The 139,212-nt window shown below is 51.4% G+C and overlaps 5 protein-coding genes, 1 long non-coding RNA gene and 1 pseudogene across 10 annotated transcripts; 2 read left to right on the plus strand and 5 right to left on the minus strand.

Moving 5' to 3' along the window:
- The first annotated feature begins 3,443 nt into the window (after positions 1–3,443).
- BRF2 (BRF2 RNA polymerase III transcription initiation factor subunit) lies at positions 3,444–10,276 on the plus strand. The gene is made up of 4 exons (XM_032329288.1): positions 3,444–6,602; positions 7,318–7,377; positions 7,838–8,159; positions 8,976–10,276. The coding sequence occupies exons 1-4, from the start codon at positions 6,449–6,451 to the stop codon at positions 9,703–9,705; spliced, it is 1,266 nt and encodes a 421-aa protein (XP_032185179.1). The 5' UTR covers positions 3,444–6,448; the 3' UTR covers positions 9,706–10,276.
- Positions 10,277–10,435: 159 nt separating this feature from the next.
- Positions 10,436–44,810, minus strand: ADGRA2 (adhesion G protein-coupled receptor A2). The gene is made up of 19 exons (XM_032329285.1): positions 44,548–44,810; positions 31,325–31,396; positions 22,018–22,089; positions 21,660–21,731; positions 21,405–21,476; positions 20,957–21,120; positions 20,301–20,514; positions 19,589–19,753; positions 18,839–19,037; positions 18,213–18,362; positions 17,927–18,088; positions 16,871–17,095; positions 16,471–16,687; positions 15,731–15,939; positions 14,883–15,010; positions 14,492–14,615; positions 13,890–14,035; positions 13,311–13,400; positions 10,436–13,085 (listed from the first exon to the last, which is right to left on the minus strand). Exons 1-19 carry the CDS (start codon positions 44,808–44,810, stop codon positions 11,828–11,830), a joined length of 4,002 nt encoding a protein of 1,333 aa, XP_032185176.1. The 3' UTR covers positions 10,436–11,827.
- An 8,439-nt stretch (positions 44,811–53,249) lies between these two features.
- LOC116581943 lies at positions 53,250–56,236 on the plus strand (annotated as a pseudogene).
- Positions 56,237–61,341: 5,105 nt separating this feature from the next.
- Positions 61,342–76,788, minus strand: PLPBP (pyridoxal phosphate binding protein). Its single transcript, XM_032329101.1, has 8 exons — positions 76,609–76,788; positions 74,866–74,973; positions 74,750–74,785; positions 74,039–74,114; positions 66,165–66,299; positions 64,352–64,494; positions 63,806–63,904; positions 61,342–62,661 (listed from the first exon to the last, which is right to left on the minus strand). Exons 1-8 carry the CDS (start codon positions 76,705–76,707, stop codon positions 62,530–62,532), a joined length of 828 nt encoding a protein of 275 aa, XP_032184992.1. The 5' UTR covers positions 76,708–76,788; the 3' UTR covers positions 61,342–62,529.
- A 5,937-nt stretch (positions 76,789–82,725) lies between these two features.
- On the minus strand, positions 82,726–99,935 carry ERLIN2 (ER lipid raft associated 2). 5 transcript variants are annotated; one of them, XM_032328984.1, is made up of 13 exons: positions 99,827–99,924; positions 98,843–98,933; positions 98,501–98,622; positions 97,149–97,230; positions 96,042–96,088; positions 94,345–94,406; positions 94,053–94,178; positions 90,136–90,209; positions 89,928–89,986; positions 89,282–89,373; positions 88,359–88,448; positions 86,585–86,664; positions 82,726–86,207 (listed from the first exon to the last, which is right to left on the minus strand). In XM_032328984.1, the coding sequence occupies exons 3-13, from the start codon at positions 98,605–98,607 to the stop codon at positions 86,013–86,015; spliced, it is 1,014 nt and encodes a 337-aa protein (XP_032184875.1). In that variant the 5' UTR covers positions 98,608–98,622; positions 98,843–98,933; positions 99,827–99,924; the 3' UTR covers positions 82,726–86,012. The 5 variants fall into 5 exon arrangements, with proteins under 5 accessions (XP_032184875.1, XP_032184873.1, XP_032184876.1 ...); XM_032328982.1 differs by having other exon boundaries at positions 98,843–98,971; positions 99,827–99,919; XM_032328985.1 differs by lacking the exon at positions 99,827–99,924 and adding an exon at positions 99,543–99,819.
- Positions 99,936–102,334: 2,399 nt separating this feature from the next.
- On the minus strand, positions 102,335–109,383 carry LOC116581996. Its single transcript, XR_004282335.1, has 3 exons — positions 108,955–109,383; positions 108,511–108,727; positions 102,335–102,382 (listed from the first exon to the last, which is right to left on the minus strand). It is a non-coding gene; the product is annotated as an uncharacterized LOC116581996 (long non-coding RNA).
- Positions 109,384–129,487: 20,104 nt separating this feature from the next.
- Positions 129,488–134,617, minus strand: ZNF703 (zinc finger protein 703). Its single transcript, XM_032329127.1, has 2 exons — positions 133,430–134,617; positions 129,488–132,413 (listed from the first exon to the last, which is right to left on the minus strand). The coding sequence occupies exons 1-2, from the start codon at positions 133,670–133,672 to the stop codon at positions 130,884–130,886; spliced, it is 1,773 nt and encodes a 590-aa protein (XP_032185018.1). The 5' UTR covers positions 133,673–134,617; the 3' UTR covers positions 129,488–130,883.
- Positions 134,618–139,212: the final 4,595 nt, after the last annotated feature.

The following is a 139,212-nucleotide window of genomic DNA, read 5'->3' on the forward strand; positions in this document are numbered from 1 at the left end:
GAGCTTCGAGGGTGTCTGCCAGGCGGATTCGGGTTCTTGTCTTGGCTTCTCAGTTGGTGTCAAGGGTCACCTCCTGTCCCCCTCCACTCCCTTGTCCACCCACTTGGTCTGTAGATTTTTCAAAGCAATGTCATACATGCTTATTCTCAGAATAAAAAAGAAACCCTAAGTTCCCTGCTGCTACAGAGAGGTAACTACATTGTCATTTTGATGTTTTTGCCAGGCACGTTTCCCCCCCCATGCAAATAGATACTTAATTTTTTTAAAGAAATTTAATTTGGATTTTTGAAAATAGAGGTATAGTTGACCTATATTATTATATTGGTCTCAGGTGCACAGCATAGTGATTTGACATTTACATGTCTTAGCCAAGTGATCACCACGGGTCGGTCTGGCTGCCACCTGTCCCCATATTCACTGTACTCCTTCCCCCTCCCCCGAGTCTTATGTATTTAGATACACTTTCAAATGAAGATGGGAACAGGCGGTACACAGGACGGATTGCTCTGAACATTTCTGCATGCTTTTGCATACTGTTCTGCAACAAGAACAAAGAGTGATTCTGGGGGAGAACGTTCTCCAGGCAGCTACCCCTCCCCCCCAACCCCCACAATCCAGGTTACTGCTGGCCACCACCACCCCTGCCCCCCCCCCCCACTTCCCAGGGAAAACAACCACTAAGAGGGTGTGGTTAGGACTCTTCAGCTGTGGCCCAAACAGCAGCAGTGCAGCCCCCCTTAGCCCCAGAGCCTGGTCTGTAAGCAGATGGACCCTGTTCCCTCAGCTTCTCTTCAGGGGTCATGTTGGGGACTCTGCAATCTTGCCCTCCTGGGAAGGCAGGAACTTTCACTCCGCATTTAAAATTGGGCTCCTTGAGCTCTGTGGGGCCAGCAAACTCCAAAGCCTCAGACACTCCTGAGGGAGAGTGTCCTCAGCCGCTCACTGTTTGACTATTTTACACAGAAAACTGTCTCAGCGTCCTGGAAATAGGCCCTGGTGCCACTGATAAGCGCCCCCCCCACCCCCGCCAGAGGTGAGAGAAAGCCACTCCTGTCTTTGCACAGCCCTGACTGCAAAAGGAAGTCTCATTTACTGCATTATTACCATTCCCTGAGCACTGCCATGTCCTATTTCTAATTCTTGTCAAGGCAGACAGTATCTCCATTATGCAGATGAGGAAACTGAGTCCTAGGCGTCAGAATTTTAGCTCCCCTCAGGTCACACAATGAATACTTCAGAACAGATTTGAACTCTTCATCTGTCTGACCTGGAGTTGGAGAACAGAGGTCAGGAAGTATGGCCTGCCTCCTGGCTTTGTATGGCCCTCGAGGCGAGAATGATTTTTACTTTTTTTTTTCTTTTTTTTTTTTTTAAACATCAAATGAATGAGTCTTGGGATCTAATGTATGGAATGATGACCATCTGTCAACACCACCACACTGAATACTGGAAATTTTACATTTTTTAAAGAAGATTTTATTTATTTTTTTGACAGAGAGAGACAGCAAGAAAGGGAACACAAGCAGGGGGAGAGGGAGAGGGAGAAGCAGGCTTCCCGCTGAGCAGGGAGCCTAGGACCCCAAGATCATGACCTGAGCCAAAGGCAGACGCTTAACAACTGAGCCACCCAGGCACCCTGGAATTTTTACATTTTTTTTAAAAGATTTTATTTATTTTATTTGACAGACAGAGATTACAAGTAGGCAGAGAGGCAGGCAGAGAGAGAGGGGAGGAAGCAGGCTCCCTGCTGAGCAAAGAGCCCAATGCGGTGCTCGATCCCAGGACCCTGGGATTATGACCTGAGCCAAAGGCAGAGGCTTTAACCCACTGAGCCACCCAGGTGCCCCGAATTTTTACATTTTTAACCAAAAAATCAAAATAATATGATAGGTTAAAAATGACCTGAAATTCCAGTGTCAGTGTTCACAAAGTTTTACTGGAATACAGCCGTACTCATTCATTTACATCATGGCCTATGGCTGTTCCCACATTATAAAAGCAGACTTAAGTACTTGTAACAGAGACCTTATCATCTGCCAAACCTAAATATTCGCTGTGGGGCCCTTTACAGGAAGAGTTTGCTCACCCTTAGTCCAGGATCACTTTGGGAGTCAAGGAGATAATGTTCTGATTCTCTTGGAAACCTAGAGTTTGGAGTAGGCAGGTGTGACTCAATTTCCCCTCAAGACAAGGCCAGCTAAGCCACAGCCTCCCTGAGGAGGGAAGTTCCAGGGAAGGAAGCTGACTGGCATTCACGCTCTCAGTCTGGGCAGCGAGTGGGGGCCAGTGATCACCTTCTTAGAGTTCTCAGATGCCTTTGTTCCTAGGAGCTCAAGAAATTGAACACATGAATCCTCAGCCCGGGAAAGGCGAAGTGGGTAGTGGGGATGCAATAAACAGTGCAAATGGGGGAAGCGTATAGGAGCAAGGGAAGCTAGCGGGTGCCGGGACTCAGGTCTCTGTGTCATGGCAGTCTCACCATGAGTGGTGGAGAAGGAGGAGTATGCACCAAAGAGCTTATGTGATGGGGAGGAGATCCGGTCAGAAGGACTGCACCGCCTGAGCTGGGCCGGGCTTCGTGTGACCAAGAGAGAGTGCCCTTGTGCTCAGAGAGAAACTGGTTTAGAGTGACAGACAATGTTTCAGTCAACTGAGCTGGGAGGAGCCCAGGGGTGAGGCCAGATTAAAGACCAGAGGTGGCCCAACTCTCTCCAGTTACTTATTTTAAATTAGAATCATCTTACCTCTGAGAAATTTAGTCTGTTGCTCCTGACAACAGGCCCACTGGGGACAGATATCCCCAGGAGTTGACTAGCTCTTTGCTGAGTGCCAGCCCTCCCTGTAGGAGGGGCTCCCTGGACACGGGGGTCAAGAGAGCCACAGCATTCCCACAAAGACTCTCAAGCAAAGGGAGAGCCAGACGGACAAACAACTAGCTAGAATACACACATCTGACTGAAGGCGGACTGGTGAGAGCTTCCTTCTGTCCCACACTGTCAGTGCCTTCCTTGTCCCTCAGAAAACCTTTCTTCCTCTACTTCTCTAGAAAGAACCGTGGCCTTACGGTCAGTATTTCACATCTGGACCATGGCTGGGGCAGCCTTTCCAACAGTCTCCCCTCCCCAGGAGCCTTCTACTCAAATCCCCCACATTCTGGGCACGCAGCATTCCAAAAGCCTGCGTCCCAGCCACCAAGTGGGCACTGAAGATAGAGACAAGAAGCATGATTCCAGCTCCACAAGCTGTGGGGTGTAGCATGGGGCAGAGGGGTTTGAGGAACATTTGGTAAACAGATCATCACTCACCGAACAATGGAAACTCTTAGAAGAGTCTAGCGGCAGGAAGGGCACCAAGGATGTGTCCCCAGATGCAAAAGTCTTTTTTTTTTTTTTTTAATTTAAGTACAATCTACCCCCACCCCCAACATGGGGTCCCAACTCAAAACCCCAAATCAAGAGTCACATATTCTAGGACTGAGCCTGCCAGGTTCGACTGAGCCAGCCAGTTTCCCCTCGATACAAGTCTTAATAGAGTGCGCCATCTTCTGGCCTGAGTCCTGCCTACCACCCAGGCTGTTTGCATCCGACAGCCAGGCTTGCTTAGGATATCACATACTTGTGACTGGAAAAGAGAATCACTCCTCTCCACCCCTTAGAGGTGCTGGTTGGAGGATCATAAAACCGCTCTTCCACTTTAAAATGAGTAATGTTGGAGAGAGCAGAGTTCTAAGGCTTCTATCAAGGGTAGAGGATTCTAATTAAATCCCACTTTTTTTTTTTTTTTTAAACGCAGTTAGGTCAAGATCAGCACAAAAATGAGGATGAGAGTCTGATGTCGTTCTGTATGATAATGTGAAGAAGCACTCCGAATGCAATTATGCTGCTTTTGGAGACGTATTTCTCCACCCTAACCAGGATGTCAATGGTGTTGTCAAAAACTAACGGATGTCTTTGATGGGTGTGTATGTGCACACACAAGCATGCAAGTGTGTCTCAGTGTTTATTTGCTGGACACCAGAAGTAAATCCTTATCACATCCCTCACTCTAGTGGGCGAGTCTAGAAGAAAGGAGACTTGGAATGCCAGTGCCTACCCAAAGCTATTGTGCTGATCTCCCTTGTGGTGCGGGGCTAGAGTGAGGAATTCAGATGTAAGGGTACAGACTGTTGGGGCTTACTGTGGCCCTTGGTTTTGGGGAGGGGATGAATGCTCCAGCATGATCAAGTCCTGTGTAGTAGGTGGGATTTCTCTAGAAGGGAGAAGAGGTTTTATGTCCTAAGAATTCTCTTGGGGATGAGGTGGCGTCTTTAGGTCTGGATATCAAGGAAAAACTGGAAAAGAAGGGGCTGGCAGGCTTTGAAGGTACTTTGGTTTATTTGTTTGTTTGTTTTTGCTTGTTTTCTCTTTTAATGCTTTCCTCTTGAGCTGTAAGGAGAGTCTTACAAAATTTCCCATTTTACAAAAATATTGTTCATTTCTATTATGATCACCTTAAGTTCCTCAACCCTTCAGCAAGGTGCATTAACAGTCTCGTGATACTGGTGTGGAAAATGAGAAAATGGAAATTTCGCTGCTGTGACCTGTGTTCACAGGTCAACTAACAGCATCCTGCAGGCCCACTGAAGTCGGAGGTGTAGGAAATTCTGTTGAGCAGTAGCAAAGCAGGGGAGGTTTGTGGAATAGCTATGAGCAGAGGGGAGGAACTGTGAACCAGGGGCTTGTGTTGAATGGACATTCCTTGTAAGGCACAGCACCTCCTTCTCAATTTATACTAAAGATAAGTGACATCTGAAGCAGAGAAAGTTGATGCTTCGATTATAGATAAAGTGCAATCTTTGTGTCAGAAACACCCTTGTTCCCCACCACAGTGGGAATGAGAGTCTGATGCTGTTCTGTATGATATGATATGACTATGGTCCAGGGAACTCAGTCCTGCTAGGCATACAGGGAATCCTGTGTACCTGACTACTGATTATAGCTCTTTCAAAAGAACCTACAGCTTAGTTTGATCAGATCCCTTTCTTTTTGAGGCTCAAATCTTCTGAGGACCCTCTGGGTACATCGTCATTGTGCCCCTGTCTCTTCAGACTAATAAGCTCCATTTTTTATTTTGGAAAAGTTTTCAGCTCTGGAATGCACAGTTTATTAGTCTTCGAAGGAAGGCAGCCGTAACCTGTATCTTATTCCTCAAAGGAGTATCCCAGTTTGTTAAGGTCTGACAAAACATCCTTGTTCCTCAATTCATTCTGCACAGAGCCGTCCACATATTTTCTGTGCCGATCTAACCTTTCCATTCCTCAACCCCCAGTATAAGTTGAAATTAAGCCCACAACAATTCCTAAAATCTGGTAATGCCAGGAGCCTACCTGAAATTCCTAGCTGTCAGCCTGAGAAACAAATTCTCCACACACACACTTTAGGCACTTGCTGTGCTGACTCCCGTCTGCTTCCTTGGAGTCATAAGGGACAAGCCTCTGGTGGTACCTGTCATTTAACTCAATGTTCTTGTTTTTCAGACATAGCTGATTCTAAAACTTTCAAGCATTAAATCCTTATTCTTTATGAGTGCAATTAGGATTAATTAGAAATACTCTGTTTTGGTGACTTCTAATTTATAAATATAACAGAATTTTAAATGTGTAAGCTTGGTTTCTGTGATAGCATCACTGGAGGCACAATTTTGCTCAGCATTCTTTGACCTATACTTGTACCAAGTTAGGAACTTTGGAGCCGGAATTTTGGAGTACCTTAAAGCTCAGGTTTTAAAAGCGTATAAATCTGCCCGAAGCCTCCAGTTTGCCCAAAGCCTCACCACCCCCATATTCCTTCGCTCCCAACTCCCTTTGCTAGTCTCTGATAGCATTTGTGTTTGCCACTCTGTATTTTTCAATTCAACTCCCTCATTCTACAGTAGAGAGAAACAGACTGAAGGAGAGGAAAGAACTTGGCTGGGAAAGCCGCTCTGCAGAGTGGAGCGCAATTTCCTGTTCTCTCACGGCAGTATTCTTCCTTTTAGGCAAACTTTGTACTATGGCCAAAATCAACATTTGTTACCAAAAAGAAATGGAGAATTCTAGGACTTCCCTAGCGTTTCAGAAAGGAGAGTTGTATGGAAACGGGAACATTTTCCTGTGTAGTGTGTCCACGTAGGCAGAAGTTTCACTCAAATTCAACCTGCAAACTGACCGCAGGTACTGGGGAACGCGAATACGGAGTGCACAGGAGGAACCTCTGTTCCTGGCTCGCGTTTCTACCCGAGCCCGCAGAGAAACGGACCGGAGTGAGGCGCCGCCGGCGGACAGAACTACCTACGCGCACGGCGGTTGCTCTGACCGGAAGAGAAGGGTGCAGCGCTTAGAAAGCTCCCGTGCTGGCTCTCGCTTCTCCGCTGTTGCTGCTGTGGACGTAGGAGTGGATACCCGAAAGCTTCCGCGGCTCTGGGGTGTGAGATGCCGGGCGGAGGCCGCTGTCCGGATTGCGGGTCCACGGAGCTCGTGGAAGACGCGCACTATTCGCAGAGCCAGCTGGTATGCTCAGACTGTGGCTGCGTGGTCACCGAGGGGGTCCTTACTACCACCTTCAGCGACGAAGGCAACCTCCGAGGTATCTGTGCCGGCCTTTCCAGGGCCGCGGGTATAACCTGGGGTGGGGAGAGACGGACGGCGGAGTGCTCTGACTCCTCCCGCGCCCTCGTCCCGTGTTCGCTGTACTGCGGGAGAAAGTAACCGAGGAAGCTGCCGGAGGTCGGGGACTGCCCTTCCTCTGCTTTTCCAGCCCCTCGTACGGTATCTGGCATCTGTCTCTCTGGAGAGAGAGAGAGAAGGTATAATAAACGTTGACCAAATGAATCAGAGAAACAGAGTTCCACTCAGTTTACCTAGTCTGGGTGTGATGGAAGGATGGTGGGTCAGTTCTTTACAGATACGGACAAATTATTACCTTCAAGTAGTCTTTAGCACTAATTGGCAAAAATATCGGTTTTTTTTTTTTTTTTTCTTTGCGTTCTGAGTTCCTGGCCACTGCGGCCCTCAAAATCAGCAGTCAGGAAAATTACCTGGATTGGAGATGCAGGAGGGAGGGCAAAAAACTTGGAACACTCGGAGCCACTGTAGTGCGTTCTCAGCCTTCTCAGTCTCTGTATTTGATACTGCTGTGGACATAAAAACCGGATAGACTTTGAGCGTGCAAACAGGGGTACCTTCTGTGTGACAGGGAGCAGAGCCTAAGGATATGAATTCTCCCCGGTTTTGTGTGGTGTGAGGCCAGGGATCTGGTGAATAAAGGCTAAACAAGCTGTTTGTTGTCCATTATCTTACAGAAGTAACCTATTCCCGAAGCACAGGGGAAAATGAACAAGTTAGTCGCAGCCAACAACGAGGTGAGAATCGACCTTTTGTGATACGGTGACCTTAAAATTCTCCTGATGGTCCAGCCTACCCTCTTGCTTTTCCTGTGTTCGGCATTACTGTGTAAGGTGGAGTAGAAGAGATTGGTAATTAGAGATAAAGCATGGAGGTGGTTTAAGAGGGTATACAGTTCTGATTCAGTATCCAGTTTGGGTTTGTCAGGGCTGTGTTAGAGGTCGAGCCACGCATTCCAGATCATACTTTGGCCTGGCTCTGAATCATGCCAGCCCCTGAAGAATGGTGGGTTGAAATGTGACTTTTTCCACGAATTTCTTTGTGTCTTTAGAATGACCTCACCAAGTGTCACCATGGTCATTGTAGAAAGGTACATTATTTGTGTGTCTGGTGTCGGAGACCAGTTTAGCAAAAATTGCTAGGAGCTGCACAGTAGCACCTTCAACCTCTTTTGAGTCCTGCTGTTGGCTTTCTTAGGTCTCCGTCGCGTGAGAGACCTCTGCCGAGTTCTGCAGTTGCCATCGACATTTGAGGACACAGCGGTTGCCTACTACCAGCAGGCCTACCGGCACCCTGGCATCCGCGCCGCCAGGCTGCAAAAGAAGGAGGTGCTGGTTGGGTGCTGTGTCTTGATCACCTGCCGGCAGCATAACTGGCCCCTCACCATGGGAACCATCTGCGCCCTGTTGTATGCAGATCTGGATGTGTTTTCTGGCACCTACATGCAGATAGTGAAGCTCCTGGGGCTGGATGTGCCGTCTCTGTGCTTGGCAGACCTGGTGAAGACTTACTGTAGCAGGTACCTACCCGCTGGGAGACCCTGGGATCGGATGGCTCCTTAGATCTGAATCCTTTGACCTGTGGCTGTCTCCTTTTCACCAAAGCCCCTCTAAAGGGATTTGAGAAGAAAACCTATTCTCCCTCCCCCGTGCCTCGTACTAATAAGGTTAAGCCCATTTTACAGTTCTAAACTGCTGTCATTTCCAAATCCCTTTGCCCTTACTGCAGCCTAATGCTGTAGGCAAAGTAGGTGTCAGCCTCGGCCCGGGGCTGCTGAACTTTGCGCCTCTTGTGTTGTGCATGACCTGCCTGACTGTATGCCAGAGCCCTGCCTTGGCAGGATCATCTGTGAAGGCAGGGAAAGGAAGTTAGTGATGGGGCAGGAGGCAGAAGCTGAGGCTTTGTTTCCTAAGTAGCTGTGTTCTTTTCTTTTTTCCCGACTAATAGGGGAGAAAGCAAAGGCTCTCAGTGACCAGTGGTGTTGGGTTTGCTGGGTTACTTCCTAGCTGGGTGACTCTGGGCCCATTTTTTCTAACCATAAGTGCACATAAGAGGGTACGGAGGAGATGAAAGAACAGTTGGAAAGCAGAATGTGGCTGACAGGGATGCTAACCACCGTGAGCCTCCTGAGGGTTCTCCTGCCCTTCACTGTACAAGCAGGAGGCTCCGCCTGTCTTCTCTCTGCACCTGGAGAAAGTCTCTGCCCCGCGAGCTTGAGTATTCCAGGAGGAGAGAATAGCTTGTCCATCACGAGGGGACTGCTTTTCCTCCCTTTGGCCGAGCAGCCCCCTCCCCTATAGGCATGGAGAGCAGACTCTTATTTTGGTTCTTTCAGCTTCAAACTGTTCCAAGCTTCCCCATCCGTGCCAGCCAAATACGTGGAAGACAAAGAGAAGATGCTCTCTCGAACACTGCAGTTGGTGGAGCTGGCAGATGAGACCTGGCTGGTGACCGGGAGGCATCCCTTGCCCGTCATCACTGCGGCTACCTTCCTGGCTTGGCAGTCGCTGCAGCCTTCAGAGCGTCTGAGGTGTTCCCTCGCCCGGTTTTGTAAATTGGCGAACGTGGACCTGCCCTGTCCTGCTTCCTCCCGCCTGCAGGAGCTGCTGGCTGTGCTGCTGCGGATGGCCGAGCAGCTGGCCTGGCTGCAGGTGCTGAGGCTCGACAAGCGGTCTGTGGTGAAGCACATCGGCGACCTCCTGCAGCACCGCCACACGTTGGTCCGCAAGGCCTTTCGAGACGGAACGGCAGAGCTGGAAGGCGAGGGGAAGGAGCTGCAGGGACAGGATCTGGGGCCGGGGCGGGGAAAAGCAGAGGCAGCGAGTAGTTCCTCAGATGGGCCCGAGGGCAAGCGGCCAGCCAGCCCTGCCCTTCTCCTCCCGCCTTGCATGTTGAAGCCCCCGAAGCGGATCTGTCCCCCACCCCCTATCTCCACGGTCACCGGCGATGAGGACATTTCTGATAGTGAAATAGAGCAGTATTTGCGTACCCCTCAGGAAATGAGGGACTTTCAAAAAGCTCAAGCTGCCAGACAGGCTGCCACAGGGGTCCCTAACCCTCCCTGATGTGCATCCGAGGGAACGCTCCCACCACTGTGGCAGCAGCTTGACCACGGGCCTGTGCGACCCAGGGAGTGAGTGTACACAAATCCTGAGGTGGTTGGTTTTTTCTTTTTTCTCTTGTTTAAAGGAACTAAGGGACTCTGCAGTTAATTGGAACCTGGGTCCTGCAGTAGAAGTTGGGAGCGATGCAGGAACAACTGGGTTGGAGAGAATCCGTCCCTGAGAGGGATGGTCCCAAAGGGGAAGGCACACACATTCATACTGTGAGGGATGGCTCTCTTCCTGGACAGGTTGCAGGATGTCAGGCCGCCTCCTGATCTGGATCGGCTGCACTGCGGCCCTCCCCACTGGTATGGCAGTGTTGGCATTTGAAATGGCATCAGCCCTCAGAGGACGGGAACTGGGCAACTCTGGGCCCTGTGTCCATCTACAGGCACGGGGGGAGTTCTTGTGTACGTGGTCATAAAATCCTGTACCTCATAACAAAAGGACCATGGGTGGACTAAAGTTACATAGCTCAAAGGGCTTTGCAAAATTTTAATATATTAAAACAAGAGGCATCTGCTAGAAAACATTCTATTGTATAAAACCCGAGCTCTTAAAAACAGGTTTTCTTTGGCACTTTTCATCCCCTCCCTCCCTTTCCCCAGCGTATTGCAAAAAGCTCTCCAGTGCTAAGGCATTGGCATGGTACGTAAACAGCAGCCAGCGTATGTGGAAGAATAATACGAAGCTTTTTTTTTTTGCCTTTTTTTTTTTTTTGGTCTAATATTGTCTGTGCAGCAAGCATAAATAACAGGATTCATCCCCAAGGTGTGTGACTTTTCTCCCCTCCCTTTTGTCTTTTGCCTTGGTGATTAGACTGTGGGGATGTGGACACCAAGAGGGGACCTGGACCAGGTCTGGTTTTCCTGTTCCTCTTCACCAGGCTCAGCTTTCCCTCCATATTTCATTGGGTCCTGTAGTAAGGCTGGTGATTGCTTTTTAGGTTGCGGGAAATATGGGTGCTGGTGTTGAAAAAAGTAGTGAAGGCACAGGCCCCACATGAGCTTCAGAGATCCTACCTGCTGCCCTAGGGGATTCAGCTTGGGCTTCTGTGAGGCAGGAAGGCAGTTCAATGTTTGGGAGGTTTCTCCCTAATAAGGAGCGAGAGATCAGATTTTTGGAATGGTTCTTGCATATGGCCTCATGGAGGCAGGGAAATGCTCTTCCACAGTCCCTCAGTGTTGGCAGGGGGAGACTGAGGCTATGGGGCTTGCCATTGAGCAGTGAAGTGCTCCTTTAGCACCACCTGCGGCCTTGTGGTGCCTCTCTTCAGAGCACTGTTTACAGGGCCAGGTTTAGGCCAGGACTGCATGGGGCTCGAAATCTAAGCACTGCTCTCCAGTTGCCTCTGATCTCTCCTGGGTGTCTGGAGGAGTCAGCAGCTCAGGAACAGGGCCTCGGCTTTGTCCTAAAGCACCACCTCTTAAGCCCTGCCCTGTGTTTTGTATACCACTCCTGTGTCCCTGACTGTGCATCCTTTCCCTAGAACACCATCTCCAGGGTTGCCTTTCACACTGTTCCACCTTCTCTTGCATAGTTTATCGTAAAAGTAGCACCTATGCTCCTGGCCGCCTGGCATATCTGCTAGACTGGCCCCCTCCTTGCCCTGGAAGCTGGATTGGGGAGAGGCCCTAGGACCTAGGCACAGATGGCTGACTGTAGAGGGCAGTGAGGAGAGAACATGGTTCTCGAGCTCCCGTCTGTGTTTCCCTGATAGGGACGGCCACCAGCGAGGCAGGGGGGATGAGATGTGGGGAGTACCGAAGGTGCCTGTGCCCACCTCCCCGGTGGACAGGACCTTCCCCCACTACCCTGGACGGCACAGTCTACTGCCCAAACTAGCCTCGGCTGGGAAGGTGTGTATCCTGCTGGCGGTCCTGGGATTGTTGCTAGCCCAGAGGGACGGCCCTCTTGGCAGTGGCAGGCCTTTGGCCTGTCCTTTTCCCCAGCTTCCGGGACTAAAGCCAGTGTGGCCGGAGGAAGCCCTGGGCACCTCTCCCTCAAATCTGCTGACCTACCGCTGGACGTCTTTGAGGGTCCCCGAGAAGCCGGCGTGTTCTGCAGCATAGCCACCCCTGCCCTAGACAGTGGTCTCGCTCTTCCAGAGACCCGTCTTCATGCAGGCGCTGACCGCCGTGTCCGCCCCGCCGAGGTCGTCGTACTTGGCCCCCTTGGGTGCGCCGTTGAGGCTGGCGGCGTTGAGCGGGTATGAGCGCCGCTTGCCCTCCCGCTCCGCGCTGGCCCCGCCGCCCTTGAGGTTGTCGCGACTGGAGCTGCGGCGCTGGCCCGACCGGCCGGCCTCGGGAAGCGGTGCTGCGCTCGTGTCGCTGCCCTCCGACGGCGTGAGCATGGGCTCGCCCTCGAGCTGAAGGCCCGGGCTGTTGCGGCTGCTGCCCGGGTAGCTGTCAGACGGGCTGTTGTGCAGGCTGCCGCTCTCACTGGACAGCAGCTCAGGCGCCCCGGCCGCCGCTCCCCCGCGCAGCACCTTGAGCCGGTTCTTGGCGCCGGCCTCCCCCGCGCGGTGCCCCTTGGCCCGACTCTTGTGCGCTCGGCGCCCATGGTGCAAGTTGTTGGGGTGGCGGGGAGCGAGGCTGCCCCGAGAGCCCATGGGCTCCGGTTCCCCTTCCCCGCGGGCCACCACCCCCACCTCGCACACCTGACTCTGGGCTAGCTGCAGGTTGGTGAGCTTGCAGGGGCCCAGGGACGGCGCGTGGCCGCTGCTGCCACTCGGGGAGGACTTGAGGGAGGCGGGGCCCTCTCCGAATACGGGGGAACCGTCCTCTGGGGCGGCGGGCACAGCCCGGGGTGAGGCGCGGGAGGCTGAGGCCTGGGGGCAGCAGGCTCGCCAGGAGGCCCTAACGTCCCGGCGCCTGGCACAATGATGGGTGAAGACAAAGAGTCCCAGGGCGGAGGCCGCCGCCCCATACAAGCAGCTGCACACCACCCGGGGCAGCCAGCGCTGGGACACAGCCAGAGCCCCACAGGCCCACATGGCCAGGTACAGGAAATGAGTGGTCACCAGCGCCCCCAGTTGGACGCCCGGAGAATAGAGGCCATCACCATCCTCTGGGGGCCCGGGTGTCACCACCCCAGCGCTCCCAGTTGCCAGAAGGGAACCTGAGTCATTCAGGAGGGGGCCGCTGCTCCTAAGCCTGGTGGAACCCCTCAGTTCCTCCCCTGTCTCCAGGGACACCCTGCTGGTGCCCCCCTTTGGGCTCTGTGCCAGAGGACCCCTTAAGCGCAGTCCTGCACACAGGAAATAGATCCAGGTGATCAGCAGAATCAAAGCCACCGGGATGTAGAAGGCTCCTAGGCTTGGACGCCACACCAGCCAGCAGCTGAAGAGAGACACAGGCAGTGGGTGAGGAGGGGCATGTCTGAGGTGGCTGGGTGGCTGGGGAGATAGGATGTGGTGAGTGGCAAGGCAGAGACTGGCTTAGGCAACATGCATGGGTTTGGGTTGGGTCACTGGCTGGGTGGGCCTGCAGGTGCCCCTGCCGTGGAGTAGAGGGCATCTGGTGTTGGGACAGATGGGTTTGGGGCAGGCAGGCCATGGCGCTCACTAGGGGCTGTGGTCCCGGTAGTTGTGGATGTTGACCGCAGCTGTGATGCCACAGATAATGAGTGGGATGCCTCCGGCGATCAGATAGAACCTGGACAGGAATGGGGTTTGGGGGTCAGAGATGGTGGGGAACCAAGGGAGTTGGAACCAGATGCTCAGAAACCTTGACTTCGGGTCTCTGTCCCATCCTCTTTCCCCTTTAAATCCTCTCAGAATTTGTTGCGGGCTCTGTAGGTTCCCAGGGGACTTGACCATGACTGTTGCAAGGGACAGAGGCCAGAACTGCTCTCTCACCCGAAACAGTACAGAAGTCAGGGTGCCACTGTGGTTCGCAGGATCCCAGGGCCCAGGGCCCTGGCCTTGTTGTCATCCCTGAAAAGCTCTAAGGACACACCCACTCCCGTGGCCCTGGGCAACCTGGCACCACCCAAGGCTTTGCCTCTTTTCTCTTTGGAGAGTGCTCACCCAGGACCTTGGACCCGCCCTGCCTCCAGCCTGGGAAAACAGATGGTGCTGTCCTTCCCCTGGCCTGGCCTCGGAGCCCTTCACCCTTGCAAAGCTGACAGCTGGAGGCAAGTACCGGAGCATGGGGCGGGGCGCGGGTGGAGCCAAGTCCCCTTCTTGTGGAGGGGGCGCTCTCCAGGTGAGCTCCTTGTGGAGGACACGGGCCTTCACGCCCATCCAGAGCAGTGTGGACAATGAAGAGTAGTGCAGAGTGATGCCCACCTGCAGGGTCAAGCCACAGAGGCTGGGGGACCAGGCTGCTACTGCTGAAGCCACCCCAGAGCCCCAGTCCCCAGGATTATTCTCCCACTCCTCCCACAGTCCCGCCCCCAGCTCTACCCGGACCCTGCAAAGGTTCTGCCCCTGCTGTCACCCTCCTTCCACCCCATGCTCCTCTTCCACTGGGGAGACTTTTCACAACCCTGCTGTTGGAGTCGGCCTTGTTCCTGACCTCTCCTCCACTGCAGATCCCCGCCCTCCACTTTGAAGACCCGTCTCCTAGTTTCTCTACTTCTTACCACCCCTATACCCATGACTCCCACCCCCAGCAAGGCTGAACACAACAGTGGAGCTGGGGCCTATCACATGAGCCGTCATTTTTCCCCCTGCACCTCCCAACTCTGTGCCATCACTCATCTTGGAGCGCTCCCCACCCCCACCCTAGCCCCTTCTGCTTACTGCCTGGCAGACCATGTGGTAGTTGGTGAGTGTGATGCCTCCTGCAAAGACGGCGGAGGTCATGGCCATGTGGAAGCACAGGTTCAGCAGCATGTGCCAGCCCTTCCGGGACACATGGATGGAGCTGCCCCAGAAACAGTCTTTAATTAATGGGCCACCCACCCAAGGTCGGGCCCATGTGGTCTCAAGGCCATTGGGAGAGCAAAGGGGGAAAGCAGATATCTGTGTGCATGCACGTTTGTGAATGTGATCAAGGCCCGAGGGCAGGGAGGGCTTAACCCTTCGAAAGAGCCTGCAAACATCACGGAGACCCACTTGGGGAAGGGACACTGGCCAGTACTCAGACCCACAGCCTCCCCTCCGCATCTTCCCTTCCTTCAGGAGCTCCCACCTGTGGTTGAGGATGTAGGTGATGATGGTGGAAAAGAGGCAGAGCAGAAGCAGGGCCGTGCAGGGGTACACGACGGGATGCAGCCCTGCCCCAGAGCCCCCCACTGCCCTGGGGAAGGCACTCAGCTCCTGGAAAAAGAGCAGGAAAGAGGAAGTATTAGGAAGCAAGGGGTAGGGGCCACCTCGTGGAGTCCTGGCCAGTCCCCCAGACCATTTTTCTTCAAGCTCAGTCAGCTTTGGCCCCTCTTCCAACCAGGTGGGTAAACACTAAGTGCTGAGGCCGCACTCTTGGAAAGTCAGTGCCAGGTAGTGTTCGTCCTCTACCGCCAGCCAGTTCCACCCTCGTCTCTTGCCCCTCTGGGGACTTCTCTCAGCCTAAAACCCAGAGATGATGAAAGAGGGGGAGGTTTCTGTCTATAATCCAGGTGCATGCCTGCTCAGGATCTGGGAGAGTGGGGTGCGAAATGTGGGGAGGGAGAGGGACCTGGAGAGGAGTGAGCGAGCAGGGTGACCAGAAAGGAGAAATGTTCCCAGATTTTTCCCTCCCTTTAACAGTCTGGGTCTCAGAGAGCACAGATGTGAAGATCAGGCTGGGGAGTTCCAGATCCATCTCTCGGGATGAATGGAGGCAGGACCTGGCTCCTGAAAGATGAAAAGGTGTGGGGGAGGACCAGAGGGGCATTTGCCCATGAATTCCACAGTCATGAGGCCCGATGAGGTTGTTCTGCTTTCTGTAGTTCTCTGGGGGCCCCAGTGATCAGAATACCCCAACCCTTACCCCTATCCCATCCCCCCCCTCCAATTCCCCAGTCTCTGTCCTCTCGAGCTCCCGCCCCCAATCCCACTCACCATGAGCACGGCCACATTGCCCAGGTGCTGGCAGTGCAGGGAGCTGACATTGGGCTGGCTGGAGCGGAGCTGACAGCCCTCGGAGCTCCAACCCCCGGGGCCCCCAGGCCCATCCTGGCTCCACCAAGCTGCCACAGGCTCAGCCCCCTCAGCCCAATGCCGAAGCGAAATGGCCACTGGCTCGGTCAGGTTGCCCACACCGCAGCCACCTGCAGGGGAGAAGTAAGTCCACCCAGGTAGAACAAGGCCGTGAGGAGGTGAGGCGGCTCATCCTACAGCAACAGCAAGACAGCAACGGCAGAGCCCCACGAAACCCGTGGGTGGGGCAGGGTGTGGGCTGGGCTTGGGAGGTACCAGGGAGACCCAGGAATGAATCAAAAAGCACTGGGAGGTGACCCATTCTAAATGCCAAATGAGCCGTGGCTGGGGACAGGGAGAGAAAGGTAGAAGGTAATACTGAGGGAGAGGGAGGGAGAAAAAGGTGAAGAGAGAACCCTTTTGGAATTTGACAAATCTGGGATATAAATTCCAATGTCTTCCACGGTCCTTCTCTAGCAATCCCTTCCTTGAGAGGATGTCTCTGTCCCTTATCCTCCTGGGAAATGATCAGGAGCCACTGCCCTCGTCCACCTCCCTCAGGGCCTTAGGGGACGCTGTGGGTGAGGGAATGGCAGGTGGCAGGGGCCCCAGGCAGACACTTGGGAGCACTCCATGCAGCACAGGGGAGTTCAGTCCCTTACTGGTTCCTGCAAAGATGACAGGGGTGGCCACACCACGCCTCTTGCCAGGCCCAGCAGCTCCAGGGCGGGAGGTGTTGCCGTGGCTGCGGAAGAGGCGGCCATTTCGGAAGACCAGCAGTTGCAGGGTGCAGTCTGGGGGGACAGGGGGAGCCAGGGCAGCCGGAAGGGACGAGAACAGACTGGGCGGCAGCTGGATGGAGGCCAGGGCCACGCTGTTCTGGGGGGACATCGGAGTTCCTCAGAGACATCTGGGAACCCCTAGGACTCTGAGGTCTTCCAGTTTTCTCCTCCCCGCTCCCCTGAACCTCTTTTCTGGATCTGCTTCCACTCACCCCACCCACCCCCACCAGGCACCTGCATCAAAGCTCAACCACCCCCTCGGCCGTTCCCCAGTGCCCACCTTGATGTGGAAAGACGACAGAGAAATGCTGGGTCTCCCTGTGGTACAGCGGAAGCGGAGCTGCTGATCAGCCAGGGGCTCAGGCTCCGGTGAGGGGTTCTGGCCAGGGCCCCCGGGCCGCATGCCCGGCGCCCCTGCCTCCCTTCTCTGGAAGGCTGTGCAGGTCAGCCCCACGTAGCCATGTGGTTTGATGAGATAGGCCTCCAGTGCCACATTCCTTGAGTTCTAAGGACAGGGAGCTTGTCAGCCCCCTCCTCATCTGAGATACAGCAGCTTTCTCTGGGCCTCCTGCCTGCCACTGCCCAGCCCCTCTCAGATTCACTCAGATTCACTCAGGCTGGGCACCCCTACACCTCAGTCCTGATTGGCTTCTCAAGGCCTGGCAGTGTGACGTGTGCTGTGGGGTCTCCCCAGCCCCTGGCCATGGCACCCTCCTGAGACCCTTCCTCGCCTCGCACCCTGGCTTGTACCTTGCTTGCCCCTTAGCAGGTACTAGTTCTGCCACCCTGGCCAAGCTGCAGAGCAGGGTCCCGTCCAACCTTACACCGCCCAGGGTACCTAGCGTGGGATCTTATATGACCAAGATGCCCTGCGGCAGTTGTTAATGGGTTCACAGCCCACCACAGGCAATGTCACCCTCTTCTTAGGGAGCAGGAGTCTCCGTGACGCCTCATTGCATCACAGGGCTGTGGCCCTGCTTCCAAGCCTCCTCTTACTCATGCCTTGGGCTCCTTTTCCCCTTCCTCCCCTTTATTTCCATTGGGCTAGCGTTACAGCTCCAGTTCCCAACCATGAAGTCTTGCACGACTCCTCCCTGTCATCAGCCCCCTTCCTCCCCTCTGCACTGCTGTGGACAACTCTGAATTGGATTCCACACACCGGTCAGGCTCAGAATTCTTGCCAGCCGGGCCCATGGCTGGTGCATACTTGGAGGACTTGCTGCCCGAAGACAGGAGCATTTCCCTCCTGGCAGGCAAGGGCTGACCCCAATTGCCTCTAAGTTACCTCCCAGGGCTAGGCTCCCCAAGAAGCTCCCTCCCAGCTGACCCACATTACCACGGAGATGTGCTGGGCGTGGGGGCTGAGGGCAGCCCCCCCAATGCGCTCCAGGGCGCCCACGATGCCACTGCAGGCCTTGTCCTCACGCTGGGCCAGCCACAGCAGGTGCTCGTCCACCAGCATCAGATTGCTGGCCATGTCCACCATCACTTCCACCAGCTGGCAGGGGGCAGAGAGTCACTGAGGGCAGAAGTGGGGTCTGGGGCCTGGAGGCTGGGGCACAAGAGGCTTGAGCAAATGGGGACTGGTTTCCAGGGACCCCAGAAGTCAGGTTGAATCTCACCTCTTTGATCTGGTCAACGTAACCCAGAAATTTCTGGATCATCTGAGCCACATAGACAACATCCATCATGTCAGAGAAGCTGGCTGCCTCGGCTGTGTACACTCGCAGCTGGTGAGCCAGGGTCAGCGCGTTGGAGGCATTGATGGGCATCTGGGAAGATTGAAGGAAGAAACGAGATGGTCCAGTTCTGCTCCTTCTCCCCCAGGACTGCCCCTAGAGGGCCCCCTTGTCTGTGCTGATGCTCAGGGCCGCAGCGCCTGGGGAGAAGGATCTGGCCCACCAGCTGGGTCTAATCAAGACAGGAGGCACATGTAAGGAATGGACTCATCAGGACTCAGGGCCGCCCACTTCTAACACCACCGGCCTAAGGATAATGGGACAGCCTCACGCTGTCCTTGTCTTCCCCCTTCAGGCCGCCCTGGCTGTGTTTGAGAATAAAGATGCTTGGGGTGACCCTGGAGGGATCTGAATGCCCTCGAAGGAGAAAAGCTAGCTGAGAGCCCCTCACTGCTCACGCCCACAGCAAGGAGGAGCAGCAGGGCCACAGCCATGAGGGGGCTCCCCTTCCCAGCCCCCAGAACCAGAGCTGACGGGTGTCCCCTGCCCCTCTTCTCTCCTGGCCTCACCAGCACGAAGGTGTAGAGCACCCGGGTGATGTCGTTGGTGTACAGACAATGGGAGTAGTCCCCTGGCTCCCAGCGGCCAGCTCGGTCACACCGGCGGGAGGCTCGGGTGCCTGGGGCACCCCCACTCAGGGGCACCGAGGTGAAGGGGTACTGTAGGCAGGACTGGTAGGCTGTGATGCCAGCCAGAGTTCGAGGCCACCTGGGGGCAGACGTGGGAGGTTGCTGATCCCCCAGGCTCCTCAGAGCAAGGCTCCCTCCTCTGCCCTTAGACCTGGGATGCTGAACCCCTTTAGGACCTGGGGGGTGGATTCAGAGAGAGAAAGTTCGGACTGGCCTTGGAGGGGCTCCTGAGCTCTACCTTCTCTCTGAGTCCATGTTTGCTCAGACATGGAGCCCTGACTTCAAGCTCCTTACCCTTTCTGGGCCTGAGTGTTCTCAGCTGTCCATGGGGAGGATAGTACCTGCCCTTCCTCATGGAGACGCCCAGGGGTATATTAAAATCTGATGTTCCTTGTGGGTGAATTTCATAAACTATTAATGCAAGGAAACAAGACAAACAAACAAAACCCACCCAAACTTTTTGTTCTGCACAGCGCATGTCAGATGGGGTTTTATACAAAAAGATAAGGTCTCTGTGAAAACAACAGCGGGACAGTGGAGCTGGGGACTTAGAGCGGATGGGGAGCCCCGCCCCCGCCCAGTGTTCTCCGACGACGACGCGCGGGGGCGGGGCGGCAGAAGGCACCGCACCTGAAGTCCCCGCGGTTGTTGGCGACTCGCTCAGCAGGGCAGTAGGAGGCGGAGGTCTCCAGCACCACAATCTCCACCTTCTTGCTGGCGTTGCCCTGCGCCGTGGACACGGAGCACTCCCACTCCCCTGACGCCCACACGCCGATGTGAGACAGGGTCAGCTCGCTGCGGGCAGGCGGGCGGTGCGCTGGCTGCGAGGCACTCTCGGTGGCCGCGCCACCCTCCCTAAGCGCGCCCCCCGCCCCAGGCCCCTGATTGAGGGCCTGCGGGGCAGGGCTTCAGGGTTCCGTCCTCTTTAACGGAGAGGGATGCGAGCACACACTCCCTCAATTCCCACTGGCCTTATGGTACGGTCTCCCTGAGTTTCCATTTCCCCACCTTTCTCACGGACTACTAAGACCTCCCCTGCAAGTCTATCGGAGAGACTCGGTCCCACAGTGGAGCTGAGAGTCACTGCATACATTGTGGAAGCGCCAGAGAAACCTCAGGTATCATCCTTGTTTTTTTCCTACCAGACGCTGAGTCTCTATCCCCTAGCCAGACCATTTACGACTCAGCCCAGGGTTTCCAGAAACACATCGGCACACTCTCAGGTACATGAGCATGCTCTCCAGCCCCCGTCCGAGCAGGGCTCCTTTGGGGAGCTGGGTGATGGGCACGGTGGCCTTCCCCACCCCCACCTTGGGCTGGGAAGGGGCAGGAGGGCTGGTACCTGGTGATGAAAGTGCAGTCGTGGATGAGGCTCTCTGCCAGGAGGATGCCCGCCTCCTCGTCGCCTTCCAGGGGGGCCCGGTTGTGGTACCAGCGGATTCGAGTGTCATTGCCCAGGTAGCTGGCGGAGCACTGGAAGGGCAGCCGGTCACCCTGGAACACGACTTGGCGCAGGGATGGGATGAGGTGGTGCGTGTGCAGCTCCAGAGCCCCTTCTGTGGGAGGAGACATGGGGGGGGGCATCAGGCACCAGGGTGGGACAGGCCAGCCTGGGCAGGGCCAGGCCCCATCTGACGGGAGCTCCCCTTGAGCTGGGGAAGAAAGGGTGCAGGAGAAAGCCTCTGGAAGTGAGAGCACAAGAGAGGAACAGGTGGGCTTTGGATGAGCAGATCAAAGTGCTCCTTTCCAGGGCACACTTGTAACCCCAAGAGGGGGACCAGATGAAAACATAAGCAAAGCAGCTGTCCCCAAAGAAAGTCTAGGAGCACTGACGGCTGGAGAAGGAGCCCTGAGGGATCTGAGGGAGAGGAGGCATGCCCTGGAGAAGGTGCCCACCACCCCATAACACTTAAGGCAGAGGGAGCCTGGAACCAGCGGGGGCCCTTCTGGAGCGCTTCTGCACCAGGGGGCAGGTGTGCAGGGGGAGGCTGTGCTCACCACAGCGCAGCTGGGCTTCCTGGAGGCCCCCCAGGGCCTGGGCGTGTAGGGCACTGGGGTAGGCACAGAGGGTGCGCTCGGAGAGCTGCAGGGAGCGATTCCGGGCCCAGGACAGCAGCCAGCGGAGGCGACAGTCACATGTCAGGTACTCAGTGCCAAGATCGCTGCAGAATGGGGAGAGGAGCCACAGAGTAGAGCAAGGGAGTGTGGATTCTGGGGGGTTGGGGGGATGGAGCCCTGGGAGAGACTGAGGCTGGAAGGGGCACATTCGGGGTAGTGTGCACCACCAGCCTAGCCCTAGTGGGAAGGCAAATATGGCGGTGTCAGCCGTCGCCCGTCCCACCTACTCATAAGGTCGGGCGCGGTGGTCATGATGCTCAGGTGTGTCCTTCCTGGACAGAGAAAGGATGTAGGGCTCTGAGTCCTTGGGCTGGGAACAGATACTCACACCACCTTAAGGGCTGGCAGCTCATCAAAGACCCCAGGTTGCACACTGGAGAAGATGTTTCCAGATATGTTTCTGTAGGGGATAGGGGAGAGGGAGCCAGGATCTTAGGGTCTTCCTGGGCCAGAGGAGGGAGTAGTGAGTGAAGGGAATGGGGCGGGGAGGCTCTGAGGGTCTGGTGCTGCCTCCTTCCTCCCAACCCCTCCTTTGGGGTGAGCCGTCCCTCCCCCTCCTCCCCACTAATGGCCCCTCACTCACAGACGGAGAAGCCTGGGGAGGCCTTGGAAGGTCTCAGACGTGAGACAGCCAATCCGGTTGTTGGAGAGATCTCTAGGGGGACACACACGACGTCAGCAAGCTGGCCACACGGGAGCACACGGACCCACTTGTGCGGGACACACGTGTGTGGCCGGGGCTTATGTGGGGATCGGGAAGAACAAGGAGATGGGCTTCAAGTGTCCCCCCTGCTGCCCTCCCCCATACACTGTGCGGGGAGAGAGGTGCTGTGAGTCGGGAGACAAGAAGAACAGTTGATCAGTTGATCATGGGATCCAGGGGACCATCTCCAAGAATGGGGAGGGCTGGGAGGGCTTGGGAAGCCAGACATGCCACTCACAAACGCTTCAGCTCCCCCAGGCCCAGGAAGGCACCAGGCTGCACCGTGCTGATGACGTTGTTCCTCAGGTCCCTGTGGGAGGCAAGTGGGGGCCCTCACAGCTCTCCCGCTCTGGGGGCCTCATGCTCCGCTGGGACGGGGAAGCCTCATTTTTATCAGCAGTGCTGGCAACTGGATTTTCTTCTAAATGTCCTCAGCCCTCGTGAGGCGGTTGGATGAAGGACCTGACCTCTCACACAGGTCTACTTGCCGCACCCCTTCCCCCCACTACCATCAAGGGGTGCTGGTCAAAAAGATGTCAGGAAGAATAGAGAAGCCAAGAGATGGGATGGGAGCCCCTGGGATGAGGAAGCAGAACATGGTGGAAACAAGGATTGGGGCCAGCACTGAACTAGGAGCCGGGAGGCCTTGGCCATGTTGCTCCAATCTGAGCCGCCAAGGATCTCACAGGGGCTGCTCTGAGAGCCATTTGAAAATGGGTGCTAGGAGCACCTGGGTGGCTCAATGGGTTAAAGCCTCTGCCTTCGGCTCAGATCATGATCCCAGGGTGCTGGGATCAAGCCCAGCATTGGGCTCTCTGCTCAGCGGGGAGTCTGCTTCCTTTCCACTCTCTGTCTGCCTCTCTGCCTACTTGTGATCTCTGTCAACTAAATAAATAAAATCTTTAAAAAAAAGAAAAGAAAATGGGTGCTAAAGTCTTTTTTTTTTTTTTTTTTTTAAGTCTTTTGTAAATTACTATACAAAAGTAAGACCTTCTGGAGTCCGGCATTGGGGGGTGGTATTTCCACGTGTTGATCTCTCTATCCAACCGGTGAGGAGACACAGAATGAAGCTGATGACCACCTGGAGGCCCATCCCGGCCTCTGACTCCAGGGCAGAACTATAAATCCTCCCCACCCCCACGGTGGCCACTCATTCTTCAGATGGGGAAGGCAAGGCTGGGGACGGGTAGTAAAGCCTTGTTCACCTGCCTTCCCCCCAGGTCTCCCAGGAGCCTGCAGTGCTGAGGGAAGGTGGCAAAGGAAACAAAGTGTCTAGGCTGAGCTCCAGTAGGTCCAGACAGAAGGTGGTGCCCCTCCAGGGCTCCACGGGGCCAAGCCCCCCCCACCCCCCACACCCAGGAATGAGGTGCAGGAGAGGCATCAGGCCAGCTTCTGTCCCAGCATCCTGGTGCTCAAAGCAACCACATGACCAGATAGCAGCCCTCCTCTCTTTCATCCTCAAGGTCCACCTGAGTCTCTCCGGAGCCCAACCAGCACGACTGCAGCCCCCCAGGGCAATGCAGCAGGAAGCCTCACTGCTCAGCCAGCCCGCCTCCCCTCCTGGGACCCTGGGAGGTTGGCTGCAGCCTCCTGGCTTGACTCTGCTCTCCACCTGGGGGCTTAGGAGGCAGAGCGCAGGGGTGGGGGGTTCCTGAGTAACCAACCTGTTGCAAAGAGCCTGTACAGGAAAGAGGAGATTGACGGATATCTGTGGTCAACCTGTTTTCCAAGGCCCTGCGACCCTCCAGCCCAGGCTGGCACCCTGGGCAACTTGGCCTTGCCTGCTAAAGTCTCAGGGATATCTCTGGATCCTGGGCAGGAGGGGGTTAAGTAGCCACTCCCAGCTCTGGGAGAGGAAATGGGTGTCCAGGACAGGGAGGTGCCATCCCACCAGGGGGCCTGTTTTCGCAAAGCCAGTCTCAGCTGGGGACAAAAACACCCTGAGAGAGAGAAATGAAACACCCTCATACCAAGGAGTTGGTCTCCATAACCCTGAGTCCCTTGAAAAGAAGCCAACAGAAGGAGCTCCATCCCTTCCCTAGAGAAGGGATGGCTTCCACACCCAGGCTCGCTGGTGGTGCACCACCAGCAGGGAATGTGCAAGAACGAAGAACCTCGATGCTCATGCAGCATGGAGACTGGAGATGGACGGGGTTGGTGGGGGTTGGGAAGAAGCACCCAGCCTGCTCTGGGTTGCCCCTCCCGCCAGCAGCCCCCTTTTGGTTCCCCACTCTCATAGCACCCTCCTCTGGTGCTGTTCCAGCATGTGCCCCCTGGCCCTGTTGGGGTCTGGCCATTCTCAGGGCTCTGCCTCCCACCCCCACGCGGGGGAGGGCAGAGGGAAACACATTCCTCATTGTGTCACTTCCCTTCATGGGCTGCCAAGGGGTTGAGGCCGCAGCCCCCCGCCCCTTCCCTCTCCACTAGCTGTGTTTATTCTCATTTCCTCCCCGGCCCCCCTTGAGAACCCCCACCCCGCCTGCCCCACTGATGCTCTGCAGATGGGAGCAAGGCGGCCACTTGGGCCCCAGCCCCTTCCTGCCCTGGATTTCCTGCAGCCCAGAGCCACGCCGGGGCCCTCTGAGAGGGAAGCTGCCACTAAGCATTGGCATGCCTGCCCCCTTGCTTCCCGCCCACAAAGTGGCTTCAGGGGTGACCCAGGCAGTGCCCAGATGGGCCAGTCCTGGAGTCTTCTCCTGAGGGATACAGGCCAGGGGCTGCTCACTGGGCTGAGCTCTCAAAGCCTGATGATGGGGTTCTGGTCCCTAAGGTAGGGGGAAGCCGGTCTGGGCTAAACCCTCCCTAGCAGCAGGAGAAAATGCTATCCTAGAGCCTGGATTTTTTTTTTTTCTTTTCTTCTTCTTCTTCTTCTTCTTTTTTTTTTTTTTTTGACCAGTAAGGTCCCTATAGGTTGGTGCTTCTTGCTATGGACTCCTGTCTCAGAAAAATGCACTCTACCCAACACTGTGTCCATGATTTCAAGGGGCCTGTGGAACCCAGGAGATGCACCCCTGCCCTAGATTGTCTAACCTGATCCCTTCACTTCTTTTTTTTTTTTAAGATTTAAAAAAAAAACTTTAAGGAAGTTCTGTACCCAGTGTGGGGCTCGAACTCACAGCTCCAAGATCAAGAGTTGCACGTTCCACTACCTGGGCCATCCAGGTGCCCCAAGATCCCTCCATTTTTTAGGTGAGGTCATGAGGGCAAACAGATGTCTCAGTGATGTGGAATCTCTCCTCTTCTCCCTGTTCCCACAGAGCCCAGGTCTTGGAAGCTGGGAACGGTGTGGTGTGTGAACAGAGCGTCCCCTTCCCACCACCCCTCCCCCAACCCGGAGCAGGGTACCCTGACTCAAGGCCCCTCTCCCAGTATCTAGGACAGTGTGGAAGGGAGGGACTCTATGGCAGAAGTCGGGGCGGTGGCGGGGGGGGGGGGTTGGTGGTGTTGGGGGGTGTTGGGAGGGTGGCGGGGCCGGGGGGGGGGGGTGTTCCTGAGAGCAAATCACACCCTCCATCCTTCTTGGGAAAGCTGAGCTCAGGAAGCCGAGTGTAAGACGGAGTGTGTCAGCCCAAGATTAAGAAAGTGTCCTTCATAAAGACTGAAAACTTCTGCTGTCTGAAGGACACCATCCAGAAAGTGAAAAGCAACCCAAGGAATGAGAGAAAATGTTTGCAAATCATATATCCAATAAGTGACTCCCATCTAGAATATACAAAGAACTCTTCCAACTCAATAATAAAAGGACAAACCAGCTTGGAAAAAAAAAAAAAATGGGCAAAGGATGTCCATAAACATTTCTTCCAAGAGCAGATACAAATGACCAAACAATGCCCGAAAAGATGGTAGACACCATTAGTCATCAGGGAAATGCAAAGTGAAACCACAGTGATATCCCCTCGCAGGCGCTAAGACCGTGATCAGAGAAAAACGGGCCACAGCACCAGTTAATGAGGATGTGGAAAGACTGGACCCCTTCTCCATTACTGGTATAAAATGGTGCAGCCACCATGAAAACCAGTTTGGCAGAGTTACCGAGGGACCCAGCAACTGCATGCCCAGGAACATATCCAGGAGACACGAGGGAACAGGCGCACGAAAACCGGAACAGGAAGGGTCGCAGCCCCAATGTGGAAACTTCCCGAGTGCCTGTCACCTGATAATGCATTTGGGCTCTATTTGCACAACAGACTTTTATGGAATGAACTGCTGATCTGTGCTATAATCTGGATGGAGCTTGAAACCATTACGCTAAGTGAAAGAAGGCCAGTTATAAAAGATTACATATGATGTGATTCCACTTAGATGAAATGTCCACAAGAGGCAAATCTATAGAGGCAGAGAGATTAGTGGTTGCTTAGGGCTGAGTAGGAGGGGGAGCGGGGAGTGGCTGCGGCCCATGCCCGGTTGCCTTCCGACATGATGAAAATGTTCTAAAATTAGACGGTGATGGCCGCAGGACTGTGTAAATACAGTCGGAGCCGTCGAAGGGCACGCTCTAAGTGGGTGGACGTTCTGGGATGTTAATTCCATCCCACGAAAGCTGTTAAAGAGTTGAGTTTGCACGCCAGAGTGAGCATGTGTGAGGGTGAGCCCCGTACCACGCCTGGACAGGGTGGGGTGGCCCCAAGTCAGCTCCCTCCAGCCCCCCCAGACCTCCCTGCTTGTGGGTTCAGAAACCAAATTATAGGTTTGGAGGCCGCAGAGCAGCTTTCCCTGGGCCCTCCAGGACTTCCAAGCCGGCCAGACCCCTGCGCAGGTACGGAGGGTGTGGGAGAGGATGTGGCTGGAGAAAACTGAGATGGTCCTACCCCTGGCCGGGCCCCTCTTGTCTCCGATATCAGGTATTTATTCAGCAACAGGTATTTAATAAATACCAACAGGTATTTATTCAGCACATACAGAATGCCAGGCACTGGGGCTACAAGCGTGGACACAAGGTCTGTCCCCAAGCCCACAAGCCTCCCCTTCCCAGCCCTCGGAGGCTCCCAGCGTCAGCAGCCTCTCTGCTGCATTCTTCCCTAGTGCGAGCGGGGTGGGAAGGGGCGGAGGATGGGGCCGGGCGGCCGTACTCACGGCCCGCCCATAGATTAATGGAAACCACCTGGCGGGTGAGAAGCACTCCACCCCCAAAACCCCCCTCCCTTGCCATCATTCCCATGAGCATCTGCTTCTAATGAGTGCCCCAGCACCGCTGCATACCAGCCCCCGGGGCTCATTAATCTCATTAGGCAATGACAAATCATCCCCGGACTGACCAGGCTCCCCTCACCAGGCCCTCTCCTCCCAGGCATGCAAGGGCCTGGGGGGGGCTCGTGTCCGCACAGAGCCACTTGCTTGCTGGCATGCCCAGTCTCTCTCCCTTGGCCTGGGGGCTGTCTGTCCCGCGGCCCACTTGGTCCCCAGTCTGGGGGATTTCACTGTGACCGGGGCACCCTCGGAGCCCAGGAACGTCTTCGGGTGGCCCACTCCTTGTTGAATGTGCGTGGTGGGGGATGTGGGCGGAGATGGCCGCCACCAGATGGGTGGGCCATCGGAGAGTCCTTTTGGGACTCTGAATCCACGGTTCAGCTCCAGGACTGCCCACTCCCCCTCCGGAGGCTGAGGGAGCTCTGGGCAGATCCCATGCAACGAGGGGCTGCAATATAACATCTTCCAACTTCAAACCCTTCAGAGAAGGGAAGGGGAGAGGTATTTACCGAAAGCCCACGCCATCCCCATGACAGCCTGTCTGAGTCCCAGTTGCTCCCTTTTCCAGGGGAGAAACCCCAGGCTTGGAGAGGCACCCAGAAAGACAATGACAGAGGCAGGATTCAATCCCAGGCCTCTTTGACTCTAAAGGGAGTTCTGTGCCCTTCATCGCCCACCCCATCTCCTCCACCTCAGAAGTCTTTCCTCTGGGGGACAGACAGGCTTGTCCATGCCTGGGGCTGGTGGGATATGGAGGGGAGGGCCCAGAGACAGGGTCTCACGCCCATCTGAACGATTCTGTACATGCCATGGGCTGGCCGTGAACCTCTTCTCAGCTGGACCCCGTCTCAGGTTTTCTTACTGGACCCGCGTGGCCGATAGAGCCCCACAAGGTCGGCTCCCCTCTCCAGCCTCTCTGGAGCACCTGTCCCCCCCTGAGATCATCTCAGGCACATTCATACACGGCGCCCTCTCTCTATCCCTCCCAGCCTTGAGGCCCCTCCATGCATTAACTGGGACCAGGCTGACCTCCCCCACCACACACATTTAGACTTGACCCATTTTCAAAGACCAGAAGGGCGCTCAGCACAAGGAGGCAATGCTGGCTTTCTCTGTGGCCCAGACCTTCCATTTCAATTATTAGGCTAGGCCCCAACCCTCCCACGGGACTTGCCGCTCACAGACTGTGGGATGTTAGGCTGCCCTGGACTCAGCTGCCCAAGCCTGGGTGTCTGAGCCTGACAGGACAGAGAGATCAGTGTTTCCTGGCACCAACGGCACGCCAGGCCACAGCGTCTCATTTGTGATGAATAGGCCCACAGTCTCGGGGTCATCTGGTCCACCGGTTCCCAACCCCGGATAAGCATGAGAATCGTCTGCATACCTTGTAAAAAATTCCCAGGCCCCTGCCGACCTGATGAATTAGCATCTCTGGGAGGGGGGCACAGGGTCTCTCCCCATCCCATAGCAGGCCAGTGGTTTTGATGACTAGCTTTATGTGTCCGTTCAGCTGGTGACAGCACCTTGTAACCTAACCAAACACTAATGGAGGCATTACGGTGAAGGAATGTGTAACTGCAGTGGACCTCCACAAGCAGCTGACTTTAAATAAAGGAGATTACCTTACCTTGGAGAACATGGGTGGGCCTCACCCAAACAGGTGAAGGACTTAAGAGCCAAAACCTGAGGTTTCCAGGAGAAGAAATTCTGTCTGGAGACTAAAGCATCATCTCCTGCCTAACTTCCCAGCCTGCTGGCCTGTCCTTCTACAGATTTTGGATTTGCCAGCTCCCATAATCACACAAACCCATTTCCTTAAAATAAATTTCTTTATAAAGAACTAATATAAAATAATTTCCTTGTGTCTTTATATAAAGATTCACACACACACATCTCCTATTGCTTTTCCTTCTTTGGAGAACCTGACTGATACACTGGTGATCAACCAGGCTGGAGATCCTGCACTCCTCCGGTCTGAATCCCTCCAGATTCTTCCCTCCCTTAGACCTTGGGCTCAATCATCTGTCAATGAGGCCTTCTTTGACCTCTCTACACAGCAAGGAACAGCACCCTCTGCTCATAGCAGCCTCCCCCTACCGCCATTGCCTTCTCCCCCCCTTACCCTGCTTTGTTTTTCTTTGTAGACTTATCTCCTGGTACACATTTATTTGCTATAACTTACTGTGGAGGGTAAGTTCCCTGAGGGCAGGTGCTGGGTCTGTTGTGTTCACTCCCAATGCCTAGAACAGAGCTCCGCACCCAAAAGGGGCTCGGTAAATATCTCTGGAATGAAGGCCTTGGAGGATCCCTAAAAGAGCGGGGCTTACCCTCAATATTCTGAATTCTCATCTGTCTCCTGCCCCGTGCACCTGCCACGGCATGTGATTTAGCTCTTAGTCATTATTCCTTGACCGCACTCTCATTTTTCTCTGATCGCCTCCCAGGCTTTGGAAGCACATGCTGGGCACTGACTTAGGTCCCTGCTGCTGGCAAGATTCAGTACATGGGCACGGGTGGGAAGGAAAGGACCTGCTTTTCTTCTCCATCTGGAAGTTGACCCTCATGAGACTAGAGGAGGTGAAGTGGGGAGATCTGGTGGGTATTGGATGGATAAAGCGAGAGGGTAAAGCTGGGAAGAGGTCAGTGGGACCCCAAGAGGCTCAGAGCCATCTCGTTCGTGGTAGTGAGAAAGGACAGCGAGTCTGGGCGTGACAGGCTCTGGTGGGGCTGAGCAAAGGCGTGGGGGCAGCTACAGTCTGTCATCCTGCAAAGATCCCTGGAGAGAGCGTGTGGCTTCCTGCCACTCAGCCCTCGGAGACCAGGCTTGGCCTGAGTGCAGGAATCAGAGCTCCCACAGGCCTAACCGCTTGTGGGGGATAAAAACTTTCCCGAGCTGCTGGTGGCCAAGGAGACTTTGTAAGAGCAGCTTGGTGGCGGCCCTTTCTCCCCATCTGGACCACCAGCTCTGTGAGCGGCAAGGCAGTTGGACGAGGGACCTGGTCACGGAGCTGGGTGCACGCACCACCGTCAACATCCCGACACCCCCCCCCCAGCCCAGCACACCCCAGAGCAAAGACAGCACACTCTTCCTTTCCACCCCAAACATGGGTTTGCCCTTCCACACCGCCACAAAGCCAGCCAGGCCACTGAGCTCTCCTCCCGGCGCTGGAGTGTGTGGACAGGTTTTCCCTTCCCCTGTGAGTGGGCTGTAATGGAGACGACCTCACAAGACTGCTGTCACGGCTGAAGACCTACAGTCCATGTCACGGACAGACCGCCTCCCAGTTACCCTCCAACTGTCCAGCCCTCCCCGCTCAGTGCTGTCCCTCCTTTGGGTTTCGTGGAAACCCCGACCTACTCAATTCTGGTACACATGGCATTGACGGTCTCCGCTAGACCGTGAGCTTGGGCTCTTTGAGGGCAGACTTCCACCTTATTTTTCTGTATCCCCCATCACACCAGATCCACGCCTGGCAGGCAAAATGGCAGACGGGGTGGGGGGGCGGAGGCGGGCAGCAGGAGGCTTGCTGAAAGATTTGGGAACCCTCAGGGTGGGAGCAGAGGTAGGAGACAGGGCAGGGGCGAAAGCAAGGATCAGGCTCTGGAGGGACAGAGGCTCAGGTCTCCTGCGGAGGAGACAGGACCCAAGGGTGGATTCTGGAGCAGGCCAGTCGAACAGGGAACTGAGGGGTTGGTTCGGTCCCCTCCTTCAGCAGGTTAAGTTACTTGCCCTCAACGCTGGGGAAAAAGCCCCTTCTGGCCAGCAGAGCCCTTGAAGTCCTGAGCCTAGTGCCAGCCCACCTGGGCCCATAGGGATGCAGTCCCAAAGCACGGCAGGTTGGGTGGGGGCCCTGTGGATGGGATCCACTTTCTCGACCCTTAGCCCAGGGCACTAGCCCCATGGGGCTTTGTTTGTTGATTTGTTTGGGGGTGGGGTTGGGGAGGAGGAAAGAGGCCTCAGTCACACCCAATCATCCTCAGCCCTTTATGCCGGGCCCCCAGCTGGAGCAGGGAGGTGGCATCTGGCCAGCTAAGGGGCTCAGCTCTCACAGCTAAGTGCTCATTAAAGAGCGTTAATGAACTTCCCTGAGCCCCATCATTGCCTAGACCAGCCAGGTTTCCCTGTACTTTTCACTGCTGTCACTGGGGAAGGAGCTGGTCCCTCTCTCTGTAGCCTCCACCTGGTGGTCAAGTCCTGGGCAGGGCTCCCGTGGGTCTGACTCTGGGCCTCACTTAGCCAGCAGGTTCTGGGGTTGAGGGGCTCCCCTCGGCACCCAGGGGTCCTCACCCTGCCTGGACTGACTTCCTGCCCATGACCACCAGCCCCCAACTTTGCCCCCCTTTGCCCCAGCACTTACAGCTTCTCCAGCAGGGACAGTCCCAAGAAGGATCCGTTCCGGAGCGCAGTAATCTTGTTGTTGCTCAGGAGCCTGAAGGAACGGAAAACACAGGCAGGAGAACATGCTGTTACAAGCCAGAAAGTGTGGCTGGAGAGGGGGTACGGTTTCCTCAGTACAACCATATTCTTTTCTGTATCAGTGGCGCCCCCTGAGGTTGTGCGAAGCAGGAGCCCCACCCTCCGCTCGCGATTACAGGAAAGAGCCAGTGAATGGTTCAGGCAGCCTGGATAGCCCACTGAGCCCCTAACCAGACATTTCACCTGCCCTGGGTTCCCCCATGGCCTGGATCTGACTTAGGGCTCTGCAGGCAAGCAGACTGAGCAGGGGTCCAGGTGCAATGCCCCCTTTACACCTTGGACCCACTGGCCTGAGCCACAGCACCCTCCTCCTGCCCCCTGGGAGGGGGCAGCCCCATATCCTGAGGAGAGTGGGAGAATGGCCCGAACTGGGTCAGAGCTCTGCCAGGTGGAACAGGAGGCCGGGCAGGTGGGAGGAGCTGTCCTTCCTTGCGCCCCACTCTGTGAGTGGAGGACTTCACAGAAGGGGACTCTTCCCAGCCCTCAAAGGCCCTGGCTCAGAGGGACCGAGCACCCTTGCCTCCCCAAGCCTGTCCATGGCCTTGACAGAAAACTGAGACAGCCCGGGGCCTGGTAGAGGAGGCCCAGGCCTCAGCCTTTGCCTCTGCCCACTCGGAGGTTCTGTTTATTTATTTGTATTTAAAAGGGGGAGGAAAGAGGCCCCAAGCTACTGACTAAACCCACTCTGCCCACCCACTTAGCCTTTCTCTGCCAGACTCCCTCCCCGGGAGGAGGAAGTTCCATACCAGCCAAAGGGCTCATCCTTTGAGTTAATTGCTTATTAAAACACTTTAATGAGCCTCCCAGCCCAAACTCTTGCCTGCTCTGGGCCGAGACAAAGGGTTTCACTTCTTTGCTCTTATTGGTGGACATGGGACAGTCAGAGGTACAGGTCTGGAAACTCCTCTCGACTGGGCAGCCTCTGGGATGCACAGTAAAGGAGATCTCAAGTGCGGGGTGGGGACAAGGCATGCAAACAGCTCTGTCCCCAAGCTTACTGGTGAATTCAAGGTGAATGTATCAAGACAGGCGGTGAGACGACCCTAGACATCTGACGTTCCAACCAGTCCATCTTCAGGAAGCTCTTGGAGAACATACAATAGCCAGGATGGAGGCAAGAGTGGAAGGGGGGCTTCCTCCCTTCTAGGCTTTCCAAACAGACCCCTACTACCTATCTGGTCCCCTCCTAACTGTCCCTCCAACACTGACACTTCCTAGTAGCACCTGAAGAGTGATTGTGTGAAGGGGATGTGGGGGCGATGTTGGGTTTCCAAATGGCACATTCTCTCTCTCCCTCTCTCTCTCACTCACACACACACACACTTACACACAATCTTGACATTTCCAAAAGTTCATCACAGTTGCCATTACATGAGTCATTAGAACTCACATGGCCCCCTTTATTCCCATTTTACGGATTAGGAGAATTTTAATTGGCATTATCCATGGTGGTAAATCCTAAATCATCATGTCAGTTCTCAGGGCCTCTAATGGTCTCATTCAGGCCCTGGGGTGGGGGAGGGGGGCTGCGGTGGCCCCCTCAGTGGGGACAGGCTCCTGACAGTGTGACTTTTCAATCAAAGCCCGCCTCACCTCAGCTCTGCTTCAGCTCCTTCATATACCCGAGGAGTTTGAGGCTCAGAGGTGGCATTAAATGTCAAAGGGGGTGAAAGGACCCCTCAGTATTTTGAGTAACATCAGAGAGGTGTCCTGAAGGGTCAGGAAGAAAGGTGGAGAAAGGGCATGTATTTCAACCTTCCCCGTGCCCTGGTCCCAAGGGTCTCTCCCAGGGACTGTCCCCTTCTTGGTTTGTGGGGATGAGGCTGGGGGAGGGGAGGGAGAAGGTATGGAAGGAGAGAGGGACAGGGCTGCCAGATGATCACAGCGTGCGCACGCACGCACACGCACACACGCACACGCACGCACGCAGGAGGAAGCCAGAGGATATTACTTCTCAAACCTGATTACACACCTGCGAAAGGGAGGGAAAAGTATCTTATTTCCCGAGAATCTGTCTGAGGATTCTAGTGTGAGAAACACTGACTTAAGAAATGAAAATCTTGGGCGCCTGGGTGGCTCAGTGGGTTAAGCCGCTGCCTTCGGCTCAGGTCATGATCTCAGGTCCTGGGATCGAGTCCCACATCGGGCTCTCTGCTCTGCAGGGAGCCTGCTTCCTCCTCTCTCTCTGCCTGCCTCTCTGCCTGCCTCTCTGCCTACTTGTGATCTCTCTCTCTGTCAAATAAATAAATAAAATCTTTAAAAAAAAAAAAAAAAAAAAAAAAAAAGAAATGAAAATCTTATACTAGGAAAATACCTTTTAGTAAATAATCATCTCAAAATCACCTGCAAAATATTCTTGTTTAAAGATTATTGAATGGAGGGGTGCCTGGGTGGCTCAGTGAGGTAAGTGTTGGCCTTTGGCTCAGGTCATGATCCAGGGGTCCTGGGATGGAGACTTGCATGGGGGGCGGGGGGGGGGGCGCTCAGTGGGGGGTCTACTGCTTCCACTCCGTCCACCCTTCCCCCCTGCTCACCTGCTCCCTCTCATGCTGTCTCCCTCTCTCAAATAAATAAATAAAATCTTTAATTTTTAAAAAATAGATCATTGAATTGAAAACAGAAAATTTTTAAAAATCCTCCAAAACCCAAACCTCTGAGATTAAAACCTGGGATCCTAACTTGAGAATCCTGTCCACACAGGTCTAAAAAGTGGTGTTGGGGTACACCCCACATTCTTCAGACTCTTCAGCCTTTAACCCTTGAACACCTTTTGCATACCCCTAAATTCTTTAACCCAGAGCTGGTCAGTGGACGTACGATGATGTGAGGTGAGTATATAATTTCAAATGTTTTGGTAGTCATATTTTTTAAAGTTAAAAAATTAATTCTAGGGACGCCTGGGTGGCTCAGTTGGTTAAGCAGCTGCCTTCGGCTCAGGTCATGATCCCAGGGTCCTGGGATCGAGTCCCACATCGGGCTCCTTGCTCGGCAGGGAGCCTGCTTCTCCCTCTGCCTCTGCCTGCCTCTCTGTCTGCCTGTGCTCGCTCGCGCTCTCTCCCTCTGTCTCTGAAAAATAAATAAAATCTTTAAAAAAAAAAAATTAATTCTAATCATGTATTTTAGTTAACCCAATGTATTGAAGTTCTAATTTCAATATGTAATCAATATGTGAAATGATAAATCACAGTTTCCTTTTCCTTTTTTTCAGTACGGAACCTTTGGGATCTGTGTGTGTTCTACTGTTCCAGCACATCTCAGTTCAGACCAGCCATGTGACAGGTGCTCAAGAGCCCCATGTGGCTAGTGGCTTAACCCTCACCTAGTTTCCTTGTGGTCCCTGGCTCCCCAGGAGGAAGTCTGGGTTGCTTGTCGGATAGGAGGCAATCAGGGTAGGGTGTGTGTGTGTGTGTGTGTGTGTGAGAGAGAGAGAGAGAGAGAGAGAGGGAGCAGAGCACAGGGTTGGGGACCTGCTCCTGATGGCAGGTGAAGATTAGCCTTTTGCCCAGAACAAGAAACAACTCATCTCTTGGTGTCCTATCCCCCTCTGGCAGCACCCCCTCTCCCCCCACAAAGTAGCCACTTTTGTGCTGGGGAGAAGCAAGGCGTCAGCTGCAGCCCACATTTCTAGCTTGACTAACCCTGTGCAAACCCCAGCCCATCAAGTCTGGAAAGGAGATACTTCTCTGTGGCAGAGAAAAAGTCCTCAATCCCCAACTCTCTCTAAGCCATTCGCAAAAGCAGGGACACCAGGCAAATACCCGTTCGTTCTTCTCCTCCTAATGGCCCCCCCTTCTTCCACATTTCCAACTCCTGGACAAACTTCAGGCAGATATTTCTATGCTCCCAGCCCCCCAAAACCCAGAATTGGATCTTTCGGCCTTTACAACGTAGATGGGGCTGAAGAAATTTTTGCTTGAGACCCAGACTGGTCAGAGAATGGCTTCAATTGTGCCAGTGGGTTCCTCTGGCACAATTCAGCTCTGGGAGCTGCCCCTTGTGGGTCTGGGGGTGGGGAGGGCAATGATTTGGGGCAGGAAGTGCTTGGGTCTGGCGTTGTTTGGGGTAGGTAGGAAGCTGGCAGTTACTGGGAGTAGAGGAAAACATACACAGGGCCTCGTCCAATGGAAGAAAAATGTTCCCACCATGCTAGACTGTCACATGGGACAGAAGCTGGCAGGGTGGCCTTAACCATGGGGCGGGAAGGAGGGAGCCTTCGCCCCATGGTTCTGTCCAGCTTCGCAGACACAGTGCCAGCTTGGCCCCCTCCGAACTGCCCTGCCACCCCGACTGGACAGCTGCTTCCTAGGTCGGCACCAACCCCTTGCCCTGCAACAGCACAGGGAGCCTGCCAGGTGGATTTCCTTCCCAACCACGCCAGCCTCTCCGACCTCTGGCTCCCCCAGCCCGGCATCTCCAGCATTCTTCCCTCCCTCCCTGCCTACCACTCCAACAGCATCAGATTTTCACAGGGAGGGGGGCAGGTCCCTGGAGTCCCCTGTTCTCTAACCCTTGAGTCTGAAATCAGGCCAAGGAGAGGGGGCACACTGAGTCCATTCCAGAACTCTCTCCCAGCTAGGGTCCTATTTTAGGGAAGAGAAGCAAGCAAGCGGAGTGACCACTAATGAGGCTGGAGGCCAAGGGAGCGAGTGGCTGGCGTCTATAGAGAGGCCCTGTGGCCTCTGGGCAGCCACAGGAACTCACCAGATCCCAGCCCCACATCAGAGATGACCCTGCACCGGTCATGTGGGCACTACTCCGTGGGACATGGGGCCAACGCATGCCCCAACCAAACTGTTCTCTCGAGTGCTGGAAGACTCACGCATGTCACGCCCCACCGCCGCCCCCAACACACACATTCTGCTGTAACACACACAGATCCAAGGACCTCACGCCTGGACACTTGGGGACGCAGCTTCTGCAGGGAATCTGAGCCTGGAGTTCAGGGCATTGCCGGGGCCCTCGGGCTCAGGAGGACCTGTCTCTAACATCTGTTGCTGGCACCTTAGCGGTGCCTTAGGGAGACCATGAGTGGGGGGGTCTCAGGCCCACAGCCACTCTGAACCAGCCCGTGAAAGTGGACTCCCAGCCCTTCCTGCAGGCATAATGCCCAAGCCCTCTGAGCATTTCCAGGGCCTGTAAACATGTCTGAAACCTACAAAAATCTTCACTGCTTATGAAATAGGAATGCTGTATAATTGCGATGAACACTTAAGTACATAACAACCAAATTTCAAGCTATGTCAATGAGCAAGAACTGTTTCACTTCATGAAGGAGGTGGGTGCATTCCTGTGTGCTTGATATGACAGTAAGGGTCTCCAAAAAGGAAACTGCCTCTAGTCCACAGGCCCCGCCCCGACGCACAGCCTCCGGCTAAAGGCTGCCCTCCTGTGGCTTCCCTTCCTTTCCGGTCTGCCCGTCACATCCATTTAGCCTGATCCCCAGGGGACTTACCTGGTGGAGAGGACACACAGCACAGTGCTCCCAAACTTCCTCAACATCCCTTCCCTTGGCTGGAAGCCTGTCCGCACAGCCCTGAATACCTGCATTGAAGGAGACCAGGTAGGACCTTCCTTTCCTTCCCCATGCTATGGGGGCTGTGTCTGGATATGGCCTCTGACCTTAGCCTTGAAGCTCAACTGTCCAGGCAGGGCCTGAGGTCAAGGTCAGGAAAGAAAATAGTCTTGGAATGGCTCCTATGCATGGAGCCTTCTTGTCTTCTTTTTTCTAACCTACGCTCTCTACAAGGGCACCCCAGCTTGGTTGTGAGGAGGCAGGACCAAGAAATCGGGGCTGAGATGGGGAGGACTAATCTGAGGGAGTCTGCAGCCTGAGAAGAGGGGCTCGGGGTATTGGTGGTCGGTGGCTGGTGTGTCTTGCTAGAGATCTGGGGTCCCCGCACTCTAGCTTGAGTGCATGGAATCAAGTCTGCTGTGATCATTCATGCCTAGGTACTCATTCAATCTTCAAGTCTACACTAACGCCTATTGTGTGCTCGGCCCTGTGCGACACAATGGTACTACAGACATCACTGAGACGTGGGGTCTACAATCCTCCATTCATGGAAGGTGGAGGGACATGTGTCAGACCGGATGGCATGTTTGTGTGTATATGTCCACTTGATTCAAGGAAGCTGGGAAGTTACTCCCAATCCGCCCTAACTGCTTCTCCAAACATGGCCTAAAATCTCAGGCCAGGTGGAGTCACGATTTTGGGTGAAGAGTGGATTTCTTTTCAAATCCAAATAAACCTGAAAGGATCAATTTGTTATCAGTCTTTTCTTTTCTTTTCTTTTTTGAGAGAGAGAGAGAGAGAGAGATCACGAGCAGGGGAGAAGGGCAGAGAGAAAAGTAGATGCTTAACCGAGCCACCCAGGTGCCTGTTATTAGTCTTTTACACTCAAGTATAAATTAGTCCTTTAATCTTTGCACCACAGAATTCTCCCTTGGGAGCCCTGAGGCCCTGATCCTGTCCTGCTTTGTGAGCCTGTATCCAGTCTCCACGATGAGATGAGACCTATGGCCCCTGAGGTCAGACACCAGCTCCCTCACCTCCTGGCGCTGGTGCAGCAGAACAAAGGGACCAGGGACCAGTGTCTGGAGGCACAGAGCCCCAGGCAAGGTGGAGGTGGTCCAGGACAGGGCTCATGCTGAACCCTGGCTTTCTCAAGTCATAGAGCAGTTTCCTCCTCCCTCCACTCCCCTGCCCCTACTCTGTCGCCCCTGCTCTGCCCCCTGCCTGGTCAGTCAGTCTTGGCAGAGCTCAGTCTTGACAGCATGGAAACAGCACCCTTGCCTCCACAGTACAGCCCTCCTGAAACTTCCCCCTGCCCCCTGTGGGTGTGGTCCTGAAGTTGTGGTGCAAGAGAGGGAGAGAAGCACCAGGACGATCTTTAGAAACCACACGCCCTGGGTCCCTCGGATTCTGAATACTCTGTGCAGACATTTTGTCAGAGGTCCCCTAAATACACACGTGTTTATTAGATTATCTGCCCCTTTTCCCTGGCTTATGTGTCCATATGGAGGAAGAAGATCACTATCTCCCCTGCTCCGTCCCCAGGGATGAGGTCATCATGGGAAGAGGCTGACCCGGGACCAAGAGCCGTGGGGTCTGGCTAGTTGCTGTGTGATCTTGAGCAGGTCAACCCCTCTCTGGAGGTTTCTTCTTAGTAAAAGAAGGGTCTGGACCGAAGACTCCCACTTCTTATATTTGATGGCTTTTCCCATCCTGGATACTGGGTCTCCTGGAGGCCGAAGTCTAAAGTTTCTGCCTCACCACACAGCAGGCACAGAGCCCTAGGTGGGTGGGTTGGGGGGGGGCGGCTCTCAGACTTTCCCTTCCCTTTCCAGCTGGGAGATGTCTGGCCCCTCAAGTTCAGGCCGGAACTCCTCCTCAGTCCTCTCTCCGCCCCATTCGCAGCTCCTCAGTGACAGACTGGTTCCCCTGCCCCTCACCTGCTCTCATCCATCTTGCACACCCCTTCCCTCCCCTCTCCCATGGTCCCTCCCCACTCCCAGGGCTAAGGAAGCTGGGTCCTGGGAGGTTGCCCGAGTTAGCTACACTCCACCGTTTCTCTGCTCCCCCACCCCCATTACCCAGTCCTAAAAGCAAAGGAATGTTCTGGAGTTTGGGAAGGATGGGGGCCCGCCAGAGGAGGGAGGAAGGGGAGGAGGCAGCTTTGTCCTGTCAGTGTCTGAGCTCTAAATAGAACAGAGCGCTGGGCTGGGGGAATGAAAATAAACAGCCCCTCCAAGCCGCCCCTTCCGAGCCGTTACCGGACTTTCCTTCTAGTTCCTCAGCCCAGTGCCATTTCCCTCTCCTCTTCTCCCCTGCTCTCCTGGTGGGGTGTGGGGGCAGGGACCTCTAGCTCAGGGTCACAAAGGAGTGAGGAGTACTGGTCCAGGCCGTGTGGCACTGGGGAGCTCATCGCCCCTCTCTGGGATCTGGTGAGGAGAGCCCACCGGAGGGAAGGACATGGAGCAACTCCGAGGTGGTTGGAACTTCTTCTCCTTCAGGAAAGCATTCTTATCCCCATGATTTCTCCTGTGGCATAAGCTTGGAAACTCTCTCCCTTTAAAAATATGACCCCCAATTTAAGGGTCAATTTATGGTCAGGTTCAAATTACACTGGTTTGTCTGTGCCTTTGGGGGAAATTCTCAGACTCACCCCCCCAGGGCTAGGGATTGCCCACCACCCCCTCCCCCCACCAAGGAAGGTAATCCATGGGAGAGTTGGTGGGAGTCGGTGGGAAGGGACCTCCTTGGGGATCAGAAGTGGCTGGGTTCATGCACATGTTCTGAATAATTCAGGCCAAATTACCCACTCTGGGTCCTGGAACCACTGGGATGCTGAATTATAGGGGTTGTCTTTGGAGTTCAGTGTGGTGGCCTCTCCAGTCTCTTTGGCGCAATGAGGACTTAACCAGTAAACCCCAGAGGGCTCTGATCTCTGCCTAGAGCTTGCCCTGAGATGGGACCACGGACCCTGACATCCTGCACATGAGGGAGCCCAAAGGGTCCCCAGGAGCTCTGGGAAGGGGCTGGCTGCTGCCAGCTTCTCCTGCACATAGTTGCGAAGTCCAAGGGGACCGTGGATTTTTTCTGGGCTCCTCGTTCAGGCAGGCGCAGGCGGGGTGAGGAGTCCCCACTGGGCGTGCTGCAGCTGAGCCCCAGCCTCAGGAGGAGGGTAAGGCGGTGTGCCCCAGTCTCCCAGCTGCCTCCCACCTTCCATCCTCAGCCTCTTCCCTCTTTTCTTTCCTTCTTTCGCTCCGCTCTCTCCCCCTCCCCCTCCTCTCCTGCACAAAAGCTCTCTGTACACAGCCACTTCCTCTGGCTGCTGTCTCTGAGCCCAGACCTTATGAGAACCATATGGGGGAAAGAGGGTGGAAGAGAAGGGGGTGGGGAAGCTGGCAAGGACCCGCCCCTCCAGCCAGCATCTTTCCACTCCCCTCAGGCTATGTGCAAGGCAGTTGGCACACTTTGCCCCCAACTCCCCTAACTGGATCCTGGCAGCTGGGGTGAGGGGCACTGAGGGGAGGGGCCAGTCCAGAGGGAGATCTGTGTTCGAGAACCAGTTTCCTGAGGCTGGAGCAAGCACAGGGGCAGTGAAAGGGCCTCGCCTTCACCCCATGCTGTCTCTAGAGACCCTCAAACCCCAGCGAAAGGATCTGGCCACCACTAGCTGCATCTGAATGGCAATCGCCCCTTCTCCCCTGTGTGGGCTGCTGATGTGGTGGGCAGCTCCTGCCCCAGAAAGGAGAGGCGAAGCGGACAAGGGTTTGTGGGTTCTGGGAGAATCCAGAACGACCTGTACCTTGCCTGCCTCCTCTCCACCCAGCCTGGGAATGTTCCCCGGTCAAAAGGGCCTTGGTTCTGCTGGGAAGGAACTGGGTTTTTTAAAAAGTGGCTTTGTGTCCCTTGGGTCCCAAGTCCAGCCAGGTGAACAGCAAGTCCCTCACCCAAGAGAAGTGTAAGATAACCCAACCAGCTGCTCCTGGCGTCATCTAGGGTCAGGACACCAGGCCCTCCCCTCCTGGCCTCAGTTTGCTCAGCCCTAAGACCAAGACGCAGGGGCTGGATTTGCTGATCTGTGAGGGCCTTTTCAGTGCAGCTGGTCTAGGAATTTACGACCCTGGCTGGGATCCTCTGAGAGGCTGCTCGGATGTCCCCGAAGGTCCTTGTAGGCGATTTCCTTTTGGAGTTACCTATTATCAGTCCTTTCCTAGAATTCCTTATTATCTCCCTCCCTCTTCCTCTCACTCCCAGAGCAGAGAAGCAGAAGGGGAGCCCCATCAGCTGCTGTCCAGGGATGGGTGGGGGGTTCACAGGGGTCTTCATCTCCCTCCCGTACCTAGGCTCTCCCCAAAATTCACCATCTCCTATGAGACCTTTCCCCTTGGGGGTGAGTCAGAAAGGCCCCTGCTCTGGACAGGAGCATGGACTGCAGACCCCCCTCAGCTGCAGGACTGCAGACCGAGCTGAGGGGTGGGACAGATGGATCAGGAAGGGAGCCAAGAGTTCTGCTTTCCTGGAAAACTGCAAATAAAGATCCATTAGAAGGGGAAAAAGCAAAGGGTGGGGAGAGGGGGCACAAAGTCTACAAAAACAGAAGGCAGAAAGTGGGATAATAGGGTGGAAGGGCTTTCAGTGCAGTAAACAGGACTAGTCACGGAATTGCCCCCAGAACTGCCTGGAAGCTTTCTCTGAGCAGAGACAAGAGGCTCCTTGCAGACAGGCACCTTTTCTAGCACTTCTTGGCCTGAAGAGTCCCAGCGCTGGAGCCTACCAGGCTTTCCAAGGTGGAGTCCTGGGTCCCTGAGGACCCAAGCAAGCAGGGTGGGCTGTGAAGGGGACTGGGACTGGGTGGCCCATTCCGGAGGAAAAGAGGGGAGGAGGAAGGAGATAAAGCCAGGGGGTGCAAAATTGATCTGTGAAAGTTCTGTTGTTTCCACCAGGTGACAGACAGAAAGATGGCACCGGGAAATCTGTGTAGAAACACAAAGAGTAAGGAGGAGGAGTCTGGGAAGGTGTGGAGAAAGTGCTCAAACTCCTGGCCTCCTGTTTTGCTGCCAGGCTGAAGTCCCTTCCTAGCATGTCTCTTCCTTCTTCCCTCAAGAGGCATGCTGGGGGGGCGCCTGGGTGGCTCAGTGGGTTGAGCCGCTGCCTTCAGCTCAGGTCATGATCTCAGGGTCCTGGGATCGAGTCCCGCATTGGGCTCTCTGCTCAGCAGGGAGCCTGCATCCCTCTCTCTCTCTCTGCCTGCCTCTCCGACTACTTGTGATTTCTCTCTGTCAAATAAATAAATAAAATCTTAAAAAAAAAAAAAAGAGGCATGCTGGGTAGGGATGGGTACGCTGGAGGGGCTGAGCCCTGGGGAGAGAACCCAGGCCCAGCAATCAGGGTCAGTTTAGGTGGAGCCTGGAGGGAGCCCAAGAAATATGTCTGTGGCTGGGATTCAGGCATACTCCAGGCTGAGGGGCCAGCGGGCTCTCCGAAGCTTCTAGGGCCCTCCCTATTGTTGCTGTCGGGATGCCCAGCTAGGCTGCAGGGGCGTAGCGGGGTGCTGGTGGTGGTGGTGGTGGTGGTGGTGGTAAGGTGTTGGCTGTTCCTTTGGAAGGTATCTTAACCCAGCTGGGTGAGAGGCCTGGGACAAGGAAGGGGCCCTTCCTCTGGGAGCAGTTTGGGTTGGGAAGGTGATCTAGCTGACACCCTGTCACAGTATATTCTCACCAAGGGTTGGCTGTGCTCACTCCTTGGAGTGGCGTCGATGGGAATTAGCTATGGCTGGAAAGCATTAGTTACCAAATCATTCTAAGATGTACTGCAAAACCACCTTTTAATGTTTTCCCCCTCTTTTCTGCCTTCAGTATGTGTGGATTCCTTAATCCCAACAAGCAGACACACAGAGAGATGGTGTCCCACATATGTGTGTGAGTACAACCACAAGATCGAGTAGACACACACACACACCCCTCTCTTGAACCAAGTTATCATGGCCCAGCAGGGGCTCACAGAGACAGGGGCCCAACCATTCCACACAGCAAGCATATTTCTCCTCCAAATCTGAGTGCGCTGGGGAATGTACAGGCCTGTCTGGACCCTTCAACACCAGTGGACAATCAAAGAGACCAGGACTGAGCCCCCCTAGCTGCCTTCCCAGGCCACCACCATATCCCAGAGCTGCTGCTGGGACGTGGGAGAGAGCAGACACATTGCCTCCACCCCCCTAATGCACACACATACACTCAGCGTGCCTGCACACACACACACACACACACACACACACACACACACACACACTCACACACCCCAGCTGGGGAAAATGCAGGCCAGGCCGCCAACGTCAGAGGCTGACCAGTCGTGTCCTGTCAGGAAGCCGGCAGCCTCTGAACTCACCCAACCAGAGGCATGACTGTATTGTTCTGGACACAATCAGGATAGACTGTGAGCCAGCCCCAAGTCTGGGCAAGGGGCGGTGGGGAAACGCTTGCCACCGGGGTCAGGAAGACAGGAAAGGGGAAGCGCTCGCAGGTTGGGTCCGGGACAGGAAAGGCACGGGCCGCTCGGGCCGGACCCTCCACTCCGCGGCGTGCGTGGAGCTGGGAGCACGTGGTCGGAGCAGGAAATCGCCGCGGCGGGCTGGGGTCGCGGAGGCTTCAGCCCTCCATCGGGGAGGCTTGGGGTGGGGTCGGGGTGCGGCGCCACTGGGCCGCGCTCGCAGGCAGGGGCTCAGTACGCACCCGGACTGAGAAAGGAAACGGGATGACGGAAGGAGGCCGGGAGGCAGCCGCCTCCCCCTCGGCCGGTTTTCTTTCTTCGCAGTCTTGGTAGCGAAGAAGTCAATCGATTAACAGCCAAAGCTGGTGTTATACCCAGAGGAGGCAAAGAAGAGGGCGGGGTGCGGGACCCGGTGTACAGCTCACTTCACAGATGCGCGCGGAGGGAGAGGGGCCCGAGTCGAACCGTGCCGCCGGGGTCTCATTCAGGCCAGAAGCGCCGCAATCCCAAAGACAGATTTTCCGACAACTCCCGCCCGCACCCGCCCTATGGAGACCGGCTGGAAGTGGGGCTGGCAGGCTCGGGGGTGGGGGGGGGCTGTGGATGGGGTGCCCTCCCCCGCCCCGGGAGGAGCCAAGCCCGCGGGGTGAACCCGGGAGACTCCTCCAGTCCAACCAAGGACGCATCTGCGGAGGTAACAACCGGCCGCAGCCACCTTTGAGGCCGAGGGCGTCGATCTTTCCTGAGCCTTCCCCCAGCCCACCCACTCAGGTCCCCGAAGTCTGCAACACTAGCGCAGGCTGGAAAGTCAAGGGGCGTGGGCGTCCCGCCGGCGCGCATTCCCTTCACCTGTGCAGGTGAGTGGGCGCCCGCGGTGCCTCTCTCTCAGGCGCAGCCGGCCCCCGAAGCCCCCTCCTCCCTCCACACCCCTGGAGCCCTAAAGCTCCCCGCACTTCTCCAAGCCTCCCTTTTCGGCGCCTGGACTCAGGCCTGTCCCCGAGTCTCCGAAGTGGCGGCAACGTCCCGGTCCCCCTCCTCCGCCCCTCCCGTCCTGTCTCCGTTCGCCCCCTCGTCGGGGCTCGGGCCCGCCGTCCGAGTGGGGTACTCACAGGGTGACGGTGCCGTTAGGCAAAAGGCTGGGCTCGGGAGGCTCCGGAAGGTCCCCGCCGCCGCACACCACTCTCCTGCGCGCCGGGTTGGGGGCGCCGCCGCTCAGCCCCTTGGGCCGCTCCCCCGAGCATTTGCAGCTGCGAATGGGGACGGGGCAGCCGGGCGCACCCCGGGTCTCGGGCGCCAGGAGTAGTAGCCACGGCAGCAGCGGCAGCAGCAGGCGCGCTGGCGCCCCCAGCATCCTGCGTCCCGCGGCGCCCATCAGCCCATCGCCCCGCGGGGACCCACAGCTCTGGGGCCCGTCTGTGCGCCGGCCAGAGGGACCTGGGCTTGCGGGAGGCGTGCTCAGCGGGGGCCCGGGGCGTCCGAGGGCGGGGCGGGGGGCCCTGGGCGGAGGCAAGCCCCGGGATCCCCGCCGCCGCGCCCCGGGGGCATGTCCGGCGAGCGCCCCGGCGGGGAGGACGCGGGCGCGGCTGTCAGCGCGGCGCGGGCGGCCCCCGGCGGCGCGGCCCGAGTCTCTGCGCTGTGCTGCCGGGCCGCCCGAGGCCGGGCCCCTCCGCGTCGCCTGCTCGCTCCGCGCTGATCTGGAACCTAGCGGATCGCGCCGGGCTCCTGCTGCTGCCGCCGCCGCCTCTCCGTGCCATGGATGGAGGCAGCTCGGCGCGGCGCCGCTCCCGCCGCCGCCAGCCCCCGCCCGCCCTCCCGAGAGGGCGCCCTCCCCTCGCCAGCTCGCCAGCCGCGAGGCCCTAGCGCCTTCCGCTACGCAGCCACTCAGCTGCCCTCCCCCGAGCGAGAGCCGGCCAGGAGACTTAAGGCCCCGCGCGTCCCCGAACTCGCCCTGAGCCTACACTGCTTCTCCCTCCCGCGCCGTCCCCCTTCCCCGCCGGGACTCTGCCTCACCACAACCCATCTCAGCCCTCAAAGCCAACCACCACCACTTTCCACAAAACTCTCCCTCGCTCTTGCTCATCCAGCCCGCACCCCTATGTTCTGGGTCCTCTATTGACTTGCGGGTTTGGCCAGAGATGGCTGGTGCTCCCCGTCTGGGGTTGGGATTGAACTTTGTTCACCACCCTGGCGTTGCTCGCCCTGACACTAGGCTTCCCTTGGCCCCTGACCTGAGGGGCGCCTCTGTAAGCTTGCTCTCCCTCCCACAGTCCTGCTCCGGCCACTGCAGGATACTTAGGAAGGCGCAGACCCTCGTCTGCTGCCAGTGACCTCGCCCAGCGGGGGGTGCATGTCCCTCGGCCACGGAGGGGTCAAAGGCCAAGGCAACAGGCTAGATCTGGCCTCTGACCTTTTCCATATCCCGGTGTGTGTGTGTGTGTGTGTGTGTGTGTGTGTGTTTAGGAAGCAGTGGGAATGAGGGAAATGGGAAGAAAAGCAGGGATCTGGGCCAGGGTGTGGAAAGAGCACTGCCTGTGAGTCAGGAGGGCTTCATTCTAGATGGCTCTATTTGACTTTGGATACAGCCTCTAATGTCTTGGAGTATCTAATCTCTGGGGTCAACATGGGGCTCTGTGTGCCTAATTTATGAATGTCAGTTGTGGTAGTTGGAGGAGTGAGTGGAAGATAGGGGGCACTCAGTTTCCAGAAGCAGAGGGATGGTGGCTTTGGGAAGTATCTGACCTTGGCAAAGGGGCATGGGAATGAAAGTTGCCCGAGGATCCTAGATGGACTGTGATGCAAGCAGGGAATGGGGCTAGGGACAGAGGGAAAAAGAAGTGTGACCTAGTATGTCTGCTTCCTCAGTTTCCCCACAAACTCTGCCTTTTCTGACCTTAACAGACCCTTTGCTACTGAGGAACAGGCTGCCTGGGTTGGAGGATCCCTGGGCAGAACTCCTATTCCTCATGATTCACTGTATCGCCAAAGAAGGTCACTAACTGCCACCTCCTTTCTGTGGTCTTGGCCCTGCCAGTGTGTGTGGCACCTTTTCCAGCACCATGGCCTTTCGGTCCAATTTCCCACCTCCCTTTGCAGCGCCTTCTCTCCCTGTCAGAGGCAGACACTGGGCCCAGACACTGGCTTCTTCACTTTCCCTCTCCGGCTCCACCAGTCTCTCCAGGCTGCAGGCTCTGGTTCCTGCAACTTCCAAAGATAAATAAATAGTGACTGCAAATGGAGTAAGAGAGAAGGGGAATGGACTCCCCAGCAGGAGCCCTCTGTAGGCGGCAGGCAGGCTGAGACTGCATTCCTTTGGAAGGGTCGAGACGGAGGCACGGCTATAGGCAGGGTCTGCCATTCAACTCTCCTGCTGCTGGACAAGGGAAACTTCTCAGAGAGGAGGAGGAGAGGCCTCCGGCCTAGGTCACGCAGCTTTTTTTGTCAATTCTTTTTGCTAAATGAAGACTCCCAAAAGTCTGGAAAGGAATTGCCCCGGGACACACACTCTGTGAGCTGTACAGAGGCCAAAGGACATTTAACTGAGGCAAAACTTCCCCAAGGGGGGAAGGAGGTGTTGCCTGGAGACATTTATAAAACATTGTCCTGGTGCCCCTGGGTGGCTCAGTTGGTTAAGTGTCTGCCTTCAGCTTGGGTCATGGTCTCAGGGTCTTGGGATTGAGCCCCACGTTGGGCTCTGCAAGGGCTCCCTGCTCAGTGGGGAGCCTTCTTCTCCTTCTCCCTCTTCCCCTCCCCCTGCTTGTGCTGCGCTTGACCGTGCTTGTGGGAGCTCTCTCTCTCTGTCAAATAAATAAATAAAAATCTTTAAAAAAAGAATAAAACGCTGTCCTCTCCTGTATGTCATCACATTTGGCTTCTCTACCCACCTAGAGAAATGAATGCAGTGGGAGTTATTTTCCATTTTATGAGTGTGGATGAGGAAACTGAGTCACAAACAGTGAAGAGCCAGGAGGATTTACCTTTCATTTGCTTTTCAAGAGCTCTTTTCTCTGAGCCCTTCAAAGCTTTTCCTACAGGAAGCTCCCTGGTTTATCTGTCCTCAGAGGCTCCGGGTGGGAAAGATGAGTGGCCCACAGGAACATCCCTTTTTTTTTTTTTTTTTTTTGGAAGTTTGTTTGCCTCTGAAGGAGAACTCATACTTAGTCCCAATCTCAAGAAATCTGGCTAGGGAGTTTGGCCAATTAAATACTCCCTGATAATGTGATAAGCTCTTTAATCGAGTAGGGATAAGGTGCCATGATAATAGAGAGGAGGCTGAAATGGTCCTATTGAAGCAAGAGAGAGGGGGCTTACGAAAAGTTTAGTCCCATGTAGGGCAGAAGAGTAACCCACCTGACTCTACTAAACCATCATTATTCCCTTAAGTATCTGGGGGCTCACGTCCGGTCTGCCTCTCTCAAAAGAAGTTTGTCTTTCCTAGGTTCTAGCTGCTTAGCCAAACTCTCTCTGCCCCCAGCTGCAATGCTCATCCAGTCCTCTTTCTCAAGGAGGAGCTGGGGCTTCTTACCCCATTGGTAGACTAGCCTCTCCATTAGGAGCAGCTGAGAGTGGAAGGCCAGGGTAATGGTCAGTGCCCCCTCCCTCCAAGCCTGGAGCAGACCAGAGCTACCACAGGAGGACATGCACAGGAGAGCTAATGGCCACTGAGTGGTTATTATGTGCCACGCATTTGTCGACCACCTTTTACAAGAAATTGCTCATTGAGTCCTTCCAACAGGATGAGGATGACTGTTTTAGCCCACAGGGAATGGAGGCGTGAAGATGCCCCTTAGTAGTCCAAGGTTACAAGCTAGAAAGTAATAAAGTCAGGATCTGAACCTCTGCACTCCAGAGTCCAAATTTTTAACTACAATGCTCTGTAATTTGTAGATGGGCTCTCAGCAACTCCCTCCAAAGTTCACCTCTCCTTGAAGTTTTCTCGTTTTGATTACCTGGCCCTTTCTGGGCAGAATCTCTATAGATGTCCACTCACAAACCATAGCTGGTTGTAGAGCCAGGAAGGACTCCCTCCCCTAGTCTAACAGGATCAAGGGTGCCAGAAACTTTCCAAAGGAGCCTCGGTGCTCAGCTAGAAGGAATGAAGGAGTGACTAAAGACGGAACCGGCAGGAGCTAGCATGTCCTAGCCCCACGTGCTACTCTCTCCCCCCAGCTGTCTGGGGGCCCCATCCTGGTTGTTCACCTTTGAATTCTAGGTTTTCTTTTCCTTATTTGTTTTTTTTGTTTGTGTTTTTTTTTTTTTTTTTTTTTTTTTTAAGATTTAATTTATTTGACAGAGAGAGTCACAGCGAGAGAGGGAACAGAAGCAAGGGCAGTGGGAGAGGGAGAAGCAGTCTTCTGCCGAGCATGGAACCCGATGTGGGGTTCCATCCCAGGACCCTGGGATCACGATCTGAGCCGAAGGCAGAAGCCAAGCAACTGAGCCACCCAGGCACCCCATCTTTTTCTTTTTTTAAGATTTTATTTATTTATTTGAGGTAGAGAGTGAGTGAGAGAGAGCACAAGCGAGGGGAGGGGCAGCGGAAGAGGGAGAAGCAGACTCCCGCTGATCAGGGAGCCCAAAGTGGGGCTCCATCCCAGGATCCTGGGATCATGACCCGAGGCGAAGGCAGACAGTTAACCCACTGAGCCACCCAGGTGCCCCATGAATTCTTAGGTTTTCTAACTCCCTCTGTGCCTTGTTACCTTTCAGAAGCAGGATCCTAGACCCAGGAGAGTAGTAGAGGAGATTATGGCCCATAATTGGGTTGGCAATGCAAATATGACATTTCTCCAGGGCTCCATTAGCTTATACAGACACTATGGAGGCATAGAACCTGTGACCTCCGCCCACCCCCCAACCTATAACTCCCTCCCAGGATGGCAGTCCCCTGGGCTCTCTGTCCTCTTCTCTGTCCTGTACCTTCCTCTGGGGACAGTGCTGAGTTGCCTGTCCTGTTGGAACATTCACACAGGATATTCATGACGGAGAAACCCTCCTGCTTCAACCAGAAGGAATGAATAAGAACTGTGAAAAGCTGGGGCACCTGGGTGGCTCAGTAGGTTAAGTGTCTGCCTTCGGCTCAGGTCATGATTTCAGGGTCCTGGGATCAAGCCCCACCTGAGGCTCCCTGCTCTGTGGGGATCCTGCTTTTTCCCTCTCCCCATGCTTGTATACACACACACACACACACACACACACTCTCTCTCTCTCTCTCTCTCTCTCTCATTCTACCTCATATAAATGAAATCTTAAAAAAAATTTTTTTGTGTGAAAAACTACCTAGATAAATATTTGGGCCTGCAAGGGCTTCCCTTTGGTGACCAGATTTTTACCACATGTTAGGTACCTGGGCATAATTTAGGCACTCCCACAGCAAGTGGCCATGATCTCTGTGTCTAATAAAATTGGACTCACCCTTGAAGCGAAATCTACTCACATTCCCCCACATAACAGACTGCCTCCTGCACTTCAAGTTCAGTGACTGAGGGCCTGGACTCTGCCGCTGGTTTTAAATCCTCATTCTCTAGCTTATGGATCACGTGACTTGGGGCACATCACTTAATTTTCCAAAGTCTCCGTTTTCTCATCTGTGAAATGGAGGATAAAAAATAGTATTTACTTCAGAGAATTGTACTGATGTCACCAGGTGTACCTAAATGATGCCTATGTGGTATAACACGAAAATACACTTGCCCTTCATCCTGGTTCCTGACCCACAGCTCCTCAAACCCTCAGTATTTCCTGAGAGATAGGAGTGTCTTTTGTTAATCAGGAGCCTCTTTCATCACACCTGAGCTTATGCTAATGACTGAAGCTGGGCTTCTTAGGTAGCCTCAAGATGGGGCTGGTCACCAGAATGACTTAGTGATTGGGGGGATTGGAACTTTTGTCGATGCTGGCCTCTGCCTCGGAAAGGGACAGGGGCACTAGAGGTTGAGGTCTATAAAAACTCCAGCAGTGAGACTCAGAGTGCTTCCAGGTTGGCGAACACATCACTGGGGCTGGGAGGACCACACACCGGAAGAGGGCATGAGAGCTCCGTCCCCTTTCCCCATACCTTGTCCAATGCCTCTCATCCATTTGGCTGTTCCTGGTTTGAATCCTTCAAAATAAACCCGCTAAGGTAAGAAAAGTGTTTTCCCGAGTCCTGTGAGCCATAGTGGCAAGTTACTGAAACCAAAGAAGGGATCATGGGAGGCTGGGATTGACAGCCTGTCCAGCCCAAGTATGGGGGCCCAAGACTCCCAGCTGACACCTGAAATGGAGGGACCGAGCCCTTAACCTGTGGGGCTTGTTCCACGAAACTGTAGCACACACAGTGGAGAACCGAGAACACCCCAGCCTAGCACACACAAGGACTCACTAAATGTTAGGCCAGGCTCCTCCCCTAGGGCCTGCTGCTGTTTTTTCTTATTGGTGCTGTTGAAAAAGAAACAGCAGATCCGGGGCGCCTGGGTGGCTCAGTTGGTTGGACGACTGCTTTCAGCTCAGGTCATGATCCTGGAGTCCCGGGATCGAGTCCCGCATCGGGCTCCCAGCTCCATGGGGAGTCTGCTTCTCTCTCTGACCTTCTCCTCGCTCATGCTCTCTCTCACTGTCTCTCTCTCAAATAAATAAATAAAATCTTTTTTAAAAAAAAAGAAACAGCAGATCCAAAATGGAGTCACTTGTGGTAAGCCCCACATCAGCAAACCAAGACTTAATACCACGCCTAATTTTAGTCTCAGCTCCCCCCAGAAATCTGACCTTTAACCAGTCAGTCTGGAATGACCTTGTCAGCACTAGTGAGGTAATCTAACTGATAGACCCCAGCCCTTTCCCAAAGGAGGGAGATCTGGTCTGAACCAACCCACTCTTTGCTAGGAACTTCCTTTTCCCACCCACTTCTGCCTGTACAAGCCTTCGGTTTTGTGCAGCATCAAGGAGCCCCGTTGCTAGATGGGACGCTGAGTGATTCATGAATCAGTGAGTAAAGCCAATTAGATCTTCAAATGTAGTCAGCTGAGTCTCCTTTTTTTAATAGTACCTACTTAGTTCTGTCCTCTCTCAGAGTTCATTGTTTAAGTATCTGACTCTTTCATTAGCCTGTAACGTCCCAGAGGGAACCAGAGGAGGGAATTCTTTAATTTCTATGATTTCCAGCCTATTCTAGTGCCCAACAAATAGAAAAGACACTTACTTAATTTGTTCAACAAAGTGCTACTGGAGTCTTAGTCATTCATTTAAGCCACATTTATGGAGCCTCTACTATGTGCCAGATACTGTTTCTGGCGCTGAAGATACAGCGATAAACCAAGAGAAAGTCTGGTTTCACGACAGGAACGTTATCGCAGAGGGTGACAGATAATATGTAAATGAACACATCCATACAGCCTGGTAAGTGGGGAGGAGATCAATGAAGCAAAATTAAGCCGCTTAAGGAAATAAAGCATAATGAGGAAGACCTCTTGGACAAGGTGATCTTTGAGCAGAGTCCGGAAGGAAGCAGGTCCTGTGGATTTGGGGGGACAGAGCATTCCATGCAGGGGGAATAGCAGCGGCAGCGAGGTGGGTGGGCGCTCTCCGTGCTCCCTCGAGGAAGAGCTGGGGACCAGTGTGGGCACAGTGCCCTTCACCTTCATGTCCCCATCACCCAGGGTACTGATGACCCTGGGAAGGGCTTTGAATTCTATTCTGAACGTGGAGGAGGACGGGCCTGGGGGGGCGAGGGGCCAGCTAGGAGGCCGGGCCGTGGCGATGCCATGGCCCCTTGGGCAGGGGGCGTGGCGAAGGAGGCGGAAAGAGGTTGGAGGCTGGGTGTGGGCAGAGAGCGAGTCCGACGGGATTCCCTGACACACTGAAAGTGGGGTGTGAGAAGAGTTTGTCAAGAATGACCCCCAGCACCGCGTAATGTCAAATCACTGTGTTGTCCGCCCGAAGCTAATAATAGTATTGTGCGTCTACTGTGTTTCGGTGAGAGAAAGAGAAAGATCGGCCCCCTAGGTGTTGGGCTTCCGCGGTGAGAAGAATGGAGTCACCATTTATTAAGCGGGAGATGCCTCAGGAAGGATCAAATTGGGGGAGAAAATCAAGTTCGGCCCATCACTGGGGGCCGGGTGCTGGGTATACGGTGGTGAAAAAAACCGAAACAAAACAAAGCTGTGGTTGCCGTCCTCAGGGGAGGCTGTGACTGAACAGAGAAGGGCACGAGTGGCTCTATAATGACAAATTGTGACGTGGGTGAACGTGTGTGAAGGGAAGGGGGCCATTAAGTGGAATAATGGGGGGACAGAGAGACGGTAGTTTCCACTGGGGACCAGGAAAGGCATCTTGGAGGGAGAGTGGATAGGCCGGTCTGGAGGATAAGCAGGCATCAGCCAGGCGAAGAGGAGGCAGAGAGCTTCCCTAAGCCTGGGCGGGGAAGGCTTGGTGCCTTAGACAGAGAGACCTGTGTTGTGTGAGGCAGCGAAGGGGGGCTGGTGGCAGAGGGGCGAGGGCTCTCCTCCAACCCCTTCCTCTCTCTGGCAGGCCCGAGGCGCCTCTGGAGGCTCCCAGGCTCCTCTGAGCTCGGGCGATAGGGTGTGTCTCTCCTGCCCAGGGTCTTGCAGACGAATCAGGTCTCCAGAAGCCTCTTGATTCACAGCCTTGTCGGGTCACAGAGGGAAGGCCTTTTCTGGGGGGGCTGACGTAGTCCAGCCCATCAGGGCCTCGCTTCCCATCCAGTTTCGTGGTTCTTGGGGGTCTGTGACCTGTTTCTTCTAGGCCCCCGCTCCCCACCCTCCCCCGGAAGAACCGCTCCAGCCATTGTCTTTTCTCCCCAGAGGCCCTGGAGAGGATGAGGCTGGTGACAGGGGGACACCCCTCTCTCCCTGAGCCCTGCTGGGGTCCGACCATCCCAGAAGGAGGACAGGCCACGCAGGCCGGAAGAGCATATGTGAGTGTGTGTGTGGGGGGCAGAGGGGGCCGTGGAGGGAAGAGCAGGTGACCGGGGCCACGTTTTTTACGAAGGCGCGTGGACGTGCGATGTCAAGGGTGTAGAGGAAGAGCGGGAGGAGGAGGGCGAGAGGGATGTTTTCACTGAGGTGCTAAGGCCCTGAGGGTGCCTGTGCTTACAGCCGGCCCCTGGACCACGCGGGTTGGACCTGTGCAGGCGCACTTCTCTGTGGGTTTTTGACGGTACAGTAAATGTCTTTTCTCTTTTTTATGACTTTCTTAATAACATGTTCTTTCTGCTAGCAGACTTTATTGGAAGAATACATACATACTACATATAACACACACACTGTGTGCTCAGTGACTGCTGATGTTATCGGTGAGGTTTCTGGTCAACCACTCGTAGCGGTTAAGCGTTTGGGGCATCCAAAGCTATACTCCAATTTCCGACTGTGCAGGGAGGCGTCAGTGCCCCGAACCCCCCATGTTGTTCAAGGGTCAGCTGTATGTCCTTTAGTCCTTACCACTGTCCCATACGCGGCTGCTATACTCTCTCACATGGGCCTCAGACAGATTAAATGACATGTGTGCGTGCGTTCGTGTGACCGTGCGTGAGTGCATATGTGTGCACATGTGTGCCGGGGCTGGAGAGGCCTCTTTTGGCCTCACTCCTCTCTGTGCTCTGACAGGGTGACTCATCGACGCAGCTGGACAGGGCCCCGGCTCCCCCAATGCCCCCGCCCCACCTGCTACCTGGCACACCATGGGTGAGCGTGGGTAGGTGTGAATCTGTGGTCTGGCTGATGACCCCACGAGGAGGCTCACGCATCTGTGCCCCTCTCACCCCAGGGTAGGCCTGACCTAGCCCTGAAGAAAACAGAAGAGGATCAAAAAGCTACTTAGTGGCTTTTCTTGTTATTCTGGGCAGGAGGAGAGATCCAGACAAGCCCGGAGTGTTGGGGGTCCTGGCATGCAGGGGGACGTGGCCTGCTGGGGGCTGGTGAGACTCCAGACCTGGCTCTCCCTTTGCAAGGGATGTGGCAGGAGGCCCAGGCCAAGGCAGACCTCAGACTTTGTCCGGAGTTAAGCCTGCTTCCAGCCCTCACCACTGTTTATTAAAATTATTTTTATCAAAGTAGTACACACATATGGTTAGAAATGAAATAGCATGGAAGCAACATTCTCCCCAACCAGCTCTCCAGAGGCGGCTCTCCCCCGGTCTGCTTTTAGTTCTATGCTGTTTGTGGATTTGTGGATGAAACCACTGAAGGAGCCTTAGTACCAAGAGGACTTCCCTGTCTGAGGGCAGCTTTGCAGGTCCAGTTTCAAGAAGTGTCCACTTGAGCTCCTCACGGTTGGGGTGGGTGGCCTTCAGGGCGGTGGCTCTCCATAGATTTTCTTTTCCTTCCTTCCTTCTGTCTTCCTTTCTTTCTTTCAAGATTTTATTTATTAGAGAGAGAGAGAGAGCACAAGCAGAGGGAGGGGCAAAGGGAGAGGGAAAGGGAGAAGCAGACTCCCCGTTGAGCAGGGACCCATGTGGGACTGGAACATCTTTTTTCGGCTTAAAAGATGATAGAAGTAGGTTAGTTCACTTCCACACTTATCCTGGGGAAATTACTTTGTGTGGTTTAGTTCATTTAAGTGTAAAGTTCTTGAAATTGTGTTCACCTTTTCTTTTTTACAGATTTAATGTATATGAAAGAGAGAGAGAGAAAGAGCACAGAGGGAGAGTGAAAGGGGCAAGCAGACTCCCTCCTGAGCGGAGAGACCGATGTGGAATGTGGGGCTCCATCCCAAGACCCTGGGATCATGACTGAGCCACCCAGGTGCCCATTTTCAAGCCCGATTCTCTGGGTCACTGTCACCCTCTCCCAACGCCACGGCCCGTCTCCGCAGCACACTCTGTCCCTCTTGGAGAATGCGGGAAGCCCCTCTGGTTTCGGGGAGCCTCATTAACACACAGCTGAGGCTGATCAGCAGCCTGGCAAGTTGGATTTGTAATTTGCGTGGAACCCCAATTCCCTGAAGCAGCTGTCCTCTGGATGTCTAGCTGGCCATGGGGGCGGTTTCTGGCCTGGACTTTGTCTCTCTTATCTCCCTGGGCTTCTATTCCTCTCTCTCTTTTCTTTCTCCTTTCCTCTCCTGTCCACTTTTTGTACCCTAACCAAAGCACCACCCCCCAACCTCCCTGGAAGGTCAAGGTTAGACTTCTGGTCAGGAGGTTAGGCTCTATTACCCAAGACCTGGCCAGCAGCCTTGGGGCCCTGGGAGGCCCACAGTGGTCATGGACAGGGAGGTTGGGAAAAATGCAGAAAGAGGAGCCCCCTCCCTGGGCCTCCCTCCTGGGGACTGCCCTTGGGGAGTTTGGGTGTATCACCAGAGTCTCAACGCCCAGAGAGTGTGAGCCAGAGTATTGAGTTTTGGTTTCACTCTGGGCTGATTTCGCTGTTTTTATGCCCCCATCCCCAGCTAGGTCTTCAGTTAAAAGCTACGGGGACGGCAGGGGAAGGCTTGGGTGTCCGTATTTGGGCAGCACATTAAGGGGAAGTGGGGCCTTTCCTCCTCTCTGTGTCCAGCCTCCTAATGTGCGCAGTGGGATGCCTGCTGGGAGAGCTCAGCGTGGGCCCTCGGAGCTTTAGCAGCCTCTCTGACGGTCACCCTTCTCCTCAGCCTTAGAGGATCAAGTTTCATCAGTGAAGGAAGGCCGAGGCTTTCCCGACAGTCCTTATCTGCTCTGGCCATCAGAGCTCCACCCCGTTTCTCCATGGAGACTGGAGAAGGCCACAAAGCCCAACCAAGCTGGGTCTGGCGGGGGCACCTGCGTTTACTGAGCCTTTATTTTGTGCCAGGTTCTGTACACAGCATTTTCCCTGCTTTGTCACATTGAAAGAAAACACGTTCTTGATTTTTAATGTTTACATCATCTCTACAGTGCCACGTGGGGCTTGAACTTGAGACCCCTGCTGAGATGGAGCGGTTCAGGCTCTTAGGGACTGAGCCCTCGGGGGGGGGGGGGGGGGGGGGGGCGGGGGGCGGGGGAGGGCACGCTTGATCATATTTAAATTTCACAACAACACCAGGAGGCAGTCGCTCTTATTATCTCCCCTATTTACCGAGGAGGAAACCGAAGCACAAAGAAGCTTAAGTCTTTGGCCTGAGGAGATTTGACTGGTGAGGTACAGATGTGGGGGGTCAAACCCATACAGACTGGTTGGTGCCAGAGTCTCGGAGCAAGCATTTTGGCTGTGTGTGCGTGTGCACACGCGTGTGAGCAGGCACACACGTGTGCAGGTGTGCGTGCCTGCCCGCAGTAGCAGCTCCCCGCCCCTCGAGCGGGCCATCTGCTTTAACTCCTCCCGCAGCTCCTCTGCCTGCAAGCACATCCCGAATGGGCTGCATGATGTCTTTTGAAGCCTGGGCTCCTCGAAGAAGCCTGCACAGTGAAAGCCCTGTTCATCCAGCCCGCACCCCACCCCCGCAGGCTCTGGGCCCCAGTTCAAAGTTCCCAGTGGTACAGTGGCTGCCAGAGTGGGCCTGGGCCTCATAGGTGAGCAGGGCCAGCTGGGGACAGCCAAGGGCACGGCTCCAGGCACACCCAGCCTGGGAGAGGGCCTTGTGACCCGTCCCAGAGACCCACGCCCCGGTGGAGGAAGAAGGTGGCTCTCCAACCAGGCCCTGAAGAGAGACGTACCCAGGCAGGGGGGTTGGCCTCTCTCCAAGTCCCCTCGCCCTCAGCAGCGGGGCTCTGCTCCTGATGGGTCAAGTAGGACAGCAAAGAGAGGAGACTCTTCGAGATCTCAGCTTCAAGGTTCTTCCTGTTCCCTGGGATTTGTGCGGCAAGGTTTATGAGAGGCCGAGGGAGAGGTGGCTAGAAAGAGGAAGCAGAGAGGGGAAAAAGGAAGAGAGGGAGATGGCTGGGCTCCTCCAGAGGGCCCCCAGATGGAGGGACACCCTCGCCCTTTCTCCGTGGAGGAGATATCCCCTCCTGGAAGCCAGCGGGAGGCAGGCAGTCCTGGCAGACTGCGTGAGGAGGCAGCCTTGGGAAGCCCTCGGGGATCAGCAGCAGCTCCTCGAGCCTGAGGCCCAGCTGGTAATCCCCTCCCCCGAGGCCGGCCGGCCCAGCTGAGGAAAGCTGTTGGCAGGGGCTGCCTCTGCACATCCTGGCTTTATCTTCCCCACACATTGAAACCATCAGGCCCGGCCCCGAGGCTTCAGCCCGGCCGGGCTCTGTCAGCTAGAGACACTGAGCTTTCATCCAAACCAGGCCAGCCCTCCTCCAGGTCCCCATGCGAAAAAGGGGGGCACTCGCGCCCCCCTGGAGCCAATCCCCAAATGTCTTCATAATGTTTGTCCCCTATTTCGCTTTCCTCTCTGAAATGTTTATGAGGCCACCTTCCACGCGGGGTGGGGGGGGGGCTTGCTCCGCCCTCATCTTCCGTGGGGAATTTTAGTCAGCCTGCAGAAAGTGGGAGTTCTGGGGGGCCCCCTCCCCAAGCCCAGAGCTACTCCCTGAAAGCAGCGGGCACTCTTCAGCACTGCGTGTTCTGGGGAAGCCAAATCAGAGGCAAACCCTGAATTCCTCTTGCTCACGGCCAATAAAAACCTTGCTTCGGTGCCTGCTTCCTCTGCTGAAATCAGATATCCTAGTAATAAACAAGTCCGAAAGGCAGGGAAAAGCTCTTGCTTCTTTCTTCTGATTAGTTTTTCTTCCCTTAAAAAAAGCATTCTCCTCTAACAGGACGCTGGCCCCAGAAACTTGAGCCCAGAGCCAGTGCCCTCTCCCGCCCTGTATCCCCCGTATCCCCCACTCCCTGGTGCTTACACCCCCCCACGCCCCCACCCCCACTCCTGCAGACGATGGGCCTGCCTCACCCAACCCTAGGAGGTTTGGCTTTAAGACAGGTTAAAGGGCCTTGGGGAGAAGGGTCTTTGCTGCCTGGGAACTGGCTCCCAGCTTAAGGAGAGAGCTAGGTCCTGGGTCTTTTGTTGCTGCGAGGGGGTTAGGGGGGTGGTCAGGAATGGAAAAATGAGGCAGGACAGGGGACCACTTATTTTCCAAAGAAAGTCCTTCTCAATCCCTCTTGGGGCAACCCCCAGGCTGCAAAGAGCCCAGCACTGTGGATTTTAGTGTTGGGTGCACAGGTGAGAAGGCCAGAGGAAGTACAAGGCCTCAGCTTCGAGGGGGGGCTCAGAGGGTAGAGGACTTGGGATCTTCCCTTCGCGGCCCGGGCTCCCAGTCCTGTTCTTGTCCTGTCCCCCAGTAAGCGCGTCTCCACACGTGGCCCACTGTGGAGTGCCTTCCCCCGTGTGCTGACATCTCTTTTCTCCCCTCCCTCCCCCCAAATAGGTTTTTAAGTGACTTTGCTGTCAGAGATGCTATTCTGTTTGTTTTTCCTTCTGACACTAACTCTCTGGAGAGTTTCTGGTCAAGAGAATTATGTCGAGGCTGCAGATTGCAAGAGAATTGCGCCTAATGGGGAACAGACAGACAAGACACCTTTCAAGTCCAGCCAAGTTATCCCCCCTCTTTCTCTCTCTCTCCCAACTTCTCATCTTCCCTTCTTGGCTTCAAAGTTGGCCCTAGTTTATGCTAGTTTCTTCGGTACAGCTGGTGAGTAAGGTCACAGATTGATTTTATTTGGGAGATTGGCAGCTGGGTCAGGCTTTGCTCTGGAGCCAGAGAGCAGGGGAGCTGGGCTGGGGCATGGGTGTGGCAGGCGCTGGCAGGGTGTGCTGGGGAACCCCGGGAGCCCCAGCTTGGTGAAGACATTCAGGTCCCCAAGGGGTGGCTTCTGCTCCTTTGTGAGCTCAGAAAATGTCTTTTTAAATACAAGAAAGGTGCCCCAAACCCCCTCCCCTTTGTCCCTAGCATATTCCATTTCAGCTCATCTGTGCTGGACTTCACAGGGAAAAGAGTGTGAGCTCTGAGGTCCCTTGGGCCCTTGAAGGGATTTTGGGAGAGGAACTGAAGGTTAGGGCTCCCCTACCCTGTGACTAGCCACCCAACTCCATAAGGCCACAGTGGATGCTTGGTGATACAGGACTGTGTATACAAGGAAGCCCCTTTCTTTACCTACATGCTTCTTGAGGGGAGAGGGCAGATTCATAAAGCTTCTCGGTGGACGGTTTGGATTCTTTTGCCCTTAGTCATAAGGCTGATGTAATAGCATTCAACTGATTTCATGGTAAAGACGGTCACAGTTCCCAGAGCAAATCGGTTCCAGTTGCACCGCCGGAGACACCCACCCTTATCATAGCCCTTCTGATTGGTGGGCGAGTCCTTCCCGTCCGGAGCTTTGGTGCAGGGGTGTCTTGGGTTTTGGAAATGGCCCATTTGAGCTCATTTCTCCCATGTAGCCACGGGGAACAGAATCATCTGCCAGTCTGGCTCTAGAGGGAAAGGGCACAGCTTGGCATGATCGGGGCCTCGCAGCAGCCCGTGGGATAGTTTGAATCCGGGGAGGAATGTGTGTGTTAGGGAAACAGGATGACAGAAGGGGGAGGCTAATTCCACTCAGCCTGGGTTTAATTCTCTCCTCCCTGCTCATCCCCACTGCTTGCGGTTTCAGAGTTTGTTCTGCATTAAAGATGTGTCAGTTCTCAACAATTATAATAGACTAAAAACATACATTTCTGTTTTAGTAATACAATTCTCTTAACTTAAACCTATAAATCTGAGAATATGCCGTTTGGCAATTGTTATAATAAGCCTGAGGCGACAGAAGATACCGGTGTGATGTAGTGAAGCTCTAGACTGGAAATTAAGAGCCTTGAGTTTCTCATTCTGTGACCAACCCACTGCGACCTCAGGAAAGACCGAACCTTCTCTGGGACTCAGAGCCCTGTCCACAAAGGGATGCCACCATGTTGCCGAAATTATCCCACCAGCTTTTGTGAGGGCAAAATGAAAGAATATAGGGGAGTGCTTTACGGGCCAGGCATGTTTATAAAAGGGACAGGGGAGAGTTGATTTGAAGTAATTAAGAGATACAGTGGTTGGAATCTCTGAGGATGTTTGTAAGGACAAAGACATGCTGGAAGATTGGGAGCCTTTGAGCATCAGAACCCTCTGAGGCTGGTACCAGGCAGCCAAGGGCCTGGGTGGCTGATGGCAGGGACAGAGAACGCTAGGTCACATGGTCGGTCTGTCCCAGAACAGCATGCTGTTGTGACTCAGGAACTTGCTGTGGATGCTATCACCCATCTAATGAAAATCTGAGAGGATTCCGACCTGCTGCCTGTCACGTGTACCAAGAATCAAAGTCACCATTTTGCTGGCTTTTCTCTTTGCCAAAGGTCCTGGCCTGTTGTGGGAACACTGGACAGACCTACTTTAGTTTCCTTTCCTTATCTGGGTTTGACTCAGCCTCCTCTGGCTTGCCTTCTTCATTGTTCTCAATCTGGAGGCACAATCCGGAGAGTTCTTTATTAAAAAGCTTAGACAAGTTCACTTTTCCCAGTTCCATAGCCATCCTCGGACCCCTATCCAGTTAGCAAAGAAATGAGGTATCTGGAAGAACCTAGTGGCTTTGCAAGTCAGCCCTCTCACTTGGAAAAATGATGTTCTCTTTGGTCTCCTTTTCTGCCCTCTGAAGGGGTGAGACTCAGGGTGAGGGGCCCCTCCCAAGAAATGTGCACGGTGGAGCTCCAGTACTTGCCCACAGGTTAGCCAATGTCGCCACCTAGAGGCCACCTAAAGTAGAGGTTCTTGTGGCAAGGGGTAAGTAATACTGCTTTCCTTTAGTGATTCCTGAAATGCCAACATTTCATTTTCTTGCCTTTAGAAATTCAGAATTCTTCTCTCATCCAAGGTGCGGCTTTGGCTGCATCTCTGAGCCAGGGCAAGTCCTCTTCTAAAGCTGGGCTGGCACCGCGTCAAGTGATGGGCACAGCGACTCCCTGTTCGCTCCAATGCCTCGCTCCTGTTAGACTCACTCATTACACCAGGTCTTAAAAAATAAATACTTTAATTGCTTTGTAATCGGCACAGATGGTATAATTCAAACTCACATTTTTATTTAACACACTCTGAAACATCATATAGCTCTGACTGAAAGAATACAGGCATCATAATGGTTTTAAGTTTTACAAAATTACATTCAGCAGTAGCAACAGGTTCTGAAAGTTATTTCGTGAGATAAAAGACTGGGGCTTGAATAAAGACTGTTATGAGTATCTGAGAATTGTGCTTTCTAGTTTTTGAAGCTCTTGCTACTTTATTAACAACCAAGAAGTTGCAAAATTCTGGCTTATCAGTATAGCAGGGGAGGGGAGGGTATATATAGATGGACCTGGAAAATGCTCTGCAGGGGTGGGAACCTCAAAGCCAGGCCTTGTTGAAACTGTGAGCCTGAACTGGCTTTGAAGGAATTTCTGGGAAGCGATGAGATTCACTGGTCTTTGATAAGAAACCACCAATAACAGGATTATGGTGTAAAAGAAATCACAGCATTACATTTTCCTCACTGGAGAGCCCAGGGGAGAAAGCTCAAAGCCCTGTCTCTTGAGGAGGATGTTAGAAAGGCTCAAACCCATTTATGTTACCTCTGTCATTTTCAGGGTCAATACCACAAGGTGGCCAAAGCCATAAACTCTCATGAACCATGATTTGGGTTTGGAGCACTGCCTTGAGCCAGTTCCTGGTCACCTGTACTGCCATTCCAGAGCACAGATAAATATTTACTGGGCGGGGTGGAAACTGGGGACAGCGTTCACTCTGCTCCAGAGCAGCAAAGACAATTAATTACTCACTAGGGGTTTGTGTGAAGAGAATTTTCTATGAAAGGGGATGACAAATGCGAATCCCTCTCACTCTGGTGATTATAGGCATCTGTGGCCACATTTTAACCTGGGGAAGGCATTCATGAGTTGGTTGTTTCTCCTGGGCAAGATTCAAAACTGAACTCAATTCCTGGCTATTGACTTGATATGTGTTCTGCAGAAATGTCTGGATTTCTGAGATCCAATCCAAAGCCACTACCTGAAGTGAACTTCTTGGGTGAGATACTAAGTACAGATGGTTTCCATCCACACACGTCATCATCAGCACGCTCTCTGAGGGTCACAAGGAGAGCACGGCTGTGCTGTAACATAGGGAACATCGAGATGGAAATCCAAATTACTGCATAGTTCGGCCTCCTGGACGGCCCCGGCCCATGCGCCACTGCTGGCGGTGCCTGGCCTCAGTGCGCCTGCGCCACCTCCACTGGTGCCTTCAGGTCGGCTGCCGACTTGTCCAGGGCAGGCTTCTTGGAGTAATCTCGCTCTCCAAAAATGGTGCTTCCTACTCGGACATTCGTAGATCCTACTTCAATCTGAGGGAAAGAAGAGAAAGTACTGGGGCCGAGTTTGAAATAAGGCAGCCAACGCTGAAGCCATTCCTGTCACTGTGGCTCACGAGGGGGTCTATGAAGAACGATGATAACGCAGCTGAAGAGAGCCATTGGGCAGTGGTTAACCTTGGGATGATCCTACCTCCAGGGTATGTTTGAGAAATCAGTAAGCCTGTCCATGGCTGTCACCATGATTAGGGAAGACAACTGCTGCTTATCTGGGGCTGGAGTGAGAGGTCACACTCTGACTGAGACATGGTGGCACAATGGACAGGTCTCACAGCCCACAGCCCTTCCTGATGCTCCATGATTAGACAGATGAGAAAACCTCCTCCTGGGGCGCCTGGGTGGTCAGTCAGTTAAGTGTCTGCCTTTGGCTCAGGTCATGACCCCAGGGTCCCGGGATTGAGTCCTGCATCAGGCTCCCTGCTCAGGGGGGAGTCTGCTTCTCCCTCTGCCTGTGGCTCCCCGGCTTGTGCTTGTTCTCTTTCTTTCTCTCTTGACAATAAATAAATAAAATCTTTATTAAAAAAAAAAAAAAAGAAAATATCTCCTCCTGATTGAGCATAGGATTGAATTCCATCATACTTATAAACACAAAGTATTTTTGCACTGTTTCGGTTTATGTGATTTTCCAAGAATGCAACTACTGGATGCACAGAGTCAAGTTTCTACTTTGATTTTTAGCACTTCATCAAGTTATTTACTATCCCAAAAAAGCATATATAATAAACTTTAAAAAATAGTTAAATATATATTTTTTTATTTTATTTATTTTTAAGTAATCTCTACACCCACTGTAAGACTTGACCTCATGACCCCAAGATCAAGAGTCATGTGCTCTACTGACTGGGCCAGTCAGGAGCCCCTTCTTAGTTCTTTAGAATCCACTCAGGGAATCGTATTGAGTTAAAAAAAGCTATGTGTCAAAGCTATCATTTCTATACATTTAATTTCAAAAAAGAAGGGGGTGGGGGATGCCGGAACAGGTGAGAGCCACTGCTACTTGGGACCCTATTGCTACGATGAGGCATTTTCAAAGGTTTCCCTGACAAAAACCGCTCCCTGCTGTGGCCTTTCAGACCCTCCCCTTGAGGTGGATAAAGGTCCCCAGGGGGACACTCACAGCATGTTGGAAGTCCATGGACATGCCCATGCTCAGCTCCACCTGCTCAGTGGGGATGCTCAGCTTTTTACATAGCTCCTCTCGGAGGGACAGTAACACCTGACAGAAAGACAAGTGTGACATTTATTTCATTTCTCCCTTCTCTAAGGATGCCTGAAAGTGGCTAAATCTGAATATCTCTGCCAAAGATTACTGATTCCTTGTGGTTTCAAGCCCTGTCAAAATTTTCAGAAGTTACCGAATTTTTTTTTAGCAAATGCTCCTGCTTTCAAAAAAACAAACAAAAAAAGCCCCCCCAAAACAAACAAACAAAAATCAGCCATTGGAAAAGGAAGAAAAGAACTGGTTTTCTCCGAAGACTGTGTTTTAGCCAGGTTCAAGTGGGGTTGAGAAAGGTCTGTGGGGTTTTGGAAACTTATTTTCTTCTTCCCTTACAAGAAGAATTCAGAAGAGGGTCATTTATCATGGCAGCCTATCTTGCAACAGCATTTCACTAAGATGCTTCCTTAACATGCGAGCAATACCCCCGTCCTTGGCCCCCAGTACCTGGAAGTCTGGATTTGGTCCTTGACTAAGATCATGGCCAAAACTTCCTATGGTCATGAGCCCCACGAATTCCAGGCTGGGGCACTTGGCATTTATGTGTTCCACCACGGCTACTGTCTCTGAAGGCAGAAGGCCATGTTTACCTTCACAAAAAGGAACAGAAGACACTTGTACCAACATGTCTGAAGTAGCCAGAGGAAGGCTTCATTTCTGCCCCTTCCTTAAAAAGGAGGTGACTTTCGGGCTAGAGGACTTCTTGGGGAAAAAAAAAAAAGTATCCTTCAGTCCTAAAAAGTAATTTTATTTTGGTGGCCTTTGTTTATGTTGCTTCCCTTCTGGTCAGGAATTGAGTATTAATCATCTGAATCTCAGTGATCTGAGCTGAGAACAGCTAGAGCAGAGGGAAGAGAAAAAAACACTATCTTTCTTGGGACACCAAGAAGACTCACATTGTCAAAATGCCAGATTCACCGGGGAAGTCTTTTCCCAGCTCTGGTACATCTATTGTTTCATTAATTTATTAGAGCTGTAAACATTTTAAAATAAAGTATATATCACAGTTTTCACTAAGTATTTGTAAAATTTAATGGAACTTGCTAATTAACAAATGGAGGAGCAGTCTGTGGTAAATATGATTTGTTATGCCGTTATAAGGAATATGAATGTTCTCTTTCCCTCATTTATCAAATGGAAATGCTACGAATGTTCACTTGAATCTTTAATTACAGCCTAATATAGCCAATTATCAGGAAATGCTATCATAGACTTCACCTGGAGCCAGTTTCAGACATACCTATACTGATAACATAATATATAATCTAGGTGCGTAAAGAAATAAAAATTGTTACAACTTACAAAACACTTACGTGTCAGGCACATGTGCCAAGTTCTAAGAGCTCTTTACTTAATACAGTAACTATGCAATAAGTACTCTTACTGTCTCCACTCTAAAAATGAGGAAACTGAGGGACAGGGAGGCTCAGTGCCTTGTCCAAGGTCCCACAACTAGAAATTGCGCAACTGGGATTTAAAGCCAGGAAGCCTGGCCCGAGGGCCTATCTGCATTGTGTTCCTTCATGTTACCGTCTGGCGAATCCTGGGGCTCTGCTGGTCCTAAGCAAACGACAGGTCTGTGAACACTTACTGTTAACAAGTGCTAACAAGTGAGATGTGCAGGCTTCCCTGCCAGCAGCTCTGCCCACATTACCACTTTCAATCCTGACAACACCCTCTGACGTAGGCACCACTGTGATTATCATGGTCCGCCAAGAAACTGAGGTACAGAGAGGTTAGGTAACCTGCCTGAGGTTACAATGCTGTAAAGTGTGGGATCTCAAACCCCAGGTCTGATTTCAAAGCTCCTGCTCTATTCACAATGTTACACTGTCAACCCAAACCCCTTAAAGGTATTCATTAACTGGCGCTCAGGTGACTTCCTTCTTTTCCCTCCTAATGTAACATTAAGTAATTTTTTTTAACACCTGAGTGTTACACATGTAACTGTGCTATCTCCTTCAGCAGTGAAGGATTTCTAGGGATTTTCAGGAGATCAAAGATACAGTTCCCTTCTTGGCTTGTCCTATTCTGGGCCACCAAAAAACTAAGAATTAACAAACCACAATGTAAGAAAGAGTTATACGTGGACTGGCTTAGATGTCATTGTGCCATCTAGATCCTATAGGAAACAGCTTACTTAAAGGCCTGTGATTTCCTTCTAGACCCTTAGCTATCAGATTCTTAGGCCTGGCATTCTTCCAGACCTTCAACCATACTAAGGGGAAGAAAAATCTACAATTCAGGTCGGGTCACTTACTCTCCTCTCCACTGGTATTAACCTGGACCATAACCTTTAACCTTTCAGGAGAACTTTTTTTCTGCCATGAACTGTTCACTTTATCTGCCAACTTCACAGAATCCACTGTTTCCAGCATGAAGAGATTGGGGACAGCTGCAACGAGAAAGAGGCAAGGTAATTCTTCATTCACCGTGCCGCAGCAAGCAACATACAACCCATCTTTCTGACGTGGTGGATGGAAGAACGATTTCCCAGAAAGAGAACAAGACAGACTTATGCTCAGACTTCTGAGATGGTTTTACTGGATGTCAGTTTGAATGTCAGCCCACTGCTGCCTCACTGGAAAGGATCCATCAGGGAAACAGTGACCTGCCGCAACCAGGAGGCACATGCATTCAAGAGGGCTGGAAATAGCCCAAGAGCAGGCTTGATGGGACTATACTTCAGTTCACATGCAAGAACCGGGTCAAGATGACAATAAAGAAAGGATAACTATGGAGGCCCAAGTGCTTCCCTGGCAGGATAACGCCATGTTCTTAAACTGTGGGACGGGGTGCTCTCGTTCAACCAGGACGACAGAATGACAGCTAAGGGAGATGCTGACATCATCGAAACCATCTCTTTTTCCAAAGATGCATGTGACATGAACTATCACTCTTGCCTCAGATACAGAGTGAAGACAGAAGCAGCAACAGAGAGCAGCTTGCAGCTCGCTCTCGTCAAACAGGCAATTTGCTAACAAGTATACATGCATTACTGCTTTTCAATCTTTACCATGGTTCATGAAGCACTATTATTACCTCCACCTTACAGCTGGGGAAACTGAGGCTCAGAAAGGATGAAGTTTTTTTTTTTTTTAAATATTTTATTTATTTATTTGACAGAGAGATATCACAAGTAGGCAGAGAGGCAGGCAGAGAGGAAGGGAAGCAGGCTCCCTGCTGAGCATAGAGCACCATGTGGGGCTTGATCCCAGGACCCTGAGATCATGACCTGAGCCGAAGGCAGAGGCTTTAACCCACTGAGCCACCCAGGCGCCCCGAAAGGATGAAGTTTATTCAAGTTTACAAAACTAACAAATATTAGAGCTGTGATTTAAATAATAGCAAACTCCATCATATTTTTTTTTTTGAAGATTTGAGAGAGAGAGAGAGAGAAAGAGTGTGAATGTTGAGGGGGAGGGGAAGAGGGAGAAGGACAAGCAGACCTCCTGCTGAGCAGGGAGCCCAACATGGGGCTTCATCGCAGGATCCTGAGATGACCATAGCCAAATGCTCAGGTACCCCACGACTCCATGTTTGTTTGTTTTTTCTTTTTCTTTTTTTTAAGGTTTTTCACTTATTTATTTGTGTATGTGTGAGAGGGAGAGAGAAAGCCAGAGCACATAAGCAAGGGGAGCAGCAGGCAGAGGGAGGAGCAGGTTCCCCACTGAGCAAGGAACCTGATGTGGGACTCAATCCCAGGACCCTGGGATCGTGACCTGAGCTGAAGGCTCAACAGAACGAGCCATCCAGGTGTCCCATGACTCCATATTCTTAATGCTGAATTTGAGCTTAGGCTACTTTTTAAAAAGTATATATTTAAAAAATGTACATACTTAAAAAACAGACCAAAAGCAGATATGCTTGATGTGGAGAAAAAATAAGCAATATAGAAGCACATGCAGTAAAAACTCAGTTTCTCACCCTAGAAACTACCACTGTTACCACTGGGCTAAGGATTCTTCCAGATCATTTTAGTGTATTTCCATCCAATCACATAGACCACCCCCCCAGATGTATAATTTCTTGTTATTTTTTTGAATGACATATAGATGGGATCATACTGCTTCCCCCGCCCCCAAACCTTTTATATTTAAGTAATCTCTATACCCAACGTGGGACTTGAACTTACAACCCTGAGATCAAGAATCACACACTCCACTAACTGAGTCAGCCAGGCACCCTGGATCATAGTAAATGTTTTACGGGTTGCTTGCTTCCAGTTAGCAATACATGTTGGAGATTTTTTCTACATTAGTACCATAAATCTACTGGTACTTTTAACAACTGCGACATTCCACAGAACAGATGATCACAATTTCCTTAACATTGTTCTTATTAACCTTGTTTTTTTTTACTACAAAACCAAAGCTTAGAAACAGATCTTTGTGCACATATACAAGTTGCTATAGAATACATGAGTACCAGGAATTGAAGTTACTAGTTAAGGACAAAGTACAATTAAAACTGTGTTAGATACTAGAAATTCAAAAAAGCCCTACCATTTTAGAATCTTCCTGGCAAAATGTGGAGTGCTCATTTACTCATGCTCTCAAACATTGGATATTAGCAGACTTTTTACTTTTTGCAAACCTGATTGGTGAAAAGTAGAAATTATTATTGTATTTTGCATTTCTCTTATTAAGGGTAAGCATTTTTTGTTTGATTACTCGTCTTTTGTATATTTTATCCTTATAAATGGCCTGTTCTTAGTTTTTCCCTATGTTTTTCTCATGCATTAAAAAATTCTTTAGGGGTGCCTGGGTGGCTCAGTTGTTAAGCAAGCATCTGCCTTCCGCTCAGGTCATGATCCCAGGATTCTGGGATTGAGTCCTGCATCAGGCTCCTTGCTCAGCGGGGAGCCTGCTTCTCCCTCTGCCACTCCCCCTGCTTGTGTTCCCTCTCTTGCTGTCTCTCTCGGTCAAATAAATAAATAAAATCTTTAAAAAAAAAAGTATTTATATATTATGGACATTAACCTCTTCCCCTTTTAAAAAATATTATTTTACTACCAATCTGTGCTTCCCTTTTGCTTTGACATATGGAAAGCTTTAATTTTTGTGTAAGCAAATGTGCTAATTGTTTCTTTAATGGCTTTCAGACTTTGTTTTATTTAGAAAGGTCTTTCACCAGCCTGAAAAAATAAAAATATCTTCCTATTTTTCTTCTAATACTTCATAATTTTGATTTTCAAGTTAAGATTCTTTAATCTCGGGATACCTGGATGGATCACTTGTTAAGCATCTGTCTTTTTTTTTTTTTTTAATTTTTTTTTTATTTGTTTATTTGACAGACAGAGATTACAAGTAGACAGAGAGGCAGGCAGAGAGAGAGAGAGGGAAGCAGGCTCCCTGCTGAGCAGAGAGCCCGATGCGGGACTCGATCCCAGGACTCTGGGATCATGACCTGAGCCGAAGGCAGCGGCTTAACCCACTGAGCCACCCAGGCGCCCCTAAGCATCTGTCTTTAGCTCAGGTCATGATCCCAGGGTTCTGGGATCAGACCCCGTGTCGGGCTCTCTGCTGGGCAGGAAGCCTGCTTCTCCCTCTCCCACTCCCCTGGATTGTGTTCCCTTTCTCGCTGTCTCTATCAAATAAATAAATAAAATCTAAAAAAAAAAAATTCTTTAATCTCACTGGAATTTACACTGTGAGGAAGGGAATCTAATTTAATTATTTCTCCAATAAAAAGTTGACTGTCTTGCTGTCCACTTATTAAGTATAAACAGGCTCCCTACTTCCCTCACACCTAATACGAAATAGCTTTTAAAAATAATACAATAGGGATGCCTGGGTGGCTCAGTCATTAAGCGGCTGCCTTCGGCTCAGGTCATGATCTTGGGGTCCTGGGATGGAGTCCCACGTCAGGCTGCCTGCTCAGTGGGAGGCCTGCTTCTCCCTCTCCCTCTACTTGTATACCCTCTCTCACCGTGTCTCTCTCTGTCAAATAAATAAATTAAGATCTTTAAAAAAAAAAATAATACAATAGACTTCTACTTTCCAACAAGATGGAAGTATAGGGATCAGATTTACCCTCCCACCTGAACATCAAAATGGACAAAATATATGAAATGGTGATGTAAAAGAACTGAGTATCATGCAGTGAAAGATAGTGATCTCTGAGGGATGAGAAACAAATTAAGTGAGGGCCACAACTGCCCCAGCTAAAGTTTCTAGAATGTGGCACGGGAAAGGCGAATGCAGGAAGAGTGTGGACCTGAGATGAAGATAGGAACTAAGAATCTGGAAAGACTAAGTAGCTAGAGTTCACAGGGCAGAATCTGGGAGAGGAAAGAGCAGCACACAGGGAGACCACTGGTGAATTGTGAAGGGCTCCCTTCCAGAACTCGGCTGGGTACAGATCAGTGCATGCATGTAAGGAAATCACTCCTGGCTCAGGACAGAACTGTTTGAAAGGATTAGAAGAAACAGAGCCTGATGTTCACAGAGGGGATGGAATAGTGCCTATTCCCACCAAACAGGCTTAGGATTCATGGGGTACCAGGTAGAGTACATGGAGGGCCTTATCTCAGTAACAGGAATAATTAGCCCTAAATTGAGCTCTGCTCTAGGCATGCCAACTAATCTTAAAAGCAAGACCTAAAAAGATCAAACCGCCCCAAGTAAGTTAGCTGTGTTCCAAACAAAGGCTCAAAAATATTTATAGGAATATGAAAATTATCAGCTCCCAAAAAGAAAATTCACAGTATTTGACTGTCCAAAACAAACAAACAAACAAACAAAAAACCCCCCCAAAACCAAAAATCAGACAAAGAAGCAGGAAATATGATACATAAGGAGGGGTTAAATCAATCTGCTGAAATTGCCCCAGACTGTCAAAGATGACAGAAGATGATAGAATTAGTAAGCAGCACATTAAAACAGTTACTGTAACCGTGTGCCATATAAAAAAAATATATAAGGCCATGGAAGATATAAAAAGACTCAACTGGCATGAAAACCACCATGTAGGAGATGAAAAATCCACTGATGGGATTAATGGCAAATTAGACAATGCTAAAGAAAGGCTTAGTTACCTTGAAGAAATTACCAAAATGAAACACAGACAAGGAAAAAAAATAATAAAAATTAAAAAGAGCATCAGTGGGCTCTGGAATCACCTCAAGCAGACCAATAGGTAACTGGAGTCCCCAAAGGAGAAAAGAAAGGGGGAGACAAAAAATATATGTGAACAAATAGTTGAAAAATTTCTAAAACTTGATTAGAACCCCAGATCCAAGAAGCTCAATGAACCCCAAGCACAAGAAATGTGAAAAAAGAAAAAAAAAATTACACCAAGGCATATCATAATCAAATTGCTCAAAGTCAGTGATAACAAGAAAACCTTGCAAGTAGCTAAAGGAAAAAAAAAAACAACAAAAAACATGTCACATACAGAGGAACAAAGATAAGGACGACATTATATTTCTCATTGGAAACAGTCTAAGTAAAGACAGTGGAGCAATATCTTTAAAGTATCGAATGAGAAAACCATTAAGCTAAAGCTCTACGGTCTGCAAAAGTACCTTTGAAAAATAAAGGTGAAGGTACAAAAAAGTTCAATGGAAAAGAATGAAGTGGCACCACCCTTTTCCTTAGGCTATACATAAAAATTAACTCAAAAAGACCCAAAGGTAAGAGCTAACACGATAAAACTCTCAGAAGAAAATAGGAGCAAATCTTTGAGACTCTGGGGGCATCTGGCTGGCTCAAACGGTAGAGCATCTGACTCTCCATCTCAGGGTTGTGAGTTCAAGCCCCATATTGGGCACAGAGATTACTTAAGAAAAAAAAATCTTTGTGACCTTGGATTTCTTAGCAATAGTACCAATAGCACATGCCACAAAAGAAAAAAGAGATAAACTAGAGTACATTAAAATGAAAGATTTCTAGGCTACAAAAGATACCATAAAGAAAGATGGTAAAGATACCATTCCCATGGAATGAGAGAATATATTTGCAAATCATATACAGCACAAAGGACTGGTACCTAGGATATATAAAAGAAATTTTATAACTTGATAATAAAAAGACCCAATTAGGATATGGACATTGGGGGGAGGGTATGTGCTATGATGAGTGCTATGAAATGTGTAAACCTGGCGATTCACAGACCTGTACCCCTGGGGATAAAAATACATTATATGTTTATTCAAAAAGAAAAGAGTCAAACACACACACACACACACACACAAAGACCCAATTAAAAAACATATAAGGATGGGGCGCCTGGGTGGCTCAGTGGGTTAAGCCACTGCCTTCGGCTCAGGTCATGATCTCAGGGTGCTGGGATCGAGTCCCGCATCGGGCTCTCTGCTCAGCGGGGAGCCTGCTTCCCTCTGTCTCTCTCTGCCTGCCTCTCCATCTACTTGTAATTTCTCTCTGTCAAATAAATAAATAAATAAAATCTTTAAAAACAAAACCAAAACAAAACAAAAAAACACATAAGGATCTGAATAGACATTTCTCCAAAGAAGATGTACAAATGGCCAATAAACACATGAAAAAATGCTCAACTTCATTTGTCATTAGGGAAATGCAAATCAAACCACAATGTGATACCATTTCACGTATTTTTTATTACTCCACTTTATCTTCTTTGCTGACTTATTAGCTATAATTTTCTATTGTGTTATTTTATTGGTTGATTTATTTTATTTTTTTAAGTAAGCTCTATGCCCAAGTGTGGGGCTTGAACTTATGACCCAAGTGTGAGGCTTGAACTTATGACCCTGAGATCAAGTTGTATGCCCTACCAACTGAGCCAGTCAGGCACCCTTTATTGGTTGCTTTAAAGTTGAACTTATACACAGTCTACCTTAAAATGATGTCATACCACTTAATATAAAGTTTAAGAACCTTATAATAGTGTACTTCTGTTTCTTACTTTCCATTTTGTATGTCACTGTTTCAATGCACTTTACTTTGTCATATTATAAATCCCATAATACATCATTATTGTTTATATAACATATTATACTAATAGAACAGCAGAGAAAAATTAATGAAACTAAAAGTAGTTATCAGAGAAGACTGATAAACCTCTAGTCAGATGGATTAGGAAAAAAAAGAGAAGACAAATGACCAACATCAGGAATGAGCTGACATCACTACAGATTCTACAGGTATTAAAAGGATAATAAAGAGATATTACTAACAACTTAATGCTCATAAATTCATTACTTTAGGTGAAATGGGCAAATTCCTCAAAAAACATAAAGTAACAAAGCTCACCCAAGAAAAAACAGCTTATGTGAAGTCTATTAACAAAACCGAAACTATAGTTAAAAACCTTCTTACAGGGTGCCTGGATGGCTCAGTTGGTTGGGCAACTGTCTTTGGCTCAGATCATGATTCTGGAGTCCCAGGATCAAGTCCTGCTTAGCAGGGAGCCTGCTTCCTCCTCTGATCCTCCCCACTCTCATGCTCTCTCTCTCAAATAAATAAATAAAATCTTAAAAACAAACAAACAAAAAAAAAACAAAACCCAAAACCCTCCTACAAAGAAACGCCAGCCCTCAGTGATGAATTCTACCAAGCAGTTAAGGAAGGGACAATACCAATTCCACACAAACTCTTTCAAAAGATTGAAGAAGTGGGAGTACTTTCCAGTTCTATTAGGCCAGTATTATTTTTATTAAACCTAAAAAAAGATATTACAAGAAAATGACAGCCCAATGTCCCTTTTGAATGTAGATGCAAACATTCTAAGCAAAACTTAACAAATCAAATGCAACATTACAGTAAAGGGATAATACTGCCTGACCAAGTGAGCCTATTCCTAGGAATGCAGAGGTAGTTTAACATTCGAAAATCAATAAATGTAATTCAACATGTTAATAAACTGAAAAAGAAAATCACAGGATCATTTCAATGGATGCAGGATAGGCATCTGACAAAATCTAACATTGATTCTATTTTTCTCAGGGTCCTGGGATCGAGCCCCACATTGGGCTTGATCCCAGAACCCCGGGATCATGACCTGAGCTGAAGGCAGAGGCTTTAACCCACTGAGCCACCCAGGTGCCCCGAATTAGGACTATTCTAAAAGCTGTTCCCTTTGCCACAGAAAGTAGTGTAAGTAATATAATGGTAAGGAGATTTTGTCTCCATATTTAGAATTTTATCTTACCCATCAATTTGTTGACATTTTGTTTCTGTAGGTGGCCAATGAAGTGCCATTTGATCTCAGGACACAAAGACAGAATCTGCAGAGAAAAAGGTAACCATGTTTGACTAGAATTTATGAAGGCCTTGCTGGCGCAAATACCTTACACATTTCCTTCTGTCTTTTCGTGTCTATCCAACAAACCACTATCACCATCGTTAGCCAGGCTCCAAAGGATACTTAGAGAAAAACCCAAGGCTTCTTCTACTCTGTTTCTCTTGCTTGTTCCCATCAGCTCCCTCCTTCTTTTAGATATCATCCATTAAAGATGAACTGATTATAGAGTACCTGGCTGGCTCAGTCAGTAGAGCACATGACTCTAGATCTTAGGGTCATGAATTCAAGCCACACACTGGGTGTGGAGCCTACTTCAAAAAGACAAAACAAAACAACAAAACAAAGGATGAACTGACTAAAGCTTTCAAACCTCAAAAGGACCCAGGATTACAGCAAGCTCCTAAATCACCACATCCAAAAGCTGCAGAGGAGAAAACTATAGTCTTAGTTTTAATAAAGAAAGAAAATATAGCTGAGAAATACTTGGAGTTCAAGATGATTACTGACATTTCTACTACCAGCTGATCATTCTGTAAAACTCAACCACCAAAATGAGTCTAACTTTCAGCTGAAGGGCCAAGAATAGACACAAACTCCAAAATTCAGATATCCACTTACTTTAGGATTCGATGCTTTTTCTAGCAGTTCTTGAACCTAAAGGGTAAAAACAGAACGAATCAGAAGCCTGGCAATCACGACTCTTCCAAAAAGGCAGACTGGAAAAGGACTCTTACATAGTTCTCCCCGAAAGTACGCTGGCCATGACTGTAGGCTTCAATCACCATGTCTGCAGGTTTGGTTTTGCTGACTGCTACTAGCCGGGGCTGGATGGCTGGGAGATCCTGCCAAGAGGGAGAAGAGCCAAATGAGTGAATGTTTAGGAATATTATTCCAGTAAGTTCTGTAAGACGGATCCCATAGAATCAATTGGCGTAGGTGTTAATGTGGCATTAGGTAAGCTCCGTTATTTCAATACTGGAGGGAGACCAGTACCAAATGTTGATTGAATGTCTTTCAAATGTATGGCATCCAAATCTAGTGTGTTAGCTACTTTATTATTATTATTTTTTAAAGATTTTACTTAATCATTTGAGAGAGAGAGAGCTTGCATACACAAGTGGGGGGCACGGCGAGAGAGAGGGAGAAGCAGACTCTACTGAGCAGGGAGCCTGATGTGGGGCTCCATGCTGGGACCCTGGGATCATGACCTGAGCCAAAGGCTGACACTTAACCCACTGAGCCACCCAGGCGCCCTGTGTTAGCTATTGAACATCTACTCTCAGGAGAACTGGGAAGGTAAGTAAAAGCAGTATTTCCTTAAAATGCAGTCTTTAACCAACTGCATCAGCATCATCTGGGTACCACTCCAGACCTACTGAATCTGAATCTCTGGGGCTGGAGTCCGAGCATCTGCTTTTAACACAACCTCTCCAGATGATGCTCTTGCACATTAAGGTTGGAGGTTTAAGAATCACTTCATTAAGGAAAGGCATTACCCTCTCACTAGAGGGGGTGTCCCTGCTGGTTTCTGAAACTCCACAGTTAGGTTCTGGAAACTCATTCTGGTCCTGATATATTCGTGACATGTATTAGGGAGAATCACTGAGAATCCCAGAACATCAACACCAGCAGGGAGCTTAAAGCAATGAGAGCTTATTCCATTGCCTAGGGCAGATGAGGAAACTCCCGACCAGAGTAGTTAAGTGACTGAGTTCAAGGTAACATCTTATTAGTAGCCAAGGAAAGACTATACCAATTGAGGTCGTCTTGCCTCCAGGACGGAATTCTGAATTCTGACACCATCAATGCTTGATCAGAGAAACTCTGACCTTTCTGTTCAGTTATGTCTCACTCCACACCATTCAGCTTAAATTTACAGGGAGGGGAGCAAACACTGACGCTTGATCTAATTAAATAAAGTCCAAGAGGAGACAATATAAGGAGGGGGTCGGAGTCTCCCTTTAAAGTGCTTGGGACTGGATGTCAGTTCCCTCCTGCCCCAAACGTCCTAGCGCAGCTCTGGTGTCGACCATTACTGAGCGACCGCGAGCTGTTAGACGTCGCCGCACAAGCGATCTCAGGAGACCTGGCCCTCTCTGGGTGCTCTTGGGGACGTCTTCTCTTGCACGTTCTGGGCACCGGACCGGCGCGGCTCCCGTCCGCTAAGGCCGCGGACTCCTAAACAAGGCGGGTGGGCAACAGCCGCGATGTCGGGGACATCGTTTTCTGGGGTAGTGGACACCTTCTGCTCCAACGGAACCAACCTCCAGAAAACCTGTCAGACTCACCGCGAGGTCGCTGAGGAAACCCTTCGCTAGCCTTGCGGGGGCTCTGCAACCCGCGCCGACGCCAAGGCAGCTGGACGGCTCCCTCCCCGCCGGGAGACCCCCTCTGCGTCACCGTGACGACCCATTCCCTTGCAGGTGTCCCCTTCTCAAAGCAGCCGCCCACCGTCCCCACGCTGTCTCCCTCCTCACCCGCGGCCGCCGCGCCACCGCCTGCTGCACGCGCTCGTTCACCGCCCGCAATGCGAACCCGACTCCCAGCTCCGCCGACATGCTGCCAGCTCTCCACATCCCCAGGGACCTACACCGAGGGCGGACGGCCCCCCGCCCCGCACCCCGAGGCTGAGACAGCTTTCCGGTCCCGCCCAGCTCGCGTCTCGTGTGGCCCAATCGCCGCTCACCACCGAGTCGTCTCACCCAATCGACACTGGGCCGGGGGCGGGCCGAGGGCGGGATGGCGGGAGGCCCCGCCCCGCGGCGCCGGCCATCTTGGAGAGGCGGCTCTGGCCTTGCTGGGCAACTACGGGCCGGACTCTGGACGCTGGGGCGGGGGAGGCCTTCCAGTGCCCCCCGGCGAGCCTTCCACGTCCACTCTGCGCCTGAGCCGCCGCCCCCGCCCCTGTGGGACCTTTCTGACGGGAAAAAAAGAAAAAGCGTGTTCCGAGGTTCTCGTCCTTTTCCAAATGCCCCCCGGATTTGCGCTTCCCTGGCGTTCCAAGAGCTGTGAGCTGAGATTTCCGCGCGGGGACCAGGACTCGAAGCTGTTAGAGCGGGAGACGTGGCTTTGGGTGTCTCAGATGAGTCTCATGAGGAACCGATAAAACTTTCTAAAGAACACGGCCCGAGTCAAATGCATGTTTATTTCTTGTCATCCTTGAAGCAGTGCTGTCCAATGGAAATATGCGAGCCACACAAGTCATTAGGAATTCTCAATGGGCACACAAAAAGTAAAACATTTTCATGAATACACTTAATTCAGTATCTCCAAAGCAGGGTTTCACTCTGCAACCAATAGGGACACTTAACTGAGTTTCTTTGAAAAGATTTTATTTTTATAAAAGTAGTCTGTACACCCAAGGGCGGCTTGAATTTAACAACCCGAAAACCGAAAGTCCCATGCTCTACCCATTGAGTCAGCCAGGCGCCATGAGATTTTGTTTTATTGTGCTTGATTTACAAAACTCGGTGTGTGCTTTTGATTTACAGCCTGCCTCAATTTGGGCTTTCCGTATTTTAAGAGGTCAGAAGCAGGCTGCGGCGGGCACTGCCTTACCGGAGGAGGGCTCAGGCCGCTTTAGACGGTCTAGCATGACCTCTACACACATTCAGTCCAATTCTTGAGTGTCCTCTGTGTCCAGCTCTGCGAGAAGGAGCCAAGAATATAAAGGCTAACACGGTAAAATACAAAGTTTGATAGATGGCGAAATAGTAGGTGCTGTGGGTAGGTAGAAAGAGATCAATTGTGTAAAGGAAAGCGGTTTGGCTGTACAGTTGAAAGATTTTCAAGCATTTCAACTTCATGAAGTGGGATGCTATTATGTTGGAGAAAAGGCCGAAGTTTGTTCCTCGGGTTGTCTTGGGGCCACTGGGCTTACTTTGAATCTTCAGGAAGTAAAGGGCAATATTGTTTCTTCTCTCACCATCTTCTCAGAACTCAGGAACTCAGATAAAATCTCTTATGTTGTGCTCTGGGAAAATCACTTTGGAGCAGAACCTAGGGTACTTGCCATCAAGGACTACTTTTTGGGAAGTTTCTCTTTTACTAGGTACAAGGAACTGGGTTATCTGTAAATTAGGGTTGCCAAAGACATTAGTAGTAATTGTGTTCAAATAAAATGGCTCTGGACTTGATAATTTCTACTCCTGACTAAATGACAACAATTAAAACGTGATTAGAACAGCCTTTCATGGTGTGAATAGTTTGCTGTAGAGATAGCGAGTTGAAGGTGCTAGGCAGCAGTCAGTGCCGGGAGGAACAAAGGGGTTTACAGTAACCAGGACCCTGGTGAAGAAATGTATAGAGGAAGGATTGGGTGAACATGACATACTTAAAGTGATAGGGTACTTCAAACACACATTTATTTTTAGAGAGGGAGCATGTAAGCAGGGAGGGGCAGAGAGAGAGGGAGAGGGAGAGAGAGAATCTTTAAGCAGGCTCCACACCCAGCACAGACTGGCTCAGGGCTGCATCCCACCACCCTGCAATCATGACCTGAGCCAGAATCAAGAGTCAGACACTTAACTGACTGAACTGCACAGGTGCCCATGGAAAACATTTTAAAAACCATAACTACTGGGGCGCCTGGGTGGCTCAGTGGGTTAAGCCGCTGCCTTCGGCTCAGGTCATGATCTCAGGGTCCTGGGATCGAGTCCCGCATCGGGCTCTCTGCTCAGCAGGGAGCCTGCTTCCTCCTCTCTCTCTCTGCCTGCCTCTCTGCCTACTTGTGATCTCTCTCTGTCTGTCAAATAAATAAATAAAATCTTTAAAAAAAAAAAAAAAAAATAAAAACCATAACTACTTCATCAGATCTAACGGATGTACATACAATCCAGGGGATAGGTTATTATGACAACAAGCAGAAGTCCTCATTTAATAGATTTCATTTACTGGGTCATGTGTATTCTTTGAATTTCAAGGTCAATCTCCCCCATCCCCATTCCCCATATTGTACCTGTGCGTGGCTCCCAAAAAGGCATCAGAAGAGTGACTTAAGATTTCAAGTTAATAAGGACAGTGGTGCCGGGGCACCTGGGTGGCTCAGTGGGTTAAAACCTCTGTCTTCGGCTCAGGTCATGATCCCAGTGTCCTGGGATCAAGCCCCGCATCGGGCCTCTGCTCAGTGTGGAGCCTGCTTCCTCCTTTCTCTCTACCTGCCTCTCTACCTACTTGTGATCTGTCAAGTAAATAAATAAAATCTTAAAAAAAAAAAAATAAGGACAGTGGTGCCAAGATTGGGTAGTGGTGGCATAGGGCTGATACACATTCAATCTTGGTTTCCTCACTAAACTGTGATCTTGGATAAGTTACTGAAGCTCTCAACTTTTCATCTATAAAATGGAGTCAATATCTCCTTCAGAGGTGCAATGGGGATTAATGGAGAAAATATTTGTAAGATAGTTAGCAGAGTGCTTTGCCAAAGCAAGTTTAAATGTTCAACAAGTGGTAGTCCCCCAGCCCCCCGCCCTTATCTATTTAGTAAACATCCATAGGGGCATTTCTCTGTAAAGATAACTTGGGGGGAGACCAGGATGCGTAAGACAGGCTTTACTGTGGATTCATTTCTTTTTTTAAAGATTTTATTTATTTATTTGACAGATATCACAAGCAGATGGAGAGGCAGGCAGAGAGAGAGAGAGAGAGGGAAGCAGGCTCCCTGCTGAGCAGAGAGCCCGATACGGGACTCGATCCCAGGACCCTGAGATCATGACCCGAGCCGAAGGCAGCGGCCGAACCCAATGAGCCACCCAGGCGCCCCTGTGGATTCATTTCTAAGATGCTTTTCACCTCTAACATTCTATAACCTTATGAAAATGGAAGTAAAGACAAAAAGATCAGGGTGACCCCGGTCTCATCATTTCACATTTTTCAATGTCTTTACTTCTCAGCTATGCTTTTGAATGAATTTTATTCCACTTTTTTCTCCTTATTTTCGTTTTCAGTTTCTTCTCTTCCACTTCCTGGGACATCAACCATCTCATTTAACACCTCATTCTTCCCTAATCCTTGAAAAATAGAGGTCCACAATCACTTCATCACCTGTAACTGTCTTCAAATTGCTCCCCACGGTTTGCAGGGACAAAGAGGAAGAGAGAAAGATTAAAAAGCCAAATACCCAGAGGAACAGATTTTATAAGTAATTTTATAAAATCTAGTATAGTTATTTACCGTCAATGTCATCAAGTATTTAAAACATGAACTTCTGTTGTCTGAGGCCCTGAATTATGAGAAAAACGTTCATACTTCCTTCTGAGCTTACTGTGATTCTTTTGGGAGATAAAAAAAGATAAAATAATAGAAAATTACAGTTGCCTGGTTACTTGGCTCTAAAGAGAAATGGAGAAATAATGCCCATGTCCTAATTCAAATGAATTGAGGTAGAGGAGCCCTGACAACAATCCCTCAGCAAACATACTGTCACATTTGGCTTTTGAAATGCGAATATAGATTCTAGAACCACAGACCTGGGCAGAAACTTTAGAGAACACTGGATCTTTCATATAGAAAGAATGACATTGAAACCATCCCAAACAGCACAGACCCTCCCCAAGAAGACCGTCTGAGAAGAAAACATTATTCCTATCAATCCCTGGGTATCTTTTTCCTTTTTTAAGATTTTATTTATTTAACAGAGAGAGACACAGCAAGAGAGGAAACACAAGCAGGGCGAGTGGGAGAGGGAGAAGCAGGCTTCTGGCCAAGCAGGGAGCATGATTCGGGGCTTGATGTGGGGCTCGATCCCAAGACCCTGGGAACATGACCTGAGCCGAAGGCAGACATATAACCACTGAGCCACCCAGGTGCCCCTGAATTTACTTTCTATTTGCACATGACTACTTCTCCTGATTTCAAATTTTAGCCAATCTTACCTTAAATGAAATCTTTTAAAATACTCTACTGTGCAAGCTAATTTCCTCTTCACTGGTCTCAAAGGAGCTAGAGAATACCTAGCCAACCCTTGTGCAACTTTTATAAAGTGAAGTCATTAAATTCCCCTTCCACCTTTTATGGGGTCAACTTATGGGTTTTATTTTTTTTTAATTTTTAAAAAACTTTATTTTTTGAGAGAGAGAGAGAGAGTGAGCAAGAGAGAGACAGACAGCATGAGCTGGGGGCACGGGAAGCAGAGGGGGAGGGAGAAGCAGAATCCCCACTAAGTAGGAAGCCTGATGCGGGACTCATTCAAGTGTGACCCTGGGATCATGACCTAAGTCAAAGATAAACATTTAACCAACTGAACCACCTAGGCACCCCTGGCTTCTTTTTCTTTTTTTACTTTTTAAATTTTGGTTTTAACATTTTGTTTTGCTAGCCTCCTCTTAAAGTCTTTTTTTCCCAAATTGGGAATTCCTCTCAAGAGGGCCAAACCTGCTTCATTTGTACATGGGACATTTTTGTAGATGTATGTATTCTCAGTACTGTTTGCTGCATTCCAATATTGTTCCCTTTTTCCTCTCTGCACTATGCAACCTGTAATCTTACTCTGTTATCCCATTTGTTCGATTTTCCACTTAGCGGTACCCACTGAATATTTGTGTGCTCTCTAGCCTGTTTTCCCAGATGACTGAAAATGTCATATATGGCAGACCCAGTGCTAACCCCTTCACACACAGAATTTCATTTAATCCACTCAACCCATTTTATAGATGAAGAAAGTGATTTTCAGAGAGGGTAAAGAATTTATTTTAAGGGGTGCCTGGGTGGCTCAGTCATTGGGTGTCTGCTTTCAGCTCAGGTCATGATTCCAGGGTCCTGGGATCGAGCCCTGTGTTGGGCAGGCCTGCTTCTCCCTCTCCCACTCCCCCTGCTTGTGTTTCCTCTCTCGTTGTCTCTGTCAAATAAATAGAATCTTTGTCTCTGTCAAATAAATAAACAGAATCTTTAAAAAGAAAAAAAAATTATTTAATACCATACACATAGGAAGTGGTCGAGCAGGGACCCGAATCACGACAGTCTAACCCCGGGGACTATATTCTTAACTTACCTATTCAACTGGAAGTTCATATTGTGTATGTAGTGGCTCACACACCAACAGAGAAAGTCTGAGAGCACACCATTAAAAACCCAAGAAAGCCTGGGCTTGGGTTGCCACGTTTGGCAAATAAAAATACAGGCTATTCAGTTAAATGTGCATGTCATATAAATAATTTTTTACTATGTCTCCTGCTATACTTGAGACATACTTATACTAAAAGTTATTAGTTGTTTATACAAAATTCAAATTGGACCAAGCATCGTGTATTTTACTTGGCAGCTTTAGGCTGGGCAACTTTCCAGAGTAGAGACTGGGACTTTCTGACTGAATTGGTATCAAAATGAGTTCTGGGTCAACTGAAATGATCTCTACCCTTGGGGCCAGAATTGCAGCAGTGAATGGATTCTTTAAAATGATCAATTTCCATAGCACCTACCAAGAATCATGCCATGTTTACAAATTAGTTGTTTATTGTTTCTACATTAATAATGGGGGTATTCATCTGAATATATTTTTAGGGTGATCTTGCACTCCACGCACTAGGGATGTTTTATTTCTTTGTATCACCTATCCTAATATTAGCTATCGCTAAATTTCACTTTAATAAAAAAGTAAATACAAAGAAGAATGATTTTATTTATCAAGACTGAAAATAGATATAAATTCACACCTTTAGTGTTGTCTAAAACAATACCTCCAGCTATCAACCCAAGGTAATTAATCCAGCACATTATTTATAGAGTGATTAATATAACAAGAATCATTTCTCATTTACAGAGGGGGTCATTAAACCGCTGGGGCTCTTTGAAAGTAGAATTACTTTCGATTATTCAATCACCAGCTTACACAAAAGCAGAAATAAAAAGAAACTGAAATTACAAACACAAGCTGATTGACTATTACTTCCTTTCTAAGGAAGCAATAGAAGAGTGGCTCGGACCCTACCGAGTAGAACTAATGAAGTAGCCCGTTAAGTTCACAGACACAGAGCAGCCACTAGTCAACATACAGGTTTATTCTCAACTGAGGATTGAAGTTTATCTTCAATCAAACTTAAAATGCGAAGTCAGTAAGACGACGACCTTACTTTCACTACTTACTCTCTGTAAATGGCAAAGCCAACAGTGCTGAAAGATATATGGACCCAAAGAAATTACAACAGATCATTTAGAAAACAACTTTTTTTTTTTTTGGAGTCAATATATTGCCAAAATTCTTTCAATTATATTTTTCCTCCTTCAAGTTAATATGACCACAGATCCCTTCAAATTTATTTTATTTTAGTCTTATAAAAACTATTAACAAACTTTGGCTTCCTTGCAAATATTCTGTCCTTATATTAAAAAAGTGATTAAAAACAGTACGAATAGGAACCACTTCTGTAAAGTTTAATGAGAAACATTCAACCAAGGTGCCTTTTCCTTGGAAAAATCCTACAAAAACTGAATTTTATAAACAGTTACGTATTTTGATAGAAGTTCCATTTACAAATAGCAGCCATGACTTTACTGCCTACAAATGTGTAGGCTGTCACATTTTACATGTTTAGGATTCAATGTTTTAAGATCAGATTTTCTAGTGAGTGCTGAAGACACAGAATCACACAGATTGGTTAGTCGTCCCGTGCTAAGGAAACTGCTGACTTCCATGATTTTACTATTCAGGCAGGTGCAGCTAACCGCGGAATTTAAACAGAGGGGCACTATGACATTTCTATTTTTTGTTCAAAGAGGAAGCAACATTAGCATTGAGGGAGGCAGGGGCAGCAGGATTTGACTTCGAGGCTCTTTTGTGGTTAAAGTTTATCAAGTGCAAGGGTCAAGCTGTCACAGGATGTTAGTATTGGGCTTTCAAGAGAAGAACCTGAGCAAACGTGCTATTGAGAGGTGGAGAGATCCTTGCTTTTTGTTCTATTGAAGTAGTGTTTTCTGAGGCCTAGGCAGCAAATCTGAGAGTAGAGGAAGCAGAAAAATATGTATGGGGATACTAGATGTCATGTGTCATGTTGTTCCCAACAAGGGATTAATGGCATCGAAATGGGAGGAGGGTGAGAAGATCTTAATAATGGATACCTATGTTGGCCTTGGGAGACAGTTTTCTGCAAGCACTTTCGAGCACATAAAAATCCATCATTGCCAGGAACAGTGGGCTGCTTGCACGAAGTGTGACCAGGACCACTGGTGTGAGAATTCTTAAGTCCCAGAAATGAGAACAGGTAAGGGCAATGCTTGAATTAAGAGGAGTTAACATGTTGTTTCTACCTAAGCAGGCTGAATGCTCCCCAAACTCTCGACAAGCCTGGTGCTACCTGGGAGCAAGCTGGCCCGAATTCTGGGGCCATCCAATAAAGCAGAAGTCTGGGCACGGGACCAAAAATGAGGTGGGCATCTGTGCCAGAAGGTATGGTTCATAGTTTCGCTGAGGGAAAAGGGGTACCGTGGTAGTTTCTTTGGTAGTGGTGGTGGGGAGGGCAGCTAATAACAAGGCCAGACCCTAAGCCGGAGTTTGTCATGGAGAAGACCAACACGCCTGCAAGTGAAAGGGGAGTTAACCTCACAGTCTGGTACACAGCTCACGGCCTACATACGCTGGAACCCACCTCCTCCCTCTGATTTCAGGATATAAGAAAACCTTCCTTTCATGGTTGGTCTTCTCCATCCCAAATCTCCCAGAATGACACAAAATTTTCCTAACTAGAAATGGGGAAAAACAAAACAAAACCAAACCCAACCAACAAAAAACCACCCCAAACCATTCGAACAGATTTTGATGCAGCCCTTCCAAGCCAGGGACCTGGGCATGAGCTCGTGACGTGTAGGCCACAACTGTCTCTGGAGGTAGGACATTCGGTCTGACCCCTGTGTGGCTGCTGGCGCCCTAGACTTCAAAACACATGCTACTAGCGGGCTCCCTTTTTATCACTCCGTCAGACCGACTGCCTGTAGGCTGTAAGACCAGGAGATCCTTTGGGTGTCTTTCCTCCGTCCCCAGAGGCGCTCTTGGACAGAAAACCTCCATGGTGAGAAAGATGCTAGGCCTCAAGGAACACATGCACTTTGCCAAGCAGGTACCACGCTGGCTGAGAGACAGAGCGACCCCCTTGAGCAGCTAGTAAGACACTTGGGTTGTTTGTTCCTATCTTCCTAATGCTGAGTGAAATCAACGAAGAGATTCGAGAGGGTAAAAAAAAAAAAATCACAGAACAGGTGAAGAGCTTTAAGAAGAATTGTGGGTGATGCCCAAACCCGGACTCTGGAATGTAGTCAGAAATCGCTGCTTTTTAAGCCCTGGGGTGGGGAGGGTAGGAGAGAGAAGCTTGCAAAACCTAGCACCAGTCCTTCCTTGTGAGGGCTCGAGAGAGCGCGCTGCGAAAACGACTCCTATGTGCTGCCAGAAATACCAGCAAAGCCCATTGTTCTCGGCAGCTGCTGCCCCCCAGCTCAGGGCAGACTCACAAGCACACAGCTACTCAGCGGCTGAGCCTTCCCCACAAGCATCCTTGGAGGCAGAGGTGAGAAAATTGGGCTGCCTTTCCCCAAATGGGGGAAAGCAAATCACCTGGAGGCAACACCCTCTCTCCCCCCGCCTCGGTAATGATCAAATCCCTCCTTACGCCAGCGTCAAAGGGCTAAAATGAGTGTCTGGAGGGCAAAGGTCAAACCCACGGTTCGCCCATCTTAACAGAAGTCACATGACCCGCTTACCTGAATAAGACCCCAAATCATCAATCCCAGCCCTCCCTTCCCAGGAAGGGGAATAGATTTAAATCCATTTCTTCTTTTCGCTCCACAGAATGTGGAAGAGAGTCAAAGCAGGTAGTGTGGGAGGGAGGAGCATCCCGGTTCATCATTCAAAAATAAAGATCTTTTGTAAGTGTCATCCGAGGTTGTATACAAAAAACTTTCAATTCTCCTCCGGGTCTACGTCCAAGGGCTCATCATCGAAACTCAGCTTGTCAGCCAGCCCCTCGAACTGCTTGCCCAGACCGCCTGCAGAGTCCACGAACATGTTCGGGATGTCTTTGCCGAAGTAAATCTTGCTGTTGGAAGCGATGGCTCTGTATTTCATCAGCTGCAGGTACTCCGGCGTCAGCTTCAGCTGGAAGAAACAAAGCAGAGCCCAGGTGGAGCCCGATCCGGGACAGCTCTGGGGGGCGCCCTTCACAGAGGGTCTCTGTCCAAGCAGTGCGCCCCCTCGACTCTTCCAGGCCTCACAGCTCTCCGAGTGATGGGGCACTAATGGATCTGCACGGTCAGAGCTGCCAGTCTGAGGAGTTTCTGTTTCACACGATGATACAACTTCTGCGGAAGCTAGGCTCAGGGGATGGGCAGCCCCCGTGCCCCACAGCACAGCGGCCATCCCTTCTGGCCAGGAGGGCCTTTGCCGGTGGCAGCCATCCGACATCCGGAGCTCTCAAACAACATTAGTGCAAGGCCAAATAGACTTTCCCCTCCCCAGGTGGCCCAGGGTTTTACCTTGTTGGCTTCGGCCAGCTTCATAGCGGTGTAGCACTCCGCATCGGCCTTCGCCTTCTCCCGGGCCAGGAACGCAGCATCTGTGGGCAACAGGGCAGTGAGTGCAGGGCAGAGGCCACCAGAACACTGGGCCCTGGGCCCTCCCCCTGTCTGCCTCTGTGACCTCGGGGAGACCGAGGTTTTTTTTTTTGCCTCTGTGCTTTGGTTTCCTCTGTTGCAAAATACGGAAAGAGGTATTTTTCCCTATTTCACAAGTCGTGGTTGAAAATCAACCATGATGAGGAGGTGCCTGGATGGCATCCCCCTGCGGTGGGGACTAAAGATGAGCAAGGCCGCTGCTGTGCCCAGCAACCTCTCTGACAGCAGGCTCCGGAGAAGCACTGCAGCCCACCGATGCTTCTGTTTCCCCGCACTGACTCCTCTTGCCGCTCCTCTGCGTGGAAGCCGCATGGGGCCCACCCCCACCTCGAGCCTCAGAGCTCTCCACCTCATCCCTCTTGCGGGGCTCAGCAAAAGCCCCAGGAGCCCAGCTGGAGGTGACCTCACCTAAAGAAACAGCTCGGTCCCTCTCCAACTTTGTTTCCCTTTTTATTTCCATCGCTCATTTCAAAAAGGTCCTTGTTAACAGTGAGGAAGCTGGCACAACTCTAAATAAGGCCACAATACACCGCGGTCCAGACCAACACCTGTTTGGACAAAGTCCTATTTCAACCTCCACTGCGCGTGCGACACTTTTCCTCAATCTGATGAGATGCGCTTTCTGTCGAGCTGATGCAAAACTTTTGCTTACTCCCTTGCCCTGGGAACGAGGCCAACCTCCCGTGAGCGATATCTGTAGCCAAAAGCCTGGTAAGGACAGCCAGTCTGCGGGTGGGTTCTTCCTGCCCACCCCCAGCGAGACCCTGGGCGGAAGGAGGGTGGAGTCTGGCAGGGGTGCTGGCTGCAGGTGGCTGTCAAGTGGCCTGAGCACCTGATGACATGTTTTTACAAGAAATAAGAATGTCTTGTTTTGCCAAGAGCTCCCTAATGAGGAGCCACTGACCTGTAAAATCCTAGCTGGCTCCTTACCGGGCCTACTCAAAGCCTGACAGGTCCCACAGTGAGTCCAAGTGGGCACAGGACTTGGAAGGTGGGCCTCGAGGGCCCATTTTTGTCCTAGAATTTGCTTGATTTAAGGCACCGCATGAAGGAAAGGGTAGGTGGTGGGAACGAGCTGAGGGCTTAGGGGCAGGGAACTGAAGGTGAACAGAGTTCAGAAAAGCCAGCAGAGAAAACCTTCTCCAGCTCCAGTGCTATTGGTGCTGAAAAGGTGTCCCTTTCACAGCTGCCTTGATATTCATGACAGGGGCTGCCAAGAGCAGACTTAGAGGTCGCGGCTGTGGTGTTTGCTGACGTGCACGGGGGCTACGGAAGGCACAGGGAGGAGCTGCAGTTCTGGCCTCACCTTTTTGCTCACTTCCTAGGCTCTGAGACCCTTGCCAGAGAGCAGGACCTTCAGTGATTTCCTTTTTCCTTAGGCCATCACATGAGCGCGCCTAGCCGCACGCAGTGGACGTCTGCTGAGTGAGCGAACGCTCTCTGAAATGGAAAACTGATGCCAGCCTGGCCCGTATCTACCCCAAAGTCGACTCAAAGCACAGAGAAAAAGTGATTTTCCAAAGAAATCATCACATCTTAGAACAAAGATGAAAGTACGAAGGAAATGAGTGTCTCACCCCCTTGTCACAAGGTGGGGCCCGAGGAAACCTTGGGCGTTCACGTCATCTGTGCTCACCTTCAATTTCTGAAATCTTCTTCTCCGTCTCCTTCTCCATCACCTTCTGCCCATAGGTGATTTCTGCGACCTGAGCCACTTTTTCTGCCTCTACAGTAAGAAAGTTGAGAGAAGGCTCAGAGCTCTGGTATTTCAAAAGCTGGACTGTTTGACCCTTCCCGAGTCTCTGATGCAGGCCGGTGGGTTAGCTCAGAAGGAGAGCCCGGCGAGGGGCACAGAAGGGCTGTAACAGTGAGGGCGGTACCACGACATCGGCACAAGACAGTAAACGGAGAGACCTGGGCCCCGTGACAGAAGCGAGGAGCAGGCTCTCACCTCTCCTATCACAAGGGTATTTCTCCTGAACAAATAGGCTAAGGAGTAAGATACTCTCCAAACAGTTTCTCCCTGCCACTTCACTTTGGGAAGCAGTTAGTCACTGTTGATAATCCAGTGTAGTGGTTACGAACCAGGTTCTGGACAGAGTCCCTGGGGTTGAATCCCATTTCTACCAGTTACTTGCCATACGACCCTGGGAACATTATTTAAACCCTCTGGTCTTTGATTCGGGAAAATGAGGTTAACGATAGAACTTAGGTCACCTGGTAGTTGTGAGGAGTACATGTGAGCACATGTAAGTGCTTAGAAAGGTACATGACCCATATACCTGCTCGACAGGTTATCAACCATTCTTATTATCCGTTTATGCATTAAGAAAAAGGTTCTTTTCATTTCAAACGTAAGGAGAGACTCAAAATGCACTGCCCCTAGCTGTGATCTGACGACTTCCACTCTGCTTCTGGGAGTACGAATGCCACTCCTGCGCCCCAGCAAGGGTTTGGAGGGCTGTGTGATCTAACAGTGCCCGAGGCTACCTCTCAGCTTCCCACCACCCCCAGCGGCCCCCTTTGCCATGTGAGGGGATCGCAGAACCACATTCAGACCGATGAGGGCCTTCTTCCGCTCCGTCTCAGCTTCCTTCTCCACCACCTTCTGTTTCTGTGCTGCAATGAGAAGCTTCGTCTTCTCACTTTCCCTGATGGGGGAAAAAAAAGCTGTGAGGCCACCATAGAAGAAGCTACTGAGGAACTTCACTGTCTCCCGGAGAAGCCAGACTTCCGCTGAGGAGAGGCAAACTGTGAGTTTGTCCTGTCTCCTGGAAGGCTGTTCAATGTCCCAGGGAAAAGCAGGTCTGTTGCAGACAGTAACACGGCTCTCTTTCACCTCCAAAATAACTCATTTGTGGGAAATAAAGTATAATTTACTTTGGTAAAATGCACCTGCCTGCCCACTTAAACACCTTCCGCTCCTACCGTCTTTGATATGACCCAGGAAGCACAAACAATGCCCCCTGGCCCTGTAAAAAGCAGCACTGCTGGGAAGGGCTTCTCCTGTGGCTCTCCACCACAGCTATGGAGCCCAGGTGACTATGAGACGCACCTGCTCCATCTCGCAGAGCGATGGGCTGTAACGAATACTCAAGAAGGGCAATGAGCTCCTGGCACGGCTTCAGTTAACTTTGGGATGGGATGAGGTGGGGGTGGGGCAGGGGAGAGTGGTGGGTGTAGCTTGGGCAGCAGAAATACTCACATCAACTCGTAGTTTCTGCGGATCGCCTCAGGGATATTGGGCTTGGTCACCCGCACAGCCTGGAGGAGGAAAACAGCCCAGGAAGGTGATGGTGGCCAGGGGCAGAGCACCGCCCACTGGCCCTTCATCTTTCTGCACAAAAAGGACATCCTCTCGAAGGGGGGGATGCCCCTTTAGCAGAGCAGGCTCCCATTGTGGCCATGCTTACTTGGATGACAAGCCCAGGGGCCATGGAGGTCAGGTCCTGTTGTAAAGCCAGCTTGAGGTTTTCGTCAATCTGATCTGGAATCAAGAAAGACGGCAAGAGTTGTGGTTACACCATAGGCAGTGTGGAGGAAAGCATGGGGGTAGAGGACAAACTGTACCACCAGCTCAAGAATGCACCCTACGGGCCAAAGGGCTTTCCAAGGCAGAGGGCTTATCAGAGCCCAGAAATCTGAAGATCCTTGGCACATCTTTCAAAGCAACATGCCTCTGCAGCCACTCTGTGCAAGCTGGATGTGAGAGCATCCTTTTCCTGTGGCCTCCACATACAATCACGGAGGCTGTAGAAAATAGCAACCTAGGGGCACCTGCGTGGCTCAGTGGGTTAGGCCTCTGCCTTCGGCTCAGGTCATGATCTCAGGGTCCTGGGATCAAGTGGGGAGCCTGCTTCCCCTCCCCCTCCCTGCCTGCTGCTCTGCCTACTTGTGATCTGTCAAATAAATAAATAAAAAAAACTTAAAAAAAGAAAATAGCAACCTTGCCCAAAAGGAAACTGAGCTTTAATAAGAAAAAGGACAAACAAGTCTTGCACATTTCTTGAGTCAGGCGGCAGCCTTTTCCTAGACAATAGCAGCTAAAGAGAAGCCAGGCAGCCTGTTTTCGAGAGGAAGGAAGGTGGAGTGGCTACGCTAGGTATTTCGGAGAGAGCCAAGCCATTGAAATCCAGTCATTTGAGAAGTTTCTAAAAGAAAAATAGACTCTGACGTCAACGAAAGCCCCAAGGAAGACTATTTCCATTAAGAACGCCATCAAAGAACACAGTGGGGAAAATGAAAATTTATGGTTCTGGAAACGAGCCCGAGTCTTTTGATAGTCGTTTGCTTTGGCCCTGATTGCTGTGTGGAATTCACATGGGAGCTGTTTCACAGGCAAGTGTAGGAAGAGCTCTGACAACCCCTCCCAACCCCCCTCTTTGTGGCCGGGATCCTACAGCCCCCACAGCTGCCCTCTCTGGCCGGGCCTTCTCTTCCTGAGCCCTGCCCAGGAGGTCCTCGGTAAGACCTTGGATGGTGCTGAGAAGACTCCACAGAACCAGGTTAGGACAACCGAATTGAATCACCTCCCTGTCAGATGCCACCCACTTTAAGTGGCCGTTTTTGGCCACTAGTGCCCAAAAAACAGGGGCCTCTGAGGAATGGCAAGTGGAACTCCCTGCCTTTAACAGATGCCCAGACCAGACTGAGGCCCACAGAAGTTCAGTAATGTGTTCATGCTAGTTAGGAGCCAAAATAATACATTTGTTTAATTACTATGCTTTAATTTTTAGGGCTGCTTTATGCTTTAAAACAACACTATCTTCAACTGTCTAATTGGTAAGCAAGAGATTTTAACGTTTCCACACACTGGATATGCTCTCACAAGCCTCTTAGCACGAGGGAGAAATGCCCCAGAAGGCAGCACCTCAGACCTGGTATGTGTTTAACAACTTGACAGCCACGGATAAACATCACATTTCATATTTTTTTTCTTAATAGGATACCAACCAAACTTTGAGATGTTCTGTGCCCTCCCTAAGTTAATAATAAATAGTCATTTATTAGGCCAAATTATATCTGACTTAAAGCAGACAACCGTGGTCCTGGGCTCATAACTTTCCAGGAAAATCTGGAAGAAATATTTTGCTACAGGGCACCTGGGTGGCTCAGTGGATTAATCATCTGCCTTCAGCTTAGGTCACGATCTCAGGGTCCTGGGATGGAGTCCTGCAGGGCTCTCTGCCTACTTGTAATCTCTCTGTCAAATAAATAAATAAAATCTTAAAAAAAAAAAAAAAGAAATATTTTGTCAGGTGGTTTATTATGAAAGTAATATTGGTAATAAGTTGTTTATACATTATAGTCATGCAAATAAATGCAGATTAGGTTACATTACACAAAGAGATTGCCAGAGGTCATTGCTGAATAAGAACTACGTAGTGTTTTGTAAGACAGGTATGGAGGAGGCATCAGCGTAAGCAGGGATGAGAATTACACAGTCATGTGGGAGGGAAGTCAGGGCCATGAGTCCTGAGAGGACAGACACAGCTAGTGGAAAACCTCCCACGTTCTAGGAATGGCAGTAGAGACATGAATTCCTCCTTTACAGACACAAATAGGTTCTAACCAAGGCAGAGTTTTTGCTCGAAAGATGTAACTTTAAAAAGAAAGAAAATTTCAAAGCAATTACATTTTCCCAGCTTCACTGTACAAGAAGTTTCACTAAGCTACTAAGTTTATCTCTTGGGCAATATGAAATTTGTTTTTTTTTTTTTTTCTTTTTTAAAGATTTCATTTTTAAGTAATCTCTACATCCAGTGTGGGGCTCGAACCCACGATCCCGAGATCAAGAGTTGTGTGCTCCACCGACTGAGCCTGCCAGGTGCCCAGACAGTAAGAAGTTTTCTATTGCAAAACAATTTCATATTTTCATTTTCTCTTCATGGAAGTTACAGTCCTTTGTCTCTTGTTGTTTCAAACGCTTTAAAGTGTTCTTTTAATGGCACAAGTTCTAAAACCAGGGCTAGAGAGAAACTAAATACTTTTTTTTTTTTTTTTAAAGATTTTATTTCTTTACTTGACAGAGACAGACACAGTGAAAGAACACAAGCAGGAGGTTGTGGGAGAGGGAGAAACAGGCTTTCCTCCGAGCAGGGAGCCCAATGTGGGGAACAATCCCGGGACCCTGGGATCATGACCTGAGCCAAAGGCAGACACTTAATGACTGAGCCACCCAGGCGCCCTGAGAAAACTAATGCTATTTTATAAAGTGCTCTTAGTTTGAAGTTAAAAACAAAAAACAAAAACCAAAAAACTAGTAATAGCAAATTCACAGAATTTTTCTTTAAAGCATGCTGAATTCAAACCCTGTAAAGTGAATTTAGATTTATTTTCTATTGCAGAGAAATTAGAAGTGATTCTGAAGACGACCCGAATCAGAAACGTGTGCAAGGGGCTCCCTCACTGAACTCACGGGCAGCACCAGGGGTCCCTCCCCGCTCCTATCTACTCTGCGAAACATTCTGTCAGGGTCCTTTTTAATGAAGAGTCCTGGGAAGAGACATTGTCCAGTCCTAGTATCAGGAATAGTTGTACTATCATTTACTCTTAGCACTGGCCACTAGAAAACTTCTGGCAGCAAGCTTCAAGAGAACACTTAACCACAAAAGAGCTCGAACAATTACTGAACTGTTTCTTTCTCTTGTTGCTGAAGTCAGCCTATGTTTACTTTGACTGGTAAAAAAGGTCAAAAAGTGTGTACGTAAGCATGTGGATTCTTTTAAGTGTTTTCCTATTCATCTCTATGCATGCAGGCTTCAAGAAACTAGGAACTTTAAGCAGCTCTGGTCCTTGTCCCGCTTCTAGAATTAAATGTGAACCCTACTGTCCTCCTCACCTCTCCTGGAGGCCCTTCTTTCAGTGTGGCGGACAGAGAAGCACTCTGAAGCGAGAGCCAGGAGAGGGAGGGTCTAGCCTCAGCTCTGCTAAGAAATAGTTCTAAAACTTCCTCTTTGGGCCTTAGTCCCCTCACCTGAAAATGAGGGTTTTGGGGTGGATAATCTCTAAGGTTCTTCTAGAATGGACTCTGTCTTCGTTACAGAAGGCTGTTTTAGGGATAGTCGGAATGCTCTGCCTTCCAGGCCTCTGATTCGGGCCAGGAGTCCTCTAGTCCACGTACGCCTGTGCGCAAGGCTCACCGGCTTTCATGACGTTCTGCCACTGTCACCAACATTTTCTAGAAGTTCTGCTTGGGACCAGTTCCCAGGCACTGGCTTCTTTGACACTTCCTATCCCTGGGAACCCATCCTCCTCTACGATAGCTCAGAAGTAGGCGGTGGCGGGTACAGCGGTGGAGGCATGCTACGGCCAGCAGAGGCTTTCTTACCGAAGAGCTCTATGTAGACCTCCTGAAGGGTGTGCACACTGCAGAACTGGTTCAGCTCGTGGTGGATCTTATTGAAGATGAGAGCCTTGTCGTAGTCAGCAGTGTAGTTCTTCACGATGTCATACACTGGGAGGGAAGGCAGGACTGCAGTCAGAAAAGGCAGGACTCCCTTTCTCAGACACAGTGGCTCTCCCCGCCGGAGGTGCTGAGACAGACATGGGGTGGCAGTGCGGATGGGGGGAACATGCTGGGCAAAGCAAGTCGGTGGTGAAGGTCAACTGGAAAAACGTACCTGCATTTGGGACCAAGAAGTTCACCACTTCAATTCGGTCAAAGTAGATCATCACACCACCACTGTTGGGGGAAGAAGGAAGAAAGAAGTCACCAGTAGGCTCTGGAACAGAGTGCCGTCTCTAGGTGATGGCATCAGGTGTGTGACCTGGCAGAAAAGGAGCAGAGGAGTTCACGGGAGGCCGGAAGGCACGAGATCTCCAAGTAGGAATCTTCCAAGCTTAGAGCAAGAACACCATCTCCCGAGAAACCACACCTCCTCAAAGTATCTCCATAAGGAGAAAAGTGTAACTTCTGGGTGCCACTAGGAAGAGGACAGTTCGTATCTGCTGAATCTGCAATGCCTTTTGATGGGAAAAGAAAAGTGAAGGGTTTCTCAGCATTTAGAAGGCCACCGTGGGACTCTATGGTCACTGTTTCTCCCTTTGTCTTGACCATCACTTTGGTTCAGCACTTCCCTCTCCTGGCACATATTCATAATAAATAATTTTAAGCATACAGAAACGCTGAAAGAACAATACAACTCACATGCATACACGAACACCTACATTTAGCAATTGCTAACATTTACCTTACAGATTGCTCTGCTTTTTATGCTGAACATTTCAAAGTGAGTTGCCGTCATGATACTCTTTCTCCCTTAACATGTCTGTGAGCAACATGCACTGAGGTATAATGACATCCTTCTACGTCCCAAATCTAAGAAAATTAACAATAATTTCTCAACGGCCTCTAATACCAGATCCTTATTCCAGTTTCCTGTTGTTCCTGTTAGGGACTGAATTGTGTGCCCTCCAAAAGTCCATTTGCCGAAACTCTTAAAAGCCCCCTGTCACTGTATTGAGTGAGACAGGGCCATAAGGTGGTAATTAAGACTCCATGAAGTCATAGGGGTAGGTCCCCAACCCGATTGGACTGGTAAAGGAAAAGGGGCAGACACCAGAGATTTTCTGCCTGCGTGCACCCAGGAAAGGCCACATGAGGACACTGCAAAGTCACCATCTGCAAGCGAGGAAAAGAGGCTTCACCAGAGACGAAGCCTGCTGGCACCTTGGACTCTGTTTCTGTTCAGTCTGTGGCCCTCTCTTATGGCTGCCCGAGCTGACTCAGCCAGTCCCCGTCTTTCATAGATGGTATTTTTGAACCAAGTTCTAATTAAGGCTCACCATGCCTTTGTTTATGTCTTTTAGGTCTGCTTTCCAACCCAAAGCTCCTCCCTGTGATGCCACCAGGTCAGCTGTCCCGTGAGATGCCCTAATTCTGGATTTGCCTGAATGTTTCCTTGTGGTGGTGGTTTGTGATTCTATTCCAATTTGGACCTTCTTTACTTGTCACCCAGACCACTGGAGTGGTGTTCTGTTTGGATTTCTAGACCCTGAGGTCAGCCCTTACCTTTACAACATTCTCCAGCTATCAAGTCATTTATCTGCTGAGAGCTTTTAGTGGATCTTCACTTATAAGGAAAAAAGCCCACACTTAGCACAGAATTCAAGGTCCTCCTGAACCTGCCTACCTTCTGTGATTTTTCCTATGGCATCACACGTGCTCATCATTTCGGAATCAAGGGAGCAAGGAGGCAGGGAATTTGGTAAGACCACCGAGAAGGAATGCTTCTCCCTTCACTGTCTCTAACAGTGAGCGCTAACAGCCAGTCCTTCTGCCGACATAGGCTTACCCCATTCACCCCAGGCAGCTTACCTAGTCCCGCAAGGCACATTCTTCACCTCATCTGTCTGCAGTGTGGTCTAGAAACAGAGAAGACATAAAATGGCTATAAAATGGGCCATGAGGAGTAAAGTAGCTTAGTTTTGGAATCCCAATCGCCTGGTCCTTGAGGTTATCTGGGTTTACCTTTGGCCTTGTTAAACAAGAATACTCTGTCTAATCTTCTTTATTTACACAGGGTGTCTGACTCAGAGAAACAAAGGTACCTACCCCAGCTTCACTGTAAGTGAATCACCATATGCACTAGCTGTGTAATAATGGTTTCGTTAAAAAAAGAGAGAAAGAACTTGGACGAGGAGTTCTAAGATTGTCTTTATCTCTACTGTCCTACTTTCACTAGTTTGAAACTAGAGCATTCTGTATGTAACCTGGCTCAGCCCCTTCTCAGCACTACTGTGAGACTCCTAAGATCCTGGGCACAAAGGCACTCTGAAAACCAACGAGCACTGGAGATGGCAGAAGAAATGCACAGGGAGAATGCTGGTGTCCCAGGGTATTTTCCTGAGTCGGTTCAAAAATCACCCTCTACGTCTTATCCCTCTTAGCTGCACATACTTCAAAGATGGCTAGTCTATCTGAGCCAGGCCTTCTATCTGTTAGAATTAATCCTAGTCTTCCTTGAGACGTCATCCCACTTCACCAAGTCCAACTTTCCTCTCCCCCCCACCCCTCAAATTACGTTCACATCTATGAAGTTCAAATAAGAACCAGCAAAATTACCATGTTTTATTCCCATTTATCTAGGTAACCTGTGACTAAAAACACACAGACCCACACATCCTACTTTTCCTTCTTTATCTTCAGCACATTCTTCTCTGGCTCTACCTTGACGTGAAAAAATAATTCCCAGCTGGGGCCGATGGGTCAAGGCAATGACCCCATTCAGCCATTTCAACAATCAAATAAAGCTCCAGAGTATGCGGTTCATGGGGCCTCATTCTTTCTATAGACACGATACATTACATATACACATTCCTTGAAGAGGCATTTACTCATCTAATGGGAAATAATTCCAAATCATTTGTTTGCCAACACCCCAAACCTGCAGAGGCCCAAACATGCCCCACAAGCCCAGTTCACCTGCACCGACTTATACGATGTGATGAAAGGAAGCATGAGATGGAAACCCGGGCCGCTGGTCGAAGTCAGAAGGGCTCCGCCTCTGCAGAGGAGAGAGACGTTTAGCAAGAGCTAGCAATGACAGCAATTACGATTTGCACCCACCTCCTCTACGCCCCATAAACATCTCATACAGAATGACATGTGCCCGAGCCATGTCCGTAGACCCCTTCCTCTCAGCTCAACCCTGACATTCTAGGAAGCCTGACGGTAAAACACAAAACCATTATTCATGCTTTCGAGGCAGGAAAAATAGGCATATGGGCCAAGTGGAATGAAGACAGCAGGATCCCTGGCGATCCTGAACAGAAGGGGAAGTCTATTTTACTTGGTCATACCCGCTGAGTTTGTGGCAATCCTTGGGGGGCAGTTAAGTCCAGTAATACATTTACCGACTAACTGCACTAATACTGGAGTCAAGGGACACGAACAACCAAAAGAGTAATTTTAAGAATGCTTTAAAAATCATCTGCATACCTTTTTTGGGCAGTAGGGTGACTTTCAGAACCAAGTTATATGTAAAGGGTAACAAAATTAAAAGCCTTTTTTGGGCACAAATGAGCAGCAGGTGGGGAGAAATAAAGGGGAGAACGGAGCCCAGTGAAACTTTCAGAAATTGCTATTGACAGTCCAGGAATAGGCATCTTGGGCACATATAAGGGGTTCATAATGGCTTAAAGCAAAAAACTTGAGTCACGGAGGTTACTGAGAGGAAAGCAACCCAAGATTTATAAGTGTTTCTTTGCTTTGCATTTCCCCCCCGCCCAAAAACAAACAAACAAAGAAAAAAACCCAGGAACAGAGATGCAACGGGCTCCTCTTATAAGAATCACTACTCTTGGGCTTGCCTTGATTGATATAGATCAGTCTGAAGGATTCCTTTTTCCTGAAATGTTAATTTTCAAGAGTGGGTATAAACGAGCAGAGCAGGCTAGCTCCTCGTTCCCATCAAGAACTGGAACTCATGGGAGGTAACCTTGTGGCACCAAGATTCCGGGGAGGGATGCAAGAGAAAACAATGTTTCAGAGAGGATCTGCAAGCACTGGTTTCCTTTAGATTTTGTCTCTAAATCTTTAGACACATTTATTGTCCACCACCCATGGCATCAACTTAAGACAATTAAGCTTTAGAGTCACATTTATAGATGCATATAAGAGTGTGTGTGTATGTCCCTTTCATGGTCACTGACACCACAGCTCCATCTAAAAAGACTCCTTTATTCAACAGACACAGATAATCAACAGAATCCGCTAGACAGTGACGAGGAAAGAGACATTTAACAGGGAGCTGCAAGCTTCTGTCTCTTCCTTACCTGTAATACACCCCAATATGTCCCTCTTCTATCTTGTGCACAGCTGAGAAGAGAGATGCACAAAAGAAACTGGTAGCCACAGCCACAACTGCTCCCAACTGAGCCATCAGCGAACCTGTATCCTAGGGAAAAAGACGCAGGAAAACGTGTGTGGTCCAACACGTAGGAGAGAAGTCACAACGGGGAGAGGACCCCACTAAGCTGAGCTCCCTGAAGTGGCTCAGGCCCAGCCTGTTGTACTATGGCTAGCCTGTTGTACCAAGGCTAGATGTCCAACTCTCTTCATCCTATTCTCAGGCAACATTCCCACTCCTCCCCCAGCTGTGGGATCATATTCCCTACCTCCCCCAGGAGGCAGTGGCTCCAGATACAGCGGGGCCCCAAGAGAGAACCAGTGCCAGTTGGGCAGCGTTCAGAACACAGCCTTCTCTTCCTGTGAACACGAATGTGCTGTCACTGGAGTCACTCATGCTAGTAAAAGGGAAGAGAGGCAGCTGCAGTATGTTGCCCAAATTACAGAGGATGTCAAACGACAGGCAGTTGTGGCTATGTAATTCTGGTCAGAGCCTCCCAGTCCTAATTGCCTGCCATTTCAAAGGAAACCATTATTTACTCCTTTCAGATGCTGGAGCGACAGAGTCAGCATGTGAGCAGAGTTCACATGATGGGATTCTCTGGCCTTTCGTCCACCTTCCCAATTATTCCTTTGGATCCAAACCGGGGAGGGCTCTGAATACACCCTCCCACACACCTGCCTGGCACTTTGCACCTGACAGGTCCCCCAGGCCCATGGTTAGAGGAGAAAGAGGGTTCTCCAGGGTGGGCTGACTAGGATCCTGGGACCAACTGCGTTCAAGCACCAGGGTAAGAAAGAGCTGGCATCTAGAGACTCATTTCCTAAACAACGAAGGCTCTGGAAAAACGATGGTTGACAGCAAAGTTCACAGTCTGGCGTGCCTGGGCCCACCCGCGCAGGGCGTGGACTCTGCCTCCCGGGGCTAACACAGCTCGGGCTCAGACGTCTACGAGGCGCTTATTTTACCGTGGCGGACTCCAGCTACCGATCTGCAGCTGCGTCCTTTCTGCAAACGCCCCCCCCCCCCTCCGCCCTCAACCCGCGCCCCTTCCCTGCCCTCTTCGGAGAGAGGGTCGCGCGTCCCTAGCGCCCTGGGGCTCGCGGGGAAGGGACGGAACAGAAAGGGGTTGCTTTCTCGCTCCTGAGGGAGAGAGGCTGCGGGAGCTGGGGCCCCGGAGAACGGCTGATGAGCTTCGGCCGGGAGCCGCAACTAGGCCCAGTGCGCACACTAAGGGGCGGGGGCCGCGTACCAAGCTGTCCCTCCAGGCGCTCCGTACTCTTCCGAACCCCCGTGCAACCGTAGAAACCGCCACGCCCTCCACACGCTACTTCCTTCCGGGCCCGTCGCTTTGATGACGCCATTAGTTCACGCGAGAAGAACACCCCTTCCTTAGGTCGTCAGTCCCACCCCCCGCCCTCCGAGCTGTCAGAGTCCGCGCTTGGCCGCCAGAGGGCGCCGGCGCCTCGGTCCGGCCCGTGAAGACCTCGGGTTAGGGTTTCCAGGTTGGGGACCCGTGCCGAGTTCTTGGAGAGTGACGCGGGGGAAGGACGCTCGTGGCCACGGGTGCTGAATGCCGGAAGGGGTCTCCTTCCGAGGTTCTAACTCTGGAATTTGCTCTGGGTTCCCTCCCCCTCATTGGGTCAAGTGTGTTGTTTTTCGGAGCAGGTACCCGCGAGTAGCACCCGCTGTTGCCCTCTGCACGCGCTTGCCTATGGCGCCGCTGAACGGAGCACATCTTTTCAAGCGTGGATTAGCCCCAGTGCGTCGTTCATCACACACAGTCCCTATTTTGAATTGCCCTTTATACTTTTCCAGGAGCCTTGGTCTTTGAGACCCCCAGAGCACCATTCAGCAGCTTAAGAAGGAATTATCCCCGTTTTAGTGAACAGAACCTGGAGCTCAGTGAGATGCAAGGGTCGCGGTGGATGACAGTCCCCTCGATGCTTCCTTAACATCTGGACTTAACTGCCTTTGTAACACCGGTCCGCAGTCCACAGGGCTGGCCGTTGCGTGCGGTCTCCCCCAGGCTGGACTGCAGGTTTCCTTGAGGGCGGGGACCGCGTCTGCACTTCCCGTGCGTAGGTGCTCAGTAAATGCGGACTGAAGGCGCAGTGGCTCCGGGAGCGGGATCTAGGTCTCCTGTGTCCTAGTCTAAGGGCATCCCGTCGTCCGCTGCCTTGGCGGTTCAGCAGCATCACATTGGGACGTTTCTAATTCAGCCACTGAAGTTATTTTGTTTGCAGCAGAGGAAGAGTCCACTTAATTGCAGTGCTCAGTAAATGAAAAGCTTTTACACAGAGAAGATGGCAAGATGGTGGTGGTGGACAGATTCAGGACGCAGGGAAATGAAAGCTGTAGGTTTTCCAGGCATCTCTGCTTGGAACTCACCCTGGGTTTGTTCTGGGTGAGTCTGTGTTGGGATGTTCAGAGTTGTATGGTTAAGGCTACAGGTGGGCTGCCTGGGCTCTGTGTGCCCATCTCTGTCTCTACAAATCCCCCCTCCTTCCAGCTGGGCAGTCTTCGGATTGATCCTGTCGATACCTAAAAGCTTTTTGTCTCCGTGGTTCAGTATGTAATTCAGCTGGGCATGCTTAATAAGTTTCGTAGTCGAGTGAATGAGTCAGAGAAATGGAAATATTGGGGTTTATCAACCCAAGGAATGGGGCTTAGCCTGCAGCATAAAGGATTTGAGTTAGTTGTAATTTAAGAATTTCCTGACTGTTAAACTTTGGAATGAACTATGAGTAGAAGTTGTGGGATTCTGTTCCCAGGAAGCTTTCTGCCAGGCCTGGGTTGTTCAACTGTGGTGTTGCCTAGAGGCTGAGGAGGAACTTCAGTAGATGATCTAGCATTTCTGAAAATCCCTTTCTTAAGGCTCCTGTGATTTTTCTGACAATACACAGCATTATCAAGCAGATAACCCTGGGATTTCTTTTAAGTGGTTGAGTGAAGATACTCCATTGTCAGACTGCCTGGGTTCAAATCCTGCCCTTTCACTCCTCCCTGTGCCTCTTATTAACTGTATGACCCTGCAAAATGATTTATCTATCTGGGCCTCAGTTTCTTCATCTGTAGAATGGGGGTAATAATAGTACAACCCTTCTAGGATTGTTGCAAGCAGTAAATGGCAGATCAAGGAAGGTGTGTGTGTGCGCGCACACACACACACACACACACACACACACACACACACTGTGATAACACCTCACACCTGTCAGAATGGCTAGCCTCAAAAAGACAAGACATACCAGGTGCTGGCCAAGTTGCGGTGAGAAGGGAACCCTCTTGCACTGCTTGTAGGAATGCAAATTGGCATGACCATTGTGGAAAGCAGTATGCAGTTTTCTCAAAAAGTTAAAAGTAGAAATACCTTATGATCCAGTAATTCCACTACTGGGAATTTACCCAGAGAAAAGGAAAACACTAATTTGAAAAGATACAGCACCTCTATGTTTATTGAAGCATTATTTGCAATAGCCATGATATGGAAGCAGCCCAAGTGTCCACCAACAGATGACTGGATAAAGAAGATGTGGTGTGTATATATATGCAACGAACATAACTCAGCCTTTAAAAAAGAATGAAGGTTCTGGACGCCTGGGTGGCTCAGTTGGTTAAGCTTCTGTCTTCGACTGAGGTCATGATCCACAGTCCTGGGATTGAGCCCCTCATTGGGCTTCTTGCTCAGTGGAGAGCCGGCTTCTTCCTCTGCCTTTGCTGCTCCTTCTCCTTGTGCTCTCTCTCTCTCTGACAAATAAACTCTTAAAACAATGACGTTTCACCACTTGTGACAACATGGATGGACCTGGTGGATATTATGGTAAGTGAAGTAAGTCAGACAGAGAAAGATAAATGCCATAAGATTTCACTCATATGTGGAATCTAAACAACAAATGAGCAAACAAACAAAAAGCCAGACTCTTAAATACAGAGAACAAACTGGTGCTTTCCAGAAGGGAGGTGGGTGGGGGGGACAGGCGATATAGGTGAAAGGGATTAAGAGGTATGAACTTCCAGTTATAAAATAAGTCATGGAGATGAAAAATACAGCATAGGGAACATGGTCCATAATACTGTTATAATGTTGTATGGTGACAGATGGTGGGTATACTTCTCACAGTGAGCACTGAGCCACATATAGAATTGTCAAATCACTGTGTCGTGTACCTGAAACTAACATAACATTGTATGTCACCAATGCTTCAAAAAAACAAGGACACACAATGTTTGGCCCATTTTAAAGTGTTCAATAATGTTAGCTGTTGCTGTTTTATTTTTTTTTTTTTTATTTTTTTTTTTTTTAAGATTTTTATTTATTTATTTGATAGACAGAAATCACAAGTAGGCAGAGAGGCAGGCAGAGAGAGAGGGGGAAGCAGGCTCCCCGCTGAGCAGAGAGCCCGATGTGGGGCTCGATCCCAGGACCCTGAGATCATGACCTGAGCCGAAGGCAGAGGCCCAAACCACTGAGCCACCCAGGCGCCCGCTGTTGCTGTTTTAAATAGCAAATTCCCGTAATGGGTTCTTGTCTGTTTGTAGATTTGCAATATTAATGGGAAAGAACGTGAGAGAAGGATAAGCTGAAAGTTACGTGGTATTGAGGAATGACCAAATGAAGGCTTCTCAGAAGGAGAGATGAGGGACTCTGAAATGCGGCTTCAACAGATATTTATTTACAATACAAATTTCATAAAACATTATCGAATGCTTTCCACGTACCAGGCCCTACCCCGTTCTCATTTTATATAATCTTGAGGTCAGCCCTTTGAGTTCAACTCCCTTCTAGAGGAGGAAGTTGAAGCTTAGAGAAGTCAAGGGACTGCCCCGGAGCGCAGAGCGCGTAAATTGCAAAGCAGAATTCAAGCGATCCCAAGAAGATCTGTTCCATTATAGTAAGTGAATGAGAAAATAATGATTCGACTTAAAAACGCACACACAAGAGTTACCGCATTTATCTCATATGTAACCTTTCAGGAATGTAGACCAATGGTCCGAAATCAAAAGTACTTTAAAATTGGGCTCGTTCATTTTGCAGTCGTGGGTTGTAGTAGGATAAAAAAAGTACTCCCACCCCAGTCACCCACCTCTCCCTATCTCTGGATTGCTGTTTGTTTAGTCCTCTTACCAAGCTTGTTGTTGGTGAGAGAGCCAGTCCAAGGTGATAAAATATGCCTTTTTAAAGATTTTTTAAAAGATTTTTAAAATTTTTTATTTTTACTTATTTGACAGAGAGAGAGAGAGAGAGATCACAAGTAGGCAGAGCAGCAGGCAGAGATAGGTGGGGAAGCAGGCTCCCCGCGCTGAGCAGAGAGCCTGATGCAGGGCTCGATCCCGAGATCATGACCTGAGCCAAAAGGAGAGGCTTAACCCACTGAGCCACCCTGGCACCCCAAGACCCCCTTTTTTTTTTTGCAGAGAGCAGAATCATTAATAACCAGGTGAGCTCCAAAGGAGCCAGGCAACTCTTAAAATCTTGGTCTTCATTTATATCACAAGATTGGAAGTTGCTGGGAAAAGTTTTTGATTTTTCTTCTTTATGCCTCAAACAGGGAATAAAGGTCTTTTTTCAGGACATTTGATCCCAGTAAGATTTTGGTGAATGTGGGAGAAGAGAAGTAAAGAACTATATCCTTAATAATGACGAAGGGGGTTATTTCCAACACTCTTCTTGTATTTTCTGTTGGAAAAACCAGGATTGGTGCCTTTTAAGAACAAAAGGATATTTGCTCGGGGCTAATAATGTTTCTTCAAAGGAGTGTGGTAAAAGGATCAAAGAGGAATCATGGAAAAAAAAATGAAGTTGGAAATCGGTTGGAAGTCACCTAAAGATCATTTTGTGATGATATGTTTTTACAGCTTTATTGAGGTATAATTGACCTACAATAAAGTGCATATAGGGTGTACAACTTAATAAGTTTTGACATATGTATACACCTGTGAAACCATTACCACAATCCAGATAATGAACATATGCTCATGGCCCCACATTTCCTTATGCTCCTTTACAGTCTTTCCCTCCTGCCCCTCTCCATGATCCAGCAACCCCAATTTTCAAGCAACAACTGATCTTGTCACTATAGATTAGTTTTCATTTTGTACAATTTTATACAAATGGAATTCATACAGTGTGGATTGTTTTTGGGGGGAGGGTGTATCTGGCTTCTTGTAAAAAATTATATATATATATATACATATATATATATATAATTTTTTAAAACCCAGGATAATTATTTAGAGATTCGTCTGTGTTGTTGAGTGTTAACAGTTCATTCCTTTTTACTGTTATGTTTTATTCCATGGTCCAGCTATACAACAATTTATTTACCCATTCATCTGTTGATGGACATACACATCGTTGCCTATGATTTTAATATAATCCGTTTATGTTACTCATGGAAGAATAGAAGGCAAAGGGGAGGAAGTCTCCAGGGCAGGGATTAGGTCAAGGTCCACAGTGCATTTGTGGAGTGAGAGAAAGCAGCCTGCTGCCCTGGGAAATGTCCAAGAGGCCTGGTGGTTTGAAGTGTGGCTTGGCTTCTTTTGCCTGGGATGACCATTCTTTTGACATCTCTGAATCCATAATAATTATCAGGAGTTAAAAAAAGATTGTATGCATTTTGTCTGCATATATTTATCTATACCTCTCTTTATTTCATGGATAGACTCCTTTTTGCAGTAGACAAAGAGGCACCTTAGATACTTGGCATGTGAATCTTGGAAGTTAAGGGAATCCAGGTTCCCTTCTGGGCCAGTCTTTTTCCACCTGGGGTCCTCATTTCATCCCTCCCGTGTCCTCAGGGACTGAGAGCGTTCCATCATCTCCCCAGTCTGCCAGCTCTTTGGATGTGGGATGAAGACTAACCAGTCGTGTTGCAAACTGAAGGGCTAGGTCCCCTCAAGATGTACTTCTCCCTTGAAAGTCACCTCCCACTGTGCACTCAACACCGCAAGCCAACCACTCAGCCTCTCCCTTAATCTGCCCCATTCATTCAGTTCTCATTGTTCCTTGACGCTGCACCCCTCTTCCCCAAACACTGTCCTAGTTCAGGGCTTTATCTTTTCTCACTTGGGTTATTATAATTATAATAATCTGCCTTTAGGGGTGCCTGAGTGGCTCAGTTGGTTAAGTGTCTGCCTTTGGCTCAGGTCATGATCCCTGGGTCCTTGGATGGAGCCCTGCTCTGGCTCCCTGCTCAGGGCGGGGAGTCTGCTTCTCCCTCTCCCTCTGTCCCTCTCCCAACTCGTGCTTTCACGCACGAGCGCACACGCGCACGCTTTCTCTCTCTCTCTCTCAAATAAATATTTTTAAAAAACCCTAAAACCTGATCCTATGTAGAAAAAGCTTCCCATCTCTTAGCTAGTCATATACGATCTTCTGTGAGATGATTCCCCAACCTACAGCTCCAGCTTTTGTGATATTATTCCCTGGCTTTTGTGTGTGTTTTGCCGGAAGAGCCCTTACTCATCCCTCAAGCCCCTTCTAAATGCTTCCTCTTCATGTTTTCGCAGCATCCATGCCACCTCCTCCTAGGGCACCCCTCCAAGATGCTGAAACATTCTGGTTTTGTCCATCTGAGTCACAGGAGGGAAGCTCCCAGGGGGCATGGGATTCTTTTTATTCCTCTTTGTGTCACCCACCCTGACCCCGGCAGGTCTGGTGGAATTCCTAGTATATAAGCAGCTCTCAATACATGCTTGTTGAACAAAGTAGTAAACATCACGTGACCCTTTGGGACCTAAAAACGCGCTTTCAGTTACAGGAGCTCATCGGAACCTAACAGTCCTTGAGGATAGTATGAGGGTCACCCCATCTTACAGAGAAGTGCGGGTGAGCTGGGTAAGTCACTTCCTGGTGTGCTCGTTGATCCAGTATTCCCCTCCCCCCAACGCTTGTAAATTTGGAAAATGTTGGTGTATCAGGATAGCAGTTTAGCTCAATCCCATACACTTTTATTAAGCACCTACTAGCTACAGCTAGTAGCACCTATGAGCTATAGTCTTACCTGCTGAAAGTTATTAGGAGTGAGATTGGCCACCTGTGCCTGCTAATGTCCAATGGCAGGTTTCTCAACCCTGCTGTTAACACTTTAGGCTGCAGAGTTCTTTGGGGTTCTTTTGGGGGGAGGCTATCCTGTGCTATCCTTGGATCCTCTAACCCTAGATGCCACTAATGACTGTCCTCGCTCCTACCCAGTTGTGACAATCAGGTACATCCCTAGACATTGGCAAATGTCCCCTGGGTTGGTGGCAGGTACGTGACAAAATTCCTCCTAGCCAAGAGCCACCGTTGTATGGTGAGACTTAGAAACGGGGTTCGAGAAAGATCAAGCTTTTCCAGGCACGACAGATGGTGCCCCGGTGCGGTTCTGCGCAGGCCAAGAGAGTCTGGTGAGCAGAGTGTGGACGGAGAGGCCCTGAACGTGGACGCAGGGAAGCAGAGCCCAGGAGTCCAGGATGGGGAGCCGGCATTGCTGGGAGGGTCCTAGGGAACCTATGAGGACAAATCCCCGGGGGGTTCGGGGCCGGGAGAGGTCGAAACATTTGTGTATGGGTAGGACATGTAGATCTCAGCTAACTTCCTGAACTGAATTCTAAAGAAGGAAGATCTATCTGCCTTCGGGAGCAGCTGGGCTATAAATCCTAAAGGGGAGGACTTTAATGCCACTCAGAAATCAGGCCTGAAACACCCGTAATGTTTGTCAGTCCACATTTTAGTGTTCTTAAGTAAGTGTGCAGGGTGTGGGGGATGAAATATGGCAGGTATTTGATTTAAAAAGCCTGCACAGATTTAATGTCCTGATAAAATGTATTAAATCTTTTAAGGTTTTAATGAATCTAGTATGTGTTTCATAAATCAAGAACTCTGCTAAGCCGTCTCCTGGTTTAATAAGAGTAAACTAGGAAATTGCTGTGAGCAGAAGCAAAATACATTTATATCACATTGAAAAGTAATAGAGTTTTAAGCTGAGGGGGTCTTCCTGGGCTTTTTAAGCTGTTTGCTTATTACATTGCTCCAACTCCTTCAAATATTAAACCCCAGGCAAACACGTGCTTAACCGTATCAAGATGTGAACTAGCACAAAGGTAAGGATTATTTGTAAGAGAGCAGAAAACAAAGCCCGTGTTTCCTCACCCGGAGACCTCAGACCAAGTTGATTTCTGCCCTGGAACCTCTGGTTTTGTGTGTATCTGGGTTTGAGGAGGTTGGTTAAAAACCCCTGTTATTAAACCCCTTTTCCTAAATTCCCACAACCCTCCATCCTCACCACCTCAACACATTCTCGGGACTGACGTGGTAAGTGTATAAAATACTTCTAGAACTTTACACCTAACTGCCGAGTGACCTGTTAGGGCTGCTGGTCAGACTGTCCAGACCAAGCAGGCAGAAGCCTCTTCCCCTTGTCTTAAACCCGAGGGCTGTAATGTTTGCTTTTGTCCCCCTGCCTTCCTTTTTTTTCACGAACTTCCCCAGTCCCACGGCTCAGGCTCCCACAGGGGTGGGGAGGAGGCGCACTGGGGTGTGGGTGTAACAGATGGGTCTCTGTGAGCACGGCTGGAGATCGAAACCCCTGTTACTCAGCTTCCTTTGTGGATGGGGCAGGTTCTGGGTGAGATGGGTGGCTCAGGGCACTGGGGGGAGGTAGTGATGGAGGAAGAAGTTGGAGGGGGGAGGCTGGAACATTCCTGCACACAAAAGCTGGCAGGGCTTGTGAGCTCTGCAGGGGAGGGAGCCGGCCCCATAAAGCTCAGTGTGGAGAAGCCTGTCCGACCTCATTAGCTGTCACGGGCAACAATACTGATCTGGCAATAAAGGCGATTCCAAACCTGTTGGTCATTAATCACCCGCCTGACAGTTGCGAATGGAAGTGGAAAAACCTCATCCCCTCTACCCTTCCCTTCCTCCCCTGGCCCAGTTCTGGGGTTTCAAGTTACCTCTTGGTATATATGGAGTTCGCTGCTGGGGGCTGGTTTCTTCCCCCTTGGCTTTTCAAGGGGACTCTTTCAGGGTGGAGAGGCCACAGGTTGGCCAGAGCCTGGCACACCACGGTTCTGCACAGAGACAGAGGAGCCAGGGGGAGACAGGAGGTGGCTTCAGAGGTCAACCCTGGGCCGTGACCTCCCTGGGATCCAGGGCTGGGCCTTGGCAAGCCTGTGGAGTTGGGGAAGCCCGTCGTCAGCGCTGGGCCTCGTCTTTCCACACCCTTTCCCTCGTTCCCTGTTCCCTGGCATTCCCCCCCTCCTTAGCCACTAAGTGCCGACGCATTTCCCTGTTAGTTCCCTTTCCCTCTCCTTCCTCGCCCCCACCTTCTGTTCTCATCTAAGCTAAGCAGGTCCTGGGCTCAGTACAAGTTTTCGTTTTGGTCCTATACATCTCACCTTGAATGCAAGCCCGTGTGCCTTCCCAGGGGCGCGGGTACCGTAAGCTTCACCCGTAAGGGTGGCAGGTGGTGAGCAGTGACTTTGGCGATAGCACTCCATGGCCTACGGGGCGGCAGTCCGCGGGCGGGTCGCGGCGTGGAGGGGGGAGGACAGGCCCAGGCTGCGCTGGCGCCCCTACCGGCGGCTGCTGGGAAGTGCGCCTCGGTTGCTGGTCCGTTTCGGGCCGGTCAGTACAGGGAGGGGAGAGCAGAGAAAAAGCAGTGTGCCAGAGAGAACATCTCCGGACCAGACTAGCTGAGGACGCCCACAGCCTTCCAGCTGCTGGCATGCTCCTCAGTGTCCTTGAGCCAGGCTGCCTTTTAGAGCGAGGATGTGGGGGCAAGAGGGGTGTGGAGAGTTAGCCAGGAACTCCTGAACCGGTAGCCGGAATATAATTGGTGTACTTCTTGGCTCTTCGGATGGGCAGGCTCAAGACAGAGTAAACTGAATTCCAACAATCTGGCAGGGGGGAGAGGTTGCAACATAAACTTCTCAGTGGTCTAAAATAGTCTCGTTTCCTGGACTTTTCTGATTCCCATGGGTTCCCACTGACCCTGGCCATGCCCACATCTGTTGGCACTGCCTGTTCTCCCCAGGGCAGGGGGCAGAATCATCTGTCCACATTCCGATCCATCCAGACTACTCCGACAAAGACAAATTCCCATGACAAACTTATAGAAGCAAAATGGAAAAAAAGGACAGACACGATAATAGTTTTTCGAGGCCTATTTTCCAATATTCTTTATACCCCTTCTTCTATCACTCCCTATGGCTGTCATTACCCCCCAGCTGTGCATTAGAATCACCTGAGGGGCTTTTACAAAATAGTGATGCCTCCACCACATTCTCTGATACTCTGATAAAATTGTCTGGGGTCAGGCCTCCATGTGGAGTTACTGTTAAAAGCTTTCCAGGTGAGTCAAATCTGGGCTGGGCAGAGAAGTCCTGGTGTAATACCTTTAAGTTCAGCATGTCCATTCATACCACACAGTACCTTTGCTTCTGAGGTTTCCCGTGCCTGGAATGCCCTCCCCCTTCTCTCTGACTGAGGACCCAACCAAAGGGAGCCACGCATATCAGGGGCCACTCCTAAACAATCTGACGTCATTCAAAAGAGAGAAACAGCAAAAGACATCCTTAAGAATACACCGCGCACACACAGCATTTTTATTTAAAGACTAAACCGTCTGATACTAAGTATACGTGCTCTAGGAGCTCTGGGGAGAGAGAAGTCAGGGAGGGCTGGGGTAATCAAGGAAGACTGTATGGAGGAAGGGGATGGGGGCTCAGCATTGGTGGATGTGCAGGGTGTGGGTCAGGGGACAGCAAGAGTTGAGGACTATAGGCAGAGGGCATGGGCCAGAGAGTATTCTGGAAGCGGGAATGATGCAGTCAGGTGCTGGGGGCAAGGACAAGGTCTGCTTGATCAGATGGAAGTCTTGGCTTCCTTCCACGCCCCCCACAGCGTGACTGTAAGTCGCATGCGGCCAAGTAGCTCCGTGTATTGTTCAGCTGCTCGTGTGTGTGTGTGTGTGTGTGTGTGTGTGTGTGTCCTTCTAGCCATCAGATCTGTCAGCAGCTGGAAGGCAGGGACCATACTCATGTAAGTTGGGACCTGTCATTCAATTCCATTTAAATCGATTCAACTCAACTCCATTCAATTCACTGTATATTTAGTGAGTGCCAGCTCTGTGCTTTTAGGATTCAGTTAAATAGGTCGAGGCATTGGCCCTCCCGAGCTTGGATGCTAGCAAAGGTATGCGAACAACAATGAACACAATAAGTTAATACATAGATAAATCACACAGTCTAGTGAAAGGTGGTAAGTACCACAGAGAAAAGAAAAAGAAGAACAGGATAAGGGCATCGGGGATGAATGTGTGTGGGTGAGTAGCACACGTGCCTAGGTGTGTCGAGTTTTCACATGGAACGTATTAAATAGAAGGTTAGACCAGGTCTCACAGAAGTGGTGAGAATTGATCAAAGGCCTGAGGGAAATGAAGGAGTTGACCACATGGCCATGCAGGAGAGAGGTTTTCCAGGCAGAGGGGGCAGCTGGAGCAAAGTCCCTAAGTGGGAGTCTGTCTGATGTGCCCAGGGGAGGCACGGAGGCCACGAGGCTGGAGCCCACAGTGCTGGGACAGGAGCTGTGAGGGGAACAGGGTTGGGGGGGGCAGCGGCTGACTCATGTGGGGTCTCAGAGGACACCCTGTGGACTTTGGCCTTCACTCCAGGTGAGACGGGAGCCCTTGCAGGGTTTCAAGCAGATTAAGTGATGTGATTTGGCTGTGGGGCTGCTGCACTAACCACAGAGGATGGGGGTCGGGGTGGGCTGGAGGGCAAGCACAGAAGCCAGGAGACCTGCCGTGGGACTGAGCGCTGCACACACGGCCAAACTCATGCAACTCGGTGAAAGAAGACCTTCAAAATATTCTCAGGCAAAGGCTGCACATTATGCCTGTATATGTTCATTAAAAGCTTTATTAGAAGATGATTATTTAGATTTTTGACCTGGTGGAATAAGACTGACCATCCAGATTATGTACCGGGCTTGGCTTCAAAAGACATTTCTCGCACCTAATCAATACACAAAGATTTGTCATTATCAGTAAAGAATGTGACTGGCTTTGGAGATGGTTTTCAAAGAATGCCAAATCCTTTAGAGAAAGATAAGGTATTAGAATAAGTGTAGATTGTTCCAAAGTAGCTGTTTTGAATGGGACAGCATTTATTTTGATACCTAATTCCTGCTATGTTCGTTAAAAAACATTGTTACTTTCTAGCGTTTCTCCTGTATTTCCCCTATGAGAGAGCAGAAGCTTGGCCCTCGGCACATGCCATGCTCAGTAAGTAGTTGAGGAATGGAATTAAGCCCTGGGCATGCTGGTTTGTGCTAATTTGCAAGGCAGCATTAAAAATTCCGTTTGAATTTCCACATCCAACTTATTTTAAGGAGCAAACTACCCTTTCTCCTCAAGATAAATGAGACATGTGTATTTGTGAGAGGTCTGCTCCCTCCCCCTCCTAAAAAGCAAAGGTGACCCCTTTCCTGTGATTTTCTTACAAGTCCGTTTAAGTGAATGAGCAGCACCCCCCGGAGGAGGGGGCGGTAATCAGTCTGTCACCTAGTATGCGACACCGACACCGCTGAGTAGCCTCTGTGTTAGTCACTGAGAGAGCAGACAGAAGAAATAGAAACCACCATCTCTGCTCTCACACGGCCCCCAATCTGTGGCGAAAAACAGGAACCACAAAAACAAGAGGACGCTTGCACAGACATGCTGGTGGGTGACTGGAGGGAACCGGACTCTTTAGTACCCTGTCTGCGCATCATTTGAAACTTTTCAACCTACTCAAGTATCCATGATCTCATTTCATATGGCCCTCCCAATAATTCTCTGAAGTAAAACCGTGGACCATTACAGCTGAAAGGGGCCATAGGCATCATCCCTTTGATCCAATCCCCTCCACCAGGAGGAAATCGAGGCATGGGTGTGGGGTGTGTTTTGCCCTGAGTGGGGGCCCAGAAGGGCTAGAAGTGGAGATCCAGTATCTTGGCTCCGCCTTGGCTCCTATACTGAGGGAGTGGGATCAGGTCCTGGGATCGAAGTCAACGGAGCACTAACTGAAGGTGGGAGAACAGGCTCATCTGGGGTGTGGGATGGGGGGTGGTGTTGGGGGAAACAGCTAGTGGGAGAGCCCCTAATGGTTGGCTGCTTCAAAGCGGAGAGGCCTATGCAGGGAAGGTGTGGTGGCTTATGGAAAGGGGTTTGGAAGGTTGGGTCACAGCTGGGGCACCTGGGCACAGAGTCTCAAGAGGAAACATTAGCTTTTAATGATTATTTTCTGAGGCTGACCCTCCCACAGCTAGGATGGCAGGGCCCCGGGCAATCTGGAAGGTCAGGGATGCCTGACAGAAAGAAGGGCGGGGGCGGGTTGTAATTACACGGGGCCTCCTCCATGAGCTGAATTCCTCAGCATGAAGCATTTAGGTACCGACCACTGGGCCAGAGCGAAGACTCCAGACCTGGGACCCCACAGGGGAAAGCGACCTGCTCCTGCCTGTGACTCAAGCTTTCCAGCCTGCAGCGGGGACCAGCAGGGGTGAGGCCCTCAAAGCCGCCCAAGGCCTTCCTGTGGTAGCGGGGCCTGGGACAGGCCGACCCACCGCCCTGCCCTGCCCCTGCTCCCAATGGAAAGGAGCAACGAAAGCAGGACGGGGCCCACACTGACGATTCTCTGAGGTGTTCCAGACGTGCTTCGGAGGGCCACAGGGTGTGAGGCCAGGTGGGTGGGACAGATGTTGTAGCCAGCCGAGGGGGACCCAGGGGATCCCGCTGGACATAGTGATATGGTGGACAAATGTCAGGGGACTTCCAGCCATATCAGTCCCTGGGTCAGGACTGCTACCCCGGCGTGGCTTCCTGGCCAGGGCATTTAGAACTTATCAACCTTTATCAAACTTTGACACACGTGCAGATATCTGGGGATCTTGTTCAAAGGCAGATTTAGAGTCAGAGGTCAGACGTGGGAACTGTGGTGATGTGGCTGATGTTAGGGCCACCCTTGCAGGAATGAGGCTTTAAAGGGGGAATTAATGACAATTCGAATATTCAAAGCCCTCACCTGCATAATGGTCTTGCTAGTGCTTTCTACCGGAGGGCTTCCATCTTTCAGTTTACATATTTTCTGTCTCTTCTGGACATTTCTAGTCCCAGACCCTGAGCTGACCTCTCTTCTGAAAGCTGGAGGCACTGACCGCCTCTCGCCGCCCATTTAGCCCTTAGCAACCACTGTCCAGGCTGTTCGCCTATGTCCGTTTGCTATTTCCCCAACTAGAGCGCTGGCTGCCTGGGTCTCACCTTCTCTGCGTCCTCGAAGGACCAAGTCACCGCTGGTGACTAGAGCCAGCCTCCGTGGGCACAGACTCCTTGCCTCAAGCCTACATCTCCTTTTCTCTGTGCCCTTCGTCACCTCGCTCAGCTGGCCTGCGGAACCCTCGCGGGGCCAGCCTCTCTGTCCCTATTGCCAGGGACTCTTGTTCTAGAACAATACGATGGATTCCGTTCCTCTCCTAAGAGCGTGTTGAGTTCCGGAATGGGGGTAACAGTTCTCTTGGCAAAGGGGAAGCCTCCCAGTCAGGCGGGCCAAGGGACCATTGATCTGAGTCCAGTGAAAAAGTGGCTTCTCGGGCTCCCTGGATCCAGGCCCACTTCTAGACAACTTCTTCTTTCAACTCTCTTTCATGTGTTTTCACTTCACAAACATGCCAGTTCCCAGCTGCCCCTGAGAGACAGCGGTGTTGCTGGTGGGTGGTGGTGGGGAGACCACAGTAGTAGTGAGAGGCGCTGGTGGGGTGGGGAGGGGGTCGCAGGAGCCTCCACCGGATCCGAGGCCTGCCTGCTGGGGACTGAAGTCATCTTGCAGGTCTGCTATACAGTCCTAAGGACTCACTCCCCTGGACTTGTGGGATCACACAGTTACGCACATACTAAAATAGAGGTGTCCCTGTAGGGCAAATGCACACACCGACATCTTATCCCTTTCTTCTGCTCTTTATATCACCCTGCCTCCCTCTCTCCCTCTCCCTCTCTCTCTCTCTCTTTCTCTCTCTCTCACACACACACACACACACAAATACTTAACCAATTAAATCTGTTGAGCGCTATTTGCAGATGATGGTGTGGAATTGTGCTGGACTTGTGTCCGGCCTCATTAAATGTCAGCATTAACAATACGGCACTTGGCAATCAAGGCTGCTCTGTGTCTGTTAGTCATTAATCACCATCTGACAGTCCTGAATTGGAAACGAGGAGCCTGTTCACATGTGCTCTGTGTACCTAGTTACCCTCTTGGTAATCAGTCTCGGAAAAGTTTTCTTTGACTCCCCGCCCGCGAGGAGGCCTCTGTCCTGGCAAGGGGGCACAGGGTCATTAGGCTCTGCGCTCTCTTTTCCCCCTCCTTCTCCTCACGGGGAAAAGAGGTTGAGGTCCTAAGAAAACAGGGGGGAGAGGAGCATATTGTTTTTGGCCTACTCTTTACCTCTTAGGCCTGTTTTATGTAGCCTTGTTTTTATATCCTGGCCCAATGGCCAGGAAAATTCTTGTTCTCCCTCAAGGAGTCCTGAAAGACAGCAGGGAGGTCGGTTCTGCTCCAAAAGCTGGTGCGGTAAGTTTGCAAATGCACCCTCTCCAAGCTGCTCAGGGGTGGACCTCTGTCTGCTAGAAGGGGGTGCTTGGCTAAAGTCGGGGATGGCTTCTGGCAGTGTGGGTCCGAACGTCCACAGATTTGCTGGGTTCCTTTGCAGAACTGAGAGCAAGGACTAGTTTTTCCTTGGAGTCCCTTCTTAGCACCTTCTTACAGCCTTATTAATGTATAGGTTTATGCAAGAAATCTCTGTCGAGTGCCTGCTGCCTGATGGGCAGACTGGACGTTGTGGGTACAGCAGTAACACTGGGCATGGTCCCTCCCCTCGTGGTTGTGGCTTGTCGAGGGTGAGATAAGGATCAAAGAGAGAGTCGGTACAGAGTCAGGGTCACTCTTTAAAGGACTGGCTGCCAGGTCCTCCCGGGAGGCACAAACCCTGGAGCTGCCACTCCTGGGACAATGTCCATGTTCCAGAGCTTTCCTGACCAGACCCCTTGGTAGTCTGATGTCCCATTCCTGGTAGCCTTGCCACCCGTCTACTTAGCTGTGGGCAGTTCCCAAACAGGTTTAGTGAGCACTGCTGTCTTAGGAAGGGTATCTTCTCCCTCTACGCCATTTGTAGCACACTTTTATGTTCTTTATTTTTCAGGACTTTGCTCCTTAACTCCAAGAAATGAGTCAAGGGGGGAATGGGGAATTCCAGCCGCCACGGCAAGTTGGTAGAGGAAGGAGGTCACTGACTGCCCATACCTCAGTGGGCATCCTCTGCCTGCCTTTAGGGTTTTCCATGATAGTTAAGGTCCTCAGAGCGCACCCTGTGCCCTCAGGACCCCCTCTTCTGTTCTGGGCATGGGGACACCAATGAGAGAAGGGAAGGCTTCTGGAGCAACTGGCCACTGGGCCACTGGTAAAGGGTGTGCATCTTTTTTTCTTTTTCCTGATTGTTCTTTTGTCCCTCTTGTTCTGTCTTTGAGTTTTACCTCCTGGGTCTCTTCTTTCATCAAACCAGTAGTGTCTTCAGCTCAAAGATGTTGACAACTGCTTAAGCTCTTTAGCTCTTTTCCAATTAAATGGAATCTGGCAAGTAGTTATGGCCTACCTCATGCCTGGCACTGTCCTAGGACGTGAGTGTGTGGAATAGACCCTTCTTGCCATTAAGGAATTTATGGCCCAGTGAAGGGTGATGAGGGGGTCCTCGCAGACAGAAGGACTATCCGAGAGACAAAGTGAGGGGTTCAAGAGATTCAGAGCAACGGAAAACTGAAATCCAATGGGGTAAAAAAAGGAGACCTGGGAATTTGTGTGTGGGGGATAGATAGGCTTTTTAGGAGGAAGGAACAACATCTGCATGCCAGAGCTGGACGTCTAGGAAACAGTGAGTCGTCATGTTTGGCTCCTGTGAAGGTTCCAGCAGGGGCGGGTGGAAAGGTGTTGGGGCCATTTTGTGGAGGACTGGGTTTTTAGGTTAAAGGTTTGGCCTCGGGGTGCCTGGGTGGCTCAGTGGGTTAAAGCCTCTGCCTTCAGCTCAGGTCATGATCCCAGGGTCCTGGGATCGAGCCCCGCATTGGGCTCTCTGCTCAGCAGGGAGCCTGCTTCCTTCTCTCTCTGCCTGCCTCTCTGCCTAGTTGTGATTTCTCTCTGTCAAAAAAAAAAAAAAAAAAAAAAAGGTTTGGCCTCAATTAGACAGTGGGGAGCCAATGAAGGACTGTGGGTTTCTAAGGGTAAGAAACACATTCTCCTGTATTTCATTAAAATATCTTTCTGGAAGAGAGAAAGCCAGGTCTCCCACAAGGTTCACTCTTGGGCAAGAATCTTGTAATTATACGTTAATGTGTGTCATCGTTAGTTCAATGGCTGTCTCCATCAGCAGCTGCCCCTATCACAGTTCCAGGAGTTAGAGAACCTCAAAACTTGGTGTCAGAGCATCCCTGAAACTCCAGGGAGAGGTCCTGGCAGCCCCAGACCCGTCTCCAGTCTCCCTCTTGCTTGTCGGGGTGGATGTTGGTGCCCTGGACCGTGGAGTGACCGATGGTCACTCTGCCTTGTTTCCCTTTTCTTCCCAGCTCCTCTCCCTTCTGGTTCTTCCCAGGGCTTGGGCTGAGTTACTGAGTTTTTGTTGTTCCATGGAAGCACGGCTACAAGGGAAAGCACCTCCACCAGACAAGTGTATTTAGAGCATTTGGCTGATGTCCAGGTGTGGGTTTCCCCAGCCTGAGATGCTCTTCCTTCTTTACCTGGCTGACCCTGCTCAGTCTTCAGGTCTCAGCTTCATGGTCATGATCCCATAGAGGCTCTCTCTGACCTTAGTTCTAAACAAGGATTCCTTGCTACACCCTCTCTGGGTGTGCTGTAAAAAATGCTCTGCTTTTCCTTCATTGCTATTACCACAATTATAATCCTACATTGATCTGTGTTTTTTTTTTTTTCTTATTACAAGTCTGTAAGCTTCATGGAGGCAGGGACTGTGTGTCTTTTTATACATTACTGCATGTTCAGAGTAGACCCCAGTGCCTGGCACAGAGTAGATGCTCAGTAGATGGTACTGAATGAAGGCACTGATGGTGCGGGTCCATCTGGGGGCTGGAGCACCTGGCCCCTGATCAGCCATTGGTAAAAGCTGGGTTGGGGCATGTACCCATGTCCGGTGACCTGAAGGGTGGGTAAACTATGGGCTTTCCCCCCTCTCTTCTTCAGAAGGAAAGGGAGAGAAAAAAACGTGGAATGAAGAGAGTAGGTACGGCTTGATATTCTTGGAGACACTCTCTCTCATGGCCTGGCTCCATGGAATCTGGTCCACAAGAGATCGTGGGTGATGCCATCGGCTACAGGGACTCCGCTTCTCCTCTGATGGAGTCCTCGGATCTTGGAGCCTAGCCTGAAAAAGGAACCTATGGGTGTTCCAAAAAGAAACAGCACATTCCTGACCCCAACTCCCTGGCACTGGCCTGTTCCTGAAGGATTCTGAGCTTGGAAAGCCCAGAGAAGTTTTGGGCACCTTTCTTTCACCCTAAGTGTGGTTGAGCTGTAATCTGCTGGGGGAAATAGGAACGCAGAAGAGGAAAGGAAGAACAGAGCACTTCAAGCAGGGCTGGTTTGAGGCAAGCAGCTATTGGGGTGGGTGGGAGCACACTCTTCTTTCCTTCTGTCTCCTCCTTCAAGGTGCTCTCCCCACTGAGTGAGCTTGAGGGTTGTGAGCACTGGAGGAGGCAGAGCGGAGGGCAAGGCCCTCAAGACGGGAGGGAGCGAGGGAGCAGGGACGCTCTTTATCCTTATGGCGGTTCTCAGACAGGGTTGGGAGTTACAGGCGATGGCTGTAGTTGTCTCCATGAGTGTTGGGGGGGGCTGCTCCAAATGAGTAGTGTCTTGAGACCAAGGAAGCTAAGTCTTCTGTCCCACGCCAGAGAGTCCTGCTTGATAAAGAATTGTCTTGCTCCAATGTCAGTTGCGCCCCCTCCGAGAAAGGGAGCGAAATGAGTGAGGAAAAGCAAGGACTTTAAGGCTTTATCTTGCTGGGGCCTTAGACACCCCGTGGTTTCTGTCCCCGGGGCTCCTGAGGTCCATGGAGAAAAGGCGGACTTGCCTATCCTGTCCACTGGAGCGTGGGACATGGCGTTCAAGGAGAACCTGGGTGACTGTCCTGTCTGGTGCCTTCTCAGCCCTCCCGCTGTGCCCCTCAACGGTGCTAAGCTGTCCAGCGGGCTCCGTTCACTCACGCCAGGCCTCGCTCGGCTGTGATGGTTACGTTTTTCCATATGGCGGGGCTGCTCCTGCGTCTGAAGTGAGGGACGATGGGCAAGAGGTGCGCGGCCGCAGTGGCCGTGGGGATGTCCGAGGGCGGGTGGGAGAGGTTGTCTGGGGGGCGTCGCTGAGAGGGGGAAGCGCGGGGGGAGTCAACAGCAACACGTTCTGGCCTGTTGGGAGGACGGCTGTTGGCACCGGGAGAAATCCACCCAGCGGAGCCAACCCTCATTAATCATCCGGGCGGCTGAACTGCCAGCTCCTTTCAAGATCTTTCAAGAAGGGTTTTCACCCAAAATAGAGTTGAAAATGTGCTGGGCCCTACTCAGAATCTCATCAGTCTGGGCATTATGGGAAGTGTCAGGCAGGCTGTGACAGACAAGGCCCACTCTGTTCAAGGGGTCCTGACTCCCACGGCCTGTCATATCAAGCGCCTGATCAAATTTGACAGCTTCATTTGTACCTACAGAATAGATAAAAGGGGCTGTTCATTGAAACAAATGGAGGGGAAGGGGTGGGGGAGGGAGGGGAGGTGAGAGGGAGTGTGTGTGTGTGTGTGTGTGTGTGTGTGTGTTGGGGGGAGGAACGGCCTTGGGGGTAGGACACAGAGGACGGTGATGTGAGGTTAGCAAAGGGTGCAAAGGAGGTTGCCTCCGAGAACATTTCTCCAACCCTCCCCGAGAAGGGGACGGGGGTCAGGGGTCAGGGAAGCCAGGTGAGTCTCAGGAAGGGGATGGATGTGAAGCCTCCACCTGTCACTGCGACCACCTCTGTGCTCCGGTCCCCGATGCTGTCGCTGGGGCCAGGAAGGTGGGCCCTGGGGGTAGGGGCGCCCAGGGCGGGTGGTTGTAGTGGGATGAGCAGGACCAGCATATGGGATGAATATTTCCAGTTCCAACCTTGAACTGGATTGTGCGGAGTCTCCTTTCCCCGCACCGCAGCCCCTTCACTGTGCTTACCTGTGTTCTGTCCGTGCTGAGGCTGTTGTGCCTCCTCTGCGGGGGGTGGGGTTGCTGGGCTCCAAACCCCTGTGCTGCTGGTGGTCCCCGAAGCTCTGACTCCCTTAAGCCAAACTTGCCTTCATGCTCCCTGCCGATGGAAGTCCATGGAAGCCCGAGGGTGTGAGCTGGGGGGACATCCTCCCGCACAGGCCGGCTTTGGACTTTGCTCAGGCCTCCCCACTGGCCTCAAAGACCTCTCCCCTTCTTCCTCTGGGTGCCCCGTGAATGGATGAATCCTTCCAGCTCCCAGGGTGCTCGGAGCGCCTAGCCCTTCTGTGAGTCGCCTTCATGGGTTGATGTCAGACCTTGTTTCACATTATCCGTACGTGTTTGTATGGCTTTCCCTACTAGACGGTAAACACTTTGATGGGAGGGGCCCTGTCCTACCCTTCTTCTGTCCTTTGGTAGCGCTTAGCACAGGTAACAGGTTCTCAGGAAATATTTCCCCAAGCACAAGCGCACTGCAAAGTTCAGGTGTGACCGCCAGGAGGTGAGCCTGGGATCAGGGGATTTAAAGTTCTTTTCCAACCTGTAGTCTTTAGAGGAGGGGGCCTGAAGTTGGCTCGGCCTACCCTGCCCCCTACCCACGTGGAGCATCTGGGAGATTTAGAGAGAGTCCCCCTTCGACGCTGACGCAGCCAGGCCAGGTGTCAAGACCTTGCTTGCTCTCGTACAGGGCACCAGCCTCACGAGGGTACGTGGAGGCCCTTGTGGCTGGAGTACAGGTTTGGGGAGTCGGAAAGACTTGGTAGGGCTCTTGCTTCTAGGGCTTATTGGCTTTGTGACCTTGGACAAAGTGTGTTCAATAATAGACTCACCGCAGAGAATTGCTGCCACAGGTAAATGTAGAAGGTGTTTAGCACAGTGTCTGGCACACAGTGAGCCCTCCACCAGTGATGGAGAAGGAGAGGGCCATGTCGGGTCCCTGTGGCCAAGACTGTTTTCCTATCAACGGAGAGCACGTACAGCTCATCAAAAGCACTGGTCTGCCAGGGACCATTGATCATTATCACGTTCAGTCAATCCTTACCTTTCTTAAGTTTCCCAGATGAAAGCATTCCTGGAGTCCGACACATGGGAGGTCCCTGCCCTTCTCGTAAGGAGGGCTTATTCATTCGCTGCCTCAGTGCTCCAGTAGGTGGTTCTCTGCAAGCCACCTGGTGGAGATCTCAGGACTATGAAGTAGGCAGAAGGTCACAAACCTCTTTGAACTTCAAGGTCTCATAGCTCTGAGAGGCCCGTCCTACCTGCGGCAAGGCCACATTGTCCGGCAGGAGCACTCCATCCCTGGAGGCCCCTGTTTCCTGTGGGTTCGAGTGCACACTTTCTCCAGGTCAACAGGGCTCAGTGGGTTTGGAAGGAGTTTCTGTTTGTTGGGGCCCGAGGAAGCAGGGTGGATGTGAGCTGGAGGGAGGGAGCGGAGAGTTGGGCCTTACTCACGTGTGGCCGCGGGCAGTCGTGCATGCTTCCGTCTCAAGCACAGACTTGGTTTCCCCCTATGTAAAAAGGGCACAGGGAGGGCAGGATGGAAGCTGGTCGGTGCTCCCAGGCAGCATCCCGTGGCAACCCCCATCCAGCTCTCCTCTCCTTCCGGGCATGAGGGGACGGTCAATGTCCTCCTGTCCTCACATTTAGGAGGGACTGGGTGATTGGTTCTAGCCAGAGGAATATGAACAGATAAACAGAAGGAACATATGCCAATTGGACCTGAAACATGTAATTGTACAAGATTCTTCAGCTCTTCCCCTGCCATGACTGAGGATGTTCCTCCATTAGTCATTGGGCCCCACTAATTATGTGGGACGCTGTGATGATTTCTGATGTGTCACCTTGGTTAGACGGTGCCTGATTATCTAACAAAATACGAATCTCAGTGCTTCTGTGAAGGAATTTTGCAGATACAATGGCAGATCCTAATCAGTCGACTTTAAGTACATCAAAAGGGAGGTTGTCTCGGGGGTGGGTTGGGTGGGCCCGACCTAATCAGGCAAGCCCTTTAGCAGAGGGCCTAGGCTTTCCCTGAATTGAGAGACTCCAAAGGGCTTGTGTCAGTAGTTTCAGCCTTGAGTTTCCCTGCCTGCCTGACAGACTTCCAGCTTGCTGAGTTAGCGACCCCAGTTGCATAAGCCAGTGCTTCACAGTAAATGTCTTCCTATACTACTGGTTCTGCTCCTCTGCTCAAACCCTGATTGATACAGAGATCTTTGGCAATGATGGAGGTGAAGGAGAAAGGAGAACTAAGCCTTTGTTGTGCTACACGCCCCTGAGATTTTGGCCTTTGTTACTTCAGCATAATTTGGCCTCTACCGACCATCACAACAATATTAACAGAGCTAGCTCTTGGTCCGTCTTATATTTTAGCTGACGCATCTGTCTCCTCCCGGAATGAAGGATCCTTGAGGCAAGGCCTATGTCTCTTTCATCTTTCTAGACCCCAGAGAAGACCACAGTTCCCAGAATGCAGTGGGGACTCTGTAATGTGTCCCCAGTGAGTCATATCCCCGACACTGAGCAGCATCTGGGCCTGGAAGGGCACCCAGCACAGTCCCAACCCATGCAGGTACACTGGCCCAAATGTTCTGATGGGACAGATCCCCATCATCTATCCACCTGTAGCATCTAGCCTCCCTTTGAAACAGTCTGAAGCCATTGGCTTAGTGCAAAATGTTATAATCAGAACCGTGTTCCAATCCTGATTCCACAGCTCTTGAACTGTGAGACTGTCGGCTATTTGTTTAACCTCTCCAAATCTTGTTTTTCTCAGTAAAGGGAACTGGGGGTTCCCTTTGTAACTATTAAATGCCCAGCATATATGGGGTGCCTGGGTGGCTCAGTGGGTTAAGCCTCTGCCTTCGGCTCAGGTCATGATCTCGGCGTCCTGGGATCAAGCCCTGCACTGGGCTCTCTGCTCAGCAGGGACCCTGCTTCCCCCTGCCCCCTGCCTGCCTCTCTGCCTACTTGTGATCCCTGTCTGTCAAATGAATAAATAAAATCTTAAAAAAATGCCCAGCATATATCATTATATTTAACCGTGCTACGGCGCACTCAAAATGATGATCCTTGAGAAACCCTAGGTGGGCCTGGCCTATTGCTTCTGCATATTTGTTTAGCGGTCCTTATAATTAAAATGGTCAAAGATAAAAAGGAAGAGCATAATCACACCCTTTCCTTATGGACTGGGTAAAAACCTGTAACTCTCACTATGCGCAGGCACTCATTTATAGGTACACAGACCCAGGAGCGCAAATGGGACACAGGGAATGGGCACTGATGTTTTCCAAATTACTGTTCTCATTCCAAAACCTGGCTCTGATTTAAACTCGGGAAGGATCATTTTATCTTATGTTCCAAAGAGCTGTGGCGATACTGAGTGCCCACTTAGAGTGAAAGCTCCTTCTCCACCCCTCCGTGGTTGGACTTTTATCTACTTATCAGTTACTCTCTTGCCAGTTCCATCTTCCAAAAGCAATCGGCTGTAGGTTATGAAACATGCGATTCTTTTCATAGACCTTGGTTTAACCTCAGAGGATTCTTCACATTATCTTTTTTTTTTTTTTTAAGATTTTATTTATTTATTTGACAGAGAGAGATCACAAGTAGGCAGAGAGGCAGGCAGAGAGAGAGAGAGAGAGGAGGAAGCAGGCTCCCTGCCGAACAGAGAGCCCGACGCGGGGCTCGATCCCAGGACCCCAAGATCATGACCTGAGCTGAGGGCAGAGGCTTAAGCCACTGAGCCATCCAGGCGCCCTCTTCACATTATCTTAAATTGCTGACCCACTTAAGCACCCAGGCGGCCTTTGAAATACCTGCATCACCAGAACCTCAGCATCTCCTCAAATTAAAAAAACAAAAACAAAAACATATTTTCATAATTCATTTTGTTGGAGTCCCTTCTCTGGGTGAAAAGTTCCCACAAGACAATATTTTTCTTCTGTACAGGCCACCTGCCCCTCCTCCCCCTATCCGTGAGGTAAAGTCCCAAAGTTTCTTTTCTTGGATCTTTCACACTCCCTGTCCTGATAGGAACTTCAGAATTGTATTTGACTGGGGATCAGGGACCGAGAAACTCATGGAATATTCCAGTTAGAAACGGCTTCAAGATTATGGGGCCTGACTGCTTTACTTCAGACATACAAAAACAGACACAGATTAAGTGACTTGCTCAAAGTGACACAGCAATTAAGTTTCAGAGCTAGAAGAAAACAGAAGAAGACACTCCCATGTCTACGGTCTTTCTACCAGATATGCAAGGACCAGACTTTCTGAAGTTTCCCGGACAGCCCTAAATAAAGTTCATCAAATTCTTCTTCTACCGTTTGGCTCTATTTTGAAGTTTATAAAATACTGTCAGAAATAAAGTTTCTCTCAGCCAATAGGTTCAACTTCTTTCCTCCTCTCCCTCCTCCTTTTCCTCCCTCTTCTTTCTTCTTCCTTCCCCTTCTCCTCCCCCTCCTCCTCCTCCTTCTATTTTTAAAGATTTTCTTTATTTATTTTAGAGAGGGGAGAGAGAGAAAGAGAGAGAGAGAGAGAGAGGGAGAGGGAGAAGCAGGCTCTGTACTCAGCGCAGGGCTTGATCCAGGACCCTGAGATCACGACTCAAGCTGAAATCAAGATTTGGACGCTTAACGGACAGGGCCACGCAGGGACCCCTCACCTTCTTTTCTAAGAGAAAGTTTTCCCAGTTCATCTGTGATCCAAAGCCACTGACAGCTTTTCCTGTTCTAGGCAGTGTTAATAATGCTGGTGATATATCACCACCCTGGGAAAACCTGGAAAGGCACTTCATTTAGGAAGAAGTACAAACCCTTTTCATGCTTGGAATGTTCTGTGGGAGATGCAAGTCAGCGAGGGAGACAGGGGCTGGAAGGAAATTCGGATGTGCTGTACACAGTGTGAGCGAAGCCTTGGTCGGCTTTAGAAATGGAAATTACCGGCTCAGGGGCTCAAGTTCCAGCTCTTCTACCCCTATGGACGGGAGCTTCATCCATCTTGCAGAGCCTTCAAAAAAAAGAAGGGCCTGGAAGAACTGGGGAGCCTCCCAACCGATGGGAGCGCTCATGGCAGGTCCCCCTACATCAGCCCCAGTGGTCTCCCTCTCCAGCAACTGCAGCCTGCCCAACTGATCTTCCCAATTAGCACTGGTTTACATCCTGTCCTACGGTTCGACTGCTGCCTGCACGGTTCGACTCCGCCTTTATTAGATCAGCATAAATGCGGTTATATGTAATGCTATCTTGTTCCCTGTCTCATGGGTGTGTCCTGTCTCCCCCAACTAAATCAGATGAGAATTTCGTCGGAGTTTTCTCCTGTGTCTCGTGGCATCCAGCGTTGTGCTGGGCACATAACAGGAATCCTGCAAATTCTGTGGCCTTCGATGACCCACTGCCCGGAAGTATAAATCCTCAAATACTGGGATTCTAGTGCCAAGCTGCCATTTCTCTATTTTTGTCATCAGATACACCATTTGTCAAAACAGTAAATGCACAGGTGGAAAGAAGTAGATATCACTCGACCTCTTTTGAAAAGCTGAAATCAACCTCTGGGCTCTATGAGTTTCCCACAAAGCCCCCCGGCCTCACTCCCACCCCAGGACCTGGGCATAGGTGTGTGTGCAGGTAAGGGAGAGGGGAAGGCTTTGCCTCCTTTCTCTGTTTTAGGCCTGGCTGCACCCCTCCTCTCTGCAGCACCCCCCTTCCTGCGCTCAGACCCAGTGGCCGACAGCTGGTCTGGGGAGCACTGGCGGAGGAAATGTGGGCATGCTGAGTGTCACAATAGGACAGGCTTTGTCCAGGGGCCATGGCACGTCTCCATTGACCTTGGAACCCAGTGACTGGGGACAACTGAGGGAAGGCAGCTTCCTTCCCTCTCCAGGCTGCAGGTTTTTAATGTCCCCTTTGTTGGCTTGGGCCCCTGGAGACTGCCCTGAAGGGAGAGACTTGAGGCTGTTCCCTCCCTCCTGGACAAAATGGTGCATGCTTTTCCTGTTTAAACAGGGCCCGGTTGTGGAGAGCCCTGACTCCGCACACACCAAGGCCCGGCAACGGCTGCAATAAATCAATAGGAAAATAGAAGCTGCCAGTTAGACTAAACAAGTGCATTTGCAAAGACGGCTAGCCCTCATTAATCACTCTGACAGTCCTAAAAACACATTTCCCCTTTAATGACTGTATTTGGATAATCAGTGCTTTTTCCTCCTCAGTCAGAGTTTGAGTAACAGACAGCTGGTGTTATTACAGCCATTGGGGAGGGAGGGCTGGGATTAGGGTCTACGCAGAGCCATCCACTGGAGGTCTCCTCCAACCGGGTTGGCTGCAAAGCCGTTGTTACACAATAATGAGGGGGAGCTCTGTGCTCCCATTGAATGCTCCCGGGCAGCCATGTGCGAGTTCCCCCCAAACCTTGACACCCACCTGCATTATGTGAACACAAAAGCCTCATGTTGGGTTTTATGAGCTTTGGCAGATTGAACCCGGGCTGGGCGGCAGGGAGGGCTTTCTCCAACGGCGAGGTAAGAAGATGGGTCGATGTGATTTGGCTTTGTTTCCTTTAGGTGACTTTGGCTTTCCGGAGAAAGTTTGAAACCCAGCACATTCCTCTTTATAAATGATGTAACACATTAATGCAGAGCACATTATGAAAATGGTAATTCAAACCCATAGTGCTCCAAATTAAACCATACATTATCGGATGCACTCAACCATCTATTTTGCAGAAAGACAGGATGAATGAAATCAAATCAAACAGAAAACTGGAGAGCAGCTTCCCCTACAAAATGATTAATAAAGTGCAGAGCCTCAGGATTATTGCAAGACGAATTCCACAGTCACCCAGACATACATCAGGCAGGAGTTAGCTCTGAGAGACACCTCACAGTGTGCTGGGGAGGGCCCAGGGGCAGTTACGGCAGCCCCACGCCTCCTCGGGCTACAGATTTCTCAAGAGGTGGGTTTTGGGGGGGAGGCAACTGGTAAGTTAAAAACCCAGTACCATGCTGTTTTGTTTGTGTCAAACCTGGGTCTGAGAGTGAGCCCCTTCCCCTCCCTGTCTCCCTCCCTTCCTTCCACGGCTGCCCACGGGGCCACAAAAATAACCAGGCGAGAGGTGTAAAAATCGGACCTGGAGCCAGGAACGTCCAGTGTCTCAAGTTGCAGCTCTGAGCTTCCACCCTTCCTGGTGCCTTGGGAACCCTTTCTGGCCCCTGGGAGAGATTAGGAGGAAAGGGGAGGGGGAGGGCTAGGAAGAGAAGGAGGTGGTGAAATAGAAGGTGGAGGTGATTCTCAAAGAAAAGAGTTGCTGGATGAATTAATTATGCAAATAAGCAGTCAGTGGGGAGTATTATCTCTATTAAAACAGCAACTTTGTTTAATGAGAATTTAGCTATTGAAAGTAACCAACTGCCCACCAGCTAATTAAACGTTTCTTAGGAACTGGCACCCATTTCTGGTGAGGAGGGCTGACATTTCAGGGTGAGAACTGGGACACTCCAAACTCCCTTGCTTGCCCTTTGATGTCACAATGGTAGCTGGGGACAGCCCATCCCTACTAGGCAAAGGGCCTCCTTCCCAGTCTGCAAAGGCCACCAATACACTTTCTGGGGGAACTCAATAGCCTGAGGGGTTTCTAAGCCGCGGGTGAGCCAAGCAGCTCTATAAATGTGACTTTTGCTATACAGAGAGTTCAATCTTGGAGACTGCGAATCTATTCCTTTCTCCATCCCAACAAGAGGAACTCAGCTAGGGAGGTCTGAAGACAGCCAAGTTTAAGACAGAGAAAAGTTTAAGTCTTCCTGCAGAGGGAGCACTTTCCAGCAGTTTTAGCAAGGATTTAAAAAAAAAAAAAAAAAAAGAGAAGGACTTGAGGGGAAGGCAGGATGGGAAATAACCAAAAAAGCAAAGAAAAACAATAGAAGAGAAGAAGAAGAAAAGAAGAAGAAGAAGAAGAAGAAGAAGAAGAAGAAGAAGAAAAACCAAAGCAACTCGTAACATTTCAGGCCTTTTAAACATTGGGGCCAATTCGAACCTGAAGAACACTGAGAATGATGATTCCCCAGGAACACCCTGACATGGTCCCAGGGCTGCTTCTCCAGCCCATTCTCCTGCCCTTCTCCCTGACTCCCTCTGCGGCCCCCACGTGCCCAAAGACACCAGCAGCCCAGGTCCCAGCCCTGGGACACACGTAAGTTCTTATGGCGGTCAGCACTGATATTTTCTGCAGAAGCCGCCTGAGGTTCTCTTGACTAATGAAGGAATTTTGGCCAGAAACAAAGATATAGTGGCAAAACTTCAAAAACCCCTAATCCAACTCCCCTACAAAAGCATCTGACATTGAGGTTTTGTCAAGTCCCCAGACCCTCCCGGGGAGTGTGGTGTGGCCTCAAACCACCGGGCGGGGCGGAGAGCGCATCCCTCCCACCCGCCCTTCCGCACTTGACCTCGGATCTACCCACGGTTCAGAGGCGCGCGGTTCCCGGAGCACCAATTGCCCTGTAAGTCGCAATCCTCACAGAAAAAGCCAAGTAAAACAGCAGCACAACAACAGATCCGGAAGCGGCACGGGGCGGACACCGAGGAGAGCCGCCAGGAGGGGGCGAGGGAGCCCACTATGAAGTGCGCCCAACAGGTGGCCTGGAGTGTCCCAGGCGCTGGAGGCCGAGAGCCCCTGCGGCCTAGCCCGGTGCGCCCCGAAGCCCGCGGCCTTGGCCGCTCACCGCCCAAGGTGGACGTGCAGGAGGTCGGTCCTCTCCTCTGGGCGCGCCGAACCCCCGCGCCTTGGGGAGGTGCTCGGCCCTGGTCCCAGCTTCCTGATAAACGGCGCCCCATCCTCAGGAGGGTGGAGGCCCGAGGATGCCCAAGCTGGGTCAGCCGTGTGAGCTCAAGACAACAGGGCCCGAGAGTGGCTTCAAAGTCCCGAGTAATCACCGCGCCTTCTCAGCAAAACCCAAACCCTGTCCAGAGAAGTCTCTGTCGGCGCAAATGGCCGGGGTCGACAACCCAGCGCTGGCCATGGGGAGCTCCCAAGCCTTGCAAAGCACCAGTCTCAGCAGGGGCATTTACTCTTTGTTGTCAAGGTGTATGAAAGGCAGTCGAGAAAAGGAAATTACTCGCCTTTCGAGTGGAAAGCGCAGAAGGCGTCGTCGGGGCTGGCGCTCGTCACTCGTCTTTCTGCCACTAGGTGGCGCCAGAGGCACGTCGACTTTGCATACCTGCGGGGCTCCGGGGAAGGTGCTGCCGGCAGTATGAGCCCCGCGACCTGGTTCCTTTCTCAGACCCTAGTACCTCTAGGCCCAGAGGAAAAACCGCATTTACACACTCCCTCCACCCTCTCCCCAGGAAATGTCAAGGACTTCGAAGGGAGCCTAGGAGCTAAATAACCGTTGGGGGGGGAAAAAACCATAAAGGCGGTTTTATGTTATTTGTAATGCGTTGGCAGAAGTTTTGTGTTTTTTTCCTACCCCCATCCCCACCCCACCCCCCCTTCTTGAGGAAGGCATTAAACTCGACCTTGAACGGAAATCTCAGAAGGAAACCATAAGGTATTTTAAAAGAAGGACATCTCAGGTGTCTGGAAATGGGACAGTGGGTAGGCAAGAGAGAAAGACACCACGGTGTGAATATAGCCAAGTATTCCATTTATTAACAAAATAAGTCTTACCAAGGGAGAGCTCTATCCATCCCAAACAGGCCCCACAGCCCCCCCGCACTGCTGCACAAGACCAGGAGGGAGGGAAGGTGTGGGGAGAAGACCCAGGGGTCGGAATCTTCGATCCCAGTCACTGAGGGAGCCCACGGAAGCCCACGGCCAACTTTGGGGATTCTGTTGGGTCAGGCCTGGGAGGGGGTGATGGGGCTACTGTGATCCGTGTACTCCCGGGCTCCCCAACTGTCCCCCAATGGAGCTACCGAGGTTGTACTGCCCTCTGATATTGCCACTGGTCTGCTTTGGAGGGATCTAGCAAGAATCACTGACCATACCCTTACCACCAGGGGACCACTGCCCCCCACCCAAAGGAGAATAAAACAGGACTACCAATGCACTTTGCAAAATATTAAGAGCAAAGTTTCACCAGCAGGGCCTCCTAGGACTTTTAACTGAGTGAGAGAAGCCCTACAGGTCCCCCACCAGCAGGCAGTGTGACTACCGGGTGTTTGGGGCCATGAGAAGTCTGGAAGGTAGAAAGGCTGTCAGAGGCCGCTTGGGTCTCTCACAGGGGAGCCTGCTAGTGGGGTCAGGGCTCTTAGTGCTTACAGCAAGACAGAGGAGCAAGGCTCTAATTTTGGGGGCCAGGGTGCAGACCAAGGACCCCAGAAGAAGAGGGTTGCAGGGGACGAGTCACAGAGCAGAGTTCTGGGTCAACAGAACACAAGACCTCTTGCCACCAAGGCGGATCCCTGCATCCCCGCAAACGAGTTACAAAAAATATCTCCTCTCTGTTAATTGTACAAAGGATAAAATAGAATCTCAAATGTAAGGAAACAAGAAGAAATGAAGGGGAAAGAGGGGGAAAAGAGAAGGGGGAAATGTAGTCTTAACGGTTAGGAAGCATGCAAGAAACTCCCCAGGAAGGGAAAACAAATAGAAGAACCCCAGAACCCCAACTCTCCCTCCTCCCCCTAAAACCAAACCAATCAAAAAAAGAAAGGAAAAAAAAAAAAAAAAGAAAAAGAAAAAGGAAAAAAAGAACCTTACATCTAAGAAAAAGAAAAAAAAATAAAGGAAGAGGGGTGGGAAACATGTAGTTACTTGTGTGATTAATATTATTATTTGGAGAACACAGACTTTTTGCATACCATTGACTCGTGTGGGCCGTTAATGCACTTATATTCCCAGCTTGTAAGCTAACATTATAGTAAATAAATACACAGTCCGGTGGGGAGGGTCTGGGCCGGGGGGGATCCTGGCAGGGACAAGCAGAAGTGGAGGTTGCGGCGGCGGTGAGGGGGGAACAGGGTTGGGGGGGTAGGGAGAAAGGAGAAGAGGGTTGGGTAGGAGCAAGAGCTGTAGTTACTGGTATCCCAGTGCGGAGGCTGAGGCTAGTCTCTGTCCGTACAGCGCATACGGTGAGTAGTAGGGTCCGGCTGTGGGGAGGGAGGGCACGGCCAGGCCCCCGGCTGTGGATAAGTGGCTCTTGCCATAGGGGTGGTACCGGCTTAGCCCCAAAGTGTGTGGACTCCGCAATGACAGCGACCCGGGGCTTCCCGGGGCGGTGGGCGGGGGCAGGTGCAGGTGGCAGGAGGCTGCCGCTGCGGCGGCTGCGGCGGCGCTTCCCAGGCCCGAAGCCCCGGGGTAGGCGGCCAGAAGTTTCTCCGCGCCCGGCAGGGCCGTGTGAGTCCGTAGGTGGCTGAGCAGCTCCTCCGAGGTGGCGAAGCGCTTGTCACACGGCCCGCTGGCCGCCACCCAGTTGCAGCTGTGCGGCAGCGGTTCGTTCTGCAGCATGAAGCCGTAGGTGTAGAGCGGGTGGCCGGGAAGCGCGGCCTGGGCGGCGCTGGACGAGAGCGCAGCGGGCTGCAGCGGGTGCCCGGGGTATACCAGCGGGTACCCCCCCGCCTTCAGGCTGGGCCCTGCGGGGTCATGCGCGCTGCAAGTGGAGCAGCTGGAGCCGCCGAGGTGCGAGGCGCTGTGGTAACCTCCCAGGCAGTAGGGGTCGCGGCATAATCCCTGCAGGAACGAGGGCGGGGAGGCCCCGGTGAGCGGGCTGGAGCTGGGGGGCTTGCCCGGTGGCAGGCCCAGGCTCCCCGACAGCTGGCCTCCCACGAGGCCGGACTTGCTAGGATCCAGGCCAGGCACGAACTGGGACGGGTAGCCGGCGTAAGCGCCCACGATGGAGCCGTGGTAGCCGATGCTGGAGGGTGGCAGCGGGAACACGGAGTGGCCCGGTTTGTAGGGGGACACCGGCGCCACGTGGCCGGCCCCCACCAGCGCCGAGGGCGGCTCGGACTTGCGCCCGGAGGCCCCAGCCTCCGCGCCACCCCCGTGGGCGCTGGGCTCCCCACCGCTGCCTCGGCTCACCGCCGCAGCCTCCGGGCTGGGCTTGGGCTCCTGGTCTTTCTTGTCCAGGTCCCCGCCGCCACCTCCACCGCCGTTCTTGCAGTCAGAGTGGTGCGGGGAGCCGCCCCGGGAGCCACCAGGCGACGACGAGGACGACGCAGAGACCGGCGCTCCATGCGGGGGAAAGGGCGTGCAGGCGGCGCTGGGGACCCTGAAGCCCGCCTTGTCTCCCGGAGACAGGGAGGATGAGGAAGAGGTGGAGGACACGGAGGAGGATCCGCTGTCTTTACGGGAGTCGGCGCCGCCGGTGCCCTTGGAGTAGGGCTTGAAGCTGGACTTGTCCTCTGCAGGGGAGTCCCCCAGCTGCTTGAGGGCCGCAGACGCGGAGGCAGCTCCCGTGGCGGTGCGGCCAGGGTCCTTTTCGGCTCCCAGCCCGTTGGCAGCCGCTGCTACCGAGTTGAGCTTGGACGAGGGCGGTGGGTCCGGCTTGCCGATCTGCGAGCAAGTCTGGGCCAGCAGCGCCAATGGACTCTTCTTGGCGTCCAGCTGTGGGAGACAGCGGCAACGGAAGGGAGAAGGGGGTGAGACCACCAAACCGACGGAGCAAGCGGGGTGTCTGGGGAGCCGGGTGGGCACGGGGTCTCCCGGCGGCGGTGCGACGGGGCGGGAAGGCCAGGGGGAGAGGGTCTGAGAGCAAGGCCCTCAGAGAGCAAGGCGGGAGGGGAGGCGCAGTAGTGTGGAACTGCGCTCGCAGAGCCCGAGTGGGATCCCTCATTCCGCTGGGTCCCAGAGTGCGGCACAGGCCTGGGCAAATGGGGCAGTGGAAGCTGTCCACCAGAGGCCGCCGCGGGTGCAGGTGACCGGTCTGGAGTCGGGGCTGGGGGAGGGGCTGTGATCGCCCCCTACCTTCTAATCTCCCCCTCCCCTGTGTCCAGGAGAAAACTTATTACTTCAGTTTGGGGAACTTCGCTTGGGACGGGTTTCTGGCGGTGGCGCCGCGAGGTAGGAGCCGGGAGAAACGCATTCGAAAGCCAGGGCGGCCGCTGGCGCTCTCCTAGTGGCCCCTCCCCCCCGGGGAGGGCACCCAGGGCGGTGGGAGGAAGAAAGACCTGGGATCGGGAGTGCCGGGGCGTAGAGCGCTCTAACCGGATGGGACAGAGGCGGAGTGGGACGGGGGCGATCCGGACTCAAAGAGCCCACACCGGTGTGTGTGTTGGGGGGCGGGGGCAAGAAAGGCCCAGGAGAGATCGTCTCTCGTCTGGAAACTGGGTGTCAGAGGAAAAGTAAAGGACCCAGTGGAGACTCCCAAGAGCAAACCCAATCCGAGAGAAAACACGTAGTTCCAAAAAGCGAGTGTGGAAGGCGAACCTTCCACGGAAAAGCCTGAGGAGAACCCGGTGGTCTCCGATCCCTGTTCCCTCGGTTCCTCCTCACCCGGTCCACCGGCGCGGCCAGACCTGGGCGTCGCACCGAGCCCCGGGACGCAGGGAGTGGGGCCGCGGGCCCGGCAGTGGTGGGCGGAATGGGGCCGGCGCTGGGCGGGCAGCGACCAGGAGACTGACCTCAATGGGGCTGACGGGAGTGGAGGACAGCGGCTGCAGGTACTCCGGGTGCAGGAGGTGGCCGGTGTGAGCGCTCAGCATCTTCAGGACCCTGATAGGGAGCCGGTTCGCCTGGCGCAGGGGGTCCGCCGGGGGCAAGAGGGACACCGCCGCCGGCACCGCCGGCCTCTTCCCACCGCCGCCGCTGCCGCTGCCGCTGCTTTCGGGTGTCCTTGGGTTAGATCCAGCGGGCGAATCGCTCATTTGGAGGAGGCAGCGCCACTGGGGGGGCGGGGAGGGAGGGGGAGCACCGGGGAGGCGAGCTCCCGGGGCGGGTGGGCTCGCTCCGCAGCGTCGAGCGCGGTGCAGCAGTCGCTGCGCCTCCACCCCTCCTCCGCCGACGCCGCCGCCGCCGCCGCCGCTAGTCCCGGCGAGCAACACAAAAACCTTCGCCTTCTCGGAGCCGCACGTCAAATAGCCGCGATCGGCAGCCACACTTCAAAGGGATCGCCGCGCCCGCCCAATCGCAGCTCTCGCCGGGACCCCGGGGCGGGGAGAGCGGCGGGCGGAGGCCGGCGCCGCCGGTGGGAGGGGAGAGCCTTAAAGGGGCCTCGCCCGCGCGCCGCCGCCGCCTCGGCCTCCACCACCCGCCGTACTCCTCCCCTCCCCCCAGCTCGGCCGCCCTTGCCCCGGGGTCCCATAGAGGACGGGACTTGTCCCGGACCCTGGGCTCCGCGCCCTATCCCCCGCTGGCTTTCCTCTCTCCCCTCTCATTTCACGCCGCCGGAGGTGGTGCTGGCCCGGTCAGTCACCCGCCAGCCGAGTGTGCCTGGGTGGGGCGGATGGGGGTGGGGGGTAGGGGCGCAAGGCGCTGGCTTTGCTGCTGCGGAGTCCCAGCCTCTCCTGGAGGCCGCCTGGGGGCGGGCCACGCCTCCAGAGCGCCAGCCTAGCTCGGGCCCTGCTCCGGCTCTGCTCCCGCGCAGCTCCGGCTCTGCTCCCGTCCAGCTCTCTTTCCCTAATTGGCTTCTCCCTGGTGTGCTCACGTGGAAGCGCCCGAGCCTTGGAGGCGTCCACGGCTCTCGGGACGCGGCGTCGCCGCTCCAACTATTTTGAGCCTGTTCTGTCCGAAGCCTGCAAGTTTGAGGACTCCCTTCCGGGGTGAGATGGTCGCGACGTAGCGCGGTGTCCCAAGCTGTGCCCACCGCCCGGATGCGCCTGGCGCGCGTTGCCTGCGCATTGATTTATAGGTTCGGTCTTGGGTGTGTTTCAGGTTTCTTACAGTGTCTGTTTAGAGGAGCGGGTTGCCTCCCTGCCGCGCGCCTTTGAGGGGGGCGTAGCCAGGATCACTGGAGAGGCTAGTATACCCGGGCGCGGGGATTGGGGGGAATCTCTACGTGCTGCGCGTGGATACAAACTCCAGAGATGCGCCTTTCCATTCCTGTCTTTTCTTCTGGTGGGGGGAAATGCACTAGCTTTTCCCAGGGAAATTTTGGAATAAAAACTTTTTGTTAAAAATAACAATACTCCCCCCCCCCCCCCACACACACACCTTTTAGATTAAGTGTGTATTGCCGGTTGCGCGCTTGGCAGAGACTTTATATAGTCATAAGTACTGACATTAAAGTTCCCGGTTGGCGGATCGTCAGAGGGTAAAGCTGGTCCTTTGTGCGCCGGCCTCTAGGGAGACCACTTTCCCGTGCTCTCAGCGGCCAGTGGAGGCGCGCTGGTGTCATTGCCTGCCTCCCAGTACCACTTTCCCAGACCCAATCCATCACACTGATTGTCAGGCTTGTCACTTGGGGCCTATTGCTCCGGGACTACCCATCCCTGACTCTGGCGCGTTGATCTACGCCTTGAAACAACATGAGAACCCGAGATGGGGATAGGTGATTTCAAAGGGGTTCTCCAAACGGAAAGAAATAACCATCACGGAAATAACAAACAGCAAACCCGTACATTTATCATGCTCACTAAAGGAGACAGCAGGCACCATTCCCAGGCTATATCAATCATACACTAAACTAAATGTACTCCCTGCATCTTTGCTGGTTTTTTTGGGCACTATGCATAGACCTCTTAGAAATTACACAGGCTCTGCCTACCCCAGTTTTAATCCTGGTAAAGCCAGGTTGAAACCAATGCTAAGGGATGACGGGGGGCTGGGAGGTGTCTTCCATATTGCAGCAAGAGGGGTACAAGAGAGGGGGTAATCCCATCTATGTGGTGGTCTCTATGCCCCTCCTTCTCGTGCCAGCCTCCATGCTTTCTGACTTTGCTGCTACTGCCAGCACCACATTTGAAAGTCCATTGCAGGGCTCCTGCGAGCTACAAGCCTATTTGGCCTTGGGGAAATTGCTTCCTAGACAGAGAACAGAAGAAAGCCTTACAGACTGGGAAAGTGTGGGCCTCTATAGGCACCCTGGAGAAGGACTAGCCGGGAAGAGAGGAGACCCAGGAGGCAGAGAGAGATGAAAGACTCCTTCTTGATTATTGTAACCAGCCCAGCTGTGAGAGCCAACCAAAAAAATCCTTCCAGGACCCAAGCAGATGTGTGTTAGGGATGATTAATGGGAAATCAGCTGGGAACAAAGAGGAGGGGAGAGAGAAGAGGAATTTGGAAGGAAAAGAGGGGTAGGAGGCAACAGAGAGGAGAGAGGGGAGATGAAGAGAGGGTGACAGAATATTTAGAGGAAAAGAGAAGAAAAAGGTAATGAATGATTGAAAGAAAAGGAGAAAGGAGGGGATGATGGTAGAATGGGCAGGCTCTGGGTAGAAGGTAAGCAATTTGCCTCGGTAGTATTATATCGTCCTTACACACACACACACACCCACTCACCCACCCACACACCCACGTTCTTAGCTCACAGCAGTGATCACCGATAGGAACAGTGGAAGCCTTGACTGCACTGAGGCCAGAACAGGCCTCTTTCCCCTCTCCTGGAAAGTGCCAGCAAGGGAATGGGACACCTTTCCTTTCAGGGTGCTGGTGAGAGCAGCAGCGCTCTTCTGGCTGAATCCATCCAATGGCCTTAGGAGAAAAGATGGGATACCAGACTTAGCCAGGCCAGAGGCCTGATTAAACCACGACTAGACGACGATTACAATTGCTATTCGACATTCACTTAGCTGAAGCGCTAACCTATAGAGTCCTAACTGGGACCCTCCTCCCCGTGGCGCAGAGCAAGGTCAGTGTTCAGAGGAATGGCTTGCCACCTGGGAGAGAATAAGGATCAGTATTCAGCTGGGCCTTATTTACTGCAGGTCAGTGGCGCACAGAGCATGGCGCTGTAGGGATGAGGTTGAAAAGCCCACGCAAGATGTTGTACAGGGCATACGGCCCATGGCCTGGCCTTGCAGAAAAGTGGCAGATATGGGGCGCCTGGGTGTCTCAGCGGTTAAGTATCTGCCTTCAGCTCAGGTCAGGGTCCCAGGGTCCTAGGATTGAGCCCCGCATCCGGCTCCCTGCTCTGTGGGGAGCCTGCGTCTTCCTCTTCCTCTGCCTGTTGCTCTTCCTGTTTGTGCTCTCTCTCTCTCTCTCTCTCTCAAATAAATAAATAAATAAAAAGAAAAGTTGCAGATGTGTGGTTAAGGAGCCTCCCTCTCTCTAGGACCTGCTCAGCTTGCTCTGGGTGCAAGCAGCCCCATTAAGACAGGACCGAGTGGAGGCTGCTGGAGGATGCCCTGTGCCATTCCATGTGTCAGACACTCCACAAGCCTTAGGTGTTCTTCTCTCCCATTTCCAGCTGAAGAGAGTGAGGCTGGAGAGGTTAGTCCCTTCCCCAAGTCCTTGACTGGTGAGTGGTGGAGTGGTTGCATGGAATCAGGTCTCTCAGAACCAGGCCTTTGAACCATGCTGTTCCGGTGGGTCTGGGCCCAGACAAGTCAACCTCCCTTCCCTTTTCCCCATGTGTGAGGTATAAGAATGACTTCCAAGGGTCAGGAGGCTGGAAGCAGACAATGTGTGTCCACATGTTCAGCCCTTGGCACAAGGGGAGTCCCAGGTCAGTGAGGGCTGTGATACGTGCATCCGTGGGGCTGGCGCCCCAAGACCAGTCATGGCAGTAACAGAGTAACAGCGTCCGAAGCCACTCAGCACTGGGGACCGCCTGCCCTCAAGACCCAATCTGTCCCCAGATTCCACCAGAAATGAGAGTATCCCTCCCCCCAGCCTCCAGTCAAAATGAGTCTCTTTAAAAAAAATGCCCCCCCAATCCCCCAAGCCCTCCGGAAAATCCTTTAGGAAATGCTGAATATTTATAGGTTTTTTTCACTACTTGCATTTACATAAAATTCGCCACCCAGGAGAAAATGCCTGAGTCAGGCTGAGAGCTGGAGGTGGTGGATTTGTTGTGTGGGGTTAATGTGGAGTTTTCAGTCCTTGAAGAAGCAGAATTGCCTGAATGATCGCCTCTCTCTGCATAACACTCAAACCCTAATGGCAACAACATGAAATAATATCTCACTGGGTAACTATTTACATTTTTTTTTTTTTTTTACAAGCTATAAGAACTCTGAAAAGTCTGCCTCACAGAGAACTTGGTTTTCCTCCCTGGCGCTTAATATCTTTCAGCGGCTGGCAATTACTGCCTTGGCCAGGAGCCCTGATTTAGAGCACCGCGCTCAGGGCCCTGGGAGGCCACTTCCTTTGCCTGCCCCATCCCTATCCCCAGCTTCAGACACAGCCCGGGGCCGGAAAGGGCCCGAGGGGCAAGAACAGCTAGCCTGGCAGGGAGCCTGCGAGACCAGCTCCCTCCTCTGCGCTCTCCCGTCATCCTGTGTCCTATAATTACACTTATCACTCAGTATCTGCCCTCGTTTGTTTACTTGTCCATTGCTCCCATTGGACTGTGACTGCTTCTCATTGTCCGCTGCCTCTTTGTATTCTTAACCGCTTAGCAATAGCTTCCCGGGAGCCAGGGCCAAGAGCCAAGCACCGCGCTGCAAGCACTTTCCGCTTAATCCTAATCCTTACAGAAGCTTGCAGAGATGGGTCCTCTCTTACCCCATTTCGTGGCCAAGGACGTGGCGGTTCAGTCACTTGCCCAAAGTCCCAGCTCCTGAGACGTGGGCCTGGGATGTGAATCTAGGCTGTCTGTCTGAGTGTCGTAAGTAAATGTTTGTTGCTGAATAAAGGAGAATTTTACCTGTTGGGTGCTGATTGTTTATGTCTCATCTCACTGGCATCCCAAGAAGGTTCAAGGTGGATAACTTGGTGTTTTTCAAAAACGTCAACTGTATAAACATATGAAAGGATCGTTCCCCAAATCTGTGTCTCCGTGTTCATCCTTCCTCCAAACCCTCCACCTGCCCCCCCATGCACCCCGCCCCCCACCCCACCGCAGCAATTTTCTGAGTTATTTTGGGCAGGTGTTTTCATCCCTTTGGACACTGGGAGTTTTATGGGGGAGCCTGAAGTCACAGAGTGAATTGCTGGCAGAGCCCCCCCCCCCCAACCCCGTTCTCCTATCAGGGTCCATTGCAGTGTAGAGGGGAGGTAACTCCTTTTGATAAAAGAAAGAGGAATTAACTACTTTTCCTCCCTTTAGAATTTCCTTTGGAGATGTGGTGGGAAGGAATGGACAAAAGGAAATGTAGGCTGGAGCTTATCTTCAAGCCCTGGTGTTTGATCCTGGTCCTTGAGCAGGGTGCTTTGAAGAAGTGGTTTCATTTATCTCCTATCAGCCCCAGGGAGATAGGCAGAGCTGGCCTGGGAGAGCTGTGGGAGTCCCTGTGCTTCCGACGCTCTTTCCCTCTCCTCTGCCCTGCCCCTTACGCCCCATACATCAGCCTCAGCCCTGGGTATT

This window comes from Mustela erminea, chromosome 21 (genome assembly GCF_009829155.1).
Source record: "Mustela erminea isolate mMusErm1 chromosome 21, mMusErm1.Pri, whole genome shotgun sequence".
In the NCBI taxonomy this organism is placed as follows: Eukaryota; Metazoa; Chordata; class Mammalia; order Carnivora; family Mustelidae; genus Mustela; species Mustela erminea.

Bases quoted from the DNA above. Each gene is read 5' to 3' on its own strand.
- BRF2 (XM_032329288.1), top strand. From the start codon at position 6,449: ATGCCGGGCGGAGGCCGCTGTCCGGATTGCGGGTCCACGGAGCTCGTG. The intron at 6,603-7,317 runs GTATCTGTGCCG...ATTATCTTACAG, and splicing joins CGACGAAGGCAACCTCCGAG to AAGTAACCTATTCCCGAAGC. The intron at 7,378-7,837 runs GTGAGAATCGAC...TGGCTTTCTTAG, and splicing joins TAGTCGCAGCCAACAACGAG to GTCTCCGTCGCGTGAGAGAC.
- ADGRA2 (XM_032329285.1), bottom strand. From the start codon at position 44,810: ATGGGCGCCGCGGGACGCAGGATGCTGGGGGCGCCAGCGCGCCTGCTG. The intron at 22,090-31,324 runs GTAAGTGCTGGG...TGCCTCCCACAG, and splicing joins CTGTCCCTGCTGGAGAAGCT to GGACCTGAGGAACAACGTCA. The intron at 19,038-19,588 runs GTGCGGTGCCTT...GTCTGCCCCCAG, and splicing joins AACAACCGCGGGGACTTCAG to GTGGCCTCGAACTCTGGCTG.
- ZNF703 (XM_032329127.1), bottom strand. From the start codon at position 133,672: ATGAGCGATTCGCCCGCTGGATCTAACCCAAGGACACCCGAAAGCAGC. The intron at 132,414-133,429 runs GTCAGTCTCCTG...TGTCTCCCACAG, and splicing joins CTCCCGTCAGCCCCATTGAG to CTGGACGCCAAGAAGAGTCC.
- ERLIN2 (XM_032328981.1), bottom strand. From the start codon at position 98,607: ATGGCTCAGTTGGGAGCAGTTGTGGCTGTGGCTACCAGTTTCTTTTGT. The intron at 97,231-98,500 runs GTAAGGAAGAGA...TCTCCTCTGCAG, and splicing joins CATATTGGGGTGTATTACAG to AGGCGGAGCCCTTCTGACTT. The intron at 89,987-90,135 runs GTAAGCATGGCC...TTCCTCCTCCAG, and splicing joins CCCCTGGGCTTGTCATCCAA to GCTGTGCGGGTGACCAAGCC.
- PLPBP (XM_032329101.1), bottom strand. From the start codon at position 76,707: ATGTGGAGAGCTGGCAGCATGTCGGCGGAGCTGGGAGTCGGGTTCGCA. The intron at 63,905-64,351 runs GTACTGGGGGCC...TCTTTCTGTCAG, and splicing joins GACCAAATCCAGACTTCCAG to GTGTTACTGTCCCTCCGAGA. The intron at 62,662-63,805 runs GTGAGTGTCCCC...TCTTTCCCTCAG, and splicing joins CCATGGACTTCCAACATGCT to ATTGAAGTAGGATCTACGAA.